Here is a 121,796-nt window from a genome sequence, read left to right as displayed (position 1 = left end):
TCAAAAATTGTTATTTTCCAAAAAATCTAATAAACTAATACTTTCACTACTGTTATTTATTACTATTTGCTTTTATATCATGTACCTGTTAAAGGTTAACTTACTACTCATTGTAAATCTGGAACAAATTTGCAGGGCTGTCATACAAACACACAAACATGCACATGTAGACTTAGGAAAATTATAATCAATATTCCACCTTAAAACCTCAAAAGCAAGAATAGCAACACCTATTCAGAATATTCAGAATTTTGGTTTATTAAAACCTCTAGTAAGCATCAATAATTATGTTAGCTTATTTATATTTAAGTACAAAGTATATCAATTTCAACTGTCCAACCTGTAGTGAGTTTCTGGTAGCTTGTGCCACACAAATACCACATGGATTTGCTAGGTAACTGAGAAATCAAGGATCACCATATCTTTCTAGTTGTTGAGCTCGTAGCTACCCAGACTTTCAATCAGTTGGATGTGTTAATTGTGATGATTCAGTGAAACATCAATCAGAGAAGCCTTTCTCAAATGCCAACATCTTGTATCAATATTCTTTGACATTGAGAAAGCTTATGATACAACATGGAGGTATGGCATTTTGCGAGACCTCCAGAAATATGAGTTACATAGCCATTTGCCCATTTTTATAAATTTTTTAATGGACAGGAGATTCCAAGTTTGTGTGGGTTCGACATTTTTCAACAGGAACTTGGAGTCCCTCAGGGCTGTGTTTTGAGTGTCACACTTTTCAGCATAAAGATTATTGCCATCACTAAACGGCAACCTCTTACTATTGCAAACGGGTTCTATGTTGATGACTTTCACATCTCATGTCAGTCGTTGAACATGAGGTATATTGAGCAGCATCTACAGACACCCTCAAATGTTTTCAAATGTGGACCACAGCAAAAGCCTTTAACTTCTCTCTCTCTAAAACAGTTTGCATGCACTTTTGCTGCCAACGGGGTATTCACCCTGATCCTGAACTCTGTATCGGTGAAGTTATGTTGCCTGTGGTCCCTAAGGCAAAGTTATTGGGGCTTATCTTTGAGTAAAAGTTGGCCTTTATACCATACATGAAGCAGCTACGAGTCAAATGTGCAAAAGCACTGAACATTTTCCATGCCCTCTCTTCCACCACTGGGGGAGCAGATCGATGTTCTATGCTAAAGATATATTGTGCTCTTCTTCTATTGAAACTGGACTATGGATCTATGGTCTACGACTGCTAGGACCTCGACCTTGAAGATGCTGAATCCCGTCCATCATCAGGGACTTCAGCTCTGTACCAGAGCTTTCCACACTTCCCCAGTCCAGAGTTTGTACACTGAGTCTCATGAATCTTCTCTACATCTCCATCGTTTGCAACTGTCTCTACTGTATGCTTCAAAACTTCGATCCTTACCACAGCATCCCACCTGGGGTTGCATTTTCCTTCATCAATGAGCCATGCCTTTTCAGGACAGATGATCTGCCATTGTTTCTTTTGGCCTTTGTGTCCAGGTGCAGTTGGACGAATTGGGTCTGTTCTTGAATGACACTGCTGTATCCATTGGTCAGCCCATCCCACCATGGCTTATTACCATCCCCAAATGTGGCTTTTCTTTAAGTCATCTGAAAAAAGCAGATACTCTCGATGGGAAGTAGGTACCATCTTTTATTTACTGAACATCTTTCGAATAATCCCTCTGTTTCCACTTATACAGATGGTTCGAAATCAGGCGACCAAAAAAAATCTGAAAAAAATATCATAATTTGCTATGGTTCGGTGGTTTGCACAGAAACCTTTCTACAGTTTTTGTCTTCATTACTGAACTGTACGCCATTTATCTTGCCCTGGATCACATAGAAGCTAAGCAATAATCGAGTTATACTATTTATACTGACTCGCTTAGTTCTCTACTGACCCTGGAATAGCTTCATGTTTATTCTCGCCAATATTCAAAACCGACTGGCTCATTTCTCTTTAACATCTACTTCTATTCAGTTCTTCTGGATATCAGGCCACGTTAGTATTTGCAGAATGAGCTCGTTGACACTACAGCTAAGTCTGTCTCCTCTGGTGCTATCACCATCATTTCTAAATCATACATGGACTATGGCTTTGTATTCAAGGCTCAGCTCCAAGCCCTTTGCCAGTTGACTTTGAGTGAACAACATAAAAACAAGCTTTTCCAGATAAAACCCTCTTTTGGACTTTGGCCGTCTTGTTTCTGTAAGGATTGGAAAGAAGAAGTTGTCCAAACTAGACTGTGTAGTTTTTTAAATCATTTTCTTTTATCTGGAACTGATGCACCAATATGTGCTCTGTATGACACTCAGGTCACAATAGTTCACATTTTGCTGTCATGCCTCGTTACAACTCTCAACAGTGGCACCATTTTAGGCATGTTTTGTCCCAATGTTAATCCCTGCTGCTGGCCAGTGTTATTGGCGATGGTAACACTGTCCACCTTAGCAATGTTTTTAGTTGTTTAAGGACTTTTGGCCTTTTTAATGCTATTTAAGATTTTAATTCAAAAATTAGAGTTTTAACATGCGTCCTTTCTACGAATGTTAATAATTTTACTTTTTATTTTTTTACTGGTTGTTTTGCACAGGTATTTTCTTTAAGCCAAAAACGGCAAACAACCATTCTCTCGTGAAGATATTGGCTTCCTTGGAAGTGTTAATTCCTTTGCTTTGTGCACGACTGTGCTCCCTTAATTAGATACTTCTCTACCAGAGAAAGAAGGCTACTCTCTATATCCATATCCTGGAACCTTTGATTGTTCTGTATCCTTTCCTCCATTTCTGCAGGGGAGAATAGTTAAGGTTCATTCAAACAGTTCCATTGTAATCATGTTTGTTACCATGAGCAGAAACATTGCTGATCTCTTATCTGTTCAGGCTCTGAATTTTATCTACTAGGTCTATGACCATGATATGACTATTTTGGCATGTCAGGTTCTCTGATTTGTAAATCTTGTAGCCAGTCTGTTATCACATCTAGACCAGGTTCTCTGTAGCGTGGTCTATTACTCCTCGCTACTTTCAGTGGGTGTGTTCTTAAAAGAAAATAACGCATATATGTACGTCTTTCCCATTCATTATTACACTAAATTTTCTTTCATATTAGTCGCTAGTTCTTGATCCCTCAGATTTAGAGAGAGATTCTAGCCCTCGTGTAGCTTTGCACGAAATCCAAAAAAACAAACAATACCAGTCAAGATTGAATGGGTCTTCATTTATATACCTACACTCAAATCTGATTAATCTTCTGCATCATTCCTCTGATCAAAATCGTTCTTCATATTCTGTTAGTTGCGCCAGATTGGTCAGCTTAGACAGCCCTGGCACTCACTGGAGCTATAGAACTTGCCCATTTCTTTCTCCTGTTCTCACACTTTTAATCCCGATGTCACTACACTTCATCTTTCTGTGTAACTTGATTAGGTCCTGTGCCTCAACTCAGAGACTCACCCTTTGTGTCAGGTCTTTCACTCCTTGTTCCATTCGCTCCTCTTCTTTACGTCTGTACCAGAGGCACAAGTCTTCCTTGTATATTTGGTCTATTTAAAATGGTTTCTGACTCACCTGTACTTCTGTTTTTTTTTCCTGCTCCAGTTCATCTGGTTGTCTGATCAAGGTTTGTCTCTCTCAATTTCTACTTCTATATTTTTTGGCTTGTACTGCTTCCTCTTTCCTGTTTAATTGTTGCAAAGCATTCCTCAGTTTCCCATGACCTTTCACCTATTACAGTCATAAACTGGGTTTATCAACTGATATGACTGGCATATTTTAATATAACCATCACAGGCTGCCGACGTACTTATTATTTCTTCAAATGTCATCTTAGTCTTTCACTTCTCACCTCTGTTTTCTGGAGAAAATAACTGAGAATGGTATGTGGACACCTTCAATAAATTTGTCACTCTTTATCTGCACATCCATTTGTATCTTTCTCAGGCGGATGACGAGTTCCTGTTCTCACTGTTTTACTCGCATGATTTTCTTTGACTGGGGTTATTCGTCACTTTTTAAAATCTCATTTCGTTGATATACAGAGAAGATGCTTGACCAACCAGTGGGATTCTGAAATATGACAATAAAACTATGACAGTCCTGGAACTAAAGAAAATATATTTAAAGCCATTCTCTGCCGCTGCTCTGTTGTTGAATAATTTGTCCTGTACAAAGTTGTCCAAATGCTTGAAAAAGTGGTATTCGGTGGGCGACAGGTCTGGGGAGTAAGGAAGATGAGACAATGTTTTATAGCCCAATTCGATGAGCTTTTGGATCATCATTTGAGCAACCTGGGGCCGAGCATTATCATGCAGCAAGATTGGTGTTCTTTGATTAACTAATGCTGGCATTTTTTCATGCAACATTCTATGCATTTCTTCAAATCCTTGACAGTCAACCACCACAATGACATTCTGGCTCTGGTTAAATATGCTGTAATGGATAATACCGGCCATAAACCAAAATACAGTGACCATAATCTTCTGTTGGTGCTACTTTTACTTTGGAAATGTTTTGGAACCTCATTATAATTGGTTGTAAAGTATCCACTTTTCATCACAGGTGTTAGTTCGATCAAGAAATGAGTCGGTCATTTTTGTTGCACAAAATCAGTATAGAGCGCAGTTTAAAACGGCGATTTTTCTGATTTTCATTGAGTTTGTGTTGAACCCATTTGTTGAAGTTTTTCACTATTCCAACTTGCTTGAGATGATCCGAAATTATTATTGTTTCCCGAACAGTTTGGCGCTGGTTTCTTTCCACTAATGTTTTCAGTTGGTCGATTTCAACAGCAGAAGGACACTTTCTGCCCTCCTTATCTTCAAGTCTCACATCTCCACTTTAAACCTTTCGGAACCAAAGCAGTACTGACGTTTGAGGGTGGTTCCTTCACCCCATACTTGGTTAATATTGTAAGGTTGCCTTATGAATGAGATGCGCAAGATAGAACAACCAATGCCATGTGCACTCTCTTAGTGAAAACAGGCTTATTAGTGTTATGCTTCATATTATATTATGAATCCAAGATGCTTATCCTGGTTGTTTTGCCCAGGTTGACTGCACTAGTTGATAACATACACTATTAATGCAAGGTGGCGTCACTGGATAATTGCCTTGTGGAACTGCAACTGTTACACTCAGTACTGATAAAATGCCCTTGACATATGTATCTCAGAAAGACTGGTATGGGTATTAACACTTTTACTGATAAGGCAGTTTGCAAACTCTCTCTTTGTTAACCTGAAGCTGACCTAAGAAGGTCAAAACGTTGTTCTCTGCTTTATTAATAATAATGTTAATACGCATAGCAGCCGGCCTGAGATACATTTTTACTTCAAGTGGATTTCTCGTCATCATAAACTTGCCCTGTATTTTTTTTGTTTGGGTGAACCACACTTGTTGATTTCTTAATACCTTTTGTACAAAATATAAAACTTACAAGCTTACGTAAAGCACTTCTGTTTGATTTGATTTTATTCCGCATATGTCTTCCTTTCTTCTTTAATGGACAAAGAGCATGCATATTCCAGAAGTAGTACTGTACCCCACAGGTGCTCTCTATTTTACTTGCGGCAAATCTGTTGTTTTTACTTGGTGTTTGTTCTCCAGTTGTCTAATTGTTTTGTTTTGTTTTACCTTCAACAGTTATTCTAGCTTTGGGTGAAAGGAGGTAGTGCTGTTTCGGAAGTTGACATTTTCTAACTTAAAATGTATCTGTGATAGGTACCATACTTTTACGGCTTTTAGCAGCAATTAGACACATATCATGAAATTCTCATAACTTTTCATGCAAGTGTAAAATATTTTGTCCATCAGTGCCAATTTAACTAAAATGATATAGTCATACTTCTCCATGCTACATGAAAAGTAACATCCATCTCATATCTTGGCCCTTTACCACTCTTCCCAATAGGATCTTTGTTTTATTTGCTCTTACAACAGCTTTAACTACTACACATTTTCCATTACCTAGACACTGTAAACAGTTTGTCAATATAATGAATTCGAGCTACTCAACTCAGATAGCAATTTGACTCGGAACTATGTCATCAAATTAGATTAATTATTAATAAATTATTGCTACTGGGTAAGATTTTTTGCACAATCCTTAACTATCAAGTTCAGATTATTTGATACTTGTTACTTTTGCTTCAGTTGATAATCACCTGGTAATTGAGAAGATAGCTCTCCATAATTACACACAAACACTAGGGCTGTGTCTACACATTAAGTTATGACTGACAAAACCCATTGCGTCCTAATAGCTAGACAGAAAATAGCATGTTTCTTGAACCAGTTACACTATCATATCAAACAGTGACATAATACTATTCTACACCTGTAATACGTCATTTGCATATTCAGAGATAGCACAACCATCTTCCCCACATGTACTCAGCCCATTGTTTCTCGACTCTTTGTGTTAGTATTCAATGATCTTACTACAAAACTGCATCTCGCTTGCTCCAGTAGTAACTATATAACGTTTTCTACAAAACGCCCATTACCTACGAATCTAATATCCAGTTTTAAGTAAGAAGCATCAACTTTTGTTTCTCAAATGACAGCACCATTAAAAAATGACACATACCTCTCTTCTTACAGTTAGTTTATCACAATTTGCCAAAGTGAAGTTAGATTTCATGGTCTGAAGTAATGACTTCTTTTAGAATACATGAGGCAAAACAAGGTCGAGCAAATTCTTAACCATTCTCTCCATGAGAAACTTGATCTTTTATCCATATATCCTCATGGGCACCTATCCAGTAGCATCAAGTACAGGATTGATTAAACTAGCCACTACAACTCTGAAAACAAAACATGCTTGCTATAACTATCCAAATAAATAATTTGATATTGGTGGCCAAGGCTAACCCAAACTTTGCTAGATTTCTTTAACTAGAATAGTGGCACCCATTACTGTTTTAAACTCTCCTGTTGAGTGTGCTAAAAGAGAGGTTTGTATTTCCTGCTCCTGTGACCAACTGAACGTGGACAGCCCCCATCAAGTGTTTAACAGTTTATTCCAACCAAAACATACATACCGTACGTTGACAATATAGCTATTTTTCAACATTGGCTTTGCCTATTTAAGCATTGGTCAGGCTTTTATCAGCCTTTTATACCCCATTTATGTCCTTGGCATTTCTAATTTCCAAATTTCTCTACCCTCGTCAATGCGTTCTCCATCACCGTATTATATACATAAGCACTTGTTACGTATTATAATTTATCTCGGAGAAGTCTTCGATTTATTATGTTACGTGCATTACGTATTAAGATTTCAACTAGCCAGAAATTTTAATTTTAAATTAGAAGTTAATTGAATCTTGATATGTATCAAATTTATTATATTTGCCAACAAGATTTATAAACAGTTTTTTTTCTTAACGTAATTATATCTTAATATACGAACATTAATACAGTTTATAATAACAGTCATTATAAATGATGATTTATATATAAAAGTTGTAGAAACGTCCAAATGATCCTGAGTCTTCTATCTGGCTTGGAACTGAATATTATATCGACGTTTCACGATGAACGAATTAATTCTACGTTGATACATGGGTATGCTTCATTTAGCGCAAAGCCAGCTAGTTTCTTCACATCTGAGTTTTCTTATCGACGAAAATATCTAATGTACTCGTAGAAATATTAACGTCCAAAGTGAATTCACTGAGGATAAACGGTTTTTAATATTTGAAATATATCATGTTCCTGTAATTTCCTGATTGGTAAGCGGTAATCACCATTAGAGTTACCGAGATATATAGTATACTATCTGTAGCAGATCAGCAATATCAAATTGTCTCATGGCGCGTCGATTTATAAATTTTAAGGGCGAGGTTCTCAAAAGAATAGTCGGCAACAATATTTGAAGATACGCTAATGCTTTCATAAAACATTATTTTACACACTATTTCTTTTTTAAATAAAAGACTTTAATGTACAAATGATAATACAACTTATAATAACGGTTATTGTTTGTTTGTTTTTGAATTTCACGCAAAGCTAAACGAGGTCTACCTACATTAGCCGTCCCTAATTTAGCATTGTAAGACTAGAGGAAAGGTATCACCCACTACCAACTCTTGGGATAATCTTTTACCAACGAATAGTGAGATTTACCGTCACATTATAACGACCTCACGGCTGAAAAGGCTAGCATGTTTGGTGTGACGGGGATTCGAACCCCCGATCCTCAAATTGCGAGTCAAGCGTCATAACCATCTTACCATATCATGCCTAACAAAATAGTGAAAGCAGATAATTAGAAACCTACAACTTTCCATGCATTGGAATGTTACCTGTTCTATTACATCACAAATCAACTCATTATAATCAAGACGAAATAGCATTTCTCAGGGTTTTTTGCTTGTGCTTATTGTATTAGCTAAACTGTTCACAATTCGTGTGTAAGCTGCCTAGCACACAACAATACATAATGGCATAAAATTCAAACTTGATAATTCTAGGTGTACACCTGATGAACGACAAAGTCATTTGTTTGTCAAGTTTTGTTCACAAGATCTTTAATTGGTAAAAGAAATTTTGATAAGTGTTCCTGGATACAGCTAAAGATATTTTCCTACTCTGTGCTAAGTAAGAAATAAAATCGTTACAAGGTTAGTGTCAGAGGAAATTCCAGTAAGCTTCAATAATGTGTCTTCGTGGAAGATGGCAAACTTCGAATGCTTTCTAAGAAGCCATAAAGTCTCGAAGTGCTACTCTAAGCAACTTTCTAAAATTTGTTATGTTTAATTTAAATCTCGAAGTTTGTTATGTGCAAGTGGTTTTATTAAATGTTAGAGGAAGCATAAGAAACACGTGCTAAAACGAGAACCAGAAAACACCAACATTAACATTTATGTTAATAGGAAAATGTTTTTACAAATTTGACGACCTCATTTTTAATCTGTATGCATGTAAAGTAGCATATGGTATTGGCAAGTGTTTCAAGGAGAATCGAATACTTCTTGTATTAATGAAAGCGTGCGTAATTAGTTAGGTGATGTTTTTAACATGATAAAAATATAATAATATTTTGTTCATATGTTTGTTAACTTCATGTAAAAAAAGGAAAATTTTTACTCTTTGTAGTTATTTAGAGGTCAGACAAACAAGATAATAATAATTCTATGAAACCATACCTAGTTTAGAAATGTAACACATTCAATATTTTCCATGATAATTCTGACATTTTACACTAATTTTGTGGCATAGACGCTCAGCAGGTCTGGATTAAAACAAACATACTTCGCAAAGTGAAGAAAAGTGCAGGTTCTTATATATATATATCTGTCTGTGTGTGTGTGTCTGTATGCATCATGTAGGAAAAATTAGTTCTCGTACAGAAATGTTCACACGTTATTTTAAAGTGTGAAAATTTTAACAATTTTTTATTGTGTTTCTCTCTAAAAATGTATCACACCTGAAACATTAATGAATTATTTTATATACATTTCATATTGTACGAACAGCATTATTATGTTTAGGAAAGGTGTAGGACTAAGAACTTACTGGTTACATGTTTTTAAAATCCTAACTGTATTAGTGTTACTTGCATGTTTTGTAACCTATGCTAAAAACACCTGAATAACGAAATTTGTTTCATCATGTAAAATAATTTTATTTATAATAAAAACCAACATATAACACTTCTTTTATTCTACAGAAAGAGAATAGAAAATTCTTATGAAAGAGAAAGTTTTATTAATTATTTATATTTGTTTGTTTGTTTTAAATTTCGCGCAGAGCTACACGAGGGTTATCTGCACTAGCCGTTCCTAATTTAGCAGCGTAAGACAAGAGGGAAGGCAGCTAGTCATAACCACCAACCGCCATCTTTTGGGCTACTCTTTTACCAACGAATAGTGGGATTGACTGTCACATTATAACGTCCCCACGGCTTGAAGAGCGAGCATGTTTGGTGCGACGGGGATTCGAACCCGCAACCCTCAGATTACGAGTCGAGTGCCTTAATCACCTGTCCATGCCAGGCCAAATGCAAGTCTGGCATTACTAATGTTAAACCAGGGAACAAGTGTTTATTATTAGGTAAAAATATAAAATTTCATGATTTGATTACTGACTGGAATAAGAAAAAGGCTATCAATAAAACACAACGCAATCAAACTTTTATCATCAATTAATGAAATAAACGAAACCTTTTTTCGTATGTGGTCAGACTAAATGGACATCAACTGATAAATGTTTTTCAATATTGGACGAATTAAGACATATTGGAAACAATGAAACAAGTAATACCTGCAATAGATAAGCTAATTTTTTCATCACTAAATGAATTGCAAATCCTGTTAGGTTTTTACATTTGTTTGATAGTCAGGGCACATATATTTGTTTCTAATACTAACAACACCCGTGTTAGAACCTATCAAATTAACTAAATATTAACTACTCTGGATCATCAAATATAGAAAATACTTGCAAATGACTCGAAGCACAACATGGAGTTTTGTAGCACTGAATACACCAGTTTAAAACTCGTGCCTTAACAAACATTGCAAGTCAAAGAAGGCAATAAGCACCATGAAAGCTGAAGTGCCGCTTTTAAAATCATTACCCAACTATGAGCTTCATTCAGAAGAAACTGTACAAGCAAACTATGTGAACTTGTCAAAGCCAACACACCAGTCTTCATCACTACTATATATAAATCATATATTGGTTTCTTATGTATTTTTTGACAAACATATAAAAAGCAATATAATCTTATATTCTGTAAGAAATAACATATAAGAAAACTGAAGCAGTTTTGTACTACTATCAAAATACTGAGTAGAAACTTTCGACATTTTTAGATTCGAGAAGTAATCGAGCTTTTACAACTACACTACAACTTATTCTGTTTCATAGTGCCATTTTGGTCTTTTTCGAGAAAATGCACACAGTTACCAGTGCAGACTTTATTTGCCTACTTTATTTACACATGATAAAGTCGGACGTAAAATTATGAAGACATTTTACAAAATAGGTTAAAAGTATTCAAAATACAACAGAATAGTTTTGCATGTAGAAATGACGAGAAAAAAATAACAAGAAGTTACCTAATTTCTTATTATTTTCAATGAAAGGCAACAGTTCAAAGACACTACGAGAAAGCAAAGAGTGGTGATTATGGCACTTTCACTTGTTTTTTAAATAAATTTCTTTACATTAAAAGATATATTCCATTTAGAACAATACTTTACTTCTCTGTGTGAAAACTTAAATCGCATGAAAAAGGAAAATAGGACACTAACGAATTTTTTATTGTTTAAAAATAATTGCAATAAACAAAATATTTCTATGATGTTTTAAAGATATTCTATGTTCATTATTGCATAAGTAAGCGAGGAGAATTATATGACTCACCGATAAGAAAAGGTAGATAGATAAAAACAACAACAATAAACAGATATAGTTATAACGCGTGAGCATGGGTAATTGAAAAGTAAGTTACATCTTGTAGGTAATGGATATTTGAAATTCATTATTTTGCTAGAAATTATCTTAAAATAATAAAGTTAAGAAATATTCTTAGTTGCGGCTATGACTTTTTTCACCGTCTGGAGAGAACAGATTGTTTGGCCTGAATATGTAAGTTATCGTGTAGTATTTCCACGTTCTTTTCAGTATTTCCCATATCTTCAATGTTTTCTAATGCTGTAAATAAAATAAAATAATGAAAAATATTAAAGTCCTTCAGTTTTATAATACAGATTAAACTCGATAAAAGTGAAGGATTGTGATTAAACAACCATGCTGGAGTAACTTACAATTCGTTGTTAAATAATAGTATCTTCCGATCATAGTGAATTATATGCTTTGAGCGAAGCTAAAAATCAACGTGGCATAACTATAGCTAATTATGTATACTTTTCTTACGTTCCTGCTTATAAATATTAGAATGCATTGTCTCAATAGTTGAGTTTGTTTATCTGCAGTTAATCACAAGGATACACAATGGTATGTATGCTCTGTCCACTATGGAGAATTGAACCAAGAAACCCGCAAACTTACCGCAGCTCCATCAGGAAACAACTTGAGTCGTAAACACAGTTGGTAACGTTTGATATACTACACCATTTTTTACGGTTTTCTTTTTTTCGAAAAATGGTATATATGTTAGTAAAAAATGCAACAACTATTGTGCTTTTCTGCTTAAGTGCATTTCTTTGTAAGAAACAACATAAATGCTAAAATTTTTCAGATATCTACAAAACAAACAGGTACAATTTTGTAACTTTAAAGTCTAAGAAGGTTTACTGTGCTCATATAACATCAGATAATATTACTCATGTTCTAATAAAACACCTTATAACTGAATCCGAAGGCAAAACCAAATTATGAAATAGCAAAAATAAAAGTATCGGTTGAGTAAATGCTACTAAATATATAATTCAAAGTATGTAGAAACATCCTACACTTCTTTTAATAGACGTTGGTCTATATGACCGACCACGTGACCCCTTTGCATTCGTTTAGTCTTTGTAGGTTTAATACTTCTAACTTTCAATATACTTTGTATATCTTCACAAATTGTAGCAGTATTTCATTTAATATTATAAGTCTTTACCATGCAAAAAATTATATTTTTAGTGAAGTATTTTTAATAACATAAAATAAGATTTGACCATAAATATATTGAGTATTTGTTTTGAATAGTTCATGTGCAAAGTAATTTCAAGTTAGAATTAAAACTACTTTTTCTCATCTTAAAAATTTCAAACTTTCTTTGTGCAATCCCAAAGACCTACTAAATACAGTTCAAATGTTTTTTTCCAGTATAACTTGACATTTTATGTTATTTTTTCTGATTACTTCTAAACAGGAATGATAAATGTGATTGATCTCTTAACCACAAAAAATCGTAATAAACCTAAATTACCTTTTTTTCCATAATGACTTCATATCGTGATATAAAATCACGCACTTTCGTTTATCCTAATTACCTCTAAGATCGTAACAGTATACATCTATTAATAATTAAATTTTATTGGTTTATTGCCTTTTGAACCGTGACTAGCTACTTTCCTCGGGCTTATAAGTTGTAAACGACTGGGCGAAAATATAGCTCATGTTACGCTATTGAATTACATCACCCACAAATTAGCATTACAAATACAAGCATCTCGCGTGCATGACTCGTAAAACATTTTTATTTTATTATTATTAATTTTACTTAACTAACTTGAAATATCCTTATTTCTACATTTTATTTGTTTTTTTTTATAATTATACATAAACAATAAACATGAAAAACAATAAATAATATTCATTCTTTTACAATTTTCTTTTTTCTCACTCTTTGTCGAGAACAGTTAGCCTTCATTTTTATACTACACATAGTATTGCAATTAATAATTTTTATTTAAGTAAATAGTGTCTAAAACAATATAGACTAATAACATGCAAAAATATAAAAATTTCCTTACCTGTTGAAAGTTTTCTTGCTTTCTCACTCCGTGACAACAGTCGTTACAAATTCATCCAAGATAGCTGTTAACTTTCTTATGAGAAAACTGTTCGTACTCTGAATGAAACTGTCATTTAATGATTCAGAACATACAGTTATACAACACGTTATTTGATAGACAAAACCTCGAGCTTCTGTTGGTTATATATGATATACAACGAAACATAAGTGTAAACTATTAACAAATTATGAAAGAGAGGATGTGATAGATGGGTGTAAAAGGAGGGGTCTGATTTTCTATTCGATAGCTTTGTAACAAAATGAACAATTGAAAACTATAATAAATGTGGTTTATCTGAGCCATGAAAATTTTATAGAGAGTAACTTAGGTTTACTTTCGTATTTTTAAGAGGTAGTGGATAAAATAGAGATGATAATATGCTAACAGAAAATGTGTCACGTGTGTCATACTGAGGGAAATTGAAGATTTTTTTTTAAATATTGCCTTCTAAAATTAAAATCTTAAAACTTATATACTCTTAAAATATGGATTATTAGCTAAGAATGTATGCTATTCTAATTGGAATAACATAAACAAAAAGTAGTTTAATAAAATTTTGAATATAAAACACTCAAAATTTGTGTCATGCGCAGTAAAAAAATGCCGGGGTGGATTGGGATATACTAGTTCTATTTCTTTACTCAGTAAGTTTTATAAGAGATTGTACAGTATAGTATACATACGCGAAGGTGATTGAAAAATATTATTATATTTGAATGAGTTTGTTCGTTTCGATATTTGTGAAAAGCTACACAAAGGATTATCTGAGCTAACTTAAATCTTTAAGTTTCACTTACTAGACTAGAGGAAAGGTAGCTTGTTAACGGCACCAACTATCAATATTTAGAGTACTCTGATCTAATAGTGAGATTTGACCAACACTTGTAATGCACCAACGATCCAATAGTTCGAAGAACGCAATTTTGCGATAGTGGGACGCGAACCGTAAATTTTCAGATACGCAATCTAGCACATATTTTCTCACCCTTGATCAACGATAAATATCATCACACTTCTTGTTTTCGTGTAATACTATCTACACCTATCGGGATATTCATGATTTAGTGCAAGAGAGGAGATTAATCTGTCATGTGTTATAATATTTATAACAAGTATTTGATATTGCTTTTTCTGATCTAATATAAGTTGAACGATAAAGAACAGTACTTAAATGGGTCATATGTGTTAATTTTTCACACTTTCTTACGCTAGGACTTCTGCATGTTGTTCGTAATATTTACATTGTTTAGAAATAAGGCTGTTATTTGTTATGATTTTTGGCACATTGGAACAATTTGAAGTTTATAAGTGAAAATAAAGTTTTTACTCAAAAATAATTTATAATTAGAAATGTTACCGCTTTGTGTTTGCTTATAGATAAGATATTTATTAGCTGATCACTGTTTCTTTGCTTGTTCAACTGAACCACACCTTACGCACATAATGGAATAAATTAACAGATCAATAGGTCCAGTAGGGCATGTTTAATACTTCCCAATTTTGACTTATTTGTCTGTTGAATTTCACGCATAGCTAGTAGCTAGCCATTTATAATTTAAAAGTGGTTGACTAGAGGGAAGGCAGCTGGTCAGCACTATCCATCGCCAATTCTTAGGCTATTCTAATCAAATATTGGGATTAACCGTACCGTTATAACGCCCCCTGTCTGAAAGGCGATCGTATTTGGTGATGAGATTCGAACTTGAATTAACAAATTTTGAGTATAAACTCATTCATAATTTTAAACTGCAGACAATGGGTATGCATGAAGTGCATACACTGATAGCAAGAATGGATGTGACTCAAATATTGCTCCTACAGATGTAAGTATAAAATACATTTAGCAGAATAATGGCTTAAACTTAAAACTCTTGAACTCTCAATCTGATATACTAATAAAACGATCACGCTTAAGCAATTATTTGTTATATTATATATTTAAAAACATCAGTTTAATCTAATACAAAATAAACTTTATGTCTACTATTATGGTACAAAACATCAAATGCAAAAAGATTCAACATTCTAATGTCCTCTTTGGTCGAACTTATTTTTATTGTTGTTTCATAATGGTCAACCTAATCTTTATTTTGGATTACTTCATACGCTAATGTTCATTTATCTTCAATATAATATCTTCGGCCTATGCTAATAAGTTTCCCTCATGACTAATACCTTATTAAAAGATAAGTTTAAACTGAATGTATCACGTAGTTCGAATCATAATGTAGTTATTATGTACGTTACTTTAAGTTTCTCTGAAATGTAATTGTAAAAGTTCACTTCTTATACTACTCATTTACAGATTAGATTAGAATATTTTAAATATTTTAATACAATTTATTTGTTTGAAGTTAAACACAAACTTACACTAAGAGTTATCTGTTATTTGCCAAAGAAAGATGTAACATAACCATGTATTTTAGTTAGTAATTAATCCATGACCAATTTACAACTTCAACCACTACGGGAAAAGAAATAAACATTGTCATTTTACTGACTAATAGTTCAAGTTTGAAGTCCCAATGAGGAAGGTATTATCTACTTTATTTGCTTAGTTTTCTGTAAAGAATATTAACTTTATACCTATCTTTTTGGATTACAATCATATTTCTAAATATAAAAATACTACTAGTTGATTAGCATCTACTAGTATTGTGGTTTTCTTAAATATACTGTACCAATAAATTGGTACTAAAATTAAAAATAATTCAAATAAAATAATCCGTAATTCGTCAGTTTATTAATACATACTTCCTTCTAGCCTAGTGGCTTTAGTAGGCCCTGTTTTCGTTTCATTCTTTTTATTTCCTCTAGGAAAAAGCTTGGAAAATAATGGTGGGAGTTTTTTCTGTTCTGGAGGCTGATTCTCGTCATTCTTTCTACTTTTGGTATTGGCTGGGCTGGATAGAGGAGTTTTCCTGTTCCCTTGTCCTGCATTTCGAGGAATACCACTCCCCCAAGAGTTCCTTCTTTTTCTCTGTGTAGCTGAATATGTATCCTCCTGGTTTTCAGTAAGATCTATAAGGCTATTAAAATACTAGACTTTTAACTTAAATATGCATAAAAATGTACGTTATAATACGATAATTACAATTATAGATAACGGAATATGCTTGTATATTTAAACAGGTTATTAGTATTCAAAAAAAGATGTTTTGCCCTCTGAGTCTCTAACAGTGTAAACTTTTAACATTTTTATTTTTTCTTATACGTTTATAGGTACGAACGCTACTCCCAACCGTTACCTTTTCCCACTGTTCCATTTTGATGGAGTTACAGCTTGTTGGAGTCTGTGTGGTGGTTTTCTTTCGCCATTGGAAGAGCCAGGTTTCTCAGTTTCTTCCTTCTCAAATTGATAAATATGTTCAATTAAATAATCAACACTACAACATAATGAATTGTTTGAAGACTGTTAAGGTAGCAAACAAAAACGATTGATTTCGAAAATTTACAACAGTGAAATACATTTTCACAACTTACTGTGTTTTTTCTCGAATATTTATCAATCAATATATATTCAACAATACAGAGTAGTACAAATGACAAACCTTTTATACTGAAAAACCAACGACAGAATTTTACTGGAAGAGTCACAATTGAATCTATAGAAAGAAAGGAATTTTATATGTGTTCTAACAAACAAGTATGATTTTTTTACTTTAATTAATAGATAAAATCAAATTGGCTTAACTTCACGTTTTTACGTATTTTTTGTGCTAGATTACTCGCCATAGGATTCTATTTACTTTCTATTCTCAGATTTCTTTTACTCGCATGAGATTAGCCTTTCGCAAAAAATGACTGATCCACACAATTAGAAAATAAATAAAAAATGACAACTATGTTACCTTCTAGAATGAATGTTTTTTAAGTGCGATAACAAATATATTAAACACAACTATGAAAATGAATATTTCTGTAGCCATGAAAATTAAGCTAATGCACACGTGATATTTTCATTAATTAGACAAAACGTAACAAGTATCCGCTGATGTGGTAATTTTTGTAGGTTATTCATCTTTGAAATGGTAACAATTCACACAAAAAAAATATTTATATATAAAATAGTAACTTTTGGTAAACATACCCAGTTCGACAAAAGTATGTAAATAGATGAAAGCTTTACACACCTCCTTGCTAATACTGACTAACGACTTCCACAACCCCGAGTTTCCAAAAGTCGTAGCAGAAGGCACTGTTGAGGCAGATCGGGAATTCTGTCGGTCCTCTTCGTGTGTCGGAGATTGAACCAAACCTCTATAAAGAAGAATGATATAATAAGTACAACGAACTAATGTATACTGAAATTCACTGATCACTATATTCCAAAAGAAAAAACACAAGAGTTACCACAAACAAACTTATTTCATAGCCATGCAATAATCATCCAATAAAAGTGTATCTCAGAACGGCTGGTATGGGTGTTAACACTTTTATTGATAAGCAGAGAACAACGTTTCAACCTCCCTAACGTTGTTCTCTGCTTATCATTAAAAGTGTTAATACCCATACCAGCCGTTCTGATATACATTTTTATTTCTAGTGGGTTTCTCGTCATCAAGAATTACATCCAATAGATGATTGCTACTAAGATCTGTAATGTCTGATGTTAAAACATATTAAAGTAAACCTGGTGATGTTTTACCAGGTAAAACATAATATATATATAATTATATATTATGTAATATATATGTATATATTAAGAAATATGCAGTTGATTTTAAGACAGAAAATTTGCAATAAATATCCAAAGGCAATCTCTTTTAAAACATCTAGTTGATTAACTCTTTGTTTTGGTCAACGTGACAGTAAAACTCTAACAAACTCACTGTTCCATATCAGCTATCTTCTTCATGAGACGTTCATTCTCCTTACAAACTAACTCATGGTCACGTATCAACAACTCTCGCATTTGATGAAGCTGAGCATTTTCTGCCCTGTAGGAGAGAGTTATTTTACTATCAATTGTGGGTAATATCTTGGTCGCTAATATTTGTGACCCATTACTAGCCATAATGTGTATACAAGTAGAGTTTTATCTTTTATAGTGAATAGAAAATTTTATGTGCATTTCATTTTCAATATCTTCATAGAATATATTTTTTTACTACTTCTTTCTAACTTTGCAGTAACACACACTCTTATGTAACTTTTGAAGATTCAAGGCCTATCATGGAATGTTCGAAATATATTTGCGAAGGTAATGTTACTAATAATTTTTCTATCTACTTGTCCATCTATGTTATCAATATCTTCTATATGATTGATCACGGAAATAAAACAAAATATTTCGGTTAACATTATTGTCCACACGGTTTAATAATAGATATAATTGGTCAGCATGCATAAAAAAAATGTTATATTTTTTGGTCATGGCGTCTGGCATCTTATAATGTGCGAGATAAAGTCGTTGAGTGTTGCTCAAAAGTGAGTTTTGTTTAAGTCCAGATTTGTGGAGAAGCATGTTAAACTAAGGACTAGCTTATTCAACTTTTTCAGTAATTATATTAGTCCAGTTTATAAAGTATGCAAAACGACAGCAAACTACCAGGAATAATCTTGAATGCTAATGAAACAATATATCGATATATTTAATTTTAGAGCATATGCCATTGTTTTCTATTTGTATTATATACATTTTATGTATTGCGGGTGTGTATACTATGTTACACGTATTTTTAACATTTATATAGTGCATCATACAACTCCTAGTACGTACATTTTGAATGTAAGATCGTTAATTTTAATACCAGTTTTGTTTGAACATGAGGTTTATAAATGTCAAAATCTTCAGCAATTAAACGAGATCATAACACTGTTATTGACTCACTGATTTTGAAAAAAAGCTAGTGCTAAATTTGTCAGCATTGAAAGTCACATGAAAAAACTATCGGTCAGTAAAAGAACCATATAAATAATATATTAATCAGTGAAATAGTTGTATGAAGAACCTACCAGTTAAGGAAATATTTATGTATTAAATCTGTCAACCAGTGAAAAAGCCATATGAGTAACCTGTTAGTCAGTGAAAGAGTCATGTAATGAAACTGTCAAACAGTGGGAGTCATGTAAGGAATTTACTAGTCAGTGAAAGTCATTAAATTCTGAGCAAAATAAGCTACCGATACTCATTATAAAAAAACAACACTCCAATAATGACTACAGCTAATTCAACAATACTGTTTTTATCACATTATATATAATTATTATAATGTATTGTTTCATAAATCAAGTACCCTGGCTGTGAGGAATCTGCTCATCAATGAAAAATCATATGAGAAATCTGCCAGTCAATGAAAGAGACATAAGAGGAAGATAAAAAGGATCCAGAGTGAAGTGGTATTTGTTTAGTTATTTTTTTAGATATTTGAAGTTTAACAACAAGACAAATATACGTAGTATTATCACATTCCGAATACAATTTATTTCAAATAAACAAAGTTATCATTATTTTAAAGTTCTATTCAGAATGTTCGTATTACTAACTCTAAAGCCTTTGAATGAAGGATACATCATTGCCGTTCTCACATATGCCTATTCGTTTTTGATGAAACATTGTAATCAAAGTTAGCTAAACTAAAACGTGGATTTACCTGAGATTTTCATTTTCTTGCATGTAATTGGCAACCATGGTAGTTAGATCTTTTTCTAATTCTTTTTGATTTCCTATGGAACCATCTGAGAAGCAAATAATAAAACGTGGAAAAATTATTTTATTTTTAAAGAAATACAGAAAAAAGCAGTGCAGAAATATTTTAAATTCTACCTTAAAACTGAAACCTGGAAATAATATAGAAATATTGTTATATTGTGTTGTTTACATTGTATATTATAAAGTCGCATCTACTATTGATTTATTTTATCATTCTAGGATATAAAAGGTACTGATTTATGTGCCTTATTTGTATATTTCCTTTTACTTACAATAACGTTCGTAAAATAAACATACAAAAAGAATTAAAAACACAGAAACTTATGCCACTTTTTGACCGACTCACCATCTGATTCTAAAACCAAGAAAAAGTTCTCTTGTTATCATAACATCAAGTATCCTGCGTCAGAAAGGAAATTTTAAAATAGCGGAAAAGTATGCTGCGTATTTTACTTTAACTTGTCAGAAACGTCTTATGAAAGATTAATATTACAAGTGAAAATAAACTACCTTTTTATCTATTAAAATCTAGTTTACATCTAGAAAAAAATGGAATTACAAGATTTGGCCTCATAACAAGAAAGGTAAACCTTACTAAAAGAAGAAGGAATCTTAAATCAACCACAGCACAATAACTATCTTGAAAACAAAAATACGTATCACAACTACAGATTAATGAATCAGCTCTACGTCTAAAAGAGTTAGGCTACGTACAGATGAGTCGATTTCAAATTGACAAAACTGTTTTAAAACCAGAACGAATTGATGTACCATTTACAACAATATACTTCAAATATATCAAGATGAGTTGGCTTAAAAACTGAATCAACTGAATACAGTTGTATTCACCTAACGATGTTAAGTAAACCTAGGGAAACGTAGATTTTAAGACTAAAATACTTTTTTGTATACATCTCTTGTTTTATCTATTTTAAGTTAAATCAACTGAAGTTTTAACACTGAAAAACATCTTAGAAATCAAAACTTACCTTCAATAGTGATTTCTCTTCCTCCTTGGTTCATAATTACATTAATCCCATTCACCAAATTTGTCTGTAAAACATTTACAAACTGAATATTATTGTTACATTATTTAGAATAATAACATTATTTAAGCTTATTGGTTAAGTTTATAAATTAAATTTATATATTTAATTTTTTTTCATAATATAGGAATCGATATCGAAAGACGCCTGACAACTAAATAAGTTTAGTTGGTGACTGTTTTATTGTTTTTGTTCTATAATATTTACGTTACATTAGTAATTAAAAACACTAAATGCAGGCATTACTTAGTCAAAGTAGTCTGAGATTTTATAATTAAGTTTCTATAATTTGCATTTATTCACATTTGATACTTAATCCTAATTGCTAAGATTGTCTGAGTGTATTGTACTTAACAACGAGGATATTAGCACATTTGTATTTTTCATAACAAAATGTATTGTATCATCTGTGGCAAAGTTATTTGCAATATCAGGGATTAATCACAATAGTTCTACTACTCCGTTTCGAAAAAATACATATTCCAATTATTTTTAGTAAATAATTATTAAAGTCCATAGTTGAATAAAAAGGAACATAGACATATCTAAAACCTTCTTCTCCATTATCCTTTAAGGGGATTCGGTTTGTCTAACAAAAATATTTCAAATTAATCTATAAATACTGACCATAACTTGATTACTATAAACGAAACAAAATTTAGCACCATAAATAATTTTACTCCTGCAAATTTTCAGCTTAAGATAAAAGCCTTAAATCTGTGTGCATTTTAGAATATATTACTATATATATATATATTACTATCACTAATCTTTACAAACCCTCTTAGTTTTAGTTTTCAAGTATTTTCTGCCATGAGTACGTACATGTCCCCCTCTAGAACATTACCATGAGTACATGTATTATCCCTCATAGAGCACTGCCATTGGAATGTACATTACCCCGTTCAGAAATCTGTCGAATCTCTCTCGATGTTTGGGTAAGAAACGTTCATACCCTGGAGGGTCAGGTTCTCTGTGACCTCTTCCTCCTCCCCGTACTTATGTTCTTGACGAATTGGTATTTATAATTGTAGAACTGAATATTATTTTGATCCTTTTCAGGGCAATGTCCATGTATTGTGGCTCATATATAGTGATTATTTTATTCTATCAGCAGAATGTCAAGTTTGTTGGTAGCATTTTTTTTATTGTTTAATACATATATATATATGTATATATATTTTTATTATTATTATTATTTTATTGTTATTTAAAATTTATATATATATTTTTTCTTTTTTTATTTATTTTTATATTTAAAATATAAGTTAACTGGGGAGAGATATTTAGGACTAGCTTCATCATGTACGAGGTACCTATCTAGTTCGCATAGTAATTCGTTTTTCATTCAATTCTTATTAAAGTACATTATTGTATTATGTAGTAGTCTATCTGGTATGGTTGGTATGTTCGAGTATTTGTGAATGAACTGAGATGATGTAGTTCTTGGAACTCTGTATACAGTTGTGAGGAGTGTGTTTTGGATTGTTTGTAGTTTGGTTTTAATTATTTTATTGCTTACAGTTATCCATGCTGGAGCTGCATAATTTATTACAGGTCTAATATATGTTTTATAGATTTTTAGTATGTTATCTGTATATGCTCCACTGTTTTTACCAGTTAGACTTCTAGCATAGTTAGTTCTTCGCCAGACTTTATTTTTAATTTCGTTCACATGATTGATCCAAGTTAGTTTTGAATCATAAGTCAGACCTAAATATTTTGCCGATGGGGCAGTCTGAAGTAGTGTGCCATTCATATATAATTCTGGCTGTTGTTGTTTTGTGTTTTGTCAATTTCGTAAAGACTACGAGTTGTGTTTTTGCTGTGTTTATTTTTATTCTATATTTTTGACAGTATTCACTTGTTCTATTTAGTTGCGGTTGTATGTTAGTGGCTGCTATCGTAAGTGTTGCGGCACTTTTCCAGACTGCCACATCATCTGCGAACTGTGAAGAGAATCCATGATTAGGATTCTTCAGCGGCATATTGTTTACATACATGATGAAGAGTATAGGGCTAACCACCCCTCCCTGAGGGACACCAGCTTCAGGAGTAAAGTATTCAGAAAAAGTACCCTCAACATTTACTCTACACTTTCTATTTTCCAAAAAGTTAGATAACCAGCGATTAATTCCTCGCGGTAGTTCTATTTCATTCATACGGAACCTTAGACCATCGTGCCATACAGTGTCGAATGCTTTCTCGATATCAAGGAAGCAAGCGACAGTACATTCTTTTTTACTGAAGCTATCTATTATGATTTCGGTTAATCTGATTAGGTGGTCTGTCGTTTGTCTAAATTTCCTGAATCCAATTTGTTCTTTTGGTAATTTTGATGTTATCTCCAAGAATGTGGAGAGTCTATTACTGATTATTCTTTCAAAAATCTTGCCTACACAGCTGGTCAGGCTGATTGGTCGGTAGCTATTAGGTTTATTTACTGGCTTTCCTTCCTTATGGAACATTAATATATTTGCAAGCTTCCAAGAAACTGGGATGTATCCTGAGGATAGAGATAAGTTAAAAAGTGAATTTAGGTGGTCAAACAATTTCGGAGTGCCATTTTTTAGAAGGATAGCTTGTATTTCATCTTCACCTGGTGCTTTTTTTTTTATTGCTTCGAGTAGTTCTTGAAGGGATATTTCATTTGTTAGTAACGTGCTTGCATAATCTGCGCCAAACATTCTCGCCCCGTTCAGAACAGTATCTTGTTTGTTTCTTTTAAATTTCGCGCAACGCTACTCGAGGAGTATCTGCGCTAGCCGTCCCTAATTTTGCAGTGTAAAACTAGAGGGAAGGCAGCTAATCATCACCACCCACCGTCGACTCTTGGGCTACTCTTTTACCAACTAATAGTGGGATTGACGTAACATTATAACGCCACTTCGGCTAAAGGGCGAGCATGTTTGGTGCGACCGAGATTCGAACCCGCGACTCTCGGATTACGAGTCGAACGCCTTAACACGCTTGGCCATGCCGGGCCCCAGAACAGTCTCATGGAAGTCATCATGAAGAAAGAGCTCAAACTCCCCTTTAAACGTTTCATTTAAGTAATGTACATGTAATATTAAAACGTGTCTCATTGTTTCTCGTTCTGCATCTAAAAGTAAACGTTGTACTCTGACAGTTGATGACCTATAAACGTGGCATTGCAAGATTACAGATACGTTGTATATCGACTTTATTTGTTGTACTGATCTACAGCTACAAGCTCTTATAATCATATATTTAATACTAACTAATTAGCAACAGTTTCACTGAATACAAAATTACCTGTTGTCTTAAGTAAGTGTTTTCCATTCTTAAAAGTTTCACTTCTCTTTTCAGACTCATGATCAATTGCTCCCTGGGATCCTGATAGACAAAGTATTGGTCATAAGAGAATGTGTTAATTATGAGTCATGTAATTTGATTATCAGTTGTTCTTAAACTCAGAAAACGTTTGAACTTGGTCCAGTCTAATATAAAATATTCATTTATATCAAGGTAAAAAGTTAGAGCTATCATAAGCCGTTTAATTTTAACAAAACGTTAAATAAAATTTGTCTTAAAGTATTAATTCGCGACAAAAAGTCTTTATAAGCTCGTTATATGTGTAGAACAGAATATTTTGTTTGAAAACTTGAATATCCGAGTATCCACTTTTATGTAGTGTAATACAAGTTATGAGTTTGTAAAAAAACAAAAGGTTAACATGTTTTATATATAACTACTGCATAATATTAACTGGATTTTAAAACATATCAATGCTTTTCTATTATTTTTTTCTATTACATATCTCACTACAACAGTTTTTTTACCATTCTCACAATGGGTTTAGTTTTGATTCGCTTAGCTCGGGAAGCATATCGAAGAGTGCTGATGGTTTCCGGTGCATTAGTTCTACTTGGAGAAACACAAGCGATCTAAAGAACACAAATAGCTGTATTAGGTTGTTATCAAAAATAAGCATTAAGAGTAAAAGACTAAAGTTACAAACTGATACTGAAAGGAATAAATTATAAATCCAACAGGTTGATTAATGTTTCATTCATATCAGATTAGTCTAAGAAAAAATGACAGTAAAATGCTTTATAGATTGAAAGAAGAAGAAAACATACCATAAGTGCCATTCCTCCACCGCCAAGACTTTCAGCCAAAAGTTTGGTTAAACAGCTGTCTCTGTACGGTATGTGTCCACTTCTTTTTCTCGGATCAGCCAAAGCCGATATACAATTCCCTGAAAGAAATAAGCACTGTAAAGTTAGAGAATATTGGCTGACATATAGAATAATCTTGACTTTAAGGCCCGACATGGCCTGGTGGTTAAGGCACTTGACTTGTAATCTGAGGGTCGCAGGTTCGAATCTCTGTTGCACCAAACATGCTATCCCTTTCAGCTATGGGGACATTATAAGTGACGTTGGTATCCCACTATTCGTTGGTAAAAGAGTAGCCCATGAGTTGGCGGTGGGTGATGATGACTAGCTGCCTTCCCTCTCTAGCCTTACATTGCTAAGTTAGGGACGGCTAACCTAGATAGTCCTCGTGTAGCTTTGCGTGAAATTCAAAACAAACCAAACCAATTGACTTTTAAAAACATTTTCAAGAGATGTAAGATTTTTCACTTTACTGACTGTTCTGTTATTATCCTAGGTCTTTTTTTATGAGCTAAAAACTAGTAACATTTTATTGTCCTCTAAATATTATCTAAACATCTTACCAAGAACTAACAGAGATTTGTTAATGTTGTTGGCTTCCACCAAAGTTTCTCCTTTACTGTTGGTTTTCTTCGTTTTTTCAGAACCTGCGAGGTCTACGAGAGACAGCTTGCCCTGTCTACGGATGAAGGTGTGTGGATCGTCAGGGTCTCGAGTCTCTGCTGTTAGTGTCAGCACTAGGAGAGTGTGACTCCGACTGGAATGTTCATTCATGTTATGGCTTCGCACTTGTCGGTTTTTCTTTCCTAAAGTAAACAAAATAACAGATTTTAAGGGTGTTAAGAACTAGATCCTGAAATAATTTCAGTATAAAGTTCAGTAAGTGCATCTAGTTGTTTTATATACAAAATTCATTAAATGTTCGTTTTGCTGTCGTTCAAAAGAAAAAAATGGGTAAGGAACAGTTAAGACAGTGATGTTTAAAAGCAAAATCATAACGACAGAAAACACCAATCAGAATAGCTTTAAAAAGCAAATAGTTTTAATAGCTTGTCCGAAAATATTCGTTCAAACAACTCTGTTTAGATTAGAGTCGAAAGAAGTCTACTGATTACGTATCTGTTAAACAAATAGTTTTAAAATACTTGACAAAATAAACTACTTTTACGAGAACTGTTTCAAATAACACGGTTGAAAATTTCTAAAAAAAAAATTGTTTTTGTGAAAATTCTAATATTCCAATAAAATGTGAAATAAAAGCTCATATTTTAAAAGTTATTAAATTTATTTAAGTTCACTGGAGTTCATTATAGGAAAAGCGTACGTTTAGTGTTCTGTAAATTAAAAGGTAATCGCAAAAACGTTTAGTTATATAAGACTTTCGCATATGTATCAAAACAGCTGTAACTCATTGATACAAATTTCAGAAATATTCAACACTTGTTGACAAGCTTAACACAACGAAACATAATCGATTACCTCAATAATAAAACTTTCTTTTAGGTTACCATTATGCAATCGAAAGTAAAATATAACATTTTAATCAGATAAATAATAATTAGAGCAAGTGTATGCACTGACTTCTTTGTTTTTCGCAATATTTCATTTTTATAAAAGCGTTGGGAGTGATTAATATGCTGGGTTATGTATTAAAACGTTCAAGTTTCGACCTGTAAACGTATTGAACACGCTTCATACTTTAGTCTGGGGACCTATTAGAAAAGTGGTAGTCAATCATGTTGCTTGGTTTAAAGAACAGTACAGAACCGTTTGGACAGTGGGTGTTGTCGACTTGCTCCCTGTTACACGTTATCTTAAGCAGTTAAAACCATCTGAATTCTTCTTTTATACACCCAGTTTCATAACTATGTAACCCAATCATATCTACACAGTTTTCTACACATAGGCAATAAAAGTAATCTAATAAGCACACAATAACATAAACTATAAAATATCTGTCGAACTTATCATGACTCAAAGAGGTAATTCAAAAGCTGTCATAAAATCACAGGAAAAAAAACATAAGAAGCTACTTGATTACGTGAAGCTTATTTTAAATAAGACTAGTCGAAAAGTTCGTCAAATATGACGGAAAACCACTAGAAACTTAAACCATTCCCTATTTAACTGACATTCCCTATTTAAAATTTCCTTTCCCGGGAATATGCTACACATTGCACCAGAATCTATTACGTGTAGTAGATATTGATGCCTATGGGTAAAAGATTAAGTTACAAAATAATTGTGTTCTTACATACACGCCTGTTCTTCTTGTAAAGAACAGTCGTCCACTTCCTACAGTTAAATGGTATCTTAAATCTATTTCAACAAAAGATTTTTGTTTTGGTAATGATTCCCAAACATAGAGCTGCACTAATACTTTACTTGTTTTTCACAGGCATTAATACGGTGCAAAAACACAAGTGTATTCGACTAAGAGAGTCTTCCCGGCATTTCTCTTCTGATAATCTCCAGCTGGCCAAGCATGGCCAGATGGATAAGGTACTCGACTCGTAATCTGAAGGTCGCGGGTTCGAATTCTCGTCTCATCAAATATACATACTAAGTACATTTGTGTTTCTAACTTAGATAAATATCTTACCTTCTTCTAAAACTCCCTGGAGGTCACCTTCATCTTCGCATTCCACAGCAAACAAGTTCTCTGCGTAAAAACCTTTGTCTTTAGACCATCTCACCGGCAGATGTTTTGGAGAAGGATTTAGCAGATCTAAGACCTGGAATTTTATTTAGTATCATTTGATTAATATTATGCCTGTTTTAATCCAGAATTAAAGTTTCAGAACTTGTAAATTAAGATAAGAGAGCTAAAAATAGACTGATTGAAAATTATTTCAACCATCCAAGTTCAGAGATGCTCTTCAACTTTTCAAATTAATTTTACTGAAAAAAAAAACTGAATAGCATTAGATCCTTAGATGCTATGGTAAACGGAAATCATTCTTCTCTTTGAAGTCATATTATAAATCGAAAGCGTGCAAGTGTAACAAATAGATGGTTAGATTTAACTTTGAGAATTAGAAATATCTGGTTAAAATTTACTTTTTTGAAATAAATTTACAAAGACACTAATACGTTGTTTGGTAATAGAAATATGTACACCCTGTGTTAAAGTTTCAACATAGGCCAGTCATCTGCACTATGATACCATTAGGAACGTTCTTCACTCGTGTTAACATTATTTTTATTTTTTTCTAAAGAGAATAATATATTATACAAAACTTAGACACGGTGGATTAAACTATTATTACCTGTGGACAGTTTCATCATTGTTAAAAATATCTACATGAATATCAGAAACTGATATAAAGTATAAACTTATACTACGAAACTAAAGAAATGGATAAGAACTGTATAACAACCAAATGTGTCAAGGTTTCTTGTTGGTAATAAAGAAGCATTTGCCAATTATATATAGATGTTCCATAAAATCTTTAAAACCAGAAACACAATGTTGCAGGTACAAGATATAAACACAATCAGGGACTATGACGCTTGGAAGAGCAGTCTGTTCCCGGTCCAGCAGGGACAAAGTTTGAATTGCTCGTAGCAACTCGTCATGTAGCCCTTAATGACAGCTGGTTTTATTAACTGTCATGATCATCATTCAAAGATACCTTCCAACACTCAATAATCGTGATGGTTCACAGTTTTACTCATGCGTGTCTACTCTCCAATCTGCTGGTGAAATAGTTGTGATAGGCAGAGGTTATTCACCAATAGTAGTTGCGTTTCCTCTTGACTGGTTATAATTGGTTTCGATCAGGTTTCGAGCTCTGGTCCTGGAAGACCAGTAGAGGTCCCCCAAAGTGTTCTTGCAATCAACAGGTATCATTCCTCCTCATCGTCCATGCTTCTTTTGCCCAAGATTAATTCTCTGGACCAATGTTTGATCTACTCGTCTGAGCCAACAAGATATTAACTGAGCCTGTGGCTGTAGGGTTATCAATGTTAGAAGCCTTTGTAGCATCAGAACACGATTTTGTTAGACCACTCATCTCTCTCGTGCAACTTATTTTTCTTGGTAGAGCAGTTTTGTTTTAGAAATATGCCAATTTTTAGCCAGCAGCCTTGCTTTAAACTTGTTGAAACTGCAAATAGATGAAGCAAGAGTCATTAGCAAACACATAAAACTCTGCAATAAGTCCTCGGGTTACAGCACCAAAATTTAACTTCTGTAGATATTTCGTGGCATTCTAAAGTGAAACTGGTTTCTGCTTTAGTATTAAACATGCTTGTTTTATAATGGGATGATAAGTCAGTAAAACTGTGAAGTCAATTTTAGTCTAGTTAAGCTACTTAGTTTTCTAGTAAGAAAATACACAGACTGGACACATGATTCAAAATGAGACATAATCTTTGTTATATATTTAAAGCTACGAAGCCTCAGTGTGCATAGATGTTGTGCAGTTGTCTTTCTCAGGATCAGCGAATCAGTCAGCAACGTTTGTTTTTCGAGATTTTTTACCTTTCACCCGACTCAATTTAGACTCCAAGTAAAACTGGTTTGAATAAAATACTGCATACTAAAAGGTAGATATCAGATTTATCAATAACGATGCTTGTTATGAAATGCTGGCCCTTCTCATGTAACGTCGTAAAAGATATAACATTTTTATCGGCCAGTTAAAGACATTAGCGTCATTTACCTGTTTTTCGCAATTTGTAAAGCTATAGTGATATCTTCTTGGATACAGTAGAAAAGAAAATATTAACTAGAAGGTAAACAACTAAAAAGTTTCCTGACTCTCTTGTTTCTTTGTAAACTGAATCGAATCAAGCGATATTTTTTTAATTCCTGTATTAATAAAAGAAGACAGAAAATCAATGCTATGCTTGGATACCACTTTTTCTTTTTTTTTTGCCAGAACTGGCAATCCTCCAATTCCTTACCTACCATATTCAAAGTAACTAAATTAAAATTATTATTTTGATTTCTTTAGTTGCTGAGCTTGTTAATTTTGCTCAGAACATGTAAAAGTTATATTTAATTCCAATACATTTAAAATAACTTATTATTAAATAAATTCAAATAGAAATAAGTTAAATATTTTATTAATACTTTTAAATTTACAGGAAATATAAATTTATTTTCAGATGAAGACTACTTTTTACTTTTGGATCTTCTCTTTAATTCGTCTCACGGAGGTAAATATGTATTTCTGGTTAATTAAGATTTTACGAAATCAATAAATAGCAAAAACATACTTTTGTTATGTTTAGTTATTATATAATTTATAACCTCTTCTTTAACTGTCTTTTGTAAATTTACACGTTACTTTACGTGTTCTAATAAGGTTTGTCTTGCCTTGGTGAAAATATATTCATGTAATATAAGATGCCACTATAGAGAAAAACCGTTTAATTCACTTTTTTCTACTGTTAATAGAGATTCATACTACCCAGGACACAATACACACACCAATATATCAACATAACGTCAATTTATATAAATGAATGTTACAAAATAAGTTTGTGCGGATAATGGTCCAAGCATCAGTTTTAACACTAGGTTTGAATATACCTTTTATTTTATCTTAATATATCCTAAAATATGTAGGCAAAAACCTGGATGACTGTCAGATAGAAGTTACAGATCTAAGTTCTAGAGAGTTAATGAATGAATAATTTGCAAAATACACTTTCTAAACATTCTCAGCGCTTTATTTTATCTTATTTATGTACCTTTTACACTTCTGTCTCTTTCTTGTGGAACCTATCAGGCCCACATCAGAAGGTCGAGGTTTGACGATTCAAAATTACATCCTTTAAATTAAGAAATGTTTCCGCTAAAGGAAGCTTTATGTACTTTTCTGCAACACATTTCAAGATACATGTGTTCTATATGTTCATGTATCTGTTTTAACTTGGTAAAAACAATATCTGAACAAAGAGAATTACACACTAGAGTAAATGCTACTGGGTTGTTTAACATCTTAATATTCTCATTATGTCTAAACATTTTAATGACACGTTGAACATATTTGTGACGTAAACTTTCACCATCTACCAGTATTATTAATTTGCGAATATAATAAATAACCAAATAAACACTATTAAACCCACGTGTTCGTTATAAATTTCTAGGTAGGAAGAATGGATAACAAAATCTTCTGATTTCCTCTGTTTGATTCCTTCGTACAGGTAAGAGAATGCAAGATTAATCACGCCAGGCTCGTGGCTTGCTCCTGCATCTTCTTTCTAAAATGTTTAAATAATTGCATTCATAGAGACGAAAACACAATGCGTTAAAAAGAATTATAACTGGTTTTCCAGCAAAAGTTGATCAGGTTGTGTTATTTTATAGTAATGTTAATGCAGCAATATAAATATATGTATACAGTCATGTGAAAAAGTTAAAACACGCTATGAAAGCCTGTGTATTTTTGTAACATTTTTGGATATATAGATATTTAATATCAATTTTAACAATATTGAGAGACTATAGGAATATAACTAAACAATTAAAACTGAAGAAAAGAATTTTCAAGATCATCTGTAAAATGTAATCGACAAAAATGTATATTCTAACTGAGAAAAAGTTAGGACACCCCCAAATTTATTCCCACTTAAAATGGCTCAACTTACACACAGGTGTATCACACCAGGTGCACTTGATTAGAAGATCGTTACTCAGCATTTTGAATGAGACTTGCCCTATTTAAACCTCAGACATTTAGTTTGGTGTGTTCCTGACTGTTGAAGTGAGAGTGAGCACCATGGAGAGAGCAAAAGAGCTGTCTGAGGCCTTCAGAAAGAAAATTGTAGCAGCTTATGAGTCTGGTAAGGGATTTAAAAAGATCCTAAAAGACCGCAAGATGCTAAAAGAAGTCACCAAACACCCTAACATGTCATCACAGGACCTACAGCAGGCTCTGGTTACTGTTGATGTAAAAGTGCATACCTCTACAATCAGAAAGAGACTGCCCAAGTTTAACTTGCATGGGAGGTGTACAAGGAGGAAACCTTTGCTCTCTAAGAAAAACATCAAGGCCAGGCTGTAGTTTTCCAGAGAGAATGTAGACAAACAGGACTTCTAAAATAATGTTTTTGAACAGATGAGTCCAAAATTAAATTATTTGGACACCAGAACAGAGGACATATTTGGCGTAAACCAAATACAGCATTCTAGGAAAAGAACATCATACCAACTGTGAAGCATGGAGGTGGAAGTGTCATGGTTTGAGGCTGCTTTGCTGCAACAGGACCTAGAGAGCTCACAATCATAGAATCCAACATGAATTCTACTGTGTATCAGAGGGTGGTTGAGGATCATGTGAGACCATGTGTACGAAAATTAAAGCTGAAGCAGAACTGGACCCCGCAACACGACAATGACCTAAAACATACCAGTAAATCCACTGAAAACTAAGAAATGGAAAGTTCTGGGATGGCCGAGTCAAAGCCCAGATCTACTCCCATTGAGATGCTGTGGGGTGACTTGAAACGGGCTGTACATGCAAGAAACCCCTCAAACATCTCACAGCTGAAAGAATTCTGCATTGATGAGTGGGGCAAACTTTCTTCAGACCGATGTCAGAGCCTGGTAGATGGCTACAAGAAGCGTCTCACTGCAGTTATTTCAGCCAAAGGGTTAACACTAGCTATTAGGAGGTAGGATGTCCTAACTTTTTCCTCAGTTAGAATATGCATTTTTGTAGAATTACATTTACAGAAGATCTTGAAAAATCTTGTCTTCAATTTTAATTGTTTAGTTATATTCTTATAATCTCTCAGTATTGTTAAAATTGAGATTAAATATCTATATATCCAAAAATGCTACAAAAATACACAGGCTTTCATAGGGTGTCCTAACTTTTTCATATGACTGTATGTAGGGGATGGACAAAAAGTGCCCCCCTTGAAAATGTTGTGAATTTCTTATATCTTTCATTAGATAACAGAAAAATATTGAAAACTAGTTTTCTCTGCAATAATGGGACGTAAAACTGAAACTGAAAATAACACAAAACAGTTTCACTAGTTAATATTTAGTTAGCATGTATATTTTCTTATAGCAAAACCACATCGGGCTATTTGCTGAGCCCACCGAGGGTTATCAAACCCCTCATTTTTGCGTCGTAAATCCGTAGACTTACCGCTGTACTAGCAGGGGGTATTTAGTCTACCCTTAGATTTCTGTACTGCTTCACATCAACGTGTTATGCTTTCAGTGAGTTTGTACAGATATTCCTGAGTGATTGGCTGCCATCCTTCTTTGAGTACTTCAAAAAGTTCATCTTCCGTGTTTGACTTGTGATCTTTTGTTAATCGATTTAACTCAGTTCATAAATTTTCAATCGAATTTATATCAGTTGATTGACCTGGCCATTCCATAACATCAATTCCTTTATTTCTAAGACATCCTTTAAAGACTCCACAGTTGCAGACAAACTTGTTTGAACATTTTGTAAGCTAATTGCAATAAGAATATTTTAAACTACAGCACGTGCACAACACTTTTTTATAAGAATATGTAATTAAAATTGTAAAACGCTCACATATTTGCAAAATCCAGTGTTAAAATTAGGATTTGAGATAATATTTGAATAGATCTCATCGAGTGCGTTCTAAAAACATTTGGTTTTACATATTTATTTTTTTGCTATCTAATGGAAGATATAATAAATTCACAACATTTTCAAGGGAGATCATTATTTTTGCCCACCCCTATATATATGATTAACTGTTTGTACGCCAATATGGATTCTGCTAGAGAGGTTGGCTGTACTACATTGAACCTAACTTAAAATTATCCATTCGGTTCAACGTGAAAGCCAGGATTCCAGATTATATTCGTAAAGTTGTTTCATATAGTTTGTTCAGCTTTACATGAGTATTTCCAACTCTTATACTTTATGAATTTAAATTTAGATTTGTATCACTTGAATCAAGCCAAGTTATTGTTATCTCACAATATCAAAAGGAATGTAAACATTCCATAGGTTCTTATTAGCAAATATTTCTTTTTTATTTTCAAGCCAACTCTCGACTGTTTTCTAGAAACGTTCTAATTACGGTTTTGCTATTTTTACTACCTGACTTCCTGAGAAGTAACTGACAATTTAAATTAAAAAAATGTAAAGAACAATATTAAACTGTAAAATGTTAATATAATTATAAAGAAAAATTGAAATATATGAACAACAATGTTAAACTGTAAATTGCTAATATAATTATAAAGAAAAAATTGAAACATATGAACAACGATGATAAACTGTAAATTGCTAATATAATTATTAAGTAAAAAATATGAACAACAATGTTAAACTGTAAATTGTTAATATAATTATTAAGTAAAAAATATGAACAACAATGTTAAACTGTAAAATATTAATAAAATTATAAAGGAAAAAGTAAACAAATATGAACAACAATGTTAAACTGTAAAATATTAATAAAATTATAAAGGAAAAAGTAAACAAATATGAACAACAATGTTAAACTGTAAAATGTTAATGTAATTTTTTAAGTTTACATAAAAACTTGAAAATAACTATTCACACAGTGCTGAAATAAACAGCTATTAGCCATATTTTTATTTGAAACATTTTATTAAGAAATACCTGTGGTCCTGTCAAAGTGTACGTTTTTCCTGCTCCTGTTTGTCCATAAGCCAGAACTGTACAAGCAAATCTGAAAATGTAACCAATATAATTACTACATACAATAAGACGTACATTAAACAAAAATGTAGGAAGAATTAAACGTAATACTCAGGAAGACTGTACAAAAAGGAAACATATTAATAACAAAACATATCGTCTCAATAACAAAGCTAAAATTAGAGTAAATTATTTTCTTTGCATAAACATAAAAAATTTGAAGGTCATTTAAAAGTTGTTAGTGTCTAAAAACAATTATTAAAATATAAATAGTTATGTAACTGTAAAATCAGACAAAAACATCAATACTTATCATTATTGATTGAAAATTCAAATTAAAAATATTTAAACTGTAATGATATACAAACAAGTAAATGACAATATATCTTAACACAGTTAAATAAAACGTCTTCGATCAGATTAATTTCACTACTTTGAAAACAAAGAGCACATAAAGATACATATTTTGTTTAACCTTACCCATCAAGAGCCATATCGACCAGCCTCTTAAGTCCTGAAAATTCAAATACATCTTCTTGACTAGCTTCTGGCTCAAATACAACATTAAAGGTGTACACACGAGACTGCCCATTAATCTGGTCATCAACCTATTAGAAGAGAGTCATAAACGAATTTCATGAAAAAATTACATAGAATAATCATGTTTTTTTGTTATAACTATTAAAAGTTCTTTGGCTTATAGAATAAAAAAAAAATATGCAACGCCAAAAAAAATAATAGTAAATTTTTTCTTGTCAGCGTTACTTATAATTTGTATTTGTTAATTACTAAACTTTATCCTAGAAGTCTATTTTTAACAATAGCCAATGACTGGTTCTTATAACCCAGAATATACAGTTAATACTTGTTATACTATAATAGAAGAAACACACACATATTCATTCAAATATTCATATTTATAATCCGGAACAACAACAACCATTCATACCTTTCTGAACAAACATATGTTCCTTCTTATCATCCACACAGACAAAGATTGCTTGTTACAACGTAACAAAGACAACCTCCATCTTCAGTAAGTTACAACTTTCCCTAGAACCTCAACATTATATATTTCTTTCACGTTTTTTTATTTACCAAAGCAGAACAGATAATTATCACTATAAAATATATCCATTTATCCATTCTATCTTGGAGTAAAGAAATACATTTTCAAAAGATAAGTATTCACCTTGAATATTCAACACAAATAAAAACTTCAACCGAAATTATTTTTATCTATTCATATAGGTAAACTCTTAGAGAGAATAAATTCGTCCGTGGTTCTCATGTTCTCTCTAGGGTAGTGAACTGTAAGACAACGCAGACAGTCCATTTAGGTTCTTTGTATTAAAAAAACATCGACAATATCATTTCAGACAGGCATTACCTTTACACATGCAAATAGTCGAGACACATAAAAAATGTATAAAGATTTACGAAGTGTTTTATTCTCACGTATCCAGATTTATTTTTTATAGTTATCAAACCAGGAAACACTATGGAAATTATATACAGTCTTAGATTAAACACATACGACATAATTGTTAGTTTACTGACTTGTAGCACTAGAATCTATCTTTCGATTTCCCACAGTTGACATTACAGACAGCCTAGTGTGACTAGGCTCCAAAATAGACAAACAAACAAGTTTCACAAGATATGCTGTTTGTCTTTCTTTATATTGACATCACTATTAAATACTCTTAAACGCATGCACAATTAATATAAAAATATAAATGTATACCTAATTAACTTTAAAAGTATTCTCTTGATGAACTAATTCATACTATTAAAATCATATAAAACAGCATTAAAATGATTAGTTCTAGAACATTATAAGACTAATATTCAACAGGAACCTGGTGATATGTCGATTACACCAAACACAGCACATAAGATAAAGACAAGTTTAGAGTTACCATGATCTGTCCTTCTCCTGGAAACTGAACAGCCTGGATGTCTTTTTTTCCAACTTCATGACTAGCTAGGGGACGAACTCTAAAGCAATTAGAAATTAATAATAATTATTATCAACTTACTATTATTACCATTATATTAATATTTTTAAAATAATTTAAGTGCTAAAGGGTAATTTTAAAAATAAGCCTTTGTGTGTATATTTAATAAATACCTGTGATATACGAGAAATAATTACCAATTACGTAAAAGAAAAATTTCTGAAAGATAATATACAAAAGTACATTAAAAAATCTCTTAAAACTGATGGAACACAACAAACAAATATAATGTTAAACCTTGTCATCTACTGGAAACAATAAATCAATTACCAGTAAACTCTACTTGAAATAGCAAACTGCAAATTCTGTACAATAATGAAAACAATAAACAAATAACTTTATAAGATACCAAAAATAAAATGAAAAGTGTATAGGATACTTGGAATAAGAAACATCAAAGTCTGTAAGATAGTTAAACAATAAAACAGCCTTTTAACATCACATCCTAAACTGCTCCCCAGTGGCTTAGCGGTATGTCTGCGGACTTACAACGCTAAAAACTGGATTTCGATACCGGTGGTGGGCAGATCACAGATAGCCCATTGTGTAGCTTTGTGCTTAATTCAAAACAACAACATCGTATACCACAAAATATTGGAAAAAAGAAATAACTGTATTAACAAAACATTCTGTAAGAATTGAAAAATATAATTTAAAAGATTATTATGCACTCACCAAAGATGAAGTTAATTAAAGATTCTTTTGGAAAGTTATATATTTTTTTCTTTATATAAACCGCTGAAGTGAAATGTTCTATTCAACGAACTTTCCGTTATATAGTATTTCAACTATTATAATTCATACAACAGAATTCGAAGAAAAATATTACATAGAGACCAGAATTTTAAATGAAATCATAGAATCAGAATAGTTTGAAAAGTTTCGCATCTGCGAACTCATTTGGCTTTTATAAAATAATATATATATAATTTTGTTTAAAATAATAACCCACATACATTAATATATCTTACAATTGTTCATGTAAACGTGAGAGACTGGTCTGAAAAAATTATATTTATATTATAGTTTTGTCGTGTAATCGGAAATATAGTAAGAGTTAAACGTATAATTTTTCTTTTCTTAATTATTCTCACCGTACGAATTGTAGTAACTAATTCAGTCATTTGCATATAATCTGTATGTCTATCCAGTATTGGTTTCTTAATGTATGCACATTCGTGCGTATAAGATTGAAGCTAGAACAATATCGATATTCGTCACTCTTTAAGCCATATACACGTTGAGCTGTTAAGGTTCGTGTCACGTTTCAACTATTCCTGGTATAAGTCATGCATAATACTCGCTAGGAAAACGTACACGCAACTGTATGTGCATTTCCTAAATTCACGATAACGTTTTTGTTTTTACTTCTATATTAAAAGGTCAGTGTTTCCTTAAACCCGTAAAAGTGACTTTTACTACCGAATAGCGTAAGATCATTTTTATATTATATTTATAATTATGATTGAAAAATCCATAAATAAGCTATCTAATCTTCAGTGAATGTATTTATAAATGTGATATTTTTATTTAAAATACTTGATAAAGGTGACCATTGTATATTGTACATTATACGTTTACTTTAAAGGTGAATTTTCAACAAATTTAATAATTGCCTTAGAAACTGTACTTTGGTTCGGTATAATTCCTGTGTGGTTGCCATATTTTTCAACACTTTTGTTTTTGAGTAAAAAATGAAACAAAATATGCGGGTCCTTGAACTTGAGTTCCTATCGGTCGTTCGGCTGTTTCTGTGACGTTTTACAACTATGACGCAATAGTTGCCAAACACGCTTCGTTGCACGCCGACCATTTTGTTTTTTCAGTGCTGGTGTTTTATGTAAATCTATCGGTGCTTTTTTCGCATTACATACTTTGTGAGACTATTTTTTGTCTTGATATTGCTACTTTATGTTTGTTTTATATAACATGATTTACTGCGTTGCTTATGGTTGTAAAAACGGTTCGTCATCGAGCTAAAGCTTCTTTTCGTTTCCGTGCAAGAAGAAGGAACCAGCAAGGTGGCTACAGTGGGTGCGGATGGTCAATAGGAAGAACTGGACACCTTCACACGCTCATGTTTTGTGTCGGATCCCACTGTTTTGGATTCCGTGGGTTTCAAACCAGGCAGGTTGAAACCGAAAAAACCATCGGCAGTAGACCATCTTTCCTCGTGTAGAGCTGAGAACTGATCTCAGCCTGCATTGTACAGGTTCCACCCCTCTGAAGCCATCCCTTACCATCACGAAAAGAACAAACTTAAAGGTATGTGTGCAGTATAAAGCGATAAACAATAATTAGTATAATATAGTAATTTAAAAAGTACAAGTTTTTGAAGAATGTAAGTAGACATACACATTTCACATTCACGAGCGTGTTTTGCATTTGTGGCACCTGAAAGTCAGTGAAACCTTGATTTTCTAGTCTAAACAGTGGACAAATCTATCCCAAATAGAGTATATTCCAAGTTTAAAAGCTGGTAGATCATTCTGTAGATGATTTTGTATCATTTTTAAATATGGAAAAGTTTGAAGAATTCCATTTTTCAAATTTAACATTTCAAGATAACTTGAAATAAGACTATGTCTTGAACATGCTGAAGTAATCAAGTACATGATACGTATTTTAAAAAATTGTAGACTTGTAAAAAATCATTTATAAACTCCATAACATATTTCCGTAACTCATCATAATAAAATTAATCTTAACACAGTACTTTGACATTGTCATATAAAATGTAAATCTCATAAACTTCCTAAAGCATATTGTTTTAATATATAATGTTATATCTTCAGCTTTTATAGGAAAGTGCTGCTGATAACACAGTGCCTACTTCTGTAGAGAAAATTGTGATTCAGCCCACCGCTGATGATGACTGCCAAGACTCTAGAGCTGACTCATTTCAGAATATGTCTGTTCAGACTCTTGTAAGTAGATCATGATTGTTAGATTAAACATTCATAAGTTGAACTCATTGATGTATAATTTTATTTACATTAATTTGAATCTAAACGTGAAAGAATGTTATTATTTCAATACCTAAATAAAAACCCATTGTTTTAGCCTACCCCAAGTATTCCAAGAGGGACACAGACTGGCTGGTATTCTGTTTCCAGAGGTGTACAGGTATTCCCATTTGGCTTGAAGACTGTAGCTACCCAGACAACAAATCTTCCAACAATAGATTTTGCTTGTGGTACTGGTAAGTTAGTTTGAATATGAATATGACATTTTAGTTCATGATTTAACAACATTCAATAGTCAGATTAGTCTTGTTAATATTATTTTGATTATTTACTAGAAACTATTGCTGGTAAACAGTACATTGTTCATATACATGTAATTCTTTCACTGATTTTTGCAGAATCATCACCTGGCGCTAAGAAGTCCTCTGTATCACAAATGATAGGTGCTGATGATACTGATGATGTTCATATGAGTGATGATGAAGGTGCTGATTCTGACTAGAACTTGTCAGATCTGTGTCAAAAGTAACTGTTCTAGGTTCGTTCAGAGTAGGTTCGAATTGATATGGCGCTACTCGACACTGTTCAGAACACAAAGTTAAAACAGACTCCACCTCTGTTTCTCCGTATGCACTGGCCATGTTTATTTACATTCAACGCCCTGGCGTTGGCGGTTTGTTTGGCAACTATTACGTCACAGTACTTTTCCTAGCGGTAAACGTAACAACTAAAACGTTCGGACTGCCGCTCGGAAAGGGCTCTTTCTGCACCAAGTTCTATGTTTCATTTATTAGCACATATTTTTTTATAAAAAATGTTAACCTGCAAAATTAATCAGTATGAGAAGTTCGTTTGACTGCAAAGTTTTCTTTTTTTCTGTAAAATTCACCTTTAACGGCTAGAACATATAAACTGAGTTAATATGTTATCCTAGCAAAACTGGTTTGCCCAAAAAATGTTATATCCTAAAAACTCATTATTAGTTCTGAAAATGCAAGTAATAAATGAAACTTTGAAAGAAAATCGTTGTTGTGTTCGTTAGTTAAGGCACAAGGAAATAATATGTTATATATACAGGCTTTATAATTTACACACAATATGTCATACTGTAAACGTTGTAATGTTTATTATTTAATTTACATTATAATTTTTGCAGAACTAACGATTGAAATTAATACTCTAGTCCGTGACTCGTAATGACTAGAAACTCACTTGAAGTAAAAATGTATCTCAAGACGGCTAGTATGGGTATTAAAACTTTTATTAAAATAAAGCAGAGAACAACTTTTCGACTTTCTTAGGTTATCTTCATGTTGTTCTCTACTGCATCTTAATAAACGTTTTAATACCCATACCAGCAGTCTTGAGATACACAATACCCTAGTCCGTGGATTGTGATAATGCTGACGAGCCAAGATGTCTGTTTTGTTTAACCATGGTCAAAAATGTTTGTTTGTTTGTTTTGGAATTTCGCACAAAGCTACTCGAGGGCTATCTGTGCTAGCCGTCCCTAATTTAGCAGTGTAAGACTAGAGGGAAGGCAGCTAGTCATCACCACCCACCATCAACTCTTGGGCTACTCTTTTACCAACGAATAGTGGGATTGACCGTAACATTATACACCCCCACGGCTGGGAGGGCGAGCATGTTTAGCGCGACGCGGGCGCAAACCCGCGACCCTCGGATTACGAGTCGCACGCCTTACGCGCTTGGCCATGCCAGGCCTGGTCAAAAATATTACACAGAATTTAGTTTTCTTGGCGCGACCTTCTCTCCGCAGTGTATGTTAATATGGTATATTGAGCCTCACGAAATGCACGTGCCCAAAATATCGCATGGAATAAAACAGAATTGTTTTCATTTAAACGTGTATTACTTGTTATCTGAATTGTTTCTGCCCACGTCTTACGGAATAATTGCTTCTCGAGCATTTATTACACATTAGTTAATGTACTGGTTATTCCGTTATTCATACACGTGTTAAATAACAATGAAAATGTAGCTCTACCATTGGTTACAAAAATGTAATATATACATTTATAATATATATATATTATAAATCAAATACATCGCTGTTGTCGAGCTTACTTGTTTATTTATTCAATTATAAGTATAATTTCGAGTTTTCCTCTCTATTCGTGTATTTTGGTTGTTAGTAAAGATTTATGCTCACAGCTGTTTTCAAGAAAAAAGGCCCCAGTTTATAAAAGGGAGGATATTCCATAATTATTAAACTTGCAACAACAATACAAACATTAGCTATAACCTATACATATCTTAAAGCACTTTTAATGTCAATCACTGCTATTATGCTGAACATAAGAATAGTGACGAACGGCTAAAGTAAGTATCTTTAACAAGTTGAATATGTCTCTCAGAACTCTTATGTCTTCCATACTAAACATGTCTGTTAAATATTCTGTGTCTTCCATACTAAACATCAGCAATATTAATGTTAATTTATTTCTATTTCACTTCTGATCAATAGCAATGTAATCTCTCTTCGTTAATATCTTGAGCATATATCAGTTTGCAAAGCCATTATTTGAACATATATTAAAAGAAAGAAAGGGAACTATCCTGAATTCCACGAAGATTCGTCTAGCTTTGCAAGGCATGTTTAAATAAAACGTGATTACCTCTGACATCAGTGTCAACTTTCTAATAATTAATGGCGAGAAATAATTAATGGCGAGAAAAAATTAATGGCTGATGAACTTTGACGACTGTGAAACTGAAGTTAATCTTATATTTAAAAAAAATACGTTCCTATATAAACTGTAAGCCTTTTTCAACTTTTTGAATAACAATCGTTTGATTGAATGCGTGACTAGATCTGCATTCATGCCCGATAAGGACTCTACAATGTGTCGGTCCCGGTGAATATATATTTACAGGTTGTTGATTTTAGATGTCTTAAGATAAACTGAAAGTTGAATTTTAATTTTATATCAATTAATACCAAATGCTAAATGTGAGTTTATGAACATAAGGTAATTTGAGTTTTAAAATTATTATAAATTGTATTTAACTTCATTTAAAACGTTTATCATTTTTGTGTATGCATTATTATTGTTTCTACTAATTAGTTATATTAATTTGTTTTAGTTTGTTTGAAATTAAGCACAAAGCTACACAATGAGCTGTTCTCTCCACACTACATTTATCGAAACACGATTTTTTTAGCGTTACGTCCACAGACACTCAGCGGTGTCACTGGAATAGTTGATTCATTAGCAGAGTGAATTAGTGCCACATAAGTATTAATTCTTTTGATCTTAATTGGCAAGATTAAATTTAACTTGTGAGTCGAAAGTAATATCTACAAAAATATAAAGAAAATGCAGATATTTTCATTAGAGTGTGATTTCAATATACCTGCCTCTTTTCTAACTTACTGAATTGAACCGATAGCATTCTATCCTTCTTCTAACACAATAAAATACCAAAGCAAATGCCAATATTTTAGCATGTTGATAAATCAAATTCGTATAAATTTTATGCCATGTCTGAGTTCAACTGGTCTCCTTTCAATTTCGTTGTTTATTATGTAACACAACATCCTGTCATATATGTATTTTGAACACTTGTATTCTATTACGTCGTTAACTTGCTACACCGTATTTTATATCATATTAAGAAAGTTTTGAATCATCATTACAGACATATCTCATGGTTTCGTTTTCGGTTATATTGTTTTTCATCCTAAATATCATATACTATTAATATACTTCCCACCGGCTTCACATTTTTATTATATTTACAATATATTCTTTAAATGAGTACTAAGGATTTTTCGTGTGAACTTTAACATCCATTATGGAGTTTAGTCCTTTTAGTATCTAATCTGTTTAGTTAAAAACAAGCGACAAATATTACCTACAGAAACAATTTTAGGTTATTTTTAATTCTTTTCGTTTATAACAATTAAATAAAGATCGCTTACAAATACTGTTTTTAACCTCTGCTAGATATCATATTCCGTCTCTCATCTAATGTTTCAAGTTAAACAAAATTTGCAACTACAGAACATTTCTTTAACAAGTTACAGTTATTATAGTATGTAAAATTTATTTTTAGAACAGGCACAACGTTTCGATCACTTGTGCAATCGTTATCAAGTACACAACATTTTCGTCATAAGGAAGAAAATTGAAATGAAACTATGAAACATTTGGTTTGTTATATATATATATCCACGTTTAACATTTTCAGTTATCCATAAGAACATCGTAACGTACAATGAGATTTCTATTTAGTGGTAGTTTGATACTTTTCAAGAGTATTTAACATAACTGACGCTAATGGACATTTACCACACTGTTTTGCAACTGAAGAAGCAATATTAGCAATAAAAAATTGATTTTTGAAACATTTAATTTCACCTAAGTCCAAAGTTTAATAGTCGTTTTTATCAGAACTTTAGAATTACATAACAATACAGGAGTTCTCACCTTAACAAATATTACAAATGCTATTTTATATATCAGTTCGTTCAATTTCAGACCAGATGTTTTACATCAGATTATAAATAATTTCACTTTTTGTGATATTAAATATTGAGTTGTTACATATTAAAACAGTGTGGTTGGAACTACAATTTTTATGTATTTTTATATCGATACAATTTGTAATTTCTCACTCTTTACACGTCATTTTCTACTACCTAATACCCTTGCCCTTTACAGTTAGCATACCTTATTTTGTGTTATTTCTGAATTTTTTAAAGTTTCATAAAAATGTGTAATGCGTTTCCCAGTTTCTGTAACTAAATAGTATTATATTTCCAAATCTTAACAATATTAATACATGATAATAAAAAGCGTTTTTTTTCCTTTTTGTCTCACTATATATTAGGGCATTTTGAGATTAATCCGTAAACTAAAATACATTTTACAATCAATCTATAAACTAAGATGTATTTTGCAATTAATTAAATTTATTTTTAATTACAAAAAATTAGATAATTTTGAAGCTTTTGTATGAGTGTTTAAAATAACTGTTGATTGATTTTGGTAGTTTTACGTGTAGAACTTCGCCCGGCATGGCCAAGCGTGTTAAGGCGTGCGACTCGTAATCCCAGGGTCGCAGGTTCAAATCCCTATCACACCAAACATGCTTGCCCTTTCGGCCGTGGGGGCGTTATAATGTTACGGTCAATCCCACTATTCGTTAGTAAAAGAGTAGCCCAAGAGTTGACGGTGGGTGGTGATGACTAGCTGCCTTCCCTCTAGTCTTACACTGCTAAATTAGGGACGGCTAGCACAGACAGCCCTCGAGTAGTTTTGTGCGAAATTCGAAAAAAACAAACTTGTAGAACTACCAAACTATTGTTTAAGAATCATGTAGCTTTTATGTGAGTTTTTAACCTGTTTTTAAACCCAAAATAAACCAATATAAAGGAACGCCTTTATACCTATATTAATATAATAAAATAAAAAAATTATATATTCAAACATCTAACACCGCCCTCTACATTCCGACACTCAGTTACACAACCCCTTCCAAACATGTGGTCAGCTTCCTGTCAGTTACCTCTTTATTTGTGAACCTGACGATGACCGAAGAAGGTCGAAACGTTGTTCGCTCTTCTATGTAAAATATTTTCTCAACCCAAACGAGCCGTTTTTGCATATATATTTCTCTACAAGTGAGTTTTCTCGACATCACTGATTATCTTTGTATCTATTTTTCTTTTTGTACAATAAACCTTGTAGCTTCTTGCAGTCGATTATTGAAGTACTATACATGTACCTTCAATAGTTATTGAAATGTCATGTATGATCTTGAGTATTTTTTGTCTTTTTTTCGGCTCTTTCTTGTTTCTGATATGAAGATTATATATTGTTATTATGTTTAATGGAGACCCTCCTTTTATCTCGCGCACAGCTACACACACTCGTTCTATATTACTGAAGTGTAACTTGCTATTCTTCAAATCTAATTTTATATATTCAGTGTAAGTAATAAAACAAAGAACTGATTTGTTGTAGTAAGAGATTACACACCTGACTACTACATTAATATTATCCAAATCACTACCTCCTTGACCTTCGTCTGAGCTGAGTGACATCAGAGACTCCTGAGAACTTGCTGTACTTGGCCTGTACAAATATATATTAAAATACAGATATATTAGTTATGCAATCAACTATAATAGTACAGAAAATATCAATAAATTATAAAAGGTAGTAAATTTTATAATAATATTATGGTAGAAAAATCAAAGGCAGAATTAACTGTTGCTGAACAACGAAGATAATTTGTACATTTAATTAATGTCTGACAATTACCTGGTAATTTTTCATGCTAACTAGCTCTAAAAGTTTGATCAGAAAGATGAAATTATTAAGACAAATTAATCTTTTAATTAACCTGTATTGTCGTAACGCGTAACAACATTATTCTAAAAGACAAGAATACCGTAGTAATATTTCTAGTTACCTTGTAATAACATAATGTGTAACAACCTGATACTAATCGACACTTTTACAACAATACAGTAATATTTCTGGTCAACTTGTAATGAAATAATACGTGACAACATGACGTTAAAAGACAAACCTTAAACAGTAGTCACATTTCTAATTAACATGTAGTAATATAACGTGTAACAATATGCTAAAAAGCAACCAACAACATAGCAATATGTCTAGTACCTTCGTAATATCATAACGTATAACAACTTGTTAAAACTTACAATTACAATGATACAGTAATGTTTCCAGTTAACATGTAAAACAATTATGCTAAACGACAAAATTGCCATGATATAGTAGCATTTCTAGTTAACTGTTTTGTGAATTGGTCACCTGTAACACCTGTATGATAAAAGACAAATATTCAATAATATAATACTTTGTAGTTCACTTGTAAGCCTGGGGAAATTTAATAATAAAGACGAGTATGTGTGTGTTTTTTTCTTTTAGCAAACCCACATCGGTCGGACTATCTGCTGAGTCCACCGAAGGGAATTACATCCCTAATTTTAGATTTATAAATCTGTAGATTTACCGCTGTACCAACGGGGGACTCGTAAAGACAAACCGCACCAAATAGTCATTAAATTATCCTAATTTTATAGTCTACAAGCAAAAGTATTCTTCCAGATTGACGGGAAAAGTTGAAGCTAATTATCAGTTTAAATTACTTTATGGACTTTAAATAAGTCAATTGTGTTATACTCTTGGTTTTACTTTCACTCAGAGGCAAAGCTCTGTATTACTTCTACTGCTCAGCGTAAAAAAGTAATTATTTCAGTACTGCTAAGAGCCGCTGAACAACAGCGTATGGTAAATCTACGTTTTTATTCTTTATTTAGGTTACGTCACATTTTGAAACATCAAAGATTGTTTAGTTAATTTCTAACAGTATAATGTAGAATATCCCATTTGAGAAATAAAATTTGGCATCAACATTATTCACGTCTGTTCCACTGTTATTTCAAGAGTCATTGTTGAGCTTTGCCAGCGTGCACAGGTTTTCATATGCAGCATAGATGCGACCGCCATAACCGGAAGACACACGAAAACTCAAACAGTTTGTTTTTGAATTTCGCGCAAAGCTACACGAGGGCTATCCGCACTAGCCGTTCATAATTTTGCCGTGTAAGACTAGAGGGAAGGCAGCTAGTCATCACCACCCACCAACTCTTGGACTACTCTTTGTACTAACGAATAGTGGGGTTGACTGTCACATTATAACGCCCCCCACGGGTGACCATGTTTGGTGTGACAGGGATTCGAATCCGCGAACTTCGAATCGAGTCGAGTGCCTTAACCACCTGGCCACGCTGGGCCTATTCTTTTATGTTTGATTTGACATCTACAATTAATAGTGATAAATCTTATCATTATCTGTTGTTATTAACTGTCTTATTTTCATAATTTATCAAAGTCTGTAACATTTATTTTTAATGATGTTAAAGTTGAATATTTAAAGTTGAACGACGGAAAAGATGAGACATTCAAATGTAGCGAAGTGAAACTTTAAGAATTTTAATAATTAACATATGGAAATTATACGGACAACAAGAAACGTGACAAACAGCACTCACTTCAACAACCATATTGAGAGTTTTGTCTTGTCCTTCTTTCTCTCTCTTTATTTTCAGGTTACCGACCCGAACAATGTCACATAAGAATGTAGAATTGTTATACATACGATGTTTAAATTGTAATAGTTTGTCAGTCTTATGTCTTTTATTAAACAATGTCTATTGTTACTTTATTTGCATTACGATAACTGAATATTATCTGTATAATTGTCATTAACAAGCAATAAACTCTGGCTCTGATCTTGTGTGGTGGGCGTTCTTTATCTGGTGTCTCTGCTCGTGACACGCTGATCTCGTATATCAGACTCGAAGCTTCACTATCGTCTCACTACAACTACAAGAAAGTAAATGCATTTCATATCTTCCATGGAAGTCACATACCGTTCCCCTAACTTTAACTACCACGTCTCTAAAATTACCAACAAGTCAAGAAAGGGACGAAGAAAAATAACTTTAATTCCTAATCACCTCTGTGTTTTTAAACCTAATTACTTACCACGATTGAATTAAATTTAGTATCTCTCTCAGTTGACTCAGTTGGTCACTTTTTCTTATTCCGCGCACACTTAAAACAAAGTCTAATCTTCGTCGTATCATACTCAAGAAATAACAAAATTCTGCAAAACTTCGTTTGAAAATCCTTTGAAATCTAGTTTTGTAAATATGAATTATTTTATAATTTTTAGAAAGTCATTTAAACTGTTGGCTGCCTCTTGTTCAAGTAAAATCCGAAAGAGCAAAAATTACCCAAACATTTTTTGCTACATCTGTAGAAAATATATTACAGATTCGCGAATCAAAACATCACATACAAGGTAAAGCTAGTTAATACCAAAATATTTAGTATAAAATAGGTAAACAAGAAAAATATTGAACTTCACACGTGCATTGTACATTTTGAATATCTGGCTTGACAAAAAGGCTGAATAAAAATATAGCATGTACGCCGTTTGCACTTGTCATGATATGGCTTGACCTCAAAGATCGTGAAAAGAACTGTTATTAATAATGTTTCTGGATATGCAGAAAAAACTACGCAGTTTAGTAAATAAGCAGATACCGCATCTACAATACAACCAATACCTCACAGGGATAACCTTTTAGTGCCACACTTATCAGCAAATTGGGAAATAAAACAGTTATCCTACGAAAAGGACAATGAATCATCTTCATCTGTTTCATATAGTATTTCTGTTTCTGTGATATCTCAACATAAACTGTTTCACCTGATCACTGAACTAGCTAAATGACCTGATCCGGGACTTTTCTCTATGAAAGAAGCATGGGAAAGTTCTTTACTCTTGTTTACAGCAAGATAATTAATTAGTTCCAGAAACAAGACTTTTAGTTTACCAAAGACGCCTTCAAAGTCTTATTTCTTACTATGGCAAGTAAGATACTTTGTGTTCATATATAAATGTTCATAGAATAATGAAAGAATTAGGCACTAAACATCATTCTCACGAATAAAAACTTTGTATTGACTAATCTAAGTTAGTCTGAACAATGTGTTTTTGCACAATGTGATCACTAGGCCATCAAATGTGATCATCACAGGTGAAACATATGTGGTGATCTAAACTTAATTGCACTTCAGCTAGGCTTGCAGAGTGAGTACACCACATATTGCTGCTTCTTCTGTCTCCGGAACAGTCAAGATGATAAAAATAATATCAAAAAGAAATAACGGCCTGTGAGAAAGAGAACTGCATACCAGGATAACAGAATATCTAGTATGAACATTTAGTGGATCTTCTAACCATGTTTCTGCTTCCATTTCTTATGAAACTGGGACCCATGAAGAAATGTGTAAAAATACTAAACAAAGATGGGAATTGTTTTAGATATCTGACGGGTTTATAAAAAATCAGCAAAAGGTCACAAACTGGGGAAGCGCTGATGGGATGATGATTTTGAAAAATGTACTGAATCAGAAAAATTTTCTACCTGGAAATTATTCAAACTTGTTCTTAAAAAAATTATGAAACCTCAGAGATTAAACTATGCTATGATGACTGATTACGTGCTCGAAAACTACATTAAAATGGGGTTTAAAATGTCAGCATAGATCCACTTCTTACACCTTCAATTTATATCGACATTAAAATAGATATACGATAATAAATCAGTCACAGCGATGACCATGGTGAGCGCTTTCACCAAGATATTTCTACAGTGGAACAAGTCTCTCTAGTCTTACACTGTTAACTTAGGGACGGCTAGCGCAGATAGCCCTCGTGTAGCTTTGCGCGAAATTCAAACCAAACCTCAACAAAGTCTTGATTATTAATAATTAAAACACCAAAACGTTTATTTGGTCTTATAATCCAAAGACCTATCTGTCACTGTTATTCTTTATGTTCCCTTATGTGATATTTATTTACATACGTTGTATTCTAAAAAGAAGGAGCTCCACGAATAAAACGAAACAAGAAATAATAATGGCACAAAATAACACAAAGATGACCTTCAAGAAAAACTCTCATATCTCCTAGTCATAAAGTATGGAAAAAGGTTTTGCTCGAGTTTCACTTCTTCAATATGTATGTGTGTGTTTTTCCTTATAGCAAAGCCTCATCGGGCTATTTACTCAATCCACAGAGGGGAATCGAATCCTTAATTTTAGCAGTGTGAATCCGTAGACTTACCGCTGTACCAGCGGGGGACTCTTCAATGTAACTGAGTAGACGTCCGTAAGAATATACCATAAAGATATCGTTTTGAACCTAAAACTTCTCTGAAAAAATCATGTGAAGCAACTTCAAAGCACATTTACTGAAGTCACAAAGTTTATTCAGTTGTTTCAGGGTAACATTTTAAATATGTTATGTAGCAGTTTAAATAGAAATTATAATTGTGAACTTGGAAATATTTTATAAAGATTTAAACATATGAAAATATGTTTATTGTCTTCAAATTTTGCGCAAAGCTGCACGAGGGCTATCTGTACTAGCCGCCCCTAATTTAATGGTGTAAGCGGAGAAGTAGCTAGTCATTATCACCCAACATCGACTCTTGGGATACTCTTTAACCAACAAATATTGCAATTGAACGATACGTGATAAAGCTCCAAATATTGTAACTCCCACACTCCCACACGGCTGAAAGGGCGAGCACTTTTAGTGTAACAGGAATGCGACTCCGCGACCCAAAGATTTCGAGTCGAGCGTCCTAACCATCTGGTCTTCCCCTGCTGAGACAGCGGTAAGTCTACGGATTTGCAACGCAAACATCAGGAGTTCTATTCCACCCCGGTGAAGACAGCAGATAGCCCGATATGCCTTTGCTATAAGAAAAAAAAACACATACACACCACCTGGCCATGCCGGGCCACGAAAATATATAATTCCGATACAATCACACCATTGTTCTTGGACAGTGAATTTAACCTAAATAGTATTGAGGCTTAGCTACACTTCACAAATAAGGTCCTAGAACGGTGCTGCCCTTGGAACTATTTGTTACATCGTCTATCGTGCCCACACTGATGACCATAATCACGCACTATTGCCTGACCACTCATTTATCATGAGAACGTGAATCTATAAAGGTTTCATTTTGTTTTCAAAACGGGCTTTATTTGCTAATGCAAATTTAAAAGTGAGGGTCATCAGCTAATCAACACCACCCACCACCAACTCTTAGGTACTCTTTCAGCAACGAATAGTGGGACTGACTTAAATTATCATGTCTCCTTAGTGAAAAGGTTGTAAATCTACAAAAGTTAACGAGTCTAATTTTAGACCGCATGTTCTAAGAAACCTTCCAAGGAACATCTACATAAAAGTTCACTGGCATTATATGATAGAACTTGGAAGATACGTGATCGAATGGAATTCTGTGACTCCAGTTTTTTCGAACATCATTTTTTCATGAAGATAGCACTTCGTTTCGAGGTGTGTCTAGATGTTTGTTAACTTTCATCAACGTCAACTCCAGAATTACTATATCGTAAATTACTATATCGTGAATGGTGTCGAGAGGAATACTAAATTTCCTCGCAATGATATTTTGTTTCAGTGATTTTTTTCGTTACCATAGTTTCCACATTATGAATAATTAAAACTGTTAAGGATTTTTATGGAGTGTTATTTCAGCGCCTGTTGCTACCATAAACTTTTTGTCGTGCAAGGTGCTCATTTCTATGGAGAATACTGAAAACTTGCATTTTAGAAATGGTTTGTTCTTTGGCTCAACATCATTTAGCAACCTCATTAAACAAATAATTTTCCTGGGAAAGAGTGTGACATCTACATCCAAGCTAAAAATCTACCTGTGAAGGCATTGTGCACTAAATAGTTAGAAATCAGCAGTGAATTAAACATGCAAGTTATAACATTTCCTCCGGCATACGAAATCACTTGCGTCTTCTGGGGCAAGTCATTATGTCATTATTCAAGTTTTCTTATAGAGTGCAATTAACTAGATATAATATATTTATTGTAATAATAATAATTATTATATTTATAGCTTTTATTTGAGTCAGTATTTTTCTAGTAGGCTTAACGTGATGCTGTAATGTGAAATTGTTTACGGCTACTATAAAGTAAAACTATTCTATGAATCCTTCAACTGGAACTTGCTGAAAATACAGAAGATTGTGAAAATGGAGCCAAATTAATTGAGAAAAACAATTTGAACATGTAAGTTATATTTTTACGTTATATTTGTATTCAATGAAAATATGTTATTTGCTTTGACGTAGCTACCAATTTTAATAAAAATCGGTAGAAATAATAGATTTAATATATCGTAAGTAACACTACTCTCAAAGAAAACAAAGCTCGTCAATCAAAATATAAGTTAAAAAACAAAGGTTTTTGCTTGGCTAATCGCTATCTTGTCCACTAACAAAGCGGTTTCCTAGGCAACCGCATAATACTACAAATATTTCCTTGTCTGACAGATTTTAGTGGCTCGCTATCTGTTGAATACATACAGATGACTCAATTTGACCACGACTAATCTAATAGCAAAAGTGAGAGTAAAAAAAAAAGATACTTACACGTTGCTATACATATTTGGTAGATATGAAAGTCCAAGGTAATCACAAACTGCAACTGAAAGAGATAATTCGTCCTCAACGTTCGCTTTAAAGATTACAGCGGAGAGAAAATCGCCGCGTGTATCGACCGTGCTGCTCTCTGTGGCAAAAAGAGGAAATGAAATAGGTCAATATTTCACCTCACGTAAGAGAAGAAACTAAGGGAATACACAATTAGAAGGATCCATGCACGTGGCAGGTACATTTCAATTGTGTATATGTACTCGGAGACTTAAAGTGAAGAGTGTATGGTTGTGTAACACTGAAAAATACTTGGAAAAGCGCTATAAATCAAATCAAAAATTTGTAAAAATGGCGTAAATATTAAAATCTTTTAGATGTTACAGAAAGATTTAAATCCTGCAAATAAAGTAGGAATATTAATAACCTGAAATATATATATATATACGTATAAAAATGTAATGATATCTTATTTGTCAAACACGTGTTGATTTAATAAAACTTGATGAACATAATAACACATACAAAACCCCCAATGACATAACATATGTTGTAAAGTTCTGTTGCTTTGGTCAGTATTTTGAAATCTTGTTAGTTTAGTAAGGCCTTTTAAAGGCACACAACGTGTTAGACAAAGTTCCGTTTAACAGCACGTCGTATTTGAAGCAACAATCAGTTTATCAATGTTAGGTTTCAGTTATTCAGTTTTCATAATGTTCTTAAAAATAATTGGCTTTTCAGATAATTCTACCTCAAGAAGTTATATAATATTGATAGAATTTGATTGTTTGTTTGTTTTGAATTTCACCGTCCTTAATTTATCAGTGTACGACTAGATGAAAGCAGCTAAACATTATTTCTCACCGCTAACTCTTGGGTTACTCCTTTTACTACATTATAACGACTGAAAGGGCGAGCATGTTTAGTGTGACGGGTTTATGACGTGCAAACTAGAGTCTAATAAGAAACACAAGCACTGTGGTAACTCTTTACATATTTACTCAACAGACAACTATAAATCGATGATAATACGCTATACATTGATTAGTATTAAAAGTGTAGCAGATAAAAACTTAACATACGTAATAGTGTTCAAATACAACGTGAGAGTCTAATGCTTATAAACCGACTTTTCAGATTTACCAATCTTTAAATACGGACAAGATAAATAAATGTAAAATTAAGAAGTGACAAAAGTGAATAAGTCTTTTATAAAAATCATGATAATACTATTTCAGGAATAAGATTTGGTCATTAAAGGGTTCTGATGAAACAGAGCCTTCTCACAAAATGCTTATCACGGAGTTTTCCTCGAAATTCTTCAGTCAACTGAGATTGTAGCTCAATAATATTTTGCACGAGTGTTTATTCGGAAAAGATATCCGGATTATGTTTAAAGAATGTTATCTCGAAAATTTTTCGTCCTTATCAAAATACTTGCTTAGATTAAACTAACTCTTACTGAGAAATTCCTAAGTGCTTCTAAAACGCATACAATAAGCCATGTATTCTTAAACAGATTGGAGTGTTCTAACTGATCTTTCATCCACGTATAGTTTAAAATGACTTACAGAGTGCATCTGATATTACGTTCTGTGCTGAAAGTAAGAACGTGTTTACGTGTTTTAGTTTTCTGTTTTCAATTATATTGAATATTAACACAAAAACGCATGTTCTAATGATAAAAGAACAAGAAAACTAACGCCATCATACGTCACGCAACTAGGTTGTATTTTAAATATCATTAGCTCAGAGTGACATTCAAATGTCTAATACAATACACACAATGACGTTAGTCATATTAACGTAAAATATTAAAGATTCATTATTTTACTGCATTTTAATAATATGAATATCAATCTGCTTTGGATTTTCTCATTGCTTTTTGTGATTATTTTGAAACATAAAACAGGCCCGCGTCGCGCTAAACATGCTCGCACTCCCAGCCGTGGGGGTGTATAATGTGACGGTCAATCCCACTATTCGTTGGTAAAAGAGTGGCCCAAGAGTTGGCGGTGGGTGGTGATGACTAACTGCCTTCCCTCTAGTCTTACACTGCTAAATTAGGGACGGCTAGTACAGATAGCCCTCGAGTAGCTTTGTGCGAAATTCCAAAACATAAAAACATATCTAAATATGTAAAGTTTTAATTTGAACTATGAAGCAAAATAGACTGTTCTAACCTTTGTTTTTCAGTTAACATCATTAACCTCAAGCGAAGTATTCCAACACAGAAGAGAGTTCGTAACGTACTCCACTATATGTATATCGTGTCAGTATCGTAAACATTCATAAATATTGTTATTTACCAAGCATGTATTTAAAATGAAAATAAAAAGATTACTTAGTATAACAATTCGACATTTGTTGACATAACACTCGTTATATTGAAACATGTTTTCAATTATTATTGTCATTGATTTCCTGTTTTAATTAAACGAAATAATTGTGTTGTTCCAATTAACAAAGGCAGGTGACAACGAGTTTCGACTTTCCTTTGTTGCAACTTTTTTATTGCTTAAACAAGACTTTAAACCTTTTGTGTGAACAAAGAGCCTCAAATACAAAAATAACTACATTCATATAACCTGAATGGCCATCGGTTTATCAAATTTACGTCTAAAAAATTGTGATATTGAAACAAAGTTTGCACAAGTCAGGCAGTCGATTTATAAACTTCAAGATTCTACACACAGGATGTGCTTTGACAGGTTCCCTGAAAGTGTTATGTTTTCAAGAGTAAATAAAACTAAAATTAAGAGTAACAAATATTTCTTGCTTTTGAAGTTCATTTGTCATGCTGTGTTGTAGCCTAAGAAGTGCATAATTATTCTCATGATTCATGACATGCGCACATTTTATTAACATCACCACAGTAAAAACTATTTGTTCTTAATATTCTATACAAATGTATTAGAAAATAAAAGTTATTCATTGCTCAAATCAGTTTATGTACGATTTAGTTTATATAGACCTTTTTTTAACATATGCAAATACTCCTTATAAATTGGCATATTTTAAGTAATTGATAAATTTTTCGAGATACGACGTACAATCAAAGCAATAATAAACTTATTTACTTATTATAATATTATTAGTCCGGACATGGTTGAGATTAATTATACGTTCCAACTGGAATAACCAGGATGCAAGCATTCTATTCTCTGATAAGATACTAACCCGGCAGGCGTTTAAGGCGCTCCACTATTAATCGGAGGGTCGCGAGTTCGAATCCCAGTCGCACCAAACATGCTTGCCCTTTCAGCCGTGGGGGGCGTTATAATGTGACGGTCAATCCTACTATTCGTTGGTAAAAGAGTAGCCCAAGAGTTGGCGATGGGTGGTGATGACATGCTGCCTTCCGTCTGGTTTTACACTGCAAAATTAGGGACGGCTAGAACAGATAGCCCTCAAGTAGTTTTGTGCGAAATTCTAAACACTTTCACGGTACCAATATAAATTAATACACAAATAACATTACAACTTATTGTAAAGGTTATTACAAATAATGATTTTTTACAAAAGTTCTAGACACTTATAAACAATATTGAGTCTTCTATTCGAACCTGAACTTCCTTGATATCTTATATAAGATTCAATTCACGATGAACGAATTAATTTTGGGTTGATGTAGATACAATTAACTTAACGGGAAGGTAACTAGCTTTTCGCTGATTACACGTGAGTTTTTGACCACTGACGTTATATAATGCCTTCGTAAAAAGACGAACGTCCAATGTTAATATGTTGAAGTTAAACATAAACAGTTTATAATGTTTAAAATTTATAAATGTTCCTGGTCAAATATCTGTAGTTTTCTGATTAATAAGCTTCCAATGTATATAGTATGTCAACTGTGGGAAACTAACTACATATACTGTCTCTTCACGTTGCCTTTGTTACCTTTTATAAGCTTTAGAGGAGAGTTTCTAAAAGTTTTAGCCAAGGCAACAATACTTGTATATATATACACACATAATACATTGTTGATATATACTTGAAAAGTCCCCTCTGGTACAACGGTAAGTCTACGGATGTACAACTCTAAAATCAGAGGTTTGATTCCCCTCGATAGAGTCAGTAGATAGCCCGACGTGACTTTGCTATAAGAAACCATACACACACACATTTGGGGACCTTCTACAAAATTAGGGAAGAGGCGGGAATTTCTTAATAAACATTTAACTGTACAAGTTGCATACATTTCTAAATATATAATAACTGAAACAAACATAAATATTGAAATATAATATAAAATATGTTACATGCTGTAGATACATTCATATTGAAATGTTCCAAATCTAATAGTAAAGTAAATATTTATTTTTCCACAGTAGAATAATTATTTAGGTGACAATTAAACTTTTTTGAAAAATAAACAAACAGTACCTTTGTTGTTTGATTGTAATAAAATAACACCAACACCACAATCGCTGGCATCAACAGCTAATCCAAAAGGCTTATAAAAGTCAAGTGCCATCAATACAAGGTAAGTCCACCACTAAGGTTTAACCTTTTCAAAAGATGACTTGCATGAGTCAGACCACTTAAATTTTTCATTTTCCTCAATGGATTTGCTAATAGTACAGTTGTTGTTGTTTGTAATTTAGCGTTATAAGTTCGCAGACATACTACTGTGCCACTGGGGGGCTAATGTAAGCAATTTTTTTTATAAAGTTTCCTGCAATAATCAACCATTCCCAAAAATCTTATCAAACTTTTCTTTTATGTGGGAGTTGGATAATTCACAATACAGTCATCTTTGGGTTGAATTGGAGAAACTTGGCAGTAGCCTACTACATGACCTAAGTAAACAACTTTGGCATTACAAAAGTCACTTTTCGCCAAAATTACAGTGAGGTTGGCTTTCTTGAGCCTCTCAAAAACACCGCGTAGTACACATAAATGTTTCACTGTAAATTACGATATAATCAAAATAAATTCCAGTAACTCACAGAGCCTTAAGACATTGATTTATCATTCGCTGAAAAGTTTCCTGTGAATTTTTCATCTTAAACAACATTACATTGTACTGATATAATACACCAGAAATAACAAAAGCAGATATTTCTCTTGCATTGTCAGTTAGAGGAACAGTTCAATATCATTTAGTAGGTTACACTTTGTTGTTTTTTTTGGTTTTTTCGAATTTTATCATTACAATTCTCCATTATTGTAATGGAACAGGAACCTGTCTTTGTTAAAGCCTTTCCTTTGCGAACCATCAGATTTAGGAACCAATACACAAATTGGAGACCAATCACTTTTACAGAGCTCTATAATGCTATTTACCAGCATAAAAGATATTTTTTCCGTATTTTATTAGCCTTGATTGGATTCACATGATAGGATTATTGTTTAACTGGTAAAGCATCAATTATATCTACATCTTGAACAGTAAAGTTGGTTTCATAAGGAACGTCCAGAAATATACATTTGTATTTAATTTAGTAAACTAGCAAGTTAATTTGTCTCGTCAGAAAGCAAATGATCGAGTTTTGAATCAAGATTGGCCAGGATGTCGGAATTTCTCAGTATGATATTGCATTCTTCTCTGATATTTTTCTTATTTACAAATGTTTAAGTCAAAGTAACTGTCACCAGTATCAATAGAACACTCAACGATTAAAATATTTTAAATGCATTTCGGATAAGATAGGGTTTCAGTATGTTGATATCACATAGCTGGATAGCTTTTCGATGATCAGATGACTTTATAACATATTCTGTTTAGATGACTTTCCGAGCAACTACGTAGAAACAATGACACAAAGCTTTCAGTGGATGTACCATAGTGGGCAACAATACTAAGACCATATCACCAAGACGTAACTTACGCGCTGTCAAAAGAGAATTTCATTCTAGGGATGACTCAAATTTTTTCTCGCCAATTCACAAGCACCTAACAATCTGATTAGATTATTGGAAACTTAATCCAGTAAGTGAAAGTTTGAGTCATTTTCCAGCTATTATTTCTTTAGTAACTTCAAAGGACCACTATTGTATGACCAAACGCCATCTCAAATAGGCTGAACCCTAACGACTCTTGAAGCGAAAAACAAATAGCAACTAGTAATAAATTAACTACTGCATACCAGTTCTTCTCATTATCGAGACAATAAGTTTGATTTGTTTCGAAATCTCACGCGAAGTTAAACGTGGGCTATCTGCGCCTCCGTCCCAAATTTTGCAGTGTAAGACTAGAGGGAAGGCAGCTAGTTATCACCACTCAATGCCAATTCTTGAGCTACTCTTTTACCAACGAATAGTCAGATTGACCGTCACGTATAACGCCCCCACGGCTGAAAGGGCGAGCATGTTTGGTATGACAAGGATGAGACAGTAAAACCGCATCATATTTCTCAAGGTGGAATGAAATCCTTCAAATTTTGTTCTATTCCGGATGATACGTTCTAGATTTGATCTGTTCACCTTTGAACTGATAAATAACTTAATGAAACAACCCCAACATCAAATTAAATCCCTGATCAGACTGAAAGCCTTTGGGCAAGACAACAAAATTAAATAAATTAATCAAAGCCTTAGAATATTTTTAGACCAGAATGTTTCTTAAAGAGATAGCGTCAGGAAGTTGAGTGGATGAACACAAGATAGTCAACAAATACTTTTGGTAAAGGCCCAACACAATTAGTAATTACATATCTGAAAGGTGCGATAGGTTTCAAAGAAGTAACAATAATTTTCTGGTTATATTTTCCGACTAACTGACAGGTATGTCAGCTTTTACAAAACTGAGAAACAGTTCGCTTAATATCTGAACAAATGAAATATCTTATAATTTTGTCACATGTCTTGTTGACTCCTAAGTGACTTCCCATGGGGTGTTTATTGGCAACTGTCATTATTTTAGAATGATATGCTTTTTGAACAATGATTTGTTAAACTTCATTACAGTTTTCTAAAATTGGCATATCTGATGGCCTCCATTTTCTCATAAGCACAACATTTTTTAAAATAACCATTTGGAACATTCTCCAGTTCATATTTTGGGAGTGCATATTTAAATAATGAAGAAATCTGCAGATAATTTTCTTCCTCGGTGTTCAGTTTACTTCTAGCAAATGGAATTTCATTAGGTGAACCATATCTTTGAAGTTCATCATTGTCACTCACAAAGGAATCATCAGTAAGAAGACTATCCACAAGATCTCTGTCAGATTAAAAAATATTGATGAATATCTATAAAATCGTCCTCTGAATACATCCATGTCTATCATTTGTTTTTGAATTAATTTCTTAGTCTGAGCTTGAGTCAGAGCATACAAAGGAAACACATCAGGATTCTTTTCAATCACAATATCATCCTCAGATGAAACAATAATCGACTCGCTAACCATTTTATGATGAGCAGTAATCTTTCTCCTAGCCAAATGGTTTCCTAAGAATAATCATACACCCTTAATTGGCAGAGTAGGTCTTACTCCAAACATAACTGATCCCTAAACTAGGTTTGATGCTAAATAAATGTTATGAAGAGGAATATTAACATAGCTACCCTCAATATCCTGTACAATAACAGATTCGCCAGTGACAGAACTCTAATCTAACGGCAATATACCTTCTAACAATAACAATTGAGTCGCCCCAGTGTTACCTAGAATAAATATGGGTATAGGATTAACAGTATCAATTGTCAAATACACAGAACCAACAGACACAAAATCTCTAAATTTATCCATAATTACACCAACCTATAAATCAGTGACCAAAGCAACAACATCGGGTGATTTGGTAAAACTATCTCCATCTGCAGACACGAACCGCACTTGCTGTTGCCTCCTTTTCTCTTTCGAACACAGAGAATTAGACAAAATATAATGATGTTTTTACAGAATTGACAGACAGAAGACGATGAGTTTGATGAAGTTTTATCCTAACTGTCAACAGCTTTCAAACTAGAGGAGTTGGATCGTTTAGAATAATCCTCAATTTTAGTGGATTGAACAGGTACAGGTTTTGACCGAGATGGCAGGAATTTCTGTTTTATTAAAAGTCGTTTTATGTGTTAAAGTGTAATCACCTGAAAGAGCAGTTGCCTCCAGTAATGTTTCAACATTCTTTTCATTCAAAAAAGTTATGTGGTCGTCCGTTGCACAACGTTTCAATTCCTCAATTAGACTAAATTGTCTTCGTTTTTCAAAACTATTGGAAATATGCACAGAATCACAGTAGTGTTCCAAATAAACCTCTTTTTCTTTACCAAATTCCATGTACTTTTAATTATCTTGCTCACTACAACCTCAAAACCTTTGGCGATATGCATCTGGTACTAACTCATATACTAAAAGAATAGATGATTTAACTTTATCATAATCTGTAAATCTTCTAAAGAGAGTAGCATAAGCTATTGGTGCTTTACCAGCTAAAACACTTTGTAATAATAATGATCGTTTTTAGTGGGCCATTTTATAGTTCAGGTAACCTTCTCAAAATGCAGGAACTATTTTTTCAATTTAATTTTCATTGAAAAGAAGTAATTTAAAATATCGATTAAGTTCAGAATTGTCATTTTACCTCGGCTGTTCGGAGTTAAGTCAAATTTCCATTTTATCAGCTCAGTTTCTTTCTCTGCTTGAATACATGCTTGTTCAGCCTCGAGACGTTTACTCACGCTTTCAGCTTTTATACGCACTTGTTCAAGCTTAATTTGTTTGAGTTTTAGTTGGTTCTCTAACTTATATTTATTACTCGACCCCAATTGCTTTGTGGTGGCACTAGAGTATTCCCCTAACGCTTCCTCAGACAACCAATCATCATCGACTAGTATTTCAATAATGCATTTTTAGTTCATTTTTTCTTTAATTTCTTAACCTCTAGTTCTAAATGTTTGGCAGGTTTGAACAATTCACTTTTGTTATGTCTTTCAAGTTGTTCAAGGGAGAGTGATTCAAAAAGACCTTGATAATAACACATGATCAAATCTTGTTGGCACTGATAATTATAAATTTAATTATGATTTAACTTTTAATTTTTATTAAATTTTGTCTCTGATTCATATCGCAGACGAGCCCCAAATTTATTATATTTGCCAACAAGATTGATAAACACAGTTTTCTTTCTCAATACAAATATACTTTAACATACAAACAATGATACAATTTATAATAATGGTTATTACAAATAATGAATTACATACAAATGTTTTACAAAGTTACCAACAATACTGAGTTTTGTATTTCATCTGGAACTTCTTTGATGTCTTATGAGGGTGCAGTTCACGACGAGCAAATTAATTCTGGGTCGATGTAAATACAATTCACTCAACAGGAAACTTTCTAGTTTTTCGCTGATCACACGTGAGTGTTTCACCTCTGAAGTTACATAATGCTTTGTAAAAAGACTAACATCTGATGTTAATCCACTGAAGTTAAATGGTTTGTAATAATCGAAATCTATAAATATTCCTGGTCAAATATCTATTATAGTTTCTCAATTAATAAGTGTTAATGACACTAATAGCTTCCAAGATTTATAATGACAACTTTACAAAACCAACAGTATATATTGTCTCTTCATCTCATGCTGGTAACCTTTTATATGCTAGAGAAGAGAATTTCGAGAAACTTTAGTTAAGGTAACAATACTGGTAATTACCAGTATTTACATACACACATAGTACATTGTAGATTCTTACACTCGAGAATCTTCTATAACTTTAATACAGAGACAGAAATTTTGCAATACAGATGTAACAATATAAACTGTATATATTTCTAATTAAGTATATATTTAACACAAATAGAGATCAATATTAAAATAAATACATAATGGTAAATTTGTTACATGTTACAGTTTGAAGAAGTTAAACATCCATTGTTCTATCAAGTTTTGTTGTTTGTTTGAGATGTTACTTCATCAGTTTCTTTAGACAACCATCTTTTCTCTACTACACCATTTACACCAAAGCTTAGAACTGTTTCATTTAACTCTTCTAGGTGTTATTCCTTTTTCGCAGAGCTATCACCTCTGCCATTTTCTCACCCTCTGTTTTATCACCTATAATTAGACCAATGTTGAGGTTTATCAACCACACCTAACATTGTCACTTAGAACCATCACCTTTATCCATTACGATCACCGAAGCTACTCTATTTTATCTCACAGAATCACTGTTACAACTAAAAGGACTGATCATTTTACTCCCAAATGAGTAAAAAATATATTTATTTGAGTCGATTTTTTAACTAACTTATTCCATTACATAAAAGTAAGAAAACAAGATATATTGATGTGTACATAAGTTGAATAGGTTATATTAAAATGTATCCGTATTGTTACCGTACAAGTTGCAATATCTGGTTATGCTCTACAAACGTGCAGCTTACCAATAACTCTGCAGTGTCATTTCAATTGAAGCGGATCCATTATAAGACTGTCATGTCTAAAGCATCTACTTCTTCCTGCAAACTTTCTATAATCTATCTAATGAACTTGCAATGTAATTTTCCAATACAAATTTCAACAGTTCAGTTGTGTGTGAAGTCATGGATAAATTGATCGGTATAACTTTATGTGGAATAGTATGAATGCCGATGATTAAACAAATATGTCATGGAAGCAACTTGTGTACAGCTGTGTGGTATCGCTGTTTTTCAGGTAAAGATCCTTCTTGCTTATACTGCATACTGTTTGCCTTCAAAGGACATTTTTTACACTTTTATTCATGTTTGAAGATTTGTAGTAGTTACAAGATACTGTACCTTATTTACCATAACTGGTATATGTCTTGTTGCAAGAGTTGTTTTTGCTGGTCATGGTATCTATAGTTCATCAATATTCCTTTGTTTAATAACACCTTTACGTATAAGGGCTATTCTTTTATTAGAAATTTGAAATATTAAATCTGATAACAACATTATGAGCTAAATATATCAATATTTTGCGTTTAAAAGGGTTATTACACCCACCTTTTCTCGGTGACATAACATTACTTACGAATGTCAAATAATATCAAAATTTAATTCTGATATATTTTGTTCCAACAAGACTTAATATCTCTTCTTGTTATCACATGACTTGAAAATTTACACATTCAAAATTGTTTTAATATAACGTACGCAAGCCTCTGTGGACATGTGGACAAAGTTTAATTCTGTTACATGGTGCTCAAGTTTTGTACTTTTAAATAGGGAAATAAATATTAAATATTGTGTTAATATTGGGTTATGGATGTCATATATTTGTCTTTTATACGTGAATACACCATCAAGACTTGTCCTTCACGCTCTTTGTAAAAATGTGTGATAGGATATAACTTTCGACATATACGCCCATTGTTATTGACATTTAGAATTCACACACTTAAAGGGAGAAGTTTATGTACGTATGAACATAAAGAAACGTGATGGGAATGTACTGTGAAGAAAAACTACAGTAAGGTAATTTTATGATCACTATTACATTATACGAAAATAATCTTTGAAGTATATACAGTCGCAACTAAACTTAATTATATGAAGCAGGTTTTCTTTGAAAAGTGATAGTATTTGGATTTTATAATTTTGTTGTGGAGGTAAAATCTCTTGTTCTAGCGAATGGTGTGTATTCAAACTTTTTGGGTGTAGCTTCTGCAACAGTATTTCACACCCAATAGAGTGTGAAATCACACGTATTTTAGAGCCATTTTGAATCCACTTCGGTGATTTCTTTTTTACATTTTAACATATACTGTTGTGAAATATGTAAAAATAATAGATAATGTTGCCCACATACACCACAGTGACACTAGAACAGTTTTTTATACCCATATTGGACAGAGGACAGATAGTTCATTGTATAACTTTGTGCTTAATTAGACACAATATACTGCCTACTCAAAGTTAAATTAAAATGTTTTAGTAATTTAACTGAAGTCGTAGCTAATTTGAGAAACTGAACTAATTGGCACTTTCTTATTATGTGAATAAATATGTTATTCAACATAAAAGCCCTTCCCCAGTGGCACAACGGCATGTATGCGAACTTACATTTTAGCAATATCTGTCTGTGCAATGGAAAATTCTGTGACACATAAACTGAAGATACTGCCTTGTATAGTTGGAATACGTAATATGAGCTGTAGGAGGAAAGCAGATAATATGTTGGAATACGTAATATGAGCTGTAGGAGGAAAGCAGATAATATGTAGATAAGAAGTTTTAGTTATAATAGTAAACCTTAAACTTTTCCTGTTTCAAATACCTAAGAACATATCTGATAAGTTATCTTCCATTTATGGAAAACTCTCATAGATAGTTTAATTTTTGATCATAAGTCATGTTTTCAAGAAGAAAAGAGTTAAACTTCGAAAGTTAAACTTTTTTGAAAGTTTCCTAGTTTAGATTTGGTTGTTTTATACATATTTCAATAAAACAAAAACATTCGAAATCTCCAGGATCATTTTAGCTGAGGAAGTTATTTGTTACAATATGTATACATCTATGTCCAAATGTTTGAATTACTTTAGAAGTTTCTAAGTTTTTCTTTTATAAAGTTCAATGAAATCTGATGAATATTGTTAATTATAAAATCTGTATGGGAAAATGTAAATGATAACCACCATCCTTTATCTTCTTATTGAGTGTATGTCTGAAAAAAAGTCTTTAAAAATCTTACAATTCATTGCAAATATAAAGTAATACTGTTACGGTTTGTAGGAGACTTTTGCGATATCATTTTGTAGTTTTTTGATTAAAATTTGTTAAATAAAACATCAAAATTATGTTAATGTAATGTTTTTTTGTTATATCTTCTTAAAATTCTAATGTGATGTCAAAGATTTGGTCATAGTTGTAATTTTTAAATATTTTAATACTATAATATGAATAATTTGGAAAAGAGAAAAATTAATGATAAACGGTTTTTGTTTTGTTTTTTAAATATCCAAGTAGATAAGTCTAATAATTTTACCGTTTTTACCGCTAGATGTCACATAGAATGTAACGTAAGTTTGTTGATAAAGGCATTAGTTGTTCACAGGTGAGAATGGCTGCTGTAAAAGGAACAGCTCTCCATCCAGGAGATTTAGCAGTCATCGCATGCTATTTTATTGGTGTACTTTTTGTAGGATTGTGGGTAAATATCATTCTATGTACTATGTACAGGCAGTTTTGTGTTTTGTGCCAAGATCTGTAATATAATTAAGTACATAAATTTTAGAATACAAGCAGAGAAAATAAATTGTTCAAATTACAAACTAAGTAAAAAGAAAGAAATTATTTATACAAAATTAACTACTCTTGAAAATGGTTACTTTTATTACTTTTTGTATGTTGAATTTTCATATTCTTCATGACATCACTTTTAGAAAAGCGATGTAATCATTCTGAAAAATAATGATTTGTCTTTTGTCTTATATTCTGTCCACAATACATTGTAAAAACGTTTGTTGTAAATCTATCCTCGGAATCAGAATATTTAAGGCAAAGTTTTCGTTTCTAACATCGACCTTACATAATTAATTAAGTTAAAACTCATAAGGAACGTGAAGAGCTTTAGGTATTATTGTGTTCACACTTATCGATTTTAATATGTTTCTCTTTTTGTTGAAAATGTATTTATGTATTCATTTCATTGATTTTTAATACCTTTTATGATGGTACTTTAAACAACTCATTATTCTTTTTAAATAATTTTGGTTATGTCCATAAAAGTGTACTTCCTCTATGATGGGTTACAAACGTCAACTATAAATCTGACCCTCTTAAGTTTCATATTTTTCTACAACTGAATTAACTGTTTGTGAAATAATTCGAGTTTTACGATAAACGTAGTTTTCTACGCATATTCTGGAATATCTTAGCAAAACTAGTATGAGACCTCGAGATGCCAAGATATCTTAGTTTTGGGTCGGTCCTGGCCTGGTGGTTAGCGATAAGAGCTGCGATTCTGAGATCCTTGAATCGAGCCTGCAATCAGACTCTGAAAGATTCCATACTTTCATTTGTGGGCGCATTTATAATAACAGTAGCAATCTCGCGTAAGTAGCGGGTGCTGCTAATTAGCTCACACACCATTTCAACAGCACAGAATTAAGGGTTGGCCAAGAATGCTTATCGCAAGCACACATCAGACTGTTAAACCTATGTGTTCTATCAATGTTGAAAACCATAATGCACATCTACCGGGTTTTTAATTTTGCGTTCTTTTCACTTAGTATTTCAGAACACTTGCAAAATTATATTCTAAACACAAAATTACCCAAGGAAATAAGGAAGCTTCTAGGATTGAAACAAATTCTTTTCAATAACTCGTTTACCTGTTTCTCAAAGTGTTTTATAAACGAGACATAAAGTACTATCTATTACTATTGCTTCTTTGAATACCAGCAATACACTCTTACAATACAGAGAATGTTCCTTAAGACATTACAGTGACACATAACGTTAATGAACAGGAATTTAACCTCCAGAGTTCTACCTGTATGTTTATACATATCTGAATCAATATACAGGGCTTAAGACTTACAAAGAGATTACTTGCAGTTATGAAGCTATATTAAAGAGAGAAAGAAAAATATATTAAAACTTGTTAGATTTCGATGAAGTAGCATAAAAACTATTAAGAATGTTTTAAACAATGAAAATGTTATGCTCTTCTAATAATTTAGGTTATTTTCCCTTATAAACATACTGGATAAAGTAATTAAAATACAATTGGACATTATAAAATTGTAACTATGAAAAGGTAAAACAAATGCTATAAAATAACATCAATCATTTATGCCTTTCTAAACCCATTTTTATGCAAACTGATGGTCTATCATTTTATTTCGAACGCGGGTAATTGCTGATTCAGCAAATTAATGGTTGATAGAGGTGGCTACAAGTAATTTTAGTTCATAACATTTCTCTTCAGTATGAAACATGAGCGCCATAGGTTCCAAGAACAATTTGAACCAGGTTTTAACAAGATCCTGTTGTATTCTTGGTAAATCCTCTAAAAGAACCATTTCTGGAACATCTTTAATGTTTGGGGCCACTCTTCTCCCAAAACTATTTTATAAATACTTCGTAGGATTAATGTCTAGTATGAGTTAAGCTCACTCCATTCAGTCAATCTCTTTTTCCAAAAAAAATATCTTCGTCACTTTATTACTGAGTGTACGTGGAGGTGAGGGAATTAAGCGTTCTCATTTATTAAATTGAAAGCACAGGCAATTGCATTAACATAATAAGACAACACAAGTCCTCACTGTATGCGGTATTAATGGTAACATTTCATATAATATCAAGGTTAAAATATCCACTAAAGCTTATTTCTGCCTGCACAATACGTAAAGCTACCATCACCACATTCTCATATTCCTATATAAAAATGAGATTCAATAAAGTTACATATTAGTTACACATGAAAATGTACCATTTTTCTGAGTGTAAAGTCAAATATAAATCATATTCAAAAAGGAATATTGCTTCACATTTTACTATCCGTAGGACCTTTCCAAATTAAATGTTCTTGTGAATCTTTGGGAACAAAATTCGCTTCATTGGGTATCTGCTGTAAATTTTCAACCAAATCTGTACGACACCAAAACAATGGAATGTTGTCCATTAGGGTTGAAATGCATAATAATCACCAAGAATGTGAAAACATATATCTTGAATGTTAATAGCCTTTTTATATAAATCGAAGAAGCCAATCCACATCTATTAAAAACACTATCTACACGAGCAAAGTAAATTCTCTTGTGTGGTTTTCTCCAGTTTCTTATCTTACATTCAGAATAGAAAAGGTAACTTTCAAATAAGCATACTACATCTTACGTTTTCACTTTATTTGCTCAATTTCGTACTTTAAAGGCCTGTGAAGTCAAAATCATTGGTTTCTATCTAAAAAGCGGCTTTTTTTTGTACTATAAAATTGTTTGTAATGTTCTTTGGATGAAAATTATAGCAACATTAAAGTCATGGCTCCTGATAAAAACATCTATTTATTTAACTTTAAAAGCCTGCTCATTTACTCATACCCCTGATTTAAGTAAGTAGGAAAATGGTATTCCTTAATACTGAATCTGTTTGACTGGCTCTTGCTTTCAGATCTCTTTAAAGGTCAAATAGATCCCTTCTCTTATTTACTGTTTTATAAACTATATATTTGTATTTAACAGGTATTTAAACACTGGTATATCACATGATCTGTCAACTTTATATATGCATGTTTTATTTCGTGTGTTACAGACTTTCTTGACATAAATACGACAGCAGTCAATTTAATGGCTGCAAAATATGTCAGAAGATAAAATAATCAAGTCAACTGAAGATCACACTTGAAACAATACAAAAGTAAAGAAGCATTCTACATTCACCTTAACGAAAGAATAATTGAAGTTATAGTACCTTGGATAATAAAGCCTATAAACATAAATACAACATCCAAAGTCATCGCTAATGGCCAACAGCTTGGTCCAACAGATTGCACTTCCTAGTCCTGCTCGCGATGTCCTAGGTTTTAATCCACTTAAAACTGTCATATTTAGGACTATAACCCAGAACAACAACACATTTGCAACCAAAGCAAAAACGAAAATTTAATACAATATTATAAGACATTTATAGAAAAAACAAAATAGTTAGAAAATTATTTAACAAGGCTAGATTGTTACAGGCTACCAAATAATGGTAACCGTATTCGGTGGCTTGTTAAATAAGATTTCACTCTATTCTAAAGCTCATTAGACTGTTTGTGTCTCAAAAAAATGATTAGTGAAGTTACCAGTTATATGAGTCTAACCCCTTACCCTGTCCTAGTGGCTCAGTGTTAAATCTGAAAGCTTATAACATTAATAACCGTGTTTTAATACCCTTGGTGGACACATTGCAGATATTCTATTGTGCATCTTTAAGCTTAACAACAAATAAACATCATGTTTCATTGCATATAAAACCTAAGCGTGTGAAATACAAGCAATGATATAAAGAAAAGGCCTCATGGGCAGTGGCATACAATGGATAAAAGTGTTGTTTAAAAACACTACACCTGTTCTTCCAAGCCACCCATAAAAGGATGATTGAATAATTATGAGATGAAATATCATTCGTCTTACTGAGGTATAATGTGATATTATACTACAGCTTAGAAACTGTACACAATCTACCTAAAAATCTCTCCCTAAAGAGGCTTCTAAGAATTATTTATCATGTTAAGAGTTCGTTATTTTCAATTTCTAATGCCATAAAATAAACAGCAGAGGTGTTCATAAAAAGAATAACTGAATGCATGTAATATTTATATATGAGCTAAGCATAATAGGTTATGCAATGTTAAAATGAATTATAACATTAAATTTAAAGTAGTAAATTAATCTACTATTCTGTTTCATATCTGTAATTAATGAATGTTCAGTCCATTGTATAAGACCACTACTCTTTTATCCATTGTATGCAAACTCTCATGAGGCCTTTTACTTTATATCACACCTCATATTTCACCAGCTTAGGCCTTATATACCATTAAACATGATTTCTCATTGACTGAATTGCGGATATTTCATTTTGAAATACTTATATGAATTTTGATTGAAACTTTATAATATCCCTTTTCATATTACAACTTATGATATTTTAGAAATATAAGTTACTATTTTGCGATTATTATCTAAGGGAGAAGGTCAATTGGTAGAAAGGTTATAAGATTACACTCGGCTCATATTAGGGCATTACATGCACAGTTGCAAAACACTTTACTTGTTTGCATTCGAAAAATAGACTGACTTTTTAAACTACATACTCTCAAAAATGTAGTCATCTGATGGTTTTATGTAACACAATGTGTAATATCAAATATACTTGGAATTTTTAAAGAGTGATAATGATTGCTTGCTTAACAGAATCAACAATCAAAGACAATTTATTTTACTGGCTGACCAAACACACGTCTTAAGAATGTATGAACAGTGACAGTCAAAAGGGAACATTTCTTCTATTACAAAAACATAACCGAACCGAGAACTAATGATGGGAAGTAAAGTGCAACATACAACAGAATATGACCCATTTCACTAACACTGTCTTTAGTGTTAAAATTGTAGTACTACCAATCGTTCTCTACAAATTAATTTACAAAATTGTCATATGGCAGTTGATATGAAAACCATTATTTGAGATTGGAAAGTAAAGCACAGATTTAATGATCATTAGGAAATAAAATGCAGACTCTGATTAACTCGAAGCATGTGTAGAACTGATGTATTAGATTAACTATTTTCTGTAAAGATATCAGAGTAAAATACGAAGGCACTTGGTCATGCTTGTATTGTACTTACAACACAATATTCTGAAGGTGGTTGAAAGGTGTGGAAACTGTTCTTTCAGTTGTGGATGGGTACTTGATCTTTATAGAATAACATTCGTACTTAGTTTAATGTTATCCTAGTTATTTACACCCACAATGCCTTATTTCCACCTTGATGAGAAAGAACTTTTCTAAGACTAAGATGTTGCAAGTTATCAAAACCGAAAATAAAATATTATTTTGGTGTTTGTACAAATAATACTTGAAGCTACTGCGATTCCTGGTCTGTCAATTTTTTAAAATCCTTTCTACACAATGACCTAAAAAAGCAGTCTAATTTTTCGTGATGACGACAAACCCACTTGAAGTAAAAATGTATTTCAGGACGACTGGTATGGGTATTAACACTTTTACAAATAATGTAAAGAACAGCGTTTCAACCTTCTTAGATCATCTTTAGGTTAAAAAGGTAGGTGAACCTAAAGATGACCTAAAACGGTCGAAACGCTGTTCTCTGCTTCATTTTGGTAAAAGTCTTAATACCCATACCAGCCATCCTGTGATACAGTCTCATTTTTAGTTGCTTTCTTTGCTAACTTTTTGTATTTTATGTTTCGCAGATTGAAAAATAACAATTTTAACAAACGCTAAAATAACATTGCAAAATCCTTTACTTCTGTGAATCCTATTATGGTTTTAGAATAGAAGTGCTTTCATCATGGCCCGGCATGGCCATGTGGGTAGGACGCTCGAATCGCAATCTGTTGGTCGCAGTTTCGAATCCCCGTTACACCAAACATGCTCGTCCTTTCGGCCATGGTGACGTTATAATATTACAGTCAATCCCACTATTTGGCGGTGGGAGTTGATGACTTCCCTCTAGCGTTAGCTCTCGTGTAGCTTTGCACGAAATTCAAAAACAAACAACCTTTAATCATTGACATTTTTTTCGGTGGAATTTGTTACCTTGTATATACAGTAAAAAAAGATAAAAGATTATATTACAGGAAAAACAGTTGGTCAATAATACCAGGAAAAGAAGAAATACATATGAATTTGCTTGTTAGTGGAAAGTGCTTCATAATTATGACGTCAACGTGTAACAAATCATGATCCCTTATCACTCTATTTCAGATAACCTATCTGAAGTTATCTTGAAAGTGAAAGTTTATATTTTACCGCAAACTTATTGAGAGTACTTTATTTGCATAACAAGTTGAACAGTTAAATTGGAAAAAGAATTTATCATTATTAATATAAAAAAATACATCCCTCGCTAGGAGAGCGGTTAGTTTACGGACTCAAGATGATAAAATCTGGGGTTTGATCCACCGCAGTGGACACAGCAGGGAATCTTATGTGACTGTGCTCTGAAACAAACAAACCATTAAAATAAAATATATGATATGATAGAAGATGAAAGCGTCGAGTGTAAAAAAATGTAAGCGTTGCAGCATATGTAAGATCATTAGAAAATAGCTGTTATATAGATATTTGAGACAAAATGTTTTATAGCTATCAGGTCATCCCTTAAGTAATGTACAATTTTAGGTTCAGAAAGAAAAAAAGGATTTCAAACGCTTTTAATGTTGTTTAATCAATAATGTATGTTCCATTATTATTAATTACTTCCTGACAACGATTCACAATCTTCTGAATGCCACTTCTCTAAATTTCTTAGGGATTGGAGGAAGAGAATGTAGAGAGGGTAGTTTTTACATCTTCCTATGCTCCAAGCTCTTTTTCATCAAGATAGTTCTGCAAACTTCGGAATAGATGATAATCAGATGGGACAAAATCTGAAGAATAAGGAGGATGTGGAAGTTTTTCTCAATTTAGCTTTTCAATCTTTACAGATGTGATCCTTGCTGTATGAAGCCATGCAATATCCTGATGTAACACAACACCTTTACGACTGATAAAAGCAGGCCTCTATTCTTTCAGTGCAACATTCAAGCGCACTAACTTTTGACAATAGAAGTCTAATGTAATTGTTACATTGAGTGACAGCAACTCGAAGTGGATCACGCCAATAATATCCCACCAAATGCTTAACAAGGCTTTCCTAGGGTCGAGATCCATTTTGGGCTGTGCTTTAGCCAGTTTACTTGCACTGAGCCATTGTCTGTGGCGCTTAACATTTTTATAAAATATCCATTTTTCAACTCCAGTCACTAACCTGTTCAAAAAGGTGAGTTACGTTCACGAGAGTGCAGAGAAATGCAAATGTTCACTCTTGCTCTAAGTTTGGCTTCTGTGAAATCATAGGGGACCCGTTTTCAAAGTTTTGACACCTTTCCAAGCTGTTTCAGATGACGGCGAACTGTTGAATGGGTTGATTTAAGCTTCTTTGCTAGTTCTTAAAGTGTTACAACACAATCTTTATCAAGTGCAGTCAGCAGCAAGTCATCATTAAACAGGACAACCTGAAGGTGGCGCCTCACTTAAGTTATAGTCATCTAATCTGAACTTCTGAAAGTTTCGTGTAGTTTCTCTCGCACTATTGCCTTTTTTAAACTCAAAGCATTATATGCCTAATGTGCTCCTCAGACACATCCATCTTCATTAGGGTTTATTTGGTTAATGATCTGAAAAAGTGGAGTTGGGTTAGTTTCCTTTATTTGTGTTAACATTTTTATACACGTCCTACTACATATTTTAGTTGTCAAAGCCTTTAACAAAGACAGAAATGATGGTGCACTTTCTGTATTACATTTTCGGACATTACTTGTAGGATGACGTGATAAAAGGCTCTGAGAGATTAAACAAAAACATGTTTTTGTGAAGGTAATCAATAACCTTGTTTTTAAATGTTTAAATGTGTCCTGAAAAGATAAGGAAGGTCTCAAGTTAGAGACGTTTCACATATTAACCTGTGGGTGTGTCAGTTAATTTCATAGAAAATAAAAAAGAATAGTAAAGAAAAGACTACACCGAAGAATGCGCGTGTTTGTTTCAGTATTGTATTAAGCAGCTAGATATGGGTTATCTGTGCGCTGCACACAATGGGTATCAGAACCCGAAATTTAGTGTTATAAGTCTTCAGACTCACCTCTAAGTCACTGGATGGGAGAAAGCACACATCAAAGAACTCAAGAATTTGAATTTCGCGCAAAGCTTCATGAGAGCTATATGAGCTAGCCGTATCTAATTTAGCAGTTTAAGATTAGAGAGAAGGCAACTAGTTATCACCACCCACCGCCAACTCTTGGTTCTACTTTTTTACCAAAGAATAGTGGAATTGACCGAACATTATAATGCCCCCACGGCAAAAATTGCAAGCATGTTTGGTGTGACAGAAATTCGAACCCGCGACCCTCAGGTTATAAAATAATAGTGTGAAAGATGAAATTAAAACTGAAAATTAATAATTCAGAAAGGAGAAATAAAAAATTTTATGAAGATTAATGAGACAAGAACACCTTTTTAAGATAAAACAGAGAGGAATAACAAATTTGTTCAAATAAAAGAAAACTGAGGGAATACAAAATCAAAAATATAACAGTAATAGAAAAGTTAAGAAAATAATATCAAAGAAGAATGTTAGAGAAAATAGCCCAAGTATACGTAATGGAAATACAAACGTACGACGAAAGAAAGGTAAATCCAGCTGTTAAGTCTAATGATTTATTTTGATGAATTAAAATATATATTGACAGCGGTTTTACCTGTATTTTTGATACATACAACTTCGGCTTTGGTACCTATAAAGAATGAATTATATTGCAGGTTGCCGGGTCTGATAACAATATTATCTAGTAAAGAGAGTAAACAACAACTTATCAATGTTAATGAATAAGTAAGAAAATATCTCACGAGAAACTGTATTGTTTGTAATGAGTACGTTCCTTGAGGCATTAACATACGCTGAATTTGATAGTCAAGGCATTTAAATACACTACTGGCCAAAATCGTAAGGCTAATGAAAATAAAGAAAAAATATGCATTTTGCGTTGTTAGACTCAACCACTTATTTGAGTAGAGCTTCAAAAGATGAAAATAAGAAAAGGGAAAAAAAAAATAGCATTTAATAGGGAAAATGTGAACACTATGAAATTAGCCTAAATACTAGCTGATTAAAAGTTTAATACCATACTGAAACGAAGCGTTAATCGGTAAACACGTAACGTAATTTAGTCATTTGTGTTCAAGCATTAGCGTTGTTAACATCTCCCACTGACATCTCTTGTGTTAAACTGGGTAAAAATATGGCAAAGTTTGAACTTGGCAGAATTGAGGACTGCAAAAGCAAGGTGTCTCTGAACGTGCCATTGCTGGTGAGATTGGACGCAGTAAAATTGCTGTTGGAAATATCTTAAAAGACCCTGAGGGATACGGAACGAGAATTTCAAGTGGTCGACCAAAGAAAATTTTGCCGGCGTTGAGTAATATGATTCGACAGGTTGTCCGACAAGACACCAGCCGATCGTCAAACCAGATTAAGGCCCTTACGGACGCAAAATGCAGCTCAAAAACATTAAGACGGTATCTATGAGAGAAAGGCTTTAAAAACCGTCAACGTCTTCAAATGGCACGCCTCCTTCCACACCACGAAACAGCTCAGTTAAACTTTGCTGAAAAGCACCAAACATGGAACGTAAAAAAGTGGAAGAACGTTTCGTTCTCTGATGAGATAAAATAACTTGGATGGTCCAGATGGCTTCCAACGTTACTGGCACGATAAGGATATCACACCGGAGACATTTTCTACATCACACAGTGGAGGAGGTTCCATCATGATCTGGGGTGCTTTCTCCTTCCATGTAACAATGGAGCTTCAGGTTATACAGGGGCGTCAAACAGCAGCTGGCTACATTGGCATGTTCGAGAGAGCATCCCTATTGACTGAAGGTCCTCGCTTGTGTGGAATGATTGGATCTTTCAGCAGGACAACACTGCAATACACAATGCCCGTAGGATAAATTATTGTTTCATGGAGAATAATGTTATTCTTTTAGACCATCCAACATATTCGCTCAAACTGAACCCCATTGAAAATGTTTTGGGGTGGATGGTAAGCGAAGTCTATAGAAAAGGACGTTTGGAATTCCAAAGGCTGCATGATCTTAGTGAAACCATCTTCACCACTTTTATACAAGTGGAAAAGTGCACAACATGAATATAAAAAGGGGTCAACTTTTATTCGGTATTTTTTCATTTAACATAACCCTAAATGTTGGCATTATAAATCTTCCAGCTTACTGTTTAGCTACCGAAAGTTCGTAAAAATGAAGATTGGCTTTTATGTTTGATTGAGTGGTTGTATATCACAAGAAATATTTGTGGAATATAGTTCCTTTTTTTGGCTACTCTTTGATATCGCATCTTTATGTGGCTTATCTCTTTATCCTAACTCGGCTGTTTTTGTGAAGATAAATATTTTGCCCGAATTATAAATACACGTGAGGAGAATTTTAAGAAAGTGCTTAGTTTATTAATATATAATTTATTAGGTATCATAATCAGCATAGTTATGATGGTAAAAACTCTCTGAAAGTATCTTCACAGCGTTTCAAAATAATGAGTTTTATAAAACCATTTTAAACAGTATTTTAGAAAAACAATTATGTTATTTTTGAATAATAACTTGACACTGAACTGAAGAAAATTGTTTTCTTGTTTACAGTCTTCCAAGAAAAGTAAGAGGGACAGCGTAAAAGGCTATTTCTTGGCTAGCAGGGACATGCACTGGATCCCAGTAAGTTTTGGATTATTTTTAACATAATATTGAAACAAAATTCGTTTTTAAAAAAAAAGAAGACTGATGTCACAAAATATAAAGTGCACAATCCACTTAACCCTGAACATCTGCATCCTTCTTAGCCCTAAATATTTTCAATCTTCTAGTCTCGATACTAACACGGTTCACTTAGCCCTAACCATCTTCATCCTAATAGTCCTGGTCCTAACACGGTTCATTTAGCCCTAAACATCTTCATCCTTCTAGTCTCGGTTCTAGCACAGTCCACTTAGCCCTAACCATGTTCATCCTTCTAGTCTCGGTTCAAACACGATTCACTTAGCCCTAAACATCTTCATCCGTCTAGTCTTAGTTCTAAAACGATTCATTTAGTGTTAAATACCTTCGCTCATCTTGTCTCGGTTCTAACTGAGCAAATATTGCCTAGGCTTTTCTTTGTTATTACTTTAACATTCAGAAGATTATAACTTGGCTTATAAATCTATTGTTGTTGTTTTCTGTGGTATAACCATGAACATTCAACAAAAGCTGTTTAGTACTTCTAATATATCAATCCTCTATTTGATCAGATAATTATGTATTTCAGGTGGGAGCGTCCCTGTTCGCCAGTAATATTGGTAGTGGACACTTTGTTGGATTAGCAGGATCTGGAGCTAAGTCGGGACTTGGAATTGCTGGCTTTGAATTGAATGTAGGTCACTTTGTTTACAGATGTAAACATGTATCAATACATATTAAAGTAGTTTAAAAAAGTTTTATTTTTCTTTCGGCTGTCATCCTGCTTTTATTGGTTAAAAATAGCACAGCTGCCTTTCTTAAAAACTTAATTCTAACCATGTGGTTAGTGTATAAATTAGTCTTAATCGTTGTCAGTGACGTCATATAGCAAAAACATTTTAACTTGAAATTATACACATGAAACAAGATTAGAAACAATCTTAACTAAACATATTGTGTTCAGAATACTTTGTTTCTGTTTTAATTTATTTTAAACTTACTAAGTTTGGGCCCGGCATGGCCAGGTGAATTAAGGCGTTCGACTCGTAATTTGAGAGTCGCGGGTTCGAATCCCCGTCGCACTATACATGCTTACCCTTTAAGCCATGGGGCGTTATAATATGACGGTCAATCTCACTATTCGTTGGTAAAAGAGTAGCCCAAAAGTTGGCGGTGGGTGGTGATGACTAGCTTTCTTCCCTCTAGTCTTACACTGCTAAATTAGAGACGGCTAGCACAGTTAGTCCTTGAGTAGCTTTGCGCGAAATTAAAAACAAACCAAACAAATACTGAGTAGGAGAAAGTGTATGGTTGAAAGGTAAAAATGTGTAATCGTGTTAAGCAAATGTGAGAAACTTAACATCATACGTAAATATAAATATATGAATATTATTCCCAAGTAAAACATTTAATAAATCTAAATCATTAATTAACATGTGATATATAACATGTAGATGTACATAACTGGCAATCAGCAGAGAAACATCAGATTCATGTGTTTCTAGGTTGTTGTGTTTTATATTGATTAGACTAAACTTTGATCCACTTGGAATTTATCAGTATTGTACGTAAGAACTTATTATATTTGAATGACATGTCCATTGGATTATTAAGAGAATACAAATCCGTTTTAAGATAAAAACAACAATAACATTTTAAGATTTTTTATTGCACCACGTGTTTAAAAACAAAATATAGTGTTCATAAATATTAAACAATTTTCTTTCGGATATCGACGCTAAAAACTAGTTCAAACAAAGAATGAATTAATGATTTGTCTACCAGTTAATATTTAACTAGGCTTAGTGGATTTAAAAATAGAGACCAGTAGCACTTACAGCACATTTCTGGTTGAAAAAATCTAGTTCAAAAAGTAAATACAAGGTAACCCAAAAGAATGATAACTGTTACACATGGTAATCACAATGTGTTTTATTCAGTTAGTGCAGGAATGGAGGCAGTAGAAATTCCCATTTACTTTATTATCATTTCCGTTTTGCTTACATTATCTTATCTAGCTAGAGACTACTCTATGAAAATACTTTTTTCCTACAGTCCTATTACTTTGACTTATTTCCTATGTAACCAACATATATTTTCTATATTACCTTTGTGAAAAGATTTAAATGCTCTTATTTTTCGTTTTCAAACAACAACAGTAACTAATAATGTCGTAATTGAAAGCAATTAACTTGAAATAATAAAAATAATATAATATTAAATTATGTTAAATGGACTAAAATTATTTTTAACGTGCAGACACAATTACAGCCCATATAATTGGTGCTGATAAAGCATGTATTGGAATTTTATCTTTAACTTTATTTGACGTTAGATAAGTAAACAGCACTGAAAAGTGATCATATTTCGTAGGATATGTAACAATTCTAACTCTTTCTGATGCAAAATATTTATACACTCAAATCATGAACATGTGTTAAGATCAATGATTTAGAATTTTTAAGACTGACATATCCCTTGTACTTGATGGTATTGAAAAACAAATAAAAGTGTCCAGGACGATTGGATTTGAGAACCAGGACAATTTATAAAGATATCTTCAACAAATAGTGTCCTACCTTGGTAAGCAAAGTGACTCATCTTGTAGCAGGTGAGAATCTAGGAACACAATTAATTGTGGCAAGAGTCAACCATGTGTCTTAGGCAATAGTATACAACAGAAAAAAAATGTTCTTCTGGGAACGAGATGAACAAGGTTTTGTTTCATCAGGATAATCACACCTTCTGTCTTACCTTAAGCAGCCTGGAAATGAAACAGATTTATGCTTCTTCATATGCAAATGTAAATATCACAATTTTTGCGCAATGAGCTATTCAAAGGAGCACTGTGAAACCAGTGACTTCCTACATTAAATAGTTCATGAAAAGCATGTAGACAGAAGATGTACACTTTGGTTTGTTTGTTTGTTTGTTTGTTTTTTTCAATTTCGCACAAAGCTACTCGAGGGCTATCTGTGCTAGCCGTCCCTAATTTAGCAGTGTAAGACTAGAGGGAAGGCAACTAGTCATCACTACCCACCGCCAACTCTTGTGCTACTCTTTTACCAACGAATAGTGGGATTGACCGTCACATTATATCGCCCCCACGGCTGAAAGGGCGAGCATGTTTCGCGCGACGGGGATGCGAACCCGCGACCCTCAGATTACGAGTCGCACGCCTTAACACGCTTGGCCATGCTGGGCCTCTTTATCATAATATAGTACACAAAAAAGCGTATTTTTTCCATTTAATTGTACATTCTCAACCTATTAAACGTTGACTATACTCTTGGTTGATGTAAATTTTGAGCCAAAAACCCAAAAAATCAACTTTCAATTTAGTGCAGCCCAAAAGAATAATTAAAATATAGAATCTCTAATAACAACAACTAGGCATGCGACATCTCTATGACACTGGTTACTAGCAATTAAGTTTTAGAAATATACTGACTGTTATAGAATTAAAGTACAGGAAACTGGTTTCAATATTTAAAGATATTATGGTCTTGTTATCTTTGTTTTAAGATACTGAATGCAAAATTTTTAGATTTAATACAAAGTAACGTGTATTTACTTTTAGCTGATAAATCAGTCTTCTTTTAACTTAATTTTTTTTCAGTCAAATCTTTGTTATAAAAGTACTTAGAAAACTGTTCTTTTAAGACACTACTAAAATATATCACTTCAACATTATTTTCAAATCATATCGGAATAACATTGTATTTTACAATTAATTAAAGCACGCTTGAATTGATTTATCTGAATCCTGGATCCATTTTTGATATCTCAAATTCAGTGTGTTCTATGCTCGGTAATCACTTTAACGTATATTTAGATTTTGCAAAGCCTGACCATGGTATACTTTCGTGGTATACTTTCTATCAGCGGCTTGAAACAGTGAAATTTCGTGATGAGATGTAAGAATTACTAATAATTTACACTTAAAGGTGCATAAACTACGACGAAATTCTTGAATAATTGTCGTGTACATTAATAATTAGCAGGTATATGTTTACCAATAATTACTTATCACTCTATGAATAGATAAAACATCAGTTTCACCACGATAAGTTCAAATACTTCTGATGAATGAGTGCTTACACTGGTTATATAAACAAACTAAGATAAATTTATATGAATAGACATAATCCTGCCATGGAATAGTTATTTGGTAAACAGTTAGAACATTTAAAATTTAAACCTTCGAAATTCGATAACTTATAAGAAGCCTAGATTTTTTTGCGGGATATAATTTCAATCACATCTCATATGCATAAGACACTTTCAAATCCAGAAATATAACTTAGCAATCAAATAGGATAACATAACGCAATTGGAGTTTTATCTCAGTAGGTGTTTTAGAAAACTTAGCAATTAAATAGGATAATATAAATAATGCAATTGAAGTTTTATTCCAGTAGGTGTCTTAGAATATCGATAACATTAGAAACTAATGTGTAAGAAGTTTAGATATTTTCTAATTATCAACAGCTTCTGAAGAGAGTTATTCTCAGAGATAAACTACGATAAGCCACTGATTTGTTATCGAGCTCTACAGTAATTCTCATTTTGTAATTGTGCTTGTGTGCCAACATGTTCATAATGCTTACTTGCTTTTTATCTTTATAATATGATTTTATTTACAAATATGTAACTAATCAGTATTCATTGGTGGTTTTCATGTCGTGATAAGGAATAAATTCAAGGAAAGTAGCTGAAATCCACAGAAACTGGCACATAAGGCTTTGTGGTAATGGGGTCGTGTTTAGTTAACCCACAAACTGCTGATTCGGCGTATAAGAAACGGTCTACCTCTGAGAGTTAAAAGCGAGTGTGCCGTATACCATCTATGGCTTGCAAATATTCCTTGCAGGTTTAGAGTAGTCGTAGTCGGTGGGTTAAGATATGGAACTAAAGAAATTCGTCACACACACACACACACGTGCATAAATAGATATATTAGGGCGAACATTTACTTACAAATTTCATACTTTACTTAAACTTTCGACTTTTATTTTATAGTATTCGAAAGTAAAACAACAGAGATATAAATTGTTTGTTTCTTCGTTTGTTTTGAATTTTGCTCAAAGCTACACGAGGGCAATCTGCGCGACCCATTCTTAATTTAACAGGAGAAAAATAGAAGGAAGACAGCTAATAATCGCTACCCACCACCAAACTCTGGGTTGCTCTTTTACCAACGAACAATGGGATAGATCATAATAATACAATGCCCCTATGGCTTAAAGGGCAAACATGTTTGATGCGTTTGGGATTCGAACCCACGATTCGCAGCTGCGAGTTGAGTTCCTTAACCACATAAACATATCAAGTCTGTATAAATATATAATAAAATATTTATGTTTTTCTCCAGGCCATGATCGTGTTGCTGATTCTGGGATGGATTTTTGTTCCAGTATATTGTGCTTCAGGAGTAAGTTCTATTTTCTTCTAAATTTTATCTTTATCTAAACACTTATCAATAAGTATGTAAGGAGAGAGTATGAAATAACCACACGTTTAAATATCTTCCAACAATAACCGAGTTTTGAAAAACAATTCACAATCCATTTAGTAATTGTTTTAAAATTTCTTATTTTCAACCTTATGCTACTCAGGGGCTAAATGACCAGGTCAGAAACTCAGAAGAAAAGCAATCAATCAGAATCAGCAGAAAAAACCGATACGTGAGAAAGAAAAAACTTCCTTCGCTGAATAATTTGTATTTGTCAAGAAGGGAAAACTTAAGTTATGTAATGTTTTGTATAAGCGACTTTTCCATAAATATACCAACTCATGTACAAATTATTTCACAGAGTGTAAAAACTAAAGTATAATGAATAGAAATCTCTATTGCGATCACACCAATTCTTAACTATTTAACCACAGAATCTTAATATAATTCATTATCATACATTATTCCCTTTGTTCACTTTTGTCATTTGCTTGTAATACAGACTTACTGTAGGAAGAAGAGATTGTGTGTAACCATCATCTTTGTGTTAACCGTTTTTGCATATCTTAATATATAAATTGATGTCACTTTAACGTCGACACATATGATGAAAATATAATTAATATATTTACTTATGAAACGTTTAAGGAAACGTTTAAATAATAAGTTTTATTATTGAAATTTTTCGAAATGACACAAAGGCAGTGCTTTATCCTCACCTAGAATTATTTCGCAATCATATCATATCTGTGTTTGTTCATCTACTACAGCTGGGTTGGTGATACGTTGGGTCATGATACTGTCTTCACAGTAATGGTGGTAAACCGGTTTCTCAGTGAGAAACCACGAACTGTAGTTGTAGTTTACCATATTACACCTTTTTCAGTTTTTGAATTCTGTGTACTGTTGATTCTAAGGATCAAAATTCTATTGATTTAAGACATGAAAATAAAGCACTTCTTCTCTTACAGGTGTTTACCATGCCCGAGTATTTACAAAAGAGATTTGGTGGACAACGTATTCAAGTGTATCTATCTGTTCTGGCATTGCTGCTTTACGTTTTCACTAAAATTTCTGTAAGAGCATATTAGGGGAGAACTAATTATTGTGTCTTAACACTTTTGTATAATGATTAATTAAATAATAAATAACTCACGACAGTAAAAAAGGGTTCATAACTGAAAATAATATATGTCCTCAAAAAACTTTAACTCTGTGTGTTTCGACATTACAACGTTATTTTCAGGGTTAATTGCGAGTGTGATATTTGCACCTCTAACTAGATTACGTGGCCTGTGTATTGGTGTACAATTACTATATAACTTTCGGATGAAGTTAGGACATGTTCTTCACATATATTTACCGACTCTTTGTCTCTATACAATACTTCATGACCAGTTTTATACCTTACTATTTCCAAAGTTTCACAAATATTAGTGACTAATACCTTTTCGTTGAGTCAATATTAAAATGTTTCCTTATAATATCGTCTGTTACGTGTTATGTACATGCTCTGTTATTGCCGAATTTTTGTTTTCTTTAATAAACTTTAAAAAATATAAGATATTATGCGGAAAAACATTGTAATAATATCTTAGTGAAAAGGTATTATAGCCAATAATACTCGTGAATTCTTTGGTAATAACAAGTACGAAAAAAGTTCATGAATTATTAAATAAAAACGAATATCCGGGAAATATCTCTGAAGAATGTGATGTGAAATCGAGTAAAAGTTATACAAAAATTGCAAACCAGTGCAGAGATCACATGAATTAGTTAAAGGTATGAATATGACAATTGCAACTTACTCCTAATGAAAACGTTATAATATTGAAACAAGTAGAATCAACTTTTTGGTGGCCATAGACTATCCTTAGTTAAAAATGTTTCTACTAACATTGTGTGTTTGTTATTTTATTGACAGAACAGTATTAGATTTTTATTCTTTTACTTTTTTTAGCGTACCTTACATTCTAAAGCACGATCACTTAGTACTGTGATGGATTATAATCGTACGTAAGATCGAAACGAACTATATCTAAAATACAAATTAACAATTGTTACGAACAAAAGAAAAACTTCTATCTCTAAGAGCTTTTCTTTTCTTTACACACTAAAATCAGTAAAGAAACGATATTAAAATCAATGAAATATTGAGAAATTGAGAAAAGAAGATAAAGTAAAGGATATTAAGTTAAAGTTAACAAAATGTTTCATGACAGTAATTGGATTAAAAGACTAAACATATAAAAGTTAGTTTTCTTTTTCAAAAAGTTCAAAGTTAACATAGAGATGAAATATGTGTGTTTTTGAAACATTTTAAATAAATATCTATGAATTTGCTAATAATATTTCTCTTCGTTGGTGCTTTCCTTACTTGTCTTTGGATCAAAGTCTAAGGCGTTACAAGCAAAATGAGTTGTTTCACCACAAGTGGAAATGTTTAATTTAATTTTATAAATATGACCTAAATTACAAGTAACCTTGACCAACCTTATAAGAAAATAAAAACTATGTCATCTCTATGAATGTTCTGAAATGTGATAAGAAATGAAAAGTCAGGTAATAAAAACAAGCTTTTACCAATGTAATTCATTTAACATTAATGCACTGAAATAATCTCTTTAGGCTGATTTGTTTGCTGGAGCTATATTTATTGAGCAATCTCTAAACTGGGACCTTTATGTTTCCGTGTGTGTGCTCTTGGCTGTGGCAGCAATCTTTACAATTGCAGGTAAAGTGAATTACTACAGAATGAGTAGTCTCTGAACTGTAACATTTACCTCTCTGTGAGTATGGTAAAGTGAACTTATGCAGGTTTTTACAATAACCTTAACAGTAATATGTATAGTAAAAATCATACGTTAACAGCTTTCTTTATAATGCAAGATACATTTAGCCAGTACTTGATAAGACTAATCTTTATAGTGACAAATTGGGTATACAAAAACATGATAATAATCTTTGTTGTAAGAATCACTGCATAATAAAGCAAGTAAGCAATGAAATATCAAGTAAATATTTTCTGTAAAGATTCCTGTTTTTGAGGGTAAAAATATTTTGTACTTTTTGCAATATTGTTTCTTTTCTTTGGTTATTTTTAAGTTACATTAATGTTTAATCATCATGTTGAAAGTCAAATTGCGGTTAATAAAAGATTATCTTAAACCAAGAACTTTAAAAAAGCATTTCTTTTAACTAAAAGGTGTTTATGATATAGTTTGACAAACAATTGTAATGAATAACATACAACTAAACAATTTCATGAACAAACTAGGCTAAGTAGTTAACATTAACAATAATTATACTTAACATTTAACGTTATAAGTAATATTTTGTTTTGTAAATATAAATTGGTATAGGGCTGGCAGCGCCAAAAATGCAATAACAATATAGAGATGGCACAACTATCTATAATACTCAAAATTAAAATTTTAATGTTGCACTGTAAAATGCATGAGTACAAAATGGTTATGAAGTCGGTCAATTCGACCAATCTCGTAACGAAAGTCTGTAATAGTCAAGACATGTTTTGACTCAAATTGATAACGACTACATACAAAGAGTAAAGAATATATTATTTCAAGCTGCAGTAATATTAAATTCAAGTATGCATTTCACAGTATAACATGAATTTTAAATACTGAAGTGATATAAGTATGATTTATATAAAGCTGTATCATATCTATATTTTTATTTGCATTCATTTTGGCAGTACCATCTCTACATCACATTACATTTACAAAATGTTTTAATTCTTGTTCACTGATATTTTTCCAGGATTGAAAATTAAAGTATTCTATTAATCTATGTAATAAAATATAATATTATGTGTAGTAATTTTTAAAAATTATTTCACTTCATAGATAACATAGGGATTGGCTTCCTAAAAACACCAATTGTATAATATACAAACTATTGAGTATTCTACATGTTAAAGTCGTCTAATGTTCATCTAATATTAATTGATAATAACTGTTTCACCTTTCACTTATTTTTTTTTTATAAAGGAACACCAGATATTAGTAAGAAAGGTAATTGCAAGGGGTAATGATAACACCATTCACACTAGAATTATTATTATTTAATTATTACTAGGTATTACAAATTAATGATGGCGTCTTGCACTGCCCAGAAACATATAGAGTGCATTTTAGTTTCAAACTGGCATTAATGATAGAATAGTGGTAGAGTTATCTTGACTGAAAGAAGAAAAATAAAGATGAATAATGTGGTGAGTTGGTCATTTTCTCATCCTATCGATGGTTTCTTGCCTTAATTTGAAGCTTATTAAGTAGAGAAACAAACGAAAGTAGTGAGAGTCATTTTTTAAAGTAAAACTCTCTTTCATGATTATTTTTAACCTGCTTATTTGTATTATGCCTATTGACTACCTTGACCATCCCTAAATATAAGATCTATAGACTCTATGATTAGTTGAGAGATTGCCAGTTAAATTAAAAATGAGGTCTTACAGGTTTAAACTCATTAAATATAGTAGAGATTTAACAGCTTTTCTATCTGAAACTTCTTTGTCTTATCTCTAGTTATTAGCATTTGTTTAGTGAGTAAACCTTGCCCGATTGTCTTTATTCTGCTATATCAATGTTCACTTTTGCAGGAGGTTTATCGGCCGTGATTTGGACAGATTTTGTACAGACAATTCTCATGGTCATTGGATCTTTAGTATTGATGGTATTAAGTAAGTATTTATAAATAAAAATGAGGAACGTGTTACATAAAAAATTATTTTAGTTTATAATTTGATTATTTAACTAGAAATTTATGAATAATAGGTCAAACAGATGAGTAAATTTTCAAGTATTGTAGTTTCTGGTGTTGTTTAAGTTTGTATGACTAGAACGGCTTTAGATATATATTTTAAACGTAAGATCCATTTAAATGAATTTAAATAAATAACAATAGTTATTATATAAACGTCAGGCAAAGTTCCATGTCTGAAATTTCTTATCGAACTGGAAAAATGGTTAAAGTGAAAAAAGTTATCTTTAACTACCCATAGTATAGCGTTAGTTATTTCTTATAAGTTAATACATTTTACTGTATAGTACAAAAGACATACAAAAACTTGACCTACATTCTTAATAAACTAGGAAGTTCCTCTAGCTTTTATTCAAACTGATGTTCTAATAGTAAAACATTAAGGCTTTATAACTAACTAAGACAATAGTAAAGTTAAAGTTAGTGCATTAGTCAACTGGTATTCTGCAGTAACAACAATTGTTGACCTTTAAAGTGTTTATTAATTATATATTCCATTCTAAGCTTGAAATTGTTTACATAGTAACAGATAGTTAATCACAAGCTACTTTAACGTCACTAGTTTGTCATATTGAGCAGGAAATGGTTCAATGGTTAACATATTCAAGGATTCCTGGCTCGCAGCCCGTTGCTAGACTAACGGGTTCCACACTTTGAGGCAGTGGGTGTAGTATAAAGTAACGGTCAAATCTCACTATACACTATTCTCTCAGACAAGAGTATCCGAATAGTTTGCAGGGGGTACCGTACACTAACTTCTTTTCTTCTAGTCATTTATTTGACGACTGGCGCAGATAGCTCTTGTATGCTTTGTACAGCTTTACAAGAAAAGTCTAAAACAAACAAAAGTACATTCATCATCATGTTCCAGCTTGCGTCATAAGATAATCATTTACGTCAGCCGAGATTTTCATTATTTCGTTCGTACTCCTTTTGAGGATTATACAAACACTGATTCTTAAATCATAAATGGCCGTTTTTAAAAGAATAAACCTTTTCAAGGTCATAACAAAAGCTTGATAATAATATCTGCTCAAAGTCACAACAGAACCAGGCCCGGTATGGCCAAGCGCGTTAAGACGTGCGACTCATAATCTGAGGGTCGCGGGTTCGCATCCCCGTCGCGCCAAACATGCTCGCCCTTTCAGCCGTGGGGGCGTTATAATGTGACGGTCAATCCCACTATTCGTTGGTAAAAGAATAGCCCAAGAGTTGGCGGTGGGTGGTGATGACTAACTGCCTTCCCTCTAGTCTTACACTGCTAAATTAGGGACGGCTAGCACAAATAGCCCTCGAGTAGCTTTGTGCGAAATTCAGAAAACAAACAAACAAAAACAAACAATAGAACCATGTTAACAATGCTTTCCAGATTAGCTTATGTTACTTATATTTTGCAACTTATGTAGATTCTTCACGTACAAATTCGAAGAATTTGTGAGTGAAAGCGAAGTGGAATACTTAATAACATTTGAAGTAACAATCAGCAATAGTTGCCGTATCCAGAAACGACAACGCCTTCTGTTTAATACCAGAACTAATAGGCGGACTATGATACGACAGATATATCAGTGGTCTGTACGCTTCTTGTATCATCAGTTGCATGAACAACCACTACCTACAGTTTTATCAGTGTGTCTGAAAAACAGGTATGGAAGCTGAAGAAATAGCTACTTCCATTAAATTTTCTAGTGAAATGTAAAGGATAGTATGTTGGTGGTGTGAACTTCTTTTTTATTTATTTTGTTTGTTTTGAATTTCGCACAAAGCTACATGATGGCTATCTGCGTTAGCCGTCCCTAATAAAGCATTGTAAGAGTAGAGGAAATGCAGTTAGCTAGTCATCACCACCCACCGCCAACTCTTGGGCTACTCTTTTACCAATTAATAGTGAGATTGTCCGTCACATTATAACGCTCCAATGGCTGAGAAAGCGAGCATATTTGATGTGACAGGAATTTAAACCCGCGATCCTCAGGTTGCCAGTCGAGTGCCCTAACCATTTGGTCATGCCAGAATTATTTTTCTTTTTTTTTGCATTGTAAACTAGTTAGTGCCTTATAACCATGGCTTTTGTAGCACACAGGAACTGTTTTTCACACTTCTGAAGATGATATGAAACCACGTTGAAACACGTTGCTAGAAAAAATTTTAGCATTTAATAGGGAAAATGTGAACACTATAAAATTAGCCTAAATACTAGCTGATTAAAAGTTTAATACCATACTGAAACGAAGAGTTAATCGGTAAACACGTAACGTAATTTAGTCATTTGTGTTCAAGCATTAGCGTTGTTAACATCTCCCACTGACATCTCTTGTGTTAAACTGGGTAAAAATATGGCAAAGGCTAAAAAGTTGACAGAGTTTGAACTTGGCAGAATTGAGGACTGCAAAAGCAAGGTCTCTCTGAACGTGCCATTGCTGGTGAGATTGGACGCAGTAAAATTGCTGTTGGAAATATCTTAAAAGACCTTGAGGGATACGGAACGAGAATTTCAAGTGGTCGACCCAAGAAAATTTTGCCGGCGTTGAGTAATATGATTCGACAGGTTGTCCGACAAGACACCAGCCGATCGTCAAACCAGATTAAGGCCCTTACGGACGCAGAATGCAGCTCAAAAACATTAAGACGGCATCTATGAGAGAAAGGCTTTAAAAGCCGTCAACGTCTTTAAAGGTCACGCCTCCTTCCACAACACGAAATAGCTCGGTTAAACTTTACTGAGAAGCATCAAACATGGGACGTAGAAAAGTGGAAAAAGGTTTTGTTTTCTGATTAGAAACATTTAACCTGGATGGTCCTGATGGCTTCCAACGTTACTGGCACGGTAAGGATATCCCACAGGAAACATTTTCTACACGACACAGTGGAGGAGGTTCCATCATGATCTGGGGTGCTTTCTCTTTCCATGTAGCAATGGAGCTTCAGGTTATACAGGGGCATCAAACAGCAGCTGGCTACATTGGCATGTTTGAGAGAGCATCCTTATTGACTGAAGGCCCTCGCTTGTGTGGAAATGACTGGATTTTTCAGCAGGACAATACTGCAATCCACAATGCCGCAAGACAAAGGACTTTCTCATGACGAATAATATGATTCTTTTGGACCATCCAACGTGTTCGCCCGAACTGAACTCCTTTGAAAATGTTTGAGGGTGGATGGCAAGGGAAGTCTATAGAAATGGACATCACTTCCAAACACTGCATGATCTTCGTAAAGCCATCTTCACCACTTGGAATAACATTCCAGCCATCCTTCTGCAAACGCTTATTTCGACCATGCCAAAGCGAATTTTTGAAGTTGTTCGCAATGACGGCCTTGCAACTCACTACTGAGACCTCTTGTTGGGCATTTTCCTATCCTGTTTAGGACTTCTTTTTGGTATGGTCTTAAGCTTTTGACCAGCTATTATTTAGACTAATGTCATGGTGTTCACATTTTCCCTATTAAATGCTAAAAAAGTTTATTTTTATTTTCCCTTTTCTTATTTTCATCTTTCGAAGCTCTACTCAAATAAGTGGTTGAGTCTAACAATGCAAAATGCATATTGTTTTCTTTATGTTCATTGGCCTTAAGATTTTGGCCAGCAGTGTAACTGATTGGACAAAATACATGTTGAAATACTAACAAAGAATCGACCAGTAGTGTTATTTTTTTGGTAATAAAGTAGGTTCAACAGAAAGTAAGAAATTTTAAAATAAAATACAGGGACCTACAAAGCTTGTTTCGCTTGTTCAGCATTACTGTTTCTAACCTTATCTCTATTCTTGCAGTTATGCTTTTTTCGCCATTACGAACAAAATCCTTTTAAAATAGATTATCAACATAAGATTTTCTTATTTTCTCTCAAATGTTTTTTAAAAGACATTTTAAAAACCGCGCTGTTTCAAGTACAATCTTAAATGTTGAAAGGTCACATATGGTTTTAGAACAGTGCAAAATTAAGTTATGGAACTTATAATTCTTGTTTTTACTACAGACCATTCCAGAAAAGCCACGTCAGACTTCAGCAGTGGCGGCATTCGTCCTCACGTAGGAGATTGACGAATTAAGTACCAACTTCTATGTTAGAATGGCTTTGTCTAGCTCATAGCCCACGAGTAAGGTGTAAAGAACTGTAAACCTTGCTTTTAAAGGCTATATATAAAGAATATGCGTTGTCCACATTTTAATCTATCTAATATAGCTAGAAGCTGATCAAGTAGTGCACCCCTGTGTGATATGAGGACGTGTTGTTACTTAGCAACTAATAGAGCATGCTCGAAATCACAGAATATAACTTCTGGTGTATTTTTAGCTTGTTAGTAGTGTTGCAGAATAGTTATTGTTATTACCAAGGTTATAAGTGAAAGTAAGAATAATGATTTTAACTAAGGTATCATAAGTCAATCACTTGCATTTAGATAAAGGTAAAGGCAGGAGAGAATTACGCTTTTCTATCTTTCTAAGAACATCAGATACTCAGACTGACAAATCTTTGGTTTTGTGAAAATCTTAATTTTACTCTACCGTTTTTTACAAGTGCTTTTGTGGCTTATTACGCTGCAGATGGTTTGTTTATTGCTCAAAGTACTTATAAAGTGCTGTTTACATGCTACTTGCAGTATGTTTGAGATATTAATATAATAATTATATTATTTTACGAACACTGGCGGATACTTAAAGTGCAAGGAATATTCTGTGGTCCTGGTACGGTTTGTTGGTTAAGTTGAAGATACATTTCACCGTCTCCTAGCATAGTTCTTTCAGCCATGCCAATGTTATGATGTTACAGTCAATCCCACTATTCTTTGGTAAAAAAAACAGCCTTAGAGGTGGCAGTTGGTTGGTGGTGTAGACTAGCTGTTTTCCTTCTAGTTTTTCACCGCTAAATTAAGGAGAGGTAGCACAACTAGCTTTCATGTAGGTTTTTTGCGAAATTTAAAACGAAAACAAACACGTATGTTGCATAAAATTCTGCAAGAGAGTTGAGAGAATACGGAATGTGTGCGTCTCAGAGGTTCATTGTTAAACTTTGTGATTATAAAAACTTAAATTGTGTAAGCATTTAATTAATAAGTGTCAATAGGCACGTGTGTGTTATTAAGCCAGTAAATTATCTTAAAAGTGTACTTATATAAGATTTACTTTATTCATTATTACTTATATAGGCTTAATAAAAGTGGGCGGTTACGACAAACTCTTCTACGATTTTGAAAACAAACAACCAAACAATTCAGTCGTTGGTTATGACCTGAACAACAAATCCTGCAGTGAAGTTCCAGATAACTTCCAGCACTTGCTACGACCTATCAGTGACCCAGAACTCCCGTGGACAGGGATGGTATTTGGACTGACGATTTCTGCTGTCTGGTACTGGTGCTCAGACCAAGTATATATTACATTTTGTGTCATTTTAAGAGAAATACTAATCATTCTAAGGTAAAATTGTGTAAGTACATAAAATATTTTATAACATTAATTAAGTAAATGAAAAAGAAAGACAGAAGTATCTGAAAGCGAATGATGTCATTTTAACCCACGTTTCTTTGTAGATCGTTTATAGAAAATTAGATATTGTTTCACTGTAGTTATAGAATTGGAGCCCCTTAGTGACACAGCAGAATGTCTGCGGACTTACAATGCTAAAATCTACGTTTAGATACATGTAGTGAACAAAGCACAAATATCCCATTGCGTTGCTTTGTGATTAACTTCAAAAACAAAAGAAAAACAAATACAGAATTGGAAATAATTAGGGAAACGTAAAGTTGATGCACAAATATAAGCCACAAACAATGAGTAATTGCAACTAAATAGTAATTTTGACATTACTAGTATACATTATTGTATAAAATACAAAAGAAAAGTAAATAAATTAAAAATACACTAACATTTCGTTTCTGCTTGGATCAGAGCAGTACAACATTATTTTGTACTAATATAAATTTAGCATTATTGTTTAATATTGTTGCAAATATCTAGTATTGCTCTCCACAGTTGAGCCAAGTTCAACTAATTGTATAATTATTCGGACACTTTTTCTCTTTATTATGTGTATGTATTATTATTATTACAACGTTTCTATGAATGAAGTCTTCGGCCATCGTTAGATGTTATGTCAGACATTTTTTATGAGTCACAACGAAAATATATTTTGTACATTTATCAGTATTTCAGCTCCCTTATCTTAGATTAGTGATTGGAGTACCCATATTAAGAATCAGAGGGTTAGTGGTTCAGACCCTTCTAATTCTACAACAAGCTTTCTGGTTGTAACACATTAAAAAAATGTCTAATATAACACCAGCCCGAGAATTTACTACTTGTAACGTTGTGAATATGATAATACACATAATAAAGACGGGAATAATATTTCGAATAATTATACAATTAGTAATACTAACACCTTGTTTCAATCATTTCACAAAACTGATTCAGCTAAGTTGTTTATTCTTACTTGTTTCAATTTAAACTCATAAAATCTTAGTAATATTCATCACGATACTTTGTGCACATCAAACAATGATTGTGGATGTTCCATCAGCGTCTTTATTCTTCCCAGAATTAAACTGCACACTTTGGATTAGTGTCATGCTGAAAATGAATTCTTACCCAACAAGTCTAGTTACGGTGTGAATTATTTATAAACAAGAATTTGCTTGTGCCTGTCACCAGTCCATGTGCCATCAATTTATAGAGTTCCAACAAATTAGTGTCTGAAATGTTTCATAATTGTATTGGTCTCCAAGAATACTTCAATGTAGATGTCTACTTTGGCTATCACATCATTCTTTTATTTGGCTATGAACAAACTATCATTGATTTCTGTAATTCCTACTTGGGAAAAAATATATAAATGTGACACTGGAAGAATAAAAGAAAAATTTTTTTGAAAGTTCATCGAGACTCTAGGACGAGTATAAGTTGAATTTAAAGATGCTCAACTATGGCGTTTCCTTGATTTTTATACTTTCTACATTGACAGAGAAAAAAAACAGAAAAATTGACTGTAGCTTGAAAACAGCAACATTTCAAGAAGTTTGGGGTACCTAATTCTTAGCTCTGTTACCAAAAGTAACATTATGTGTCGTGGGACAGCTTAACTGGTTACTATTAGATAATCAGTGCCGTAAAGATCTGCTTCCATAACAATATTACAGATAAGATTACAAAGTTTAGAAAAAAGAGCTATTGCTTTAGGTTTGGTTTTCTTGAACACCGTAGGAGAAGCTGTTCTTCTTGGTTAACTGTTGCTGCTACTTCTGTGGCCAATTTAAACAAATGGACTTGAATTGGTTGATGTAGTTACAAGAAGAATCTATGAGCAATAAATAAAGAATAATATGTAGATTTGTGAATTAATTTCAATATATCTGCTATTTGCAACACTAATGACGTTTTTTACTCCCATTTTCTCTTAGTGTCTGATCTTTGTGTACTGTGCGAGATTTGGGACTTGATACAAGATTTAACTTGAATGATAGAAATCATTGTAAAAATGCTTTTAATTATTATAATTTATCAATATAAATGTTATTTATTTTCATGCAATTGTAGTAGACATTACGATTCACAGAAGGCGATAAAACAATAATTATGACATGACCACTAGTGGATACAGCAGACAGCCTGATATAGCTTTGGTATAAAACACACACACATGTTAAATATTTTATGGTGGGTCCGAATTTAAAATGGAAGAAGGTGATTCTACTACCACGTATATTCAGTATAGCAGTGATCTTTTTGAACGAATGACATTAACACTGTTGTATTAAAAGTCGGTCATAACCCTGAATATCAATCACCATTGGTCACAGTACGTACTTTATTATTTGTCTGTTCTGTTGTATAGGTGTTTGCATTTATTATGTAATATTACATATGTGTGTACTGATTGCATTCTACAATCACTATACATAACGTACGTTGCTTTATCAAATTTATTATTTTGTAATACATAAATATAAATAAACGGAAGGAAAATGTTTTAGACAATAAAAATCGCAATGGTGTAAACCCCCTTTACAAGGGCCCGACATGGCTAGGTGGTTAAGACACTCGACTCATAATCCGAGGGTCGCGGGTTCAAATCCCCATTGTACCAAACATGCTCGCTGCAATGTTACGGTCAATCCCACTATTCGTTGGTAAAAGAGTATCCCATGAGTTCGCTGTGTGTAGTGATGACTAGCTGCATTCTCTCTAGTCTTACACTGTTAAATTAGGGAAGGCTAGCGTAGATAGCCCTCGTGTAGCTAAAGACCACAGATGGTGTTTCTTAAGTTTAAAGCTTCAAAAGGAAGAGACATTTTTGTTTTTAAAACGTAGAATAATTTTAGAAACTTACAAATTTTCGTTTTTATAAATGTGTATCTATGAAACAGTCGATTCACAATAAAATCTATGTTTCATATTCCTGTGGCCAGCTTTTTTGTGAAAACATCTGTTGTTCAGCTAAAAGTATGTAAGATATATCAGATAAGCCGTGATAAGAAAAATACTCTAATTTTCTTTCATAATGACGAATATTTTTAGTTATACTCAGCACCAAGTTTTCGACGCTCATTGCATTCAAGTGCATATTCGTCTGTATCTTCAGATATTAAAATGTGAATTATGCTAATTGTGCCCACAAGATATGACATCAAAGAAGCTGGTAGCAAATTTTTTTACAACAGTAGCCCTGAACTTTACAAATTGCTTCCGTATTGTTTTTCATAAGTTAAGAGATCCATAACATAAAATCCTGGAATACCGAAATAAAACTGCTGGAGCATTTCCTGCATCTTAGGGAAATATAAAAATATCTTTTGTTTGTCTGCAGTTAAGTACAAAGCTCCGTAAAAGGATCCCTGTGCGTATATCGAAACCCGTCTTTTAGCGTTATGACTTCACAGACTTACTACTTTGTCGCTAGGAGAGAAGGCTGTAAATATATGGGCATGCAAGGTAACTCAGTTATTCAGTGTTAACCAGTATTAGAAAGGAATGGGTGACAATAAAGAAAAAGTAAGTGAGAAATGATAGTTGCGTACTTTATTGAAGAGAGATATGTTTGATAGCTGTAACATTTTCTCTAACAACTTAAAAAAAAATTGTTCTCTTCAGGAATACCAAAAATATTTAATTCAGTAATTAGTTTCCTGGAGAAATTAAAAGCGTTATGGAGGTGACTTCAGTGTGAATTTCTCTGAAAAGGCAAGAGGAACTCACAGTCTTTGGACTTTTACAGTGCAATGGCTCAGTCTCCCAGTTCGAGTTTCCTGAAAGACGTATAGTAAAATAAAAACCTCATTTATCTTTATAAATAAAAAGAATTGTGCTATGTGTTCCAGATATGTTTTGTATATGAAATGAGTGATCATGACACAAAATACAGTTTTCTGTAATTAAGAGTTAAAAGATGAACCAGGAGCTGAATATTTGTTTTCTGATTACTTCAGGGGCTTAGTATTAAGTATATCCATAAAAAAGAAAATTATGAGGTGCCTACTAATCTCATCCACAATGTACTTGCAATGACATACCAATAACAGAGCTTCACGAGCATATTATTCAAACACCAGTTAAAGGACGAGTTTTCAGATGATCCTAACAACTACTGAAAAATTAATTGACTATCAAACGGTCTACTACAAAGCTGCCTATCTGCAGTAATCTGAGACCTAAACAGTGTGTTGTACCGATATAGATCCCGTTCAACAGTAAAAACCCTTCTCTTCCTTCACGTGTTGCCAAATGGTTTGGATGAGTAAAAATTTGGATCCCAAATAATGTAAAAACTAAAATAAGTAATTTGAGCTTACGATCTATAAAATTTTATAAACTAGAATTATCCGTCTATTTGGCATTACAAGTTGTTGTGAGGAAGTAGCTGCATCAACTTTGATAAAATTTGGAATAAAAATTAGCTGGACTTCGTAAATACCGAGTTTAAGTATTTGGTCAAGTGGTTCAAGCTCGGTAGCCAAACGAATATTTAATGCTGTATAAATGAGTATTTTAAGCTCTACATTGTCGGGTACCCTTACCACTAATATTCTAAAATGGAATATTGTTTGTTTGTTTTGGAATTTCGCACAAAGCTACTCGAGGGCTATCTGTGCTAGCCGTCCCTAATTTAGCAGTGTAAGACTAGAGGGAAGGCAGCTAGTCATCACCACCCACCGCCAACTCTTGGGCTACTCTTTTACCAACGAATAGTGGGATTGACCGTCACATTATACACCCCCACGGCTGGGAGGGCGAGCATGTTTAGCGCGACTGGGGCGCGAACCCGCGACCCTCGGATTACGAGTCGCACGCCTTACGCGCTAGGCCATGCCGGGCCCTAAAATGGAATATAAAATGCAATAATATAAATCTATATTGTGTGTTTGTCAAGCGCTGAAAATATTTTGATTTCTAAGTTATTCTAAAACAAGTTCTATTACCTTGTACTTGAATATTTTTCAAGTTTATATAAACTGTTTGTTTCAGGAAACATATTGTGTACCTTCATGCTATCGTAAAATTGTAACCCTGAAACTATTGTGTACTTTTAAGCTATCCTAGAATTGTAACTCTCATCTAACTATTAAAAATATTGTACTTTAGGTCATCGTACAACGATCTCTTTCAGCTAAAAACTTGTCCCACGCTAAAGGAGGTTGTATTCTTGCCGGATATCTCAAAATTCTTCCTCTATTTTTCTTAGTACTACCTGGAATGGCTGCTCGTGTGTTGTTTATAGGTAAGAAAGCTTACGCGAAGAGCTGCAGTCCCATATTAAACTTGTGAGCAAAAGTTGGTTATTTCAACTATAGCTGCTTACTGACCTTTGAAGCTCTTTTATCACATAAAAAACTTACATTGATCTTTTAGCGACAGTTACAATATAATAAATTCTCAAACGTTTCTTGTCTGATCTCAAACGTTTTTTGTGCACGTCATTCATCAGTTGAAATATTCAAACTGCATTTACAAAGTAACTATCACCACAATTTCGAGCAAAGTAACTGTAACAAACAAAGTAGCTATTATCAATGTTTTTAACACAGTAACTGTCACAAAGAACTAATCACCACTGCCACTAAGACAGTGACTGTCATAAATAAAGTAGCTAATACCGATGTTTCTAAGACCGTAACAGAAACAAAGTAATAATCACCACTGTGTCTAACACAGTAACTGTTACAAACAAAGTAACAATCACGGTAGTTTCGGGAACATTAACTGTCAAAAACAAATTAACTATCACCACTGTTTCTAACACAGTAAGAGCATCGAACAAAGTAGCTATTTTCAATGTTTCTAACACAGTAACAATAACAAAGAAAGAAATAATCACTGCTGTCTATAATACAGAATGCATTAAGTCAAAAACATAGTATTCATTATATGCACACTGCATATCATAAACTCGTTACACATTAAACACTTTGTAGTCCTTATATACATGGCTATGAATATGAACACAGTAACCTTCATAGTAAAAGATCTGAAAAAACGCTAATAAAACAACTGCCAAAAAACTTGCACAGCTGCATGTTTGTGGATTTACAGTGCTGGAAACTGGGTTTCTGTATCCGTAGTGGGACAGAGCACAGACAGTCTGTTGTGTAGTTATGTAACTGACTTTCAACAAACAGTTACAAAGATGTTCTATTTAGTGATGTCTGTTCAGACACTGTTAAATTCATTTTTAACTTATTTAAGTTTTATCTTTATGACTATAATATTTTGAAGGTAACTCTTTCGTAAAAAAGGAGATATTTCGTTTAGTTCGAAACTGATGCTATAACAGTTTCATATTTCATCATAAAATGTATGTTTATTTAAGCATAGTTAACCTTAATCACGTTTTTATTTGTGTTCCATTAACTAAAATAGCAATGTTTAATCAGTCGTTTATGATGCAACTTTATTCTTATTTATTAAATAGACGCTTCTTTCTTCCATGGAAATGTTTTCTTTTCAAACTTGTAATACATATCATTTCTGATAATGGAATAATTTTAAATATATTTTTACTCAGATAAAGTTGGTTGCTCAGATCCGGATTCTTGCGAAGAAATCTGTGGAAACCGAGTAGGATGTACTAACATCGCATATCCTCTCCTGGTCTTGGAACTAATGCCAGCTGGTAAATGTTTAAAAATTAATGTTTAAGCTTCTAGTGTTGTAAGTAATGCCAGCTGGTAAATGTTCAAAACACTAATACTTAATCTCTTGATACTGGAACTAATACCAGCTGGTAAGTGTTCAGTAAGTTAGTGTTTAACTTTCCTGATGCTGAAACTGTTACCAGCTGGTAAGTGTTCAGTAAGTTGGTGTTTAACTTTCCTGATGCTGGAACTAATACCAGTTGGTAAGTGTTCAGTAAGTTAGTGTTTAACTTTCCTGATGCTGGAACTAATACCAGCTGATAAGTGTTCAATAAGTTATTTCTCACTCTCTCCTGATTTTCGAATTGACGTAACTTGGTGTTAACACTTTCTAATGTTGAAAGTGTACCAGCTGTTTTTGTTCAGATAGATGATTGCGTAATCAGATTGTAATTATTTTGTCAATTTCTATATAAATTGATTATGGTTAATGGCTATTTTTTCGAAATTAAAACATTGTCAATACTTTTCTATACAAGTGGAATGCGAGAAAAATATATTATATTTTCATTGTTTTAATAGCTGCATGCGTTGAGATATTTTAATACTCAGCATATACTGTTTTGCAGTATGTATTGCAAATATACCACAAACAAGCTCAAACTGTTTGAAATAGCGATAATTAATGAGAAATGCTGTGTACTCTGGTCTCACAAGAGCCTCCTAGTGCCACAGTAATGTTTACATTAGAAACAGGGTTACTATACCCCTAGTGGGTAGAGCACAGATAGTACATTGGGCAGCTTTGTGCTTAATTACAAACAAACCAGGTCTCAATGGATGATCTCCCATATGACATCTTTGTTTGTTTGTTTTTGACACGTAACTTAAGTTTCTCGTGCGGTTGAATAAGAATAGTTTAATTTTTTCTCTGCACGAATTCAAGCGTCTAATGAACAATAATTAATGATAATTATGTAATCTAATGACAAAGAAATCCAGAAAAAAAATGTAATTTTGTTAACTCACAGGAGCTCGGGGTCTAATGATGTCGGTGATGTTGGCAGCTCTGATGAGTTCCTTGACCTCTATTTTCAACAGCAGCTCCACAATTTTCACTATGGACATTTGGAGGAGAATCAGAAAATCTGCATCTGAAATGGAACTGTTAATCGTTGGCAGGTAAGAAAAGAATTTATTTGAAATTTGTTTCTGATAAAGTTACAAATATGCTTATATCACAAAAGTATTAGGTTGTTCGAAAAATTAATGACGGATTTGTATACTAAACTGTTAGTCATTTATAGGGATAAGAAACCCGTTTCTCACGACTTCATATACTCAATTGAAAAACTAAAGCTCTCTTCTATTCATTAGTGCTTTTTCCTTGTGTAAAACTTTATTTCCAATGTTTCAGACCCTTACAATTAGTGATTGCAAAATATAGTAGTGCATCATATTTCTGCATGAAATCAAATTGGTCAAAAGACATCACAAACAGTTCGCAATATCAACCAAGCATGGGGCAAAGGAACCATCTCCAAACGTACAGTACAGCGTTAGCTTCAAAAGTTTGTAATGGAGATGTGTTTTGAAGATAAAAAGGGCAGAAGACGTCCTTCTGCTGTAAAAGCAACCCACTGAGAGCATTAGTGAAAATAAACCCGCGCCAAGCTGTTCCAGAAATGGCACAAAGATTGGGTGTTGGCATTTTCATAATTTTGAACTGTACTCTATGCTGCTTTTGCACAAAAGAAACGACAGATTTATTGATCGAATTCTCACTTGCGACGAACACAAAGCGATCTCCACAATGGCTCAATCGTGACGAGGCTCCAAAACATTTCCCAAAGCCAAAGTTGCACCAACCGAAAATTATGGTCACTGTATGGTAGTCTGTGACCAGTATTATCCATTACAGCTAGATCAATCAGGACCAGAATGTCACTGCGGAAGTTTACCGTCAAAAATTGAATGAAATGCATAGAAAGATGCGGGAAATATACCAGCATAATCAGTCAAAGAGAACCAAATTTGCTTCATGATAATGCTCGGTTCCAAGTTGCTCAAATGATGCTCCAGAAGCTCATTGAATTGGGTTACGAAACATTGGCTCATCCTCCAAACTCACAAGACCTGTTGCCCATCGAATACCACTTTTTCAAGCATTTGGACAACTTTTTACAGGACAAAAGATTTCACAATAAAGCAGCAGCAGAGAATGGCTTTAAATATTTTTTTAGTTCTAGGACTTCAGAGTTTTATCATCATAGCATAAATAATCTTGTTTCTCGTTAGCAAAAACGTATAGATTCACTAGGTTCCTGTTTTGATTATTAAAGTTCCTTTTGATTTTTTGATTTCTTATTACAGTTAAAATTTTAAATCCGCCATTATTTTTCGAACAACATAATACTTTATGCTTTATTCGTTCTGTAGAAATGTTCAAGAATCTAAGGCTGAAACTGTTTCAAAAGCCATTTTTATCATATTCAAGTGTGTTGTATTATCTAGTATGATGTTGTTTTAAATTTATTAATATTTAATCGGTTTTAATAAGGCACAAATTGACATGTCTTACTGTATACCAGCTCTATCGACTTTTTAAACCTCTATTATCAGTACGTTCGACTAAATAATCTGAAACTTTGAGTAGTTATTAAACTTTTATTGAGTTAGTAAATCGAAATAATATTTTTAATGATATACTTCCTTATACTCAACTGACTGACTCAAAAATGCGATTATGATTAAACAACAGAGAGGATAAGCTCATGTTTGGTGTACAATGTAATTACTCAAATTATTTAATTTCTAAAACATTATTTAGAAAATAAAAATAAAAATGAAACTGACGAGATTGAATACTCGACCTTCCGCATGTTGTGTGACATGATCAAAGTCCAAATATTTTATGTCACACACGGTAAATGTTTTAAATAGATAAATCACTCAAAAAATACGGTTGTTGTATTATGCAATTGGACATGAATGACGCGAAAAACTACTAAGCTGAACGTGGGATTGCTGGATTGAGATTTGAAGTGAAGAAGTCTAGAAACATAAAATGGCTACAAACGAAATATATATCTGTAGACATTTTATGTATAAACACGTTGGTTTCTGGATAATCGCTACCTTTAAAATGAGAACTTCACCTAGGTTTCTTGAACAAATTCTTGTTAAGGTGGCGCTATAAAGTAGTAAGTTTCTAATATTATGGCATCAAGAAGGGTAAAAATCAAATGTATCCATTTTTCACTATTTCACTCATTTTTCTTTCCCTTTCCTAATGGTATCAATTCTTTTCACTATTCCCAAAATACACAGTTTACTACTACCAATAAAGGAAATGATATAATATTTTATTACTTTAACTAGAAAATTTGTTCTATGGTTGTGCAAAGTGAATAACGTTTAATATGTTTTGTTCTATACGAAGGCAAAACAACAACGCTTATAGCATTAATCTTGGAGACAATTACTTGAGTAATCGCAAAACAATGCAAGGAAACACATTAAATACGTGTACAAAGCGTATTTCAACTTTAAGCCTTATCGTTAATATTTAGGCGTCCATTGGAATTTATATTGAGATGTAGTGGTATTACAAAATTTATAAGCCAAAGAAAAGTAAAGGATTAACTTAATGTGTTTCCTTGCATTTTTTGTGATTACTCAAGTAATTGTCTCCAAGATTAATGCTATGAACGTTGTTGTTTTGCCTTCGTAAAGAACAAAACATATTAAACGTTATTCACTTTGCACATCCATAGAACAATAGATGTTAAATGTCATAAACTTTTACACTCGTGTAAACATAAAAGTACTATTGTACTCCTAACTAACAGGATTACTGAGTTTCCATGTAAACGGTCACGCATACACATAAGAATTGACTGACATATATTGTTAAATTAATATCTAATTTTGGATTTGGACCATTCTCCTGTCGCTTCCTTCAAGTCCTTTCCATTGTGAGCTCTTTGTAGTAACTTTTTAACAAAAAAAACTCAAATGAATGTTTAAAGATAAGAAAGAAAGAAACATTTTCCAAGACAACACTCGATAAAATGTTTTATGTATGTTGAAGAATAAAATCATTTTAAACAAAATTGTCTAGTAATAATCCATTCGGGGCCCGGCATGGCCAGATGGGTTAAGGCGTTCGATTCGTAATCCGAGTGTCACGGGTTCGAATCCCTGTCGCACCAAACATGCTCGCCCTTTCAGCCGTGGGGGCGTTATAATATTACTGCCAATACCACTATTCGTTGGTAAAAGAGTAGCCCAAGAGTTGTCGGTGGGTGATGATGATTAGCTGCCTTCCCTCTAGTCTTACACTGCAAAATTAGGGACGGCTAGCGTAGATAGTCCTCGAGTGGCTTTGGGCATAATTTAAAAACCAAACCAATAATCTATTCTAAAACTTGAATGCTATTAAATTTTTTTTTGTAATTTGTAATTTTAATGAATTCAGTTATTTAATAACTAAATTACTCACTTTGAAATTACACAATGTACTGTTATATACCACTATCAAATTATTTTCAGTAGACACATTATGTATTTTGGTGTTTCCCTTAGAATTTACATACAATATTAATATGGAGTATTTCTATCTACACTAGTTGAAATAGACTAGTTGGATTGTCTTGTACCTCCTATGAAACGTAACGGTAACACTGATAAAATATTTATCGTCTGTGGTTTCGTCACATTAACAGCAAAATATTCGAGGATGCGGTCCTCAAACTTATTACAAACTCCTAGAATCAAATAGACAGCTAATCGATGTATGCCACGTGATACGTTCTCAAACAGTTAATGGCAATACTGTAATAGTTGTTTTTTTTAACTTCGTAATGTTCGTTTTGCGAGATAAAAGCCTACTAGTGAAAGATCCAGTATATTGGCATTTGCATCTCGGGCACTTTCTCATAATAAGCAATAGAGAACTTGATTTTGGTCGTAAAAACTAAATATTAACTAAACGTGAGCAAGGAGAAACTGATTTAATGGTCGCAACGTTTCCATGATAAAGTTTTTTTTCCCTTATATTTCTTGGTTGGGCATACTAGGCTGCATACCGAAAGGTCCAAAGCAGGAGCCTACGATAAGCCTCTAAGTATGCTCCAAAGTTTCAGCTGTGGTAACAGTACAATTAACTATAAATCACACAATTCAATTAAAGTTATTCATGCACGTGCTACTAGTTGGTTGCCTTTCTTCTGGTCAAATTTCAAAATTAAGTAGAGAAATTATCGATAACTTCTGATCGAGACAATTTAATTATGCAGATCAGAGCTAAATAATCAAACAAGTAAATAATGTGGCTAATTTAATACACTGGTCGAACAGAAGTGTTCAAGTATTATAATTATATTGGTTCATCAGCTGAATATTTTTGAATCCTGAATCTTGGTTGTTATGTATGATGAAGGTTTCTTCTAATTTAAAATACTAAAAGCCTAACATATTAAAATATCTTAATGTCGAAATTCAAACGCAGTTTATTAAAATATAAATTTCCAAAATATAAATACAAATCAATAAAAATATGTTTTCGCTCTGGTTTAAGAGGTGTTTAATTGACTTCAAGTCTTAAAAGAGCTATACATTTTTAAAACTTTAAAATACATCTACTCTGCTAATGTACATCATCCTGTGTTATGCAAACACACATGCATAGTACTACTTTCTGCGTAAAATCAGTATTCTGTAGATTAAATAGCTCCTTATTCTAATGCAGCTGTGTTATACATGACAAACTGATCTATGTATGCTGAGATAACTTCAATAATTAATAAAGTGGAGTGAAAACACAGCCATGTTTGTAATTACTTCTTACTGAATCATAGATAAGTCGCAATTAATTCCCTCTATAAATGTTGCATCATTTAATAGTACAAAAGTTTGACACAGTTTATTTTTGAAATAATTGTTTATCTTTCTCTCCAGAATGTTTGTGTTGGTGTTGGTAGTGGTCAGTATCTTGTGGATTCCTGTCATCCAGAATGACGAAAGTGGTCAACTTTTTCACTACATTCAGAGCGTCACCAGTTATCTTGCGCCTCCTGTATGTGCTGTTTATGTCCTGGCCATCTTCTATAAACGTGCAAATGAGCAGGTAAGCTCTAGATAAGGGAATATGTTAAGGAAGGAAATTTGATTATTAGGTAGCAATCTTATGTTTAATATGAAGTTACGATTCATTATGACTTCAATTTCAGAATGACAATGTTATGACAGTTTTATTTAATAAAATCCTTCAAATTAACCATTGTTATGACCATTGAACTCTTCGAACTGACAATTTTATCATATAGTCAGAACTCAATAGACATAATACAAATATGCAGGCTAAAAATCAACAATGACAGAGACTTCTGCTTTAAACGATGTTTTCCATTCACTCTCATTTGCTCATTTACCCAACAAGCCCAAAAATAGTGAAGAAACCATCGCTAATATGCCAAACAAGAAAGTGACCAAATTTTGTGTCGTTCTTCTTCTTGTTTCAGTTGAGATAACTGTATAATTACTTATAATTAACGTGTGATTCAACTTAAGTTCACTCTATGATTTTCTAGGCACTGCTCTATGTCGTAATAGCTAGTAGTAATTAAATAAATAACAACATAATTCTAGTGTAAACGATTTTATCCTTACCCCTTATAGTTAGCTTTTTAACAAAAAATTATTGTTTCTTTAAAAGCATAGATACAGTTTGAAACAGGAGTTACCAGTCAATAATAGATGAATATTAGATAATTATACATGTAGAATACACATGATGTATACATAAAAATACCAATATCTTTATGGAGTCAACCTCTATATTATATGATGTATGAAATGAAATCGTTTTGCATGATATTAAATATTATTACACACATTCATAGAATACACTAACTTTCACTCAGGGGAAAAACGTAAAAAAACAACAAGTAATTAAAAACATTTTCTAAACGTAAACTGATGTAGGAGTGGTAGTGCCAAAACTAATGCAAGCATGAATATAAGGTTTATACAGCTATACATAAGGTTATCCCGACATTGTTTTCAATGTTATGTTGGATTTGTTTCCAATTTCGCGTAAAACTACATGAGGACTCTTTGCACCAGCCGTTCCTAATTTAAAAGTGTAGAACTAGAGTGAAAGAAGCAAGTCATCACCACCCACTGCCAACTCTTGGGCTACACTTTTACCAACAAATAGTGGGATTGATTGTGACATTAAAACTTTCCCACGGCTGAGAGGGCGAGCAAGATTGATGTTATGGGAATTCGAACCCCCAATCATCAGATTATGAGTCGAGTGCTCTAACCACCTGGCCATACCAGGCCGTTCAATATTTAAAATTTAATGTTACCCTGTAAAGTGCTTACTTGACTATAATGTCATTTTAATGGAAGTTATATATCCCTGACTATTGGTGTGCAGTTTATTTATCACAGTATTAGGGTCTTGTTAGGATAGGCGTCAAAGCAATATAACTAATAGCCTAGGACTTATGTACATGAAGAACCAAGCTGAGTCAAAACATGTCTTGATTATTACACATTCTCACTACGAGGTTGATAGAATTGACCGACATCGTAACCATTTTATACACATGCATTAAGTTTTAATATTGAAAGTCATGTAAGAATGATCTATGTATAGCTGTATTATTCCTACATTATTGTTTGCATTCGTTTTGGCACTGTCATCCACACATCATTTTACATTCACAAAATATTTATCTCATTTCTCTTATAGTGAGTGCTATAACAAATAAGCTCAATAAATTGACAATAGAATTTCATAATATTAAATTAATCATGTTATGACAGAAACCTCTCTTCAGTGACAAGTGTTAATTATATTTATTACTTCTGTTTATATGATTCATTGACAAATGTCATTAGATATTGTAGCGGCCCGGCATGGCCAAGCGTGTTAAGACGTGCGACTCGTAATCTGAGGGTCGCGGGTTCGCATCCCCGTCGCGCCAAACATGCTCGCCCTTTCAGCCATGGGAGCGTTATAACTATTCGTTGGTAAAAGAGTAACCCAAGAGTTGGCGGTGGATGGTGATGACTAGCTGCCTTCCCTCTAGTCTTGCACTGCTAAATTAGGGACGACTAGCACAAATAGCCCTCGAGTAGCTTTGTGCGAAATTCAATAAACAAACAAACAAAAATATATTGAAGTCATTTTCTGTCTTGCCTTCAGTCAAGCTTTCCTACTCAGATGCAAAATCTGTCTTTTAAGAAACAGTTTTTTTCTATTCTTAAGTAAGCTCTTTAATTTTTAAACCTTATTTGATAGATGTTTTCTGTAACATGTTTTAAAATATCTTTGAATTTGAAAGTGAATACATTGTCCTATCTAATTGATATTTTCTGTTTCTTCTCTGAGTCATGGCGTTTTACTTTGTTATTTACACGAAAGTATTCTTGCACTTATTTAGGTGATTCATTAATAATTTCTATTCTTGCTTGTTTAAATATTTCTTAATGTTTTGTTTTGAATTCAAATAACTAAATAGACTTGTTTTTAAGAGCACGTTTTTGTTTTGCTTGATAATGTGTTTTATTCAATGTTTGCTAAATCAAGAAATAGATGTTCTTATTCGAACACGATTTTTTCTCTATATGAACATTTTTCCTTATTATGAAACTACATTTATATTTCTTATGTAATTTATTTTATACTACGAAACGTATTTGTTTTCTTCTTTCTACATACTAACGTAAATAACAAATTTGTTGCTATAATAAACAGATAAACATTTTTCTTCCTTTTTCTACCTAATGTTTAATCTGATGAGTTTTACATTCTTACACCTAACAGGTGTATTCTTCGTGCTACATTTTGCTATATTTATTTTTAATTATGTCAAAAATTTCTAGAAATATGCCCTGTTTGTATGTACCAATTATTATAACAAATAGTTTCAATGTTTCATGATGACGAGAAAGCAACTTGAAGTAAAAATGTATTCTAAAGACGGTAAAGATGGCATGGGTTAACATGAAAATGACCTAAGAAGGTCGAAAAGTTGTTTTGTACTTTACTTCAAATACAGTTTTAATGCCCATATCAGCTGTCTTTAGAATACGGTTTCACTTATCGCCGCATTGTAACTTTAAAACATTACGATTTTGACAGGATGTCAGATTATCAAAAACTAACACATGTTTATTGTGATAATTTTTTCATATATCCAGGGTGCATTTTGGGGGTTAATGGTCGGCCTGATAATTGGTTTAATAAGATTCATCTGGGGATTTTCTTATACAACACCGCCCTGTGCTGATGGAAAGCCAGATCCAAGACCAGCTGTACTGACTAACGTCCACTATCTTCACTTTGGCTGCATTCTTTTCGTTATTAGTTTATTTGTTATAATTTCTGTAAGTCTGCTGACTAAGCCTATTGAGGAAAAGTACGTAAGTACATAATCAGTTTTATTACTTCATAAAAATCCCTAATTACTATGGGTGTGGAGGGGTTAATGATAGTGTCTTGTGTTAACCAACATTCAGATGTAAACTGAACGTAGCAGAATTTGGATTAATGGTCTCTTCTTTCTTAATGTCATCCGAAGTAAAGTGATATTTTTTATGTCACCTCTTATTTTCATTAGAGTTAAAATAAACATAACTATTGAGTGTGTGTGTGTCTATATGTGTATTTGTTTTGTTTGTTTGTTTTTAATTATGCGTAAAGCTACATGAGGACTATCTGCGCTAGTCATCCCTAATTTAGTAGTGTAAGACTAGAGGGAAAGCAGCTAGTCATCACCACCCACCGCCAACTCTTGGGATATTCTTTTACCAACGAATAGTGGGATTGACATTATGACGTCCCCACGGCTGAAAGGGCGAGCATGTTTGGTGTGACGGTAATTCGAACCCGCGACCTTCGGATTACGAATAGAGTGCCTTAACCACCTGGCCATGCCGAGCTTGTTTGAAATAGAAATAAACATTTAGTTTGGTGTTTGTACTTCGATACCACCAAGAATAAGTCGTTGAATGGATCAAAAATTATGTTTACGTAGTGGTAAAAAGTTACTAGTTGTTTAATTACTGATTTTGTAATTCTGTATATCTGGAAAATATGAATAATAACTGCTATAGAATACTTTAAGTTTGATCTTTTCGATTCTATTAAATATTTTAAACTAAACTTGCAGTTTTGTGATACTAGTGACAATTAAACAAAATATCAAAACAAAAACCGTATTAAATAACGTTCCATTTACCCTATACCGCACAAATATAGGGGAAATCAGAAAACTGTGACTGAGCCTGGAACAAATTTAAAAGCCTACTTATTCGCTCTTTTTTCAAAGCTCAACAAACGATAGTTTAGAAAAATTAAACAAAAACCATCGGATTCAATGATACTGTTCCGTGGAAAGTATCATGTACGAGTTATATGTACATACTGGCAATCCACATGGTTACTTTGCATAAGAGATTTCTACGAACAATAACAAGTGACACTAAAGGAAGCCCCTGAAAAACATTTTAAGCAATTTCATGGATTACCTGGAAGGCAATCATTTAAACAAAGAATCTTAACAAAAGTTGCAAACATCCTAGACAGAAAAACATAAGGAAACAGTTTTATTAAGGAAAAAAAAAACTCTTCTATGAACTGTAGCAAAAGTTTGTCTTTAATGTCTCAACATACTTGTCTATCTATAGACATAGTTAATAGATGAGAATTGATACAACTTTAAATGATTTCTTTACTTTGTTTACTGATTTAACTATTTTGGTTGTATAATTTTGTCCGCTTCATTTCGATTAGAGGGTAAGCTTGTTTAGGCTAATAACTCTCCTGATTTCAATCCTCGTGATGGGCAGATAACTCATTTACGTAAGGATTTTTTTTTCTGTTTTTACTTTGTTATATGATGTTTCGTCTTGTCCTCTGATGTATTTTATTGTTGTGTTGGGTTATTTTCCAGAAAACAATACGTGAGAAAGGCAGAAGCCTTAACATTGAGTTTTAATAAATGTTTTATTCTATATTTTGTAATCTTGATTTGCATAATGACATTTAGCTTACGGTCTTCACTGAAACATATTATTTTAATTAATTTAAATAATAATTAATTTCGTTTTCTCCTTTTCCTTACATCGTATCTGGGCCCCCATCAGATTCAAAGAGCCAAAAATTTACACTTAAGGTGTAAACATTTTCCTGAGGACAATGTTTCCTACCCTCCTCCAACTCTTTACTTCTATCTACTAAGCGTCGTACTACTTACAAACTTTAGACGTTAACAAGGTTGATCCTTGCTTCCTATACCCATGTCAGCAAAGTTGGAAACGTTGAATGGTTAAGTTAATGTAAATAAATAATATTAACAGACGTTACATGTCAAAGTGAACTAATTACTAAACCTCAAAAGCTGGCGTGTTGCCATTTCTGAAAGGAAAAAACAAATACCACCCCATCATTTCATTTCATGCTGAATTTACAGTGTTAGGTGTTCGAACAAGATTTTGGCAGAAAAACCTGTTAATGCCTTACCTCATGAAATATTAAAATATGTAAGTGAATGAGTTGAACAAGGATAAAAATAGAAAGGTCAAGAAAACTATGTAAGTGTAATAAGACTAAGAATGATAGCACTGTGAATATTATAAGTAGTGAATTTGAAATGATAGCACTGTGAATATTATAAGTAGTGAATTTGAACTATTTACAAAATACTTTCAGTAAGATAATTTTGTTATACAGTTAGTTGGCCCGGCATGACCAGGTGGTTAAGGTACTCGACTCGTAATCCGAAGGTCACGGGTTTGAATCGTCGTCGCACCAAACATGCTTGTTCTTTCAGCCGTGGGGGCGTTACAAAATTATAATCAATCCCACTATTCGTTGGTAAAAGAGTTGTCCAAGAATTCGTTGTGCGTGGTAATAACTAGCTGCCTTCCCTCTAGTCTTACACAGCAAAAGTAGGGACGGCTAGCTCAGTATAACTCTCGTACAGCTTTGCGCGAAATTCAAAACAAAACAGAGTTGCATATTTTGTTACAGCTTCACCGCTTAACATTCTGGACACGGAGTAGCCCACAGATACGAGAAGATATAGATAACGCAAAAGCGCCCTCTGAGAACAAGAAACAGGAAACTCCTGAAATACAGTCAGGTAGCTAAATGATTTCACTGAATTCTTCACCTTACAATTTGTGTAACTTTCACTCGATGTTTATTTTACCGTTCGTTATTTGCGTATTGGTTTGGGTTAAAATATGATTCGTATTTGTTGTTTTCTATTCAAACTCTTAACAGTCTGCGTTTACAATTAATGAGTTTAGTTGACCAACTCAAATGAATTATTAGAGAATAAATAAACATATAATAAATATCCATTTATGTTTGTACTATGAAAAATCACCAAGTTAATTCCAACTCATATTTCAGAAAGAATGAATAGAGGAAATAAAGGAGGCAGTGGTTTCTTTGTAATTTGTATAAATACTGTAACAAATAATTAAAAAAGGGAAAATATTCAAGCGTGTCTGAAAAATAACACCTAACTAATATTTTTAAAACATGCTTGCATCATATGTGCAAGTTTGTCGTATCCTGTTTCGAGAATCCACATATTAATATATACTTATAATCAATAAGATATTGGTTTTAATATTTAGCCTAAAATAACATATTTTTACATTTTCTTAAACCACTGCAGTCCTCATAGAGTATTTTTACAAATTAATTTTAAAAGTTCTTAATGTAGCATACACCGTAAAATAGTCTAGTATATGGAATTTGAAAACGGAAAGGATTACAAAACTGTGTATTTCAAGAAAAAGTAGATATCCATTTAATAATATTTAATTATAAATCCTTTCACATAATATTTACATATACAATGGACTAAGCATTATTATTAAATAGCTATCCTTTTCTTAGTATGTGCTAAATACAAATTACTTTATATCTTACATTTGGCCCCTGACATACTGCTGTCTTCAGCGAACTCTGGAGAAAAACAATGTTTCTGGTACTTGTAGGTGTTTGGATCCAGCTATTGTTAGAAAAGCTGCTGTGTTTTCTAATTGACAGGTGTTTCTCTCATAATAGAGCTTGAATCAACTAGTTAACTATTAAGAACTTATGTCTAATTAGTAATTACTCATAGGTGATCGCACAAGTTATTAACAAATACAAAAATTCATATCCATTACCACAAACTGAATGTAAGTACTTGAGTAGCTAAATATTTATACAAAAGTATACACACTCAGTTTACATGTAATCCAACCTCATATGTATATATATATAACTTCAATACATTTTCTGAATCAAACTAATTTTAAATTAGAAATAGTTGTTTTAACAATTAATCAATTTTGCAGCAAATTCGCTGTCGATATCTTCTAACCCGAAACAGGGACATGAAAACCGTGGCTTTGACAATGACTGTCTTGAAATGGAACCCGTGAAGACTTATCATCCTACTTTGAAAGAATGTGTGCCAGGTAGTAAATTACATATTTTTTGAATTCCAAATAATAATATATAAATATACCTGCTCAACAATGCAATTAAAAATTGTAAATTATTCTACGTGAATGTATTAACTGTCATTTTATTACGTTTCTGACTCAGTTCTGTTATTAGTCATCAAATTTTATAGAACATGCCATTCATTTCCAGTAGTAAATCCATTTGTCATTACGAACTAATGTTCAACTGTTAATTGAATTATCTGATCCTCATTTTCATTTTCTGATGACTATTTCACTCACGTGATATCATATATTCCACCACTAATGAATTACTTCTGTTTGTGTTATATACACTTAATATTCTTATACTAATAAATTACTTCCTTGTGAATTAGTTCATGTGCTCTTCCACTTATTTTCACTGAGTTACGAATTTCTTCTACACCTTTATTTCTTCAATCATGAAATGTTTTCTTATGTCAATAGTATTTATATAGATTTATAGATTAATTTTAGCCTCTCATAAGAAGTATTCTGTTTACCTTTAATTCCGTTACTTCTGATTTACAATCTGACATATGTATTCTTTCACTGAATAATTACTCCCTCGCTACCTTTTTATTCCTTCTTTTCTTAATTATGTTCACATGCATTATTGATAGATATATTAATGTGCCATTTCTCCAACCACTTTTGTAATAGTACAGACAACCATAGACGAACAAACACTTTTTTGTGTGATTTAACCTCGTGCAGCTGTTCAGTCAATCTTAGATTACAAAAAAAAACCTTGTTCGGTTGTTAAGTAACACATAAACTGACAAAACAAAATGCTTTACGACATTATTTGTTTGTTATAGGATCAGCGTATCCTGCTTTATTCTAGTATATCAGTTCAAAATTAGGGAGTGCTATAACAGATAATTACTATGTAGGTTTGATCTAACTTTTAGAACAAATCATAAAGGAATAAGATATTTTACGTCTTAATATTTCCATTTGTACCGATAATTACTAAATTACATTTTTTATGATCATGCTTGTACAGTAGAAAAACAAGAAAAGAACAGTTAATAATAATTTTAAGTAAATGACACTACTTAACTGGTCCCTAAACTTGCTTCATTGTAAATCTAATTGTAAACTAAAAATAGTTCTTAGAATGCAACATCATCTACCTATCCTTTACCTACATGTGGTTTGTGTAGCAGAAAATAACGCTCACTGAAAACATAAGTGATGTATGTTGCTAGAATGTTAAAAACAATGTTGTTACAATATAATAGTTTATTTTATCTAATAAAGCAAATTCAAGTACAAAATGTACTTCAAGGCCGCCATGATAGACGGCCATATCTTATACAATACGTATCACATCATGTCGATAATTAATTATTAAATGAGTCGTTCATAAAAGCATGCTTAACCAAAAGTCATTAAATTATTTATAATTTAGTTCTTAAAAGGACGTTTAACAATAATTAATTAGATAATACTAAAACAGGACAACGAACACTAATTCATTAGTTAATTAATAAATAAATAAGCCATCCGACCACGAAGTGAAGAACGTGTTTCTAAGCGATCATGATTCACACAATACATGTCTTAACAATAATATAAATAATCATTAATTCGATAGTTAATTAATTAAATTATCATAAAAAGGGCGTTTAGCATTAAATTATGAAATCATTTACAATTAATGCATTAAATCATTTATAATTAATTAGTCCTAAAAAAGGCATTCCATTTCCTTATCATTTGGTAGTCCTACAATAACAATACAATAATTAAAACTTAATCAATTAAGTGTTTTCAGTGGCTTAGCGGTATGTCTGCGGACTTACAACGCTAAACGGGTTTCGGTACCCGTAGTGAGCAGACCACAGATAGCCCATTGTGTAGCTTTGTGCTTAATTCAAAACAACAGTAAGTTGGAATATTATTTATTGTCACATAGTCACAACATACATTTTACCAGGCACACAATACATGTCTGTAGGTTTAAATCGATATAAATGCAATAAATAAAACTTATACTTTTACTAATTTGAATTTATACAAATTTTGTTCTCATCATCAACAAAACTGGTATTATACAATAACATTTTTTACTAATTTGTGACAAAATAATTTACGCATGTTTTACAAAGGCAGATTTTCACATATAATTTTCACATATACTTAAGGATTTTATCAGATATACTCTAACAGTGCTTTTACAATTCATCAACGTCTAGATTTAACTATAGTAGAATTCATATATATTCTGTAATCAAATAATAAATGACTGACTTAGTGTATCCATCACTTTTCTAAATAATCATTAATCACCTCAAAACGCACAGAAAACATGTGAAGGTGTGGAATACATAACTTCTTTTAGTATTCCAGGATACTTATTTTTTCACACCACAAATCATACATAACCAATAATCGACCTGCAGCTGAACAAAGATGTTACTGATTACTGACATTTCAAATGCCGCAACTTTCAGATTATCTATCATGAACCACACATACACATTTCGTAATGTCGTTTCTATTATACGTTCACAAGACTAACAGTATCTTATTTCATACTAGAACATTCATATAAGTACTCATTCTGACAAACGTGATCAAGTGTGAAGCTTTCTTCTACAACATCTTTGAGATATTGAGGTCACTAACACACGGTTTATCAAGGGTGACAAATTAAAAAGTCAGTTATAAATTGACCAAGACTACATGGTTTTCAAAGTAAGTATTGAGTTGCAGTGTAGAAACACAGAGTATGATGAAAACACACCAGTTTAAAGAGATAATTCATGACAGTTTGAAGTGTTTAATATTCACAACCACAGACCATTTTTGGACTGACTGGTTAGTCCAAGGATCATAAATTATAAACTAATTGAATAAAGTTTTTAGTTTTTTTGTTTGTTTTTTGAATTTCGGGCAAAGCTACACGAGGGCTATCTGCGTTTGCCGTCCCTAATTTAGCAGTGTAAGACTAGAGAGAAGACAACTAGTCATCACCACCCACCGCCAACTCTTGGGCTACTCTTTTACCACCGAATAGTGGGATTGACCATAACATTATAACACCCCACGGCTGAAAGGGCAAGCATATTTGGTGTGGCGGGGATTCGAACCCGCGACCCTCAGATTACGAGTCGAACGCCTTAACCTGCCATGCCAGACCAAAGGTTTTAATAACATGAACTGTACAATCCAGTTTTTGTTATATATTATTTTACATAAAAAATATTAATTACTGTAATTACTATATAAATTTAATAAGAAACTCTAAATAATATTCACGTTTACAGATCGCGAACCATAATACAATATCTATACACAATATATTTAATAACAAACTTTACATATAGATACCCTACTTGAATTAGTTTTACTGTAATTTAAAAGACATCAAACATAGTTCTTTACATAACAGTTAAATGATTATTTTGTAACGTAGCATAGATTAATATATACTGTACCAAAAATCAATCAGAATGTTTTAATCCACATAGAATAACAGGAAAGTTTTATTTTACTTATATGTGACACTTACGGTGCATTTAAGGAAACTTTTGTTAAAATGAAAGTCAATTATAATACACTGTTGCCATCTATGTATTTACAATACATTTAAAATAAATGGTTCACTTTACAAAACTGTAAATATGCAGTGATGCATATCCATTAAATACAATCTTTGTATTTAATTCAATTGTACGTTTCTAAAATGCAATTGTCAATGAAGAAACATTGTTGCTATCGGTGTTTGTTCATTGCATAGCCATACAAAACAAACACTAACTGTGTATTCTCAGTATTTGATAGGTTAGCATACAGTTAGTTATTGCACCCAACATACAGCAAATGGTCAGACTATATTAGTCGACTTAAAACAATTGTTTTTTTTTCAAATAAAAGCTCAGTTCTACTTAAATGTGTGAGATTTCATTATTATTTTAATTATCTTGTGTTTAGAAACATTGTTGCGATATGTTAGATAAATATTTCAAATCCTTGACAATGGTCAGTCTTGCTCTATCTAACAGCAGTGATAAGGTCATTTTATGACACTTTTTAAACCAAACAGAAGACAAAGATTGTTTTTTTTTATATATATTTCTATCAGGATTTATTATGCTGACAATCAGTGTTATAACAATTGCACACAGAATATATTAATTGTTTAAAATATCTTGGGAAATAGTAATTCCCATGTTAATTATAGGAAAAAAACATACTCTTTCACCTTTATGTCATTTTCTAGTAATACATTTTTTCTAAAACTAAAAATGATAAATGAATGACTTACTTATTCATATAGTTTATGTTAAAAGTTCACGAAACATTGAAATCAACTCATAAACGCAATCTTGAAAATGTGTCAGAGATGATCATATGGTCACTTATCCTACGTTGTGGTAATATTACGTAATCATCCATTATGACGGTCTGTCTGGAATTGAACTATAATTTCAATCTTCTATAAATTAATTGGAGACATTTTGTTGAACTATGACGTTATCACGATCTAAAAACCCGTCCTTGATGTTGCACTATCTAGTAGAAAACCTTGAACTATAACCTCGTCATCTTTAATGACATAACCCCTCTCTCTCCCTTCCCAACTTTCCTCTTCATGTATCATAGCGTGACGTCACTTCCGCCTGTGAAGTGCTTCACTTACTACTTACAAAGGAACCTACTATCATTCATAGCCAATAAACTGTTTACATTGTTTACAGTCAACAATTTACCATTATCATTTAAATGCATTACGTGTTTCATGGATTCATGTTTGAGGCTCTAATTATTGATTTTAGCTTGTCAACTTTATGATCTTACAGATGCAGCACTACCTATATGGAAAAAAGTACTTTACCTATTATGTGGTATTAACCAGGATCCAAACAGTTCCCAGAAAGAACAGTTTCACCAACTATCACCTGAAGAAGACGCACAACAGGGCATAGAGAACACTAAGGAAGTTCCAAAGTACAAGTGGATTTGTAATACCAACGCAGTTATTCTTTTATGTGTTAGTGGGTTTATTTGGGGGTTTTATGCATAAAATTTTGTATATGAAAATAAGAACTCCTGTATTTGGTTCATCATACCATAATATTGTATTTCACATCCGAAAATATTATATAAACTCCACGTATTCTGTTGTCAACATTTAACAGCGATAAAAACGATTAAAATTAGCAATAGAATTTGAGCTATCAAATAAATTTGGTTAAAAATTAGGTATGTTTTATATTTTTAAGTACATTTAATGGGTGTGTTGATTAATAATCGCATGTGTTACTTTGCAAATAAATATTAACTGCATTGTGTAAGCCCATAAACATGGCGGCTTCTAGCAAAAAACAAAATAAAATGTTGTTAATTTCATATACATTTAACAACATCTGTCTCTGTGACATTTGTTCATAATTACATCCTTTACTCTGGTATAGTTATGCACAACGATATTTATATCTAGCATGATGTACGATTTATCCAAGTTAAAATATTGAAAACAAAGGCTTGAGATTTTATGTACGTTAACTGTTCATACATTACAGTTACATATTAATATACCTCTATGCATTATGTAATATTATCATACAATTGATATTAATTAAACTATCTTGAGTTTTACTCAATCGTAGTATTTTCTGAGTGTGTTAGTAAAAATAAAGTATTATTATTCGGTCTGTATTCATTTTTCAGATACCTATAAAATTAATAATATAAAGGAATCTCTTAAAGTGTTATTCTTTGGTTAAGAAAATATATGTATGTATATATATACATATATATACTCACACGGTGACATAATAACAATTACACCAAATTAACAGATTAAATAAAGGTTATTTATGCTAACGTAGCGTATACAGTTATTCGACATACACGAAGTTCACAAAGCTGCACTGAATTAAAATATCATAACTTGAAACATTACCATAAACTTTGACATTACAATTGAAGCACCACAGATATTAAACACAATGTCCATAACACCCGTTAAGAGCCCACAGCACTGATACTCTGTTGACCCTAGCCAAACCGGACCAGCCGACTGACCCTGTGGTAGCCACCCGTCTACAGAGTAGTGTGTTGGGGTTGGACCCCTCAACCACCAGAATCCTTTCCGCCCCGTCACAAGTCGCCACTTTACAAATATATGGATGGATTTTCAGATCAAAGGGGAGGTAAACTGGAAAGTCACAACATTATCTGGCAAGTCCCCTCATCACGTACAGAATTCAACACAGAGGGGAATAAATCTGGAGGTATTTTACTATTTATAAGTAATGAAATAAATGCAAAAGAAGAAACTGTTGAATTTAAAACAGCTTACAATGCACAAATCAAAATTAAATGTTGTAGCAGCTTATAGATCTCATCAATACAGTATATAAAATTACATTAGACATCAAAGAAAAATTCAAGTGAAAATAAAATGGAATTCTAGGAGACACGAGTATAATTATTGAAGCAGAATGATGTAAAAGAACATAAAACTATGCTAGCTACTTTTGGCTTTTGTCATTGCATTCAAACTACTACTATAGAACAGTTAAATATATGTCTCGATCGTATTTATATTAGAAGAGATAAAATAGATTCTCTACGTAAATAAAACTATATATAAAACTAAGTATAATAATGAAGAAGTAGAAATAAATTATAAAAAAACTAATACAAAAATAAAAAACAAATGATTTTAGTTGTATTTATTGAAAGTTTAGCATACAAGATGCGTATAAAAGTGTATTATAAAATTAGAAAATACAATTGAATCATATACGAGATACATAAAAATTCACTCGAAGAATAAGTTAAAACCATGGATGGCAAATAGATTATTACAATTTATTTAATATAGAAATAAAATGAAGATAAACATAAAAAACTACCACTTAGTTTGTTTAGAATGACTCACAAAACTACATTACGGGCTATGTATGCTCTGATCACCACGAGTTTCGAAAGGCCGGTTTCTAATAGCAAGATTCCGCAGACATGCCACTGTGCCACTGAGGAGCTATTCTGATAATAAGAACTAATGTCACTTAAAACTAGGATATCTTTGTCAAATTCAAAGTACTTTTATGAACATACTGTTCAATCCATCTTTCTAAAAACGAAAAGTAGCAGTATTACACTATATTCATACAACAGCCTCTAAGACAATCTTCGAAGGAGTTTGTAGATCAAAGTGAGGACCCTGCATGGCCAGGTGGTTACGGCATTCGACTCGTAATCCGAGGGTGACGGGTTCGAATCCCCGTCACACCAAACATGTTTGTCCTTTCAGCCGTGGAGCGTTATAATGTGACGGTCAATACCACTATTCGTTGGTAAAAGAGCTGGCGGTGGGTGGTGATGACTAGCTGATTTCTCTCTGATCTTACACTACTAAATTAGGAACGGTTAGGTCAGATAGTCCTCGTGTAACTTTGCGCGAAATTCAAAACAAACGAACAAACCTTCTTATTTGTCATGTAATTATGATTTTCTCTTTGAGCAAGAGTGTAGGTTATTTTCCCGGTAGAATCAAAAGCTCACCCAGAATATAAATATTTCTGGTAGACACGAAATTTAACGATGCCTTTGGATGTGTTATCAATTTGTTGTTGTTGTTTTTTAAATCACAATAAAGTTGTTATTCCATAAAGACCAAAAGGTCAATTCAAAATTATTCAGCATTTAGAAAATTTAATTCTTATCAATTCGTCGTTTTTTTCATTTCGCGCAGAGCTACACGAGAGCTATCTGCTTTAGCCGTCCCTAATTTAACAGTGTAAGACTAGAGGAAAGGCATTGAGTCATCACCACCCACCGTCATCTTTTGGGCTCCTCTTTTAGTACTGAATAGTGAGATTGACCGTCACTTTATAACGTCCCAACGGCTGACAGAGTGAGCATGTTTGGTATGACGGGAATTCGAACACGCGACTCTCGGATTCTGAGTCCAGTGACGGGCCTTTGTATTCTAAAACACAAGAAACATGCGTACCTGTGACTATTTCTAATAGGCGTCAGTATACTTTTCTAGCATAAAAGAAAATGTGACATATAACGTATAGTAAAGCCATAAACCGGAAGTAAAATTTCTTTAAATAACAGATTTTTGGTTTTCTTTTCTCATTAAGAAGTCAAATTCATCTTTCTTAAAAAGATGGTTTATTATTTATTTTGAATTTCGCGCGAAGCTACACGAGGGCTATCTGTGTTAGCCGTCCCTAATTTAGCAGTTTAAGGCTAGAGGGTAGGCAGCTAATCATCACCACCCACCACCAACACTTGGGCTACTCTTTTACCAACGAATAGTGGGATTGACCATAACATTATAACACCCCAACGGCTGAAAAGGCCGTGTGACGGAGAGTCGAATGTCTTAACCACCCGGCCATATCGGGCCCCTACTTTGATCTAACTGAAAAAAAAAATTATTTTGATAAGAAAAGTAAAATTTCAATGTTTGAATTATTAATTAAAGTGTCCCCCGCTAGTACAGTGATAAGTCTACGGATTTACAACACTAAAATGAGCGGTTCGATTCCCTTCGGTGGACTCAGAAGATAGCCTAATGTGTCTTTGCTATAAAAAAAACATACACTTAATGTAAGTGTTTCTATTTTATTCAATAAAAAGACAAAATAATACTTTTAAATAAAGAAAAGAAAAACTGAAGGAAGTCAAACTTCTCTATAAAATATAACAGTTTTAAACAGTTAGGTTTTTTAATAAATATCTCTTTTATTAAGCCAGAGCTGAATTAATCTCCTTGCCTTCCCTCTGGTCTTACACTGCTAAGTTAAGGACGGCTAGCTCAGATTGCTCTCGTGTAGCTATGCCTAAAAGTTAAAACAAACCAATTTTGAAATATCCAATGATGCAAAATGACGAATATGAGGGATGGCAGTATAATTATTAGAATACAATAATACATTTCATTTAGATAACAAGCGTTTAAGATAACATTTAAATATACATTTATTCTGTGTTAATTAGGAAAGATTCTTAACTAATATTCATACTGTAAATTACTTTTAAAAAATTAAACATTTCTACCTTAATATATGAT

General features: G+C 32.8%; 2 protein-coding genes, 1 long non-coding RNA gene and 1 pseudogene across 7 annotated transcripts; 2 read left to right on the top strand and 2 right to left on the bottom strand.

Annotated features, from left to right (window-relative positions):
* Positions 1-4,013: 4,013 nt before the first annotated feature.
* On the bottom strand, positions 4,014-4,475 carry LOC143236367 (histone-lysine N-methyltransferase SETMAR pseudogene; annotated as a pseudogene).
* Positions 4,476-11,462: 6,987 nt separating this feature from the next.
* On the top strand, positions 11,463-16,843 carry LOC143237604 (uncharacterized). Of its 2 annotated transcripts, none has more exons than XR_013020159.1 (4): positions 11,463-11,601; positions 11,949-12,062; positions 16,299-16,495; positions 16,704-16,843. It is a non-coding gene; the product is annotated as an uncharacterized LOC143237604 (long non-coding RNA). The 2 variants fall into 2 exon arrangements; XR_013020158.1 differs by having other exon boundaries at positions 11,949-12,066.
* Positions 11,545-53,124, bottom strand: LOC143237602 (kinesin-like protein KIF12). Of its 2 annotated transcripts, XR_013020157.1 has the most exons (19): positions 52,996-53,124; positions 45,943-46,038; positions 36,870-36,948; positions 35,428-35,555; positions 34,909-34,978; positions 31,409-31,543; positions 27,927-28,059; positions 25,888-26,130; positions 25,286-25,404; positions 24,986-25,090; positions 24,459-24,539; positions 21,126-21,189; positions 20,078-20,162; positions 18,314-18,421; positions 17,615-17,741; positions 16,730-16,827; positions 16,236-16,510; positions 13,440-13,547; positions 11,547-11,667 (listed from the first exon to the last, which is right to left on the bottom strand). XR_013020157.1 is itself a non-coding variant. In XM_076477041.1 (18 exons), the coding sequence occupies exons 1-18, from the start codon at positions 53,007-53,009 to the stop codon at positions 11,564-11,566; spliced, it is 2,064 nt and encodes a 687-aa protein (XP_076333156.1). In that variant the 5' UTR covers positions 53,010-53,124; the 3' UTR covers positions 11,545-11,563. The 2 variants fall into 2 exon arrangements, 1 of the variants encoding a protein (XP_076333156.1); XM_076477041.1 differs by lacking the exon at positions 13,440-13,547 and having other exon boundaries at positions 11,545-11,667.
* A 12,820-nt stretch (positions 53,125-65,944) lies between these two features.
* LOC143237630 (sodium/glucose cotransporter 4-like) lies at positions 65,945-118,454 on the top strand. Of its 3 annotated transcripts, XM_076477093.1 has the most exons (16): positions 65,945-66,069; positions 76,853-76,924; positions 77,514-77,618; positions 82,299-82,358; positions 83,351-83,455; positions 85,008-85,113; positions 87,001-87,081; positions 92,312-92,532; positions 97,743-97,878; positions 99,163-99,270; positions 100,264-100,414; positions 105,194-105,362; positions 108,452-108,673; positions 111,285-111,396; positions 112,613-112,735; positions 117,559-118,454. In XM_076477093.1, exons 1-16 carry the CDS (start codon positions 65,980-65,982, stop codon positions 117,780-117,782), a joined length of 2,085 nt encoding a protein of 694 aa, XP_076333208.1. In that variant the 5' UTR covers positions 65,945-65,979; the 3' UTR covers positions 117,783-118,454. The 3 variants fall into 3 exon arrangements, with proteins under 3 accessions (XP_076333208.1, XP_076333209.1, XP_076333210.1); XM_076477094.1 differs by lacking the exon at positions 83,351-83,455; XM_076477095.1 differs by lacking the exons at positions 108,452-108,673; positions 111,285-111,396 and having other exon boundaries at positions 117,559-117,697.
* The last annotated feature ends 3,342 nt before the right edge of the window (positions 118,455-121,796 follow it).

This window comes from Tachypleus tridentatus, chromosome 13 (genome assembly GCF_004210375.1).
Source record: "Tachypleus tridentatus isolate NWPU-2018 chromosome 13, ASM421037v1, whole genome shotgun sequence".
Lineage (NCBI taxonomy): Eukaryota > Metazoa > Arthropoda > Merostomata > Xiphosura > Limulidae > Tachypleus > Tachypleus tridentatus.
The sequence above is the reverse complement of the archived record's forward strand: the minus strand, read 5'-3'. Positions and strand labels throughout refer to the sequence as shown.

What these genes read in the sequence shown, in the direction of transcription:
- LOC143237602 (XM_076477041.1), bottom strand. An exon ending in CCAGGGAGTTTTAGAAGAAG is followed by an intron (nt 26,131 to 27,926) that starts GTAAGATATTTA and finishes TGTTTACTTTAG; the next exon opens with GAAAGAAAAACCGACAAGTG. An exon ending in ACACTTACTTAAGACAACAG is followed by an intron (nt 21,190 to 24,458) that starts GTAATTTTGTAT and finishes AATGTTTTACAG; the next exon opens with ACAAATTTGGTGAATGGGAT.
- LOC143237630 (XM_076477093.1), top strand. Translation starts at nt 65,980, where the DNA reads ATGGCTGCTGTAAAAGGAACAGCTCTCCATCCAGGAGATTTAGCAGTC. An exon ending in ACGTTTTCACTAAAATTTCT is followed by an intron (nt 83,456 to 85,007) that starts GTAAGAGCATAT and finishes TAATCTCTTTAG; the next exon opens with GCTGATTTGTTTGCTGGAGC. An exon ending in GAACTGTTAATCGTTGGCAG is followed by an intron (nt 100,415 to 105,193) that starts GTAAGAAAAGAA and finishes CTTTCTCTCCAG; the next exon opens with AATGTTTGTGTTGGTGTTGG.